Genomic DNA, 144,179 nt, shown 5'->3' on the forward strand with positions numbered 1-144,179 from the left:
ACCTAAAACATGACACTGTCAAGGTTGTTGATTGTATTGGAAGTTTAACATCTTTGTTATGGTTCAGATCTTTCTAGTTGTGATAGAGTTTTTTTTTCCAACTTTCTGCTTCAAAATTAGGAGGACCATGATGTCAAAATGGGATGAGCATTGGCTCCCATACAAAGAACAAAAATCAAATAGCATAATGGCAAGAATTTTAGTAAGTTTCTTGTTCTTCCTTTACTCTCCTACATTCCCACTGTAGTGTCCATATAATTTGAAATTCTCCCTGCAGAAATCACAATAAAGCTATTTACATGCATAAATCAAGCAGAGCACTGTGGCGAAAGCTGAATGCTCCACTTGTGAAGGCAAAATCTGTCGAGCTCTATTTGGCATTAAGACATCAACTCTTATTGCCACATTGCCAGACAGGACACTTACTAAACAAGAATTTTAGTAAGCTTCTTCCTGGAGTCGGCACCAACACTCTAAAGCTTGGCCAATGTGTGTCCCCAAATGATGTTTTGCTTCTTGTTTGGTTCGTTTGAATCTGAGAAATGTAACGCTGAGAAGAAGCCATTTTTCAGCGCAATCATGTGGAGCTGCTACGATCTGGCAACGCATGCGCTTCGACTCGCGTGACTTCAACCTACTGTTCTTATTGGTGCAGAATCCTTGGCATTGCAACCAGGGTAAATATTTATATATTTTGGACCTGTGAAAATGTATAAAATAATTAATTATATGCTGTATATATTATTCAGTAAATAACTGAATAATAGCACTTTTATTCTGCATCAACCTAGATGTTCTGTAAAATTGATTGTTTTGATGAAAAAGTTGTAGCTATAACCTTTAATGGCGCTGGAGTTCAACCAAACGCTTTCCATTTTCAGAGGAAGGATTGACCAGATCTATGTGAGGTTTGAAACCTTCAGATATTCCTGTAAAACCTAAATCTGCTTTGTACTTCTCCACAGCTTGACCTGTCTGCTCTGTTTATTTGTCTTAAAGATGCTGTTTTTTTTTTCTCTAATGCTCCCAAAAGAGTCTCTGAGACCTTCACGGAACAGTTGGATTTATACTGAGATTAAATTACACACAGATGGACTCTAATTACTAATTAGGGGGCTTCCCGAAGACAGATTATTACACAGGATGTTATTTAAAGGTATCAAAGTGCGCTGAACACAAATAAGCGCCACACTTTCCAGATTTCTTTTTTGTAAAACATTTTGAAAAACATGCATCCCTTTTCTTTAGCTTCAGTTTGTCCCGATCCATCCTACAAAATCAGAGTGAATTTCTTTTATTTTTTGTGATGTGAAAATATTTGCAGCACATTGATTAATTTATTGAGCGCCCCACATCAAGACTGCCTTTTTTTTTATTTGAAGGGAAACTTAACAGGCTTCTATAAGTTTGCAGCTCCGACAGCTCAGAGTCTGCCACCAATAATGACAACCAGTTTTCAGAAGAAAACCAAACTGGCAGGGTAATGAAGAAAAACACCAACCATATCTGTCATAAAACCCCTAAGCATCACCTGTTTATGTCTGCGTTTGGTCAACATGCATGTGTGAAAGGAATGCGGCTCGTGATGTAATGCTCCTCCTGGTTTGTCCTCCCCATCCCATCCTGCCTGCAGATGGGAAACAGAGCAGGGAGCGCGGAGCCTCCTCCACTTGTTTCTGCCCCCTCATGGCTGTGTTTACAATGAGCATACCGCGCCTGGAGCTGCTTGCTTCTAGAGTTTCACTAAAAAGCTCCAGGACAGACCCCCGCCTGAATCTGCCAGTAAATGGAGAGCCTAAACCTTTGCTCTTTGTTTATCTCTCCCTGTCCCTTGAGTATTTCAGGCAGCGGCAACGCGTTGCCCCGTTGCTGTATTGCGGGGAAAAGCCGGACGCTGACGACGACTGCTCCCTTATTGGATAATGAGAGGAAGTTAAACACTGACATGACGTGCACTCCTCACTCGTGTTCTCTTTCATCTGGTTTTGTTTCTGGCTTTTAGTCCTCTGAAATAGCTTTTGAAGAGGAAGAGAGGATGAGTAAATGAGTCATTTGGAGGATGGTCCGATTTCAGAACAAGCAAGAGACTCATAAAACCTGGATTCCATGTTTGTTTATTCCTTTTTCTCTTCACCTTTCTAGTTTTCTGCACCACCTAAACCCAAGCAGGCCAAACTTTCCAAACTTCCAGGCCTGCTTTTTCTTCTATATGAGCTGATTGTCTCATCTGCTGAAAGCCAGGTGGGTACACGACGGGGTGAAGCGCGCGCAGCCCGGTTTCCTGTCGCCATCCTTTCCTCCCTCATTCTTTCCCTTGAACCCTAACCTCTTGTCTCCTCCTCCTCCTCCTCTCCTCGGCGATGATGCCTTTAATATGAGCAAACGTGTTTACTCTGAGCAAGTGTATCTATAAGAGAACACGGGAGATGTGTTCCATCTTCAGCTGGGTCAGAGTTCGAACATTGTTTGTCCTCCTTACTTCCTTTGAGAGGAGGCAGGAGGGTGAAATGATGGGGGGGGGGGGGGGGGGGGGGATGTTTGCAGACAGGTTGTCTGAAAAAAGCTCCCAGCTCTTCTGAGTTAATGATGAACTGAGTATTGGGTTGACAGACGGCTAAAATGTTGCTACTTTTCTGTTTTCTGTTTTTGCTTTCTCGTCGCACTAGTTTCATATCATACCACATATATGTTCACCATCTGACAAAGATAACCGGAGTAAATAGAAAAGACTGTTATCGGCTAATGATTTTACTATTATGAGAAATCATACAAGCTTCTTTGTGAATGTATAATTGGCTCCTTTGGTAAATCATGAATTCACTGTGATAGGTTTAATTTCACCAGCCACACCAAGGTCTCATTGGGTCCAGATCTTTATAGTCAAGACATCTCTTTAAAAATAAAACCCATCTGGCAACATGAAGTAGACCAAAAGACATAAAAAATGCATCACATCAAGCGATCTAAGAGAATTTTGAATTCAGGTGAGAAACAAAGTCACTAACATTTTCAAATCTAGAAAGACTCACAATGTCATTTCTGTCTTTTGGACTCCAGTGAACCACAGTGAAACCCATGAACCACAACTGGAGCGAAGATCCAAAAGTGCCCTTTTATCTGTTCTCCCCAGAATAACATTTAAAGTGCTACGCTCCTCACTTTCCTCAGTTACGGTCAGAATTTGTGGTTCAACAAGTAGAAAGAGGCTGGATAAAAATGGCATCCATGAGATCCAAGGTGCTGAGCAAAGAAAACACAAATGCCCTTAAATCGATTTTGCAAAAAACAAACAAAAAAACAAAATCTTATCTCAAGCTTTCGAAAACTCTAGTTTGTATTTTCATGGGTAATTTTTATCTGCCTATCAACATTAGTTTCATGATCTGAAATGTGTGACAAAAAAGAAAAAAAATTGAAGAAATTTGCAGGATGGAAAATACTTTTGTGTGTTTCCGACCGATAAGATGACACTTCCCCTCTTGTTGGCATTTAATGGATTACCTGAGGTGCAGGAGGAGTGTAAGGGGATCACCTCCACCTCAGCATGCAGCAACATCTTATCCCCCAGAGCAAACAAGACGTAGGTCAGAGTACAATGACTCTCAGGAGGTTTCTGTTGTTCTAGAATGACCTGGTTACATGAAAACAGCTACATAGGACAAATACTCCTTTAAATCATAAACACGGCCGTAGGTTTTCATTACACCTTTAGTATGAGGTATTAGTATGAAAAGCAACACCATCAACACGTCATCCTTAATGGACGACGTAATATACAAAGAGACAAAAAGCCAGTCCTCCCATTACAGAGATAAATAAATAACAAATTACAGCAGAAACCAATTTTTTTCCTCATTTACCAGCAGACTTGATTATTTTTTTATATATAAGGGGGTTTAAGATGGAAGTAGCAACCAGTAGCCGCTAATTTAATCACTTGATTAACTGATCATCCAAGAATCAGGAATCTTTATTGTCATAATGTGTCACCATAATGAAATTTTTGATAAGGCAGACACCAGCTCAGAATGCACATAATTACACATAACACACACACACAAACAACAAGACACAATCTTTCCAAGTCTATTTTTTTTAACAGTTGACTGTGCTGGTCAATAACCCTCCCTGAGCGACTTAAGCGTGCAAATAGTCTTAGCAGCTAATTGACTCATGTTCAAGTCAAAAATGTTAGACAGCAGCCAGTATTACTGATAAAACTTTATGTAGTTTTTTTTTCTTCAGTCTGAAGCTCTTGTGCATACAGGAATGTGTTCACATAAAGCTAAGATGGAAGCGAATCAGCGATAACCTTCGAGAAGCAATTGTTGCTACTCATGGAAAGAGTTACGTGAGTAGCAACATCCAAACAAGATGAAGTCCATCTTTCTGCGGTCAGAGCGATTGTTCAACAGGAAATTCACCACAAGATCAGACGGTGCGATTCTCATAGAAATGGCTAAGAAGAAAAAAAAAACACACCTTTGATTTTAGAGACTCCAGCTGGCGTGCCATATGTTAAGGTTTATGACATTGTCATCAGAAAAAACCTAAGTATGACTTGTTGAACAGGGGTAGCTAGCTAAACAGCATATATATTTTAAAAACACAATCTTACAGAAAAGCTCCGGGTTATAATATTGTGTTGTATCATTACATCTGAGTTAACCACAAAACGTCTTGACCAATGTCCACTGAGTGGTTAAGATCAAAGTAGAGATGTTTGGTCATGACACATCAATGGGAAGGAACGCCTCAGTCCAACTCCAAAGCATGGTAGTGGAGGGGTGATTATCTGGGCTTGTTCTGCGTCCATAAAACCTAGGGCACTTGGCAGTAGGGCTGGACAATAGAGAAAAATAAGCATATCAATAAAATAGAAATCATATTAATCGATATAGGAGATAGGCACCAGCACCCCCCGCGACCCCATGAGGGATAAAGCGGTTCGGAAAATGGATGGATGGATGTATGGATTAATCGATATAGACAATTATCAACAAATTTGAAACATATATTTTAACTGCTGCCCTGGCCATTTTATACTGTTTCTTGGTGTAACGGGTGGCATCAATGAATCTCTAGAAGTCATTCAGCCAGGTTTCAATGAGATCTTTTATTCTGGGGGAGAAGAGTAAAAACAAATCAACTTCCTCTTCAACACACTCTCCCTGCACTCCAGCACCACAGCAGTGAGAAACAATTCTTTGAGGGAAAAGGGGGAAGTGGAGGAGCTGCGAGGGCTGGAATGAACTACGGAAGCCCAGGAGACACATATGAGGCAGAGAGCAGAAAGGCGAGCGCCGCAGGCAAAAACAACAAATAAAAATAACTGAATGAGATAAAATTCACAAATTCTCAATATAAAATGAATTAGAAATAATAATTAAAAAAAATAATATTTGTAACTTTTTATTTAACCAACTTTTTACCAGAAATACAAGTATTTTAAAAATGAAAAAGAACATGTGCTCTCTGAACTCTTTGAAGGGGGCGGAGCATTCCTTGGTCTGCGTTTGTGATTGGTTTGGAGGACGTAATATTAACTTACATGACAGGATGCTAGAATGCAAAAGGAAGGAAAACTGTTCTATTGAACTTTTTATTGACCCTTTTTTTCTATCATCGATATACGTCTTTCGATCGATATATATATATATATATATATATATATATATATATATATATATATATATATATATATATATATATATATATATATATATATATATATTGTTATTGAATTATTGTCCAGCCCTACTTGGCAGTCATTAAGTCAGACCATGACCTCCTCCTCCTCCTCCTTCTATTCATGTGTGAACATGTCCAAATGAGTGACGGTCACATTGTGTGAGAACTTTGCACTGACAATTTTTGTCTTTTTTAGGTTATAAACGTGAAATTACTGTAACTCAGCATAATGCCATTCAACTGAGCTCTGCTTGGAGGTGAAGAAAGATGCAAACTGTGAATGTTGGAGCCATGAACCTTGTTAAATACGTTCAGTTAGTGAACTATGAACATGAAGGAATTTCTTTTCAACCAGGCTGAGCTGAATTTAGAACTGGTTCTTGTTAACGTCGATCTGGCACAACGCTGGAACTTGACAAGGATCCCAAACAGAGCAGCAAAGCTCAAAACATTGAAAAAAGAAATGACCAAATCAAAGTCTAGATCTCAACATGTTTGAAATGCTCTCACATGATCTTAAGAAAGGTGTGCTGTGGAAACCTCAATGAACTGAAGCAATGTTGCAATGTTCCTCCACGACGATGTGAGTAACCGATAAATGCAGGTAAAAATACAGAAAGGTGAATTGTAGCTCATAGATGTGAATCATGGGGAGTAGTTATAGGGTTTCTTCCTGACTATAGATCATGGTTGAAATGTGAAGCACCCTGCTGCAAAACAGCCCCAGTGACCACAATGGAGATCTTCTCCAAGTCATTCCATCTGTGCTATAGATTTTCCGCGGTGTGGACACATTTTCAAAATTAAGGGATGTAGCACCACACGTCCATATCCCTGTGCATATTTGGGGACTTGTGAAGATACATGCCCCGAGAGCAGATTTGTTTTCACAGCTGAGTGGCGGGGCAAATCACATGTTCAGTTTGGCCTGTGTTTCACAGTGAAGAATGCTGCAGTCATGAGGTTTAATATTCATGACCACCAGGGATAAAACTTAAGCTCACATGCACCTGTCTGAAAATCACATGGAGAAAAAAAAGCGGGCTTAAAATTGACTACATCTACCAGCACATAAATACTGTGCAAAATGTATGTGAGATTTCCAACTTGTGCTGCGTTGTAATCAGAAACTTTCCTTTGTTTTATTTGGGTCTTACGTCAGAGAACAACACAAATAATTACTTGGTGAGTTTTGGCTTGCAAGTGTGAAACAGAAAAGTGTGGCATGTTTCTACACCAGCTTTGCACATCTGGATGTGCAAAACAACTCAAGCCCATTCAGATTGGACAACCAGTATCTGAGAACAGCAGTTTTCAAGTCTTGCCAAAGATTCTCAATTTGACTAAGGTCTGAATGTTGACGGGATGATTCTAACAACAACAACAACAACAAAATCATCCTTTGGTCTAAATCATTCCACTGTAGTTCTGGTGGTACGTTTAGGCTTGTTGACCTGCTGGACGGTAAACATCTGCTCCAAGTTGTAGTCCTTTGCAGCCTTGAGCAGATGTTTACTCAGATTGTTCTGCATTTGCTATCCTGTGCCTGCTCAAGAAAAGATTGCCCACAGCATAATGCTGCCTCCACTGTGGGGGTGGTGTGTTCAGGGTGAAGTGGGACGTTGGTTTCCGACATGCATAGCATTTTACGAGGCTTTTGTGGAGCGCAAAATTTATAGTCCACCTACCAACAAATTATCCCACCTGAACTAAGGATCTCTGGAGCACCTCCAGAGTTGGCATAGGCTTTTAGGATACGTCTCTGATTAATGTTCTTTGTATCTGGCCTGCCAGTTTTAGGTGGACAGCTGCCCTTGTTTGGTATAATTTCTACCATGCCATTTCCATTTTCGGATGATGTTTAAACTGTTCTCTGTGAGAAGTTTATAGCTTTGGATACGGTTTTATAAATTCAACCAGCATGGAAGTTCTCCACAACCTCATCCCTGATCTGTCTGCTGTGCTCCTTGGTCTTCACGACGCTTTGTTTACTAATGTTCTGTAACAAATGGCTGTACTAAAGAGAGGAAGAAGAGCAGTTGTTGGGCCTTCTTTACCAGGTTGGAAGAAGGTCCAACAACGCCTCTTCTCCGTCAGGAAACTGAAATGGACTGCACTTGCCCTGTAAAAAGCTTTTACAGGGCTACCATAGAAAGCATTTCATGTCTCAGCATAAAAGTGTGAAATGGGAGCTGCATGGTGCTGGAGAGGAAGGATTTGCCAGCACAGGGGATTGTTGAATTCCATCTATAAGATCTGCAGATGGTTTATGCTGCTGACATATCGCCACAGACCCCACCCATCTGTGCATTGCACTATTTTGCTCACTTCCATTTAATGCATCAGAAACATTAAATCAAAACCTAATTGACTCAAAAGCAGCTTTTTCCACAAGCTGAAAGGGCTATTGCCACTGCTGAGAAGTTTGTGGTCTGTTACATGTTACATTCACCCTACTGGTAATGCCTATTTGCACACTCATTTCTCAGGAATGTCTGATTGCACAGTTCTGTAAATGAAGCCTTAGGATTGGTGAACAGAGTTTACTGCATGCATGAGTACACCATTGAGGGAGCGGTGAGTGATTAATTCATATGAATTACACGGTAATCAATATCATTCAAAAAGGGGACTGATATCAAACTAGTTATTCTTGGTACGAGTCTAAAGGCTATTTGCATGCTTTAAGCTGCTCAGGACATGTGTTTGGTCAATGCAATCAGCTGACTTCATATATATACGTGTGTGTGTGTGTATAATATGTTTGTTGTGTCTGCGTTTTATATGTTATCTGTGTACATCCTGAGCTGATCTGAGTCAAAAAGAAAAAGAATTACCATGGTAGCAAATGGTGACAATAAGGATTCTTGATTCTAAGGAGGGAACAGAACAGCTGGATTTATACAGTTGTTGTGTTGATGCCTCACAGATTGACCCTATTAACTAAATAGGTGACTTTGTATGAGTATTAGAGAAAAGAGGGCTGAATACAACTTTATGTCACTCTTTTAGCATTATTATTGGTAAAAAAGTAATTCCATGCAGTGCAGTTATGCACTACTTTGTGTTTGTCTTTTACATAAAGAAAACAATAAATGTCATACGCAAATATGTGTGGTTTCAATGGGACAACGTGAGAAAAAGTGCAGGGGTTGGTAATACTAAAGCAACACATATTTTAAAAAAAATGCAGATTCCATGTAACAAAACACAGTTTATTTCACAATTTATTTTATGTATTTTTCTTTCTTTCTTTTATTTATTTTTTTTGCTGTGGTTACTTTTCTAAACGCTAGACGTCGCTGTTGTATCAACACTGTGTCCTCGGTCTCCGTGCCTCCGCTCCGCATGCTGACAGTTCTACACTAATTAAAGGTCTGGGATCAGGAATATCGTTTCCCATTCTTTGATGAGGATACACGTGTTTTTATAGTTACCGGCGCACGTTTTCCCAAATTCACCTACTTTACTTCCAGACTTGCTTTGTGTTTAGATGCTATTTTCTGAGGCATCGAGCAACCCAACGTGGGTCATGAGTGTCCATGCATGGAGGCCGACCCAGACTCGGGTTTGGTTCTGACGAGCCTGGTTAATGCATGGCGTGTAGATGAAGATACCTGCAGCTGAATCTGCAACCTGCACTCCGCTGCTGCGTGCAGCTCTGCAGGAAAACGGCCGCATCCCCGAAATCTAGACCTCATGTCCTCAACAGCTGGAGCCCCATCAAGGCTACTAAATCGGGGGGTGGCTGGGAGGGATTCCTTTCCGAGACTCTTATCTTGGATAAATGTTTGCTTCCCCTGCCCAGCTAACAATAACAACATTTTATGGCTCGCTGGGAATTTCCACAGCTGATCAGGAAGAAAAAAAAAAAAAGGCAGACGTTGCGTCGGTGCGGTGTGTGCTGGTTGCGTGTGCCAGAACTAAAGTACAGGCTGCGGTGATTGCGTCTGCGCACACACCCAGGTATCAAGAGGCCCGTGATAAAACATGCCCGCACCGCTGCAGCCCCGAGGCTTGCGTGACACCGGCAGGGTGCTACTGCTTACACCGATCATTTCCTGGGAGCATCCGAATAAACACAGGAAGGATACACCTCTGTCTGACGGGGGGAATCCTTCTATTTCTGTATCTAGTTTTTTTTTTTTTTAACATGATGACTATATTTATCAATTATTGTTATTATTTACCCCCCACCCCCATTTGATCCTAAAGTTTGGGATCCAGAAGCGTGAGCACTCGCCTCTTTCCTTGCCCTGCTCCCTTGAAGGAGCGGGCTGATTAGGTGTCCTGGAGCGCGGGGAAGAGGAAGAAACCCCAGAAGAAGAAGAAGTTCGCACCAGTTTTTGCCTCCAGTCCAGAGGAGGCTTCAATAGCAGCGGCGCGGCAGGGGAGGGACGCACTGCCAGCATTCGGGATACCCACTCAGCCGCACACACACACACACACACACACACACACACACGTACACACACACACATACACACACACACACACACACACACACACACACACACACACACACACACACACACACACACACACACACACACACACACACACACACACACTCTCTATCTCTCTCTCTCACACAAACACACGCCACACACCCCTGCCCACTGGAGACCAGTTAAATCCGCAAGAAAACTGCAAACGCGCATCAGAGCGGTCGCCTAATCCGATTGATCGGTCCAGACAAGACGCGTGAAAACTAGAGGAACTACTGGACACCACAGAGGACAACTTGCTCTTTTGAATTTTTTTTTCTTTTCTTTCTGTGAGATCGGGGTATTTTTTTATTCTAGGAGAGTTTTGGCAACAAGACGCACCATCCTTAGAGAGAGGTAAGACTCGCGTGAAGATGTTCTATTTTTTTTATATTATTTTATTTTTGCTTAGTTTGCTTTTGGTATGTTTCCTTGCGTCTTGTCCAGAAGCATTACACTAGAAACAACTTTTTCCACCCTTAACTTATCTACGAAACTTTTCTGCAGTTTCCTTTATGCGGTTCTCTCTATATCAGACCGGAGCCGATCGGGCTTCTTGTCTGGCCATGGGAGACGGGGAGAGGAGGAAAAGAGTGGTTTTTGCGGTTTACATCTCCGGGAATTCAAAAGTTTCAAACGCATTTCAAATCAAGCCCCGGCTCGCATGCTGTTTTAATTTGAGCTTTATCTTTGGGCTTGGCACGGCAACACACGGTGCGGATGAGATGATGAACTTTAGAAAAATCCTCTCGCCTTTGTGCTTTCCCCCCCGACGGACGGGTTCCCATGCTCCCAGGGGTGACCCAGCACCCAATAAAAGGCGATTTATCATTACGCACAGGACGTCTCCAAACTCCATGCGCGCTCCGGGTGATTTTCTCCCCTATCATAACTTTTTAGCAGCCGAACTGTTTCCGAAAACAAGCCAGACTGTGTAAAAGATAACTTCACCTTGGCACCTATGCTTTGGCGCACCTGTGAGAACCCAGTCCCGCATGATCCCGAGCGTTTAAAGAGGTCCAATACTAAAAACACTAACTGTTGCAAGTTAATGGATATATTTGGTGCAACAATTTGCATCCCTTTTATTTAGGTAGGCGTTAACCAGTAGTTCTGAGTAGAAATTTTACAGCCTTAACTGCAACAAAAAACTTGAATAAATTAGTCACAATCCGACCAATTGCTGAAATATATATGCATCAAAATTCAGATCTTTTTACTCAGATTCATCGTTAATAACTACTCGAATGCATTTAGACTGGAAATAACTCTTCTGTTTTATGTAGACTAAACATTTGGATACAATAGGTAATGTTTGCTAAATTATATCTAATTATTCAAAATGAAAGGGCAGAACAATGACAGCTAACAGACAACGGGAGAATCGCATGTCTTCAAAAAATGTTCATTCCAGAAGAATTTTCCCCCAATATACATTTGAAACCTGCGACTTTAGATCGATCAAGTGCACTGGATGAATACGGATACAGCATCATAGCAGCTGTTGGTAGTGTGCACACACCTTATATAGATGCAGAAGATCTCCTGTCTATAACTTTGCTGGTTCCTCATTGGCTGTAAAAAACAAACAAACAACGACAACAAACAAAATAACTAAACAAGCACATTCGCTGTTTTTTTTCCAACAAGGTCTGCTTTGTCCTCTGTTGTTGCAAAGAAAGAAAACCTAAGATTTGGCCGGTGATTATGGCACACAGCATTACTGAAATCTGTATTAATACTATTCCCTCCCCTTAGAAGCGCAGATGTGGGTTCATTGGCAATACATGCCTCAGGGCTTGTTAGCTGTCAGACCTGCTAGCATGTTGAAGAGGTGTCGCTGAACTAGATAAAGGTGGACGCAAATTCAAATTCTTGGTCCGACACGAAACGTCGCTCAACCACAAGGCTTACGACAGTTCTTAGCGTTTTAAGTTGAAACGTCCGCTCAAATTAGAACATGTTAACCTTGTCGTTGTCGTCCGTTACGGATGAAAGTATTGGCTGACAGAACCAACACCTCCAGTTTGTACATAACAAAAAGTAGTGATTACAATTTAACTGAGATCTTACTAGGGTATAAAATTATACTCTTGCTCCGATAAACAACGTTTTTCAACAAGGAGTCTCATGACAGCTCCAAACATTTACTAAGTTGATATATTCATTCACATTACAACCCACACAAACACATGAGCCGTACCGTTCTCTGCTGGACTCTCACTGAACACTACTAACATGCAAGCAGTTTAAAGGGCTAATGTTAGACCACCTTATGTTTTACGGTGTATTTTATTATATACACGTCTTAAACAAAAAGATCTTAACATGATTCACTTCAGATCTATGACACTGTGTGTTGTGTTGGCTGTCTTTCGTCTTATCCGGTCTATTTCAGAGCCTCTCTGTCGGTGTTTATTGAGGGACATATACCCGGGTAGTGCACAGGGGTTTGAATAACTGTATTTCACCGGGTGAAGACACACTGACTACCCTTTAGCTTTCTCCGGAGAATAAATCATGAAGAAGGATAAAAAGTGGTGGTTAGGGAGGGTGGGGGGGGGGGGGGGGGGGACAGTCCTAAGAGTCTGTGTCGCATACCGTGGCTAAACCATGATTTGCATATGAAAACTTGGGGAGTGAAAGAATTCCACCAGTGTTGCTGCTGCAGCCGCTGAGGTGACAGGTTTCTGCTTGTGTATACATACGGCCTCCTTTACTTTTTGTCACATGTCCAGAGTCAGTGCGTGCAAATTTTTTATTTCCTAGTTAAATTATTCATTATATCCCATGCGCTCCTGACCCCCCCACCAGTCCAGGGCATGCTCACTATGCAAAACCCCTTATTATTCTCCCTCAGATGGACTCCTTGCACCCGCCGCTGAACAGGCTTTTTCCAGTGCTCCACCTATTTGCTTTCCAGTGCATAGACATCATGGCCGTGGGACACGCTCCTTCCCTCTGGATGATGGGCAGTGTGTGGATGACTTTCCCATTCTGAGGGCATTTTGTCCTGTAATCTACAATCACCCTTTGCAGTCACAGTGCCAGCACATCAGTCAGATTCCCCCCAGCCCTCAGTTCCATCTTAAAAAGGCTGTTTAAAGCCACCCAACCCCGCTCAGAGGGACATTCCAGGATGCAGTGCGGAGGCCAGGTCCAGGGCTGGACTATGCAGAAGTAAAGAGAGGGGAGGAGAGGGTTAGAAGAAAACCGAGCTACCCTTTCCATGACGCTGTGGTGCCAGTTAGCGGTTCCGATCATGTGCACGCGGCTCAGAAGCTCAAACTGTGAGTTATGTTGTGGATGGCGAGGTGACAGCTCCAGAGTGATGATGTAGACTTTACACAGAGGGTGGAACGGTGCAGTTTGATGGTTTGGATGCACTGCACACTCGCTCAGACACAAGATTAAAGTCTCTGTTCTTGGCTCCAAGTCCACACCAGAGTCTCTACCAAACCATTAACGAGCTGTTCTCGGTGTCCAAGAGATCCAGACCTGATTTGATTTGGCCTGTCTATTGCGCAGGACCAGGTCCTGTGCAGTTTTGGACTATTGATCCACCCTTCCCTTCCCCACCCCCCATTCACCACTACAATCCCCCCGTTAGCCATGAAGTGACAGCGCCGATGGAGCTCTGCTCGGCACCCACCGTAAATCTGCCCCCCAGACTTCCTTTAAGAAAGCACACACACACACACACACACAGCCTTTGGGTCCTGTGTGGGCCCCCGCCAGGCGTCTTGTAGGGTGGAATCCGAAATGTGTCTTTGTTTGTGTAAAAATTAAACTGCCTTTTATTCCCTCCTGTTCTGTTAATGAGCTCCATGTGGCAGCAGGCAGACGGTTTATCCATATTGACAAGGAGCTGGAAGGAAAGGGGAAAAAGGAAAAGAAAGGTTGAAAAAACGTTATGGGAGAAATGGGAGGTTGGGGCAGATTAGTTAGCACATGCATGAGTACATACAGCAGGGAGGATAAGTATTTAAAATGCAAACATTTTCCTTGGTAGATACGTATTTTTAATTGTCCTAATTGACAGAATTCACACTGGATGTTGGCAACAACCCAACTCAACCAATCTACACATACAAAGAAATCAAAGCAAATAAGCTCATAACTTATTTTCCAATAAAGTAAAATGAAACAAAGAGCAAAAAAAAAAGAAAAGAAAGTAACTGAAATGTGTCAGAATATAGAAAGTAATCAGTGCAGATTAATATAATTTGGTTTAGTCCTACTAGACGGCCTATAAAGACTTGCAAAAGAGGCATGATGGGTACAAGCAATGGGTTCTCTCAAAAATCTGCAACCTTATTGTTGGCTATATTGGCCTGTCTAAACCTCTGAAAGCTCCACTGAACCGCTCAGGGGCCATAATCTAGAAGTGATATTTTACCATAAACTGACCATTACACAAGTGGTCTGAGGAGAAATTGGGATAACTGGTTGTCCAAGAGCCATATGCCACTCACAGAAAGCTCCAGAAAAACCTGGAATTAGTAGTTTTTCCACAAAAATAACAAGTAATGCATTCAACTGCACAGGCCTTTATACCTTTACTGCACAAGACTTCACTGCTGAAGAAAAAGCACAATGAAGCTTGTTAAAAGTTTGCTCCAGCACATTTGGTTTTCATGCCATGCACCATGTTTTGGGGGAGAAATAGCACTGTACATCTTACCTTGAACACCAAGCTAACAGTTAGGTTTAGGGGTGACGAAATTAGGATTGGCTGTGTTTTTAGCTCATGGTACTGGCAGAGACCTCACAGGACTGAAGAAAAGAATAAATGGAGTAATGCGACCGGATAGGAATCTGTTGCCATTTACCAAGATGCTGAACATGAACCGAGGATGCAAGTAAATGACCCCAAACAGACAGCCAAGGAAACGCTCAATTAGATTTAGACATGAATAAATACATAAATAAAGGATGACAGAGTAGCTCAGAAAATTAGGGCCTGTATATGATACCCCCAGAACCTTCAAGATATAAACAAGATGCTTAGAAGAGTCAAAACCACATAATTTCCATAAGAAGACATGTTGAAGCCGTCATTATCAAAACCGGCATTCCTATTATGCATTTCATAAATTTCAGTAAGCATTTACAGCTCTTGTTTTCTGTCATTGCACCAGAACACACATAACCTTATCTACATTGTACATGCATGTACACCATACGTGAAAGCTCTAAAGCAAACAGGGATTTGGTGTGGCCCCCCAGCTAACATTTGTATGCTTGTAATCAGTCCATTCATGCTGAAAACACAACCTTCACACACGTGCACAGACTGGTCAGCTAGATAAAATTGTTTCACTGTTGTTGCGTGTAATTGATATTCACTTGCTTAAGTCTTCAATCGATAATGAATAATTTAGCAGGGAGCTGATGTTGCAAAAAACGCTGCATCCATTTGGAGAGTGTAAAATCAAAGTGGGAACGAGTATGTTTTTTTTTTTTTTTTTTTTTGCTTTGCATATGATTTGCTTCGTAATGACCCCCAATCAGAGCGGGTCAAAGCTGTTAAATTCTTTTGAGGGGGTAACATTCCTGAAAGAGAAGATGTGGAGTTCATAGTTTAGCCCTTTTTTTCTGTTACTGTAGATGTTCAAAAGACAGTCATGGGAAAGAAAAATGACGACTGAAGTGCTGCGTTTGTCCTTTAATCCCATTACACGGGCCTTTTAGGCTCCAGAGTTTGCCCATTATACTCAGGCAGGATATTTTTTTTTACATCCTGAATTCCTGTTGATTCCCACAAAAAAAAACAAAAAAAAAACGAAAGCTATAAATATATAAATAAGCAGACTAAAAGCAGCGGGGAAACGAAACGAACGCAATTGCGGGTTAGTTTGTCTTAAAATTGTTTGGTCTTCACGATGGACTCGCTCTTCTGTGTTCTAATTAAACATTGCACTTTATTTCTTCCAGATGCTGCTTGTTTTTAACGCGCCGCGCTGCTAGGTCAGTTGCACGACGCGAGAGGGGTGCAGGCTTGCATGCAAGAGCCGCTGCGGCGGAGTGACTTGTGTTGACACGGCGTCGATCCGTGCGACTGCAGTGACCCGTCGCAGCTGCTCTAACATTCAGATGTCATCCCTCTGCAATATAGGGCATATTGCGATGAAGGAGCGAGTGCCTCGGTGTCTGTGGGAGAGGTGTCACACATGAGGAGCGCTCTGAAGACACCTATCAAATGTGCTAATGACAGGGGTGATAAAATACGTGAAACGTGAGCCTAGTGACATCAGCGTATTGGCCACAGTTGGCTCAGGAGAAGGGGTCCTGGCCGTGTCTGTTTGGTGTTTAGAGATGTTGGAATGATGGGCAGCTCAGAGCGGCTATGTACATACCGCCTCCCTGCTGTCTTGAGTATTAATAGACGCGTCTTTGTTCTAACTGACATGCGTAGTTTTTTAAGCGGAATGAGACAAGCCAAGGCGATAAGGATCTCCGATCTCTGTGTGAGTCAAACCTCAAAGTACCACTTAGGCGGTTTTTTTCCTTTGCTCTGTGATGTCTGGCGGTACAACAGGAGGCTTGGCTTAGACAACAGCCAAGACCGAGACACTGACAGGAGCTGTCGGGGGAATTTTTTTCCCCCCCCTCCTTTTGTAAAAGACGACCCTAATGAAGAAATCAACATGCTTTTTTTCCGCTGGAGTTCCATCCTCATCACTTTAAATCCTCAGGTTCTACTAAGCTGCTCCAGTTTAGCGTGACTGTGAAAGACAAGAAATTGCAAAGACTTAAAAGGGAAAGATGTGTGTGGACAAGTGTTAAAGAGATTACTTGCTTGATGAAAAAATAACTGAGATCAACAGTAAGACACCGACAAGGGCGGGAGTCGCAGGAGAAAGGGAGAGGGAAAGGGGTCATTAAAAGGACACGATCCCACTAGTAGTAAATGGCAGTAAAGTATCTGGGTAATCTGCCATCATTACACTGATTAAATCACCAGGGATTTGGCGTTCCCATCAGCTGCAATCAATGGGGCAAAAATCAATAGACAGGGGATACATGAGAGGCTCTGGGCCACGGTCAGCTGCACCTCGCCCTGAGCACTGCTCCAAGTGCGGACTGCGCCACCAACGTTTTTATATTGGAGTCAATAAAAGTTAAACGACACGCACTGGAGGATTTTATGTTGAGGGTTTTGTGAAATACTGCAGTGAGGTTCCCGGTGGCACTAAGTGATGTCTTTTTCCTCTCACACGTTCCCATTTAAATGATGACCTATTCTCTTTCAGGCACCCGGGGTACTCGTTAACGCTCCTTATGCTGTAATTCTCATTCAGAAATGAAGATTTCTCGTTGTGAGAATTTTGTTCAGGAATCCAATTTAAATGCCATAATGAGGTGATACCAAATAGCTGCAATCAAAGAATAGGAAAATCATAATGGAGAACTTCAGCTAAATAAATAACTATTTTGGACAAACTGTAAGTTATTGAAGCTAACATTGATAATATGATAACTTAGCCATGAACTATTTTGCTAATTGACTTTGTGCAGAAGAACAGAAACTTGAACCATCTCTCATGCTTGTATGCTAAGCGACAAACCACAAACAGTTGTCAAAAGATTCATTTGCCTTACCTTATCTTAACACTGAAAACAGCAACAACTGTATATTTTGGTGGCTTGTTAAAAAAGATTTAATGTAGAGTTGGTTTCAGTTTTAGCAGGAACAGCATACCCGCCGACCCCCCCCCCCCCCCCAAACGTGCTTATTTAAAAAAATTTATATTGGAGCTGGCTAAGTTGGCACAACAGTAGCTTTGCTTTACTAGAATGTGATGTTTGGACTTTAAAGAAAACAACATTTTGGTGAGAATGTTGAAGAAATATGTAGATTTTTTTTATGACATCTTGATTTGCTAAACAAGAACAGAACCATTTAATTGCATGTTTGAAGTTTTCTTAGATTTGCCCTTTTCCTTTATTGAAACTATTTAGCAAACTGACCGGTGACTAGATATTAGGGGTGTAGGCCTAATGCATTTGGTTTGTGTCGCATTCTAGCTCATGAAACAAGACACAAAATGGGGATCAAAACATGGTTTTAGCTAAATTTCTGAAAGAGAAAGTGATGATGCCAAAAGTGTAGCTAAATATGCTATTTTTAATGGTTTTTCCTCCTGAATTCTGAATGTTTCACAGGTTTTACCTAGAATGATCCATTGTGTTAGATTTTTTTAAGAAGAGAAGATTAAATACATCCTGAACTCATGAAAACTGTGAAGAAGCCCTTTGGTTTAATGCTGAAGCTACAAAGCAGATGCTAATTTTCATGACGCTAGCAACTAGCAGCTAACAACGGTATTCTCACAGTGCCTACAAATCATTCTTATCTGGTTTGTCACTATTACTTCTTTCTGCTGAGTACCCAAAATGGTACAAAATGGTTTCGAAGTAGCAGAGGCTACTTTGGCGCTTTTATGATTGTCTTTAACACTGTTAGCATAACAGGGCAACTCAATAACTACGTTCTTCCTTTCTAACTGGAAAGTAAGAGTCTGAAACATGGATACAGGGTGTCAAGCTTGAAGTATAAACGTTCTTATATCACTAGATAAATTAAAATCACATAATACAGTAGACTTGATGTTTCACCCCCTACTGGAAAATCATATTTCATTTCCACACAAGGCGATTATTGTTATATCAGGACATGAAAAAAAAAAACTTATGAGTTATGTCTTTAACCGTATACAATATATGTCTGCATAAACTTCTTTGTGTATTTCAGAATGAGACAGTGTAAAGGGTGGAGCTTGGTGCTGCTGATGATGCTGGGCCTGGGATCTTTGGCCCAGAAGCTGCCTACAAGAGATGAAGGGCTTTTTCAGATGCAGATCAGAGACAAGTCGATGTTTCATGACTCCTCCGTCATACCAGATGGGGCTGAGATCAGTGGCTACCTTTTCAGGGACACGCCCAAAAGGTGAGCGCATTGAAGACACTTACTGAATGAATGAATGACATAAACCTCCTGACTAAACTGTCTATTTTTCATCAAAACTTAATAAAAGCTACCTGGTGCTGGCGACCAATTTATACTAAACATGGAAGAAAATATTACACTTGTGGACGGGTTCTTCCTGTAAATAAGTAGGAAGATAAGATGTTTCTCTGTAACACGACCTATGGGGTTGATGCAAAAATGAATAATAGATGAGAGCGTCAGTATGCTCAGAGGGAGAGTGAACAAGGTCGACAGTATAACATTATCCCCTTGTTCTTCAGTGTTGCTGTCTTAGATGGCTTGGGCACATTGTTTGGATAACATCAGACTATAATGAATTCTAAATGCCAGTGTTCATTTCGGGCCTATTATTTCCACAGGTACTACTTTGTGGTGGAGGAAGACAACACCCCCTTGTCTGTGACAGTGACACCTTGTGATGCTCCTCTGGAGTGGAAACTGACCCTGCAGGAGCTACCAGAGGACTCGAGTGGAGAAGGATCAGGTATAACTGACATCAGGCAGTGTTGGAAGAGGTTAATGACATGTTATTTGGAAAATATCACTATCCCCCACACATAATTAGCCTGCACGGCAATGTTAGGCTTTGTGTTTGGAAGGGTTTTAATTAAGTCACACTCGTAGTGTCTAGTCTGACCACTAATGAGGCCTGGGCCTGAACCAAACTGGCATCTATAATTTCAAAAGAGGGCTGTTCTCTAGTTCTCTGAATCAAAGCCATTACATCCCTTTACTTAAACAGTTTAAACCCCACTCTCTGCTCTGTCTGACTTCCTTTTGCTTTATTTTTTGCCTTTGTTTGACTCAGTAAAACTTTGGCCATATGGAAGCCATCCGTTCAGCACAGGTGGCCCTACCAGATAACTAAACCAGTGGTTTGGACTATAGAAGTGTGATGTGAGCATATATTTGAATGTTAATATACAAGTACCGGTTTGCGCCTGTGCTATTGTCAGATCGAATAATCCAGAATGATAGATTGGTTAGTCAACTGATAAGTTTATGCAAGCCCGACCTCAGGAGAAAAGAATTTATCACAAACTGAAAGAATGCACAAAAAATCAAGATGGACCATTCTTGTGTGAGTCTCAGAGTACAATAACTTTGTAAAATTGCACTTTTTATACAGAAATACAACAATAATGAACACTATGATTTAATTGGTTGTATTTATTACAGAAAAGCAACCATTATTTGCTGTTAAAATGTGTAATTTATTGGTTAGAACAGTTTCTTATGTTGCAAGCATGTTCTAAAATCAATCTAAGTATATATTTTAAAAACCAAATACCCTAGACTGACTAAGTGTAAACATGCGTTCACACATTTTTTAAGTGTAAAAAGGTTAACACTTGACCATAATAGGCACATAAGTATTCATGCCCCTTGCCATGACACTCAGAATTGAGTTGTTGCTTCTGATTTCCTCTGATTGTCCTCGAGATGCTTCTGCAACTTGATTGGAGTCCACCTGTGCTCACTTCACTTGATTCAACGTCATTTGAATTGGAACACCAGGTCTCACAATTGATATCAGAGCACATCAGACCTCTAAGAATGGACTGTGTCAAGGACAAATCTGGGAATAGGATACACACGTACACACACACAAATCAGCAGCATTGAAGAGATCCCTGTGGTCACTACAGTAGAGTCTATGTGTTCCCCTGTGGAGTAGGAAAACATCCAAAAGGTCAACCATCGCTAATGTGCGTCACCAGTAGGGGTCTATGTTAGAGTTGATGGATAAAGTTGAAGGCTAGCTTTAATTTACCAAAAAACAATTTAGATATTGTTAGACAAACGAGGAACACAATTCTCTGGTCTGATCAAACCAAAATAGAAGTTTATAGCTTTAACTCCAAAGGTCACGTCCGAAGCAACCTTCCTCTTCTGGCTATCAAAATCCTTACTGTGAAGTGTGGTGGTGGCAGCATCTTGCTGCATGGATCCATTTCCGTGGCAGGAGCTGGGTGACATAGAGCATACCCTAAAAACAGCTGAACATTTAAAGATTTTTCGTGATTACCTGCTCAAGAGTGCTCTGGACCTGAGAGTAAGGAGCTCATCCAACAGGACAATGACCCAAAGCACACAGCCAAGATAGCTCAGGAGTGGCTTCAGGAGCATCCTATGAATGTGTTTAAGTGACCCGCGAACATAAAATCTTAAACTGGCTGTCATCTGCGGCTACACATCCAAGTTGACTGAACTCCTCCTATACACGCCTTCTATAGTGTACATGAGGATCCACAGAAAGGAACAGGAGAAAATACCTTAGTACAGTTGTGCCAAGCTTTGAGCGACTTACCTAACAACTGAGGTACCTAAACGTGGTCCTTAAGGCCCTGCATGTTTTCCTGCTGCCACATATCTGACTTAAATAGATGGGTGATAAATTTGCATCTGCAGCTGTACGGCATGCTGAGGAGGTAATGAATCAGTTTTATCGGCGCACGGACACATCTAAAACATGCAGGACTGTGGGCCCCGAGGACCAGGGTTGGGGACCACTGCCTGTAAAGATTTCAGGCTTTGACTGTTGCCAAAGGTACTTCAAGAAACATCTCAAGCCATGGGGATATTTCGGCACTCAAAAGACATTTGAACAGCTTCCAAAAACCTAGTTTAGCCTTGTCATTATGGGGTCATGCGTGCAGACATTAAAACAACAACACTCAAGGCTAGTTTAGGATAAGTTTATACTGTAACAAAATGTGGAAAGAAGGTGTAAATACGTTGTGGTGGCACCACAACTTAGGTTTTCACTTACGCAAAAATTTAGTAGTAGTTTTAACACACCTTCATAGTAGTTGCTGTCCGGTATCAAAGCTCAATACGCTAAGAGTCAGCGGTATAAATCTGACTGTAGAAAAAGGAGCTGCAGACTTTTTTGGTCTTTGCATCCCTTTTTGCTTGGTGTCCCCGGGGGGAGTAGATCTCTGAGCATTAATTTTTAGCACTCCACCAAGTTCACTCTCTGGTTGACAAACATAATATTATGGTTTCTGGGTTAAGCCGGAGTAAGAGCTCGGACTGTCTCTTTCACATACGAGTTACAAGGCGCCTCTTTGTGGCATAAAGTCTCTCGGACGGCCAAGTGAATGCTGCCCTGTGATCTTTGGGGATGTTTGGAATGTAAACATAGCCATGACGCGAGGGAGTTGATCCTCTATAAGATCCATCACGATCTAACCGCTCTAAATTTCTTTTACCTTAGGTGGATGTTTTTAAACCGAGTTCTGGATTTCTGGATTTTTAGGGCATGTTCATGGCGAACTAGTGAAGATGCAACGTCAAGCCAGGAGCTAATGCTGTGTGTTTGCTTTTCTTTCCAGGACAGCCAGAACCCCTGGACCAGCAGAAGCAGCAGGTGACTGTGGACGAAGGCACCGATCTCTTTACCTACAAGGGAAACGACGTGGAGTCCTACATGGCAACCAGCACGCCCTCCGGCCTCTACCAGCTGGAGTTGCTTTCCACCGAGAAAGACAGCAACTTCAAGGTGTACACCACCACAACCCCAGAGTCTGACCAGCCCTACCCGGAGCTGCCGTACGACCCCCGCGTGGACGTGACCGCTCTGGGTCGCACCACCGTCACTCTAGCCTGGAAGCCGACGCCCACAGGCTTTCTGATGGGCCAGCCCGTGCAGTACTGTGTGGTGATCAATAAGGAGCACAACTTCAAAAGCATGTGTGCCGCCGAGGCCAAAATCAGTGCCGACGACGCTTTCATGTTGGCTCCAAAGCCCATCAGAGACTTTAGCCCGTTTGACTTTGTGCACTTTGGCTTTGTTCCCTCCGACAACGGCTTTGGCAAGGACCGAGGCCTTTCCAGCAACAGGATCTCACGAGCGTATTTAGCCAAACCCAAGGTGTCGGACATTCAGAAGGTGTGCATCGGCAACAAAAACATCTACACGGTGTCGAACCTTAAACCAGACACGCAGTACTACTTCGATGTGTTCGCTGTGAACTCGGCCACCAACACCAGCACAGCGTATGTAGGAACATTTGCTCGCACTAAAGAGGAGGCCCGTCAGAAGACCATGGAGCTGAAGGACGGCAAAGTGTCGGACGTCTTCATCAAGAGGAAGGGCACGAAGTTTCTGCGCTTTGCTCCCGTGTCCTCCCACCAGAAGGTCACTCTCTCCGTGCACTCGTGCCTAGATTCGGTGCAGGTGCAGGTGAGGCGAGATGGAAAGCTGCTGCTGTCCCAGAACGTGGAAGGGGTGCGGCAGTTCCAGCTGCGGGGCAAGCCCAAAGCCAAGTACCAGATCCGCCTGCGGGGGAGCCGGAAGGGGGCGTCCACTCTGAAGGTGCTCGCCACCACGCGGCCCAGCAGCAAGCAGCCCTTCCCTTCTCTGCCGGAGGACACCCGCATCAAGGCCTTCGACAAGCTGCGCACCTGCTCCTCCGTCACCGTGGCCTGGCTGGGCACGCAGGACCGCAACAAATACTGCATTTACCGCAAAGAGGTCGCTGACAACTACGGCGAGGAGCAGCGGCGCAGGGAGCAGAATCAGTGCGCCGGGCCGGAGACCCGCAGGAAGTCCGAAAAGGTCCTGTGCAAGTACTTTCACAGCCCGAACCTGCAGAAAGCTGTGACCACAGAGACCATCACGGGTCTGGAGCCGGGCAAGACCTACCTGCTGGACGTTTACGTGGTGGGACACATGGGTCACTCAGTAAGATACCAGAGCAAACTGGTGAAAACAAGGAAATACTGCTAAATGACACTGCAAAGAATAAATCTATTATATAAATATATATATTAAATAAGTTTATTTAACACTAAGTGATATTCTACTAAGAAGTGTACACAGACTGACTACTCATGCAGCTGGTGGGCCTGTAGCAGAGACTGAACTGTTTGTAGAGAAAGAGAAGAGATATCAACCTGTATATTTATGTTTACATTTTATCTCGGGGCGCCCGAGAGGCCCGAAGCGTGAGCTGCTTTTCCTACCAGGCTCATCGTCGTTACATCATGTTGCCAGCGGGGAGGCGGAGCTTCAGATAAAAATCCCATTTCTTCCTGTAGGTTTCTTTGTCCGCTGCATGACGTTTGCTTTTGTCCGTCGCATCCTTCCAGCAAGAGTCACCGAGGCTGGAGGAGACCCAGCGGCTTTCGGCTTTGTATAGATCTGTCATCGCATACTCTTTCCATGTTTTAGGAGAAATTTAAATTATTTTATACTTTGTGTCTATATTTTTGATGGTCTCTTTTTATTGATGACAGTGATAACTGTTTTTAAGATAATTTCCAGTTTTATGTGGAAGTTGTAGTTCAAGACATTCCCTTTATGTATCCCAGCCAGTATTTCCTCTAGAGCCCATCTTGTAAAAGTATACTGTTCTGTGCTGGAGATCTGTGTTATTATCACTGTATCGCTGTGTGTGTGTGTGTGTGTGTGTGTGTGTGTGTGTGTGAGTGTGTGTGTGTCACATGTACAGAGATGTCCTGCCAATATTCATGTACATAAAGCCTAAATATAGAACAAGTAATCCCTGTGTCACCCTGGGTGTCAAGTTCTTTTCACCAAGCAGTTAACATCACATTCACAGCTCTGTGATGATCGAGCACGTTGTGCTTTCTTTTTAACCCCAGACAGAGGCCTGAGACAGCGTTGCACACGTTTCTACATGATAACCCTTAAAATGTTAAATGACACGATCAGCATGCGATAAATCCTTGCTGAACATAGCACATGCACTTCCACCAGTAAAAGATTTCATACTTGCGATTCGGTATAAAATTAAATCTTCAGTAGGTCGGAGGTCTATGTACAGTATACATACAGCACAAAATGTGTATCTGAATTAAGATGTGCACAGAAGTCGATTGGTTCCCACTTATTGAAAACTAATGTCGTGTTGTGTAGAATTAAAATCAAATCTACATTCATCTTCTCAATGATTCAGGAGAACACCTGGAAAAAGGTATTCCATAGGTGAAATGTTTCAAAACATCAGTGTCATGATGTGATGACAACAAGTATGCAGCAAAATAACTCACTAGGTCTTGGCGTAAGAAAGCTGTTAGCATCTTCCCTTTGATGAAACAGAGACTAGTTTTACCGTTAAGTTGGCAGCGTGAGGCCAAGAGAAAAGCAGTCTTCTGTGATTTTACACCAGCTCTAAAATGACAGTGGTTCTCTCAAAACACAATTTTCATAAATCTGTTGTCATTTACTGACCTTGTTCTTCAAAAAAAAAAAAAAAATCATCCAGAGATTTACCTATTCAGACCTTTTTATGATTTCTGGTTTTCTTTGACATTCTACCTGCTCACAACGATTTAGACCAATCACGATTTCCTTTAGTCACTGAATCCATCAGGAAATGACGGAATCATTTTCCTCTCCACTGTCGCTTCATGCTTGCTCAGTATGAGGGATTGCTGCAAAGCCATGGACAATGCAGACGACTGTCCCTGTGGCTCTACGCTCTTCAGGAGTGAATGCTGCTTGTCAAGACTTGATGCAATCTACTGGGTTTCCTTAGATAGGAAACTTTTTGACCAATCTGTATGATTTGATTAAATTTGACTTTGTAAAGTGCCTTGAGATGACTTGTGTTGTGAATTGTTGCTATATAAATAAAATTGAATTGCATTGAAAACCAATTTCAATGCAATTCAATTTCAATTACAGAATTGGAATAACAACATCCCCATTTAGGCAACGCTGTATGCATTAATATGATTTATAACCTGATTTCTATTGAACTCAAAATATACATCAAAGTCCATGCTGTCGGTCAATGCCTTTATAGGCCAGAAATAATCAATGAATTGAAAAAGCAATCCAGTTTTCCTGTATTTGACTATCCTATCGAAACCGCCAATCAAGGGAAAACTGGCCGAGTGACTCCCTGTCTGATACCACATAACACTGCTGTCAGCTAGTGTGGTTTGCTTTCTAAAATCAGAAATAACATAAAACATACGATAACAACTTTTTAGCTTAAGGAAAATTAGAATAGAATAGAGATGACCCTTGTTGTCTCTCACTCAGGACATTTATTTAATCATGGGTCGCCTATCATGCACCGAGAAAAGAGACGACAGCAACCACAACTTCAAGCAATTTGAAAAATACAGGTTCATCTTTTAACAGGCCCTTCATCGTCTTTAAGCTCAGATGTATGACTTTTAAAAATGCAAGCTGTGTTGTTCTTTTGGCAAAAATAATGAAAAAAAAACTTCCCTCAGACTTAAAGGGCACATTAACATACGATAGGTCCATACAGTGTTAGGAACCACAGTCAAGCTGGAAGTTAAACATATCTTGCACTTGTTTGATTTCAAAAAATCAGTCAGCTCTTTCGTGCACTGCAGTCATTACTCTGCTTATAGCTATGGCATGGCCCTACACGTCTGTCTCCACTCCTTGTCAAAACCCATCTACACACATATACAAAATCCATGCATCAAAGCCCTGCTCTCATTACCATGGAAAGGATAAACACAGCGGATCCTGCAGATGTAGGCTCTCGTATGGAGGTTTCTCTGTGCATATGTTTTTTTTATTTTTTGCTTGTGAGTGGCTCTCCTGCAGCGTGTAGGAAAAGTGTGTCCTAAACCCTCTTGAGCTGTACTAGAAGAAGCAGGAAATTTTGAAAAGCTTCGCAGCTGACATCCTTCACACATGCAGGAAAGCATTTGAGCGGAGCTGGCCAGCTTTATTAGGGGGATGCCTGTGACTCCCGCAGCTCTCTGGAAGCCCCTCTGCATTATTCCAGGGCAACGACAGGTTAATGGAAGCCAGGTGGGGCCTCCGTGCATTTCCTGCAACCAGGAGCCCCATGACTGACAGCAAACTTTGCCGGTAAATTGGAGAGCTGCTACCCAACATCAGAGTCAAGTTGGAAACCTGACAATTTTCGAGAAGGAGCTTTTCCATCCACTGTAGACTTTACTGTATATCTTGATATGTGCACCAATGTGGATCTGACCTTTCTCTTTGGAGGACTCAGTTTATATGTGTCCAACTCTGAATTAGCGTTGCAGATAACAGACTACTATTAAAATTAAAAGCTTGTATTTTAATGCTCTTTAAGAAAAGCAAGGGAGTTTTTAATACAAGTCAAAATAAAGATCACATAACCTGAATCCTTGAATATCCTTTTAAATGTACATTGCAATAAAAAAAAAGTCGCATTAGTGTATGTATAAACAACTTTTGTGTCCTACTTTCAGGGTTTTTGTAGTGTTTACAATAAACATATGAAATCATTTCCTGGTGTCGCACATCAATATTAAATCTTTAGCATCAGGGTCAATTTGTAGAGTGGTTGGGAAAGATAGTGAACCAGTGTGTTATTGTGGGAAGTCTTGGAGTTTCTTTTAAGTGGAGCATTTGACATTTTAACATAGATTAAGACAACCTAAACTGAAATTGTTCACATCGAAGGAACATAATGCCGTGTTAGTAGCAAAATTCAATTCAATTTAGTTTATTCATACAGCACTAATACATATCTCACGTGATCTCAAGGCACTTTACAAAGTCAATCATACAGAGACTGGTTAACAAAGTTTTCTAAGGAAACCCAGCAGATCCTCCAGTCACTGACACGCAGCATTTACCCGTCCTGGATGAGCATGCAGCCACAGTGAATAGTTGCTTGCATTGTGTCGTTGGTTTTGCAACAATCCCTCATACAGAGCACGCATTAACAGTCTAACGTTAGCACAACACCTGCATTCCTATATGAAGGAACCTTGACTGAACTTGAAAGATGTGTGTCAGTGTGCCAACTCGGATGGGACTCCTCTCTAGTTTCGCCAAGAATGGGGAGCACCTTTGGATTTTGCATCAAACTGTCAGCTGTGGACTGGGCTTTCCAGGTCTCACAGTTGTTTGAAAATTAGCCCTGGCGGACTCACGATCAGCAGATCCGACAGACTGAGACAGCCGGAAAGGTCAACGAGCAAAATTTCACACAGAAACACAGATGTTTGGCTGAACGATACAGAGCATAGAATTATATCCCACTGATTACGAACATTTTAAGTTTGAGCTGTTTTAAATTGTTAAAATGAACACAAACAGAGGGTGTACATCTGACTATCGGTTTACTACTCTGACTTATCTTTTATTTACTTTTCAACAAACTCACTTTGACATGACATCTTGCCACTTCAAATAATTATGGCTGAAAATAAGTTCACGAAACTTCACTTATGTGAAACCTGTATGATTTGATTGATTTAGATTTTGTAAAGTGCCTTGGGATGACATGTGTTGTGAATTGGCACTATATAAATACAATTGAATTGAATTAAAAATAAAATAAAAATATTATTACAACCCCTTTAAGTGTGAAACATCTTCAAATAACTGTCTTTGGGTACATTGTGCGCCTCCCAGTCTAATTACTTAAAGGGGGCATATGCAAAATCTACTTTTTCGCCCTAAAATACATTTTATTGTGCACTTGGAGACTGTAGGAGTGCAGAAAGTTTGAATCTAGTCTCTCCAGGAGCTGCATAGATATCTTTATATTCTGTTTGGGTCATATTTTTCATGTCATTCAGTTTTCTCTGTTTTCTGAGCAATTACGTCACAGCATTTGCTGAGGAGACGCTAAACAAGGTTATAGATTTCCAGCGAATCAATTTCGTGAATTTGCAGTTTTATTAACTTTTTTGCCACAATTTTGTAACCTGACTCTTGCCAGATGGGTTTTGCTCTGCAGAGCGCCACACATCCATCTGGCATTCCTCCGTTGGAGATGCTTTTTAGAAGGAGGGGCTTTATCAAAAAAACATTGCATATGATTGGACAAACCACATGTCTGCCATCTTTGCTGACATGCTACAAGCTCTTGCCAAACCCGGTTGGGAAAAGGACGAAAAATCCTTTCCACTGATAAAAGCATTCAAAGCTGTTCTCTGGTGTTCTTTTAAAGAACAATATTAATATTCGGTAGATTGGACAACGCTGATGAAATAGCAATCAATGTTATCGCATGCTTCCTCGCTGCAAGCCGCCATTGTTGCCTGAATCAAAACAGTCACTTCTCTGATACTTCATATCTATGAAAATCCCGCTTGGCGATCCCAATTGGCTCGTCCATTTTTATGTGGTATTGAAATCCCTCCCAATGGCAGCGATTCCAGATGGATGTGTGGAGCCGTGTGGAGCTCGCTGGAATGAAATCCATGTGCTGAGAGTCAGGTTAGCGATTGTATAGTTCAAGCAGACTGATGCCATGGAAATGTTCAGTTGCTGGATGTATTAAGCCACACAATTTATTTCACCGTCCCCCAGCATACTACAGGGTGGAGTGGAATGCTCTGTGACCTGAAGGGGGTGGAGTGAAAAGTGCCTCAGTTGCATTTAAAGAGACGGCACCAAAACAAGTTGCTCCCAGACACATCTAAGGACAGGAGTGAAAGAGGGACTCCTTTAACCTTACTAAATCATAAGATTTGAAACACTAAGGTTTTGCAATTGTCTTACTACTATGTTATTATTCATCAATATTAATAAAGGCTGCAGTTTTTTAGACAACTGACTTGTTTTCCACAAGTTGAATACACTGCTAAACAAAGTCCAAAGGCTGGGAAAAAAGATTCATATAACCTTATTTGGTCTGATGAAACTTGATTTCAGCAACAAGATTCAGATGGTGGGTCTTACCTTGGCTCAACAGATCAGGCTGGTGGGCGTGCTGTAATAGTGCAGAGATATTATTGTGGCCAGTGGCACACTTTGGTCCCCTCAGTACCAATTACACACTGCAACACTACAGCCTACCTGGATCATAGTTGCTGTCCATTTATTTATGACCAGAACAAACCCGTCTTCAGATGGCAACGTCTTGTAGGATAATGCACCATGTAATAAAGATAAAATACTCTCCAACTGGCTTCCTGAAAATGAGTTCATTGTACTCCATTGACAGCCACAGTACCTAAATACAATTGAGCATCTTTGGGAAGTGGTGAAAGAGATTTGCACCACGGATATGCAGCTAAGAAATCTACAGCATTTGTGTGATCATACAATGTCAGTATGGACAAACATCTATGAGAAATGTGTCCATCACCTTGTCAAAACTATATCTCAAGGAGGGGAGGCTCCAACCCAGTGTCAGCAAGTTTGCCAAATAAAGTAGTCGGTAAATGCATATTTGTTTGTAGACTTCAGCAGGGGAGAATCTTCTCCCTTTCAAGAACAATGAACAGCGGCTCCCTCCAGGGGTGTGTCCTCTTCCCACACATCCTCTCACTACACATATGCAGACCCGGCTGTGAAACTCCTGAGGTTTGCAGATGACACCACTGTCATTGGTCTGATCTACGATGGTAATGAGTCAGCCTCCAGACAGAAGGTGCATCGGCTGGTTCACTGGTGCGTCCAGAACCACCTGGAGCTGAATCCGCAAAAGACAGTGAAGACGATGGTGGATTTCAGGGAAACCCTCCACATCCCTCTCACTATCTTCAGCAAAAACGTGTCTATTGTGGACCACTTCAGGTTCCTGGGAACCACCCTCTCTTGGGACCTGAGATGGTCCACATTGACATCATCTGTAAGAAGGCCCAGCAGAGACTGCACTTCCTATGGCAACTCAAAAAGTACAACCTTTCTCGTTAGCTACTGATCATCTTCTACACTGCTATCATCCAGTCTGTCCTGATCACAGGTTAGTCAGACGTTTCCCTTCAGGTCAGTACTACAGAATGAAGATGGCTAAAACGAGTCGATAAAAGAGCCAGCTTCAATCCCCAGGGAGTGATTCGAATAAACACATTACAACCAGGATAGCCAGCTATTTTGCAGGATACAATAAGCATATTTGCTTAATATAATTCTGGTTCTGATTTATCTTCAAAAAAAAAACTACTCCGATGTTGTTGTGGTTGGAAGTGCAGAAATCAAGAGAGCATGTGCGAGGTGAGCCACTGTGTTATTGTTTCTGGATGTTCAGTCTACATGAGCTTTTTAAATAGGTCTTCAATTTGGAAAGCATTTTCAATAGCAATCCATAAATTACTTCTCACCAAATACATAGTGTGGGTGTGAGTTAAAGGTTCAAACACAGCTGAAAATCTGTGCTTTGAAAATGTATGCGTTAATGTGGACAGAGCCTAAGTTCAACCACTTATGGTATTCAATGAGCTTTTTGCAGTTTGGTATTTGTGAGCATGCTTTGTGTACAGGAACATAAATGCACTCGCTGCTCAACAGAGAGCTGAGTGACATTTTTGGACAGAAGTTGTGAAAAGAGGGCAGAAACAGACAGACGCACTGGAATTACTTGAAGCAAATCCCCTGCGGAAAGAAAAAAAAACAGCCTCAAATTGCTCCAGTGTGGCACAGCAAAACTGTGAAAAACCAATCAGGCGCTTATACATCTGTAACATGCACACAAACAGGAAATATGAAGAGAGCACCACGACTGAAATGATTTCACTTTAGCTTCTCTGGGAAATAGATTAATTAGTAAAGTATCAAGTCCAACCCAGTTTCCTTCTCGACTCAGCTTAGAGGCTTGAGCAAAAAAAAGAAATCTAACGCTTCGTTCCAAACCAATGCTGACCAAGAGCTCGTTCCTAGGAAGGGTGGAGAGGCACCAGTGGCCCTTGGGCATTGCTCATCACTGCTGATTACCATCGAGATAATTCATGCAACTCATGGAAAAAAAAAAAAAAAAAAAAAAGCTTTGCAGTACAACTTTCATTTATTTCTGCTGTGTATTAAACTGCAAGGTCGGTTTTGCTTTTACAGCGTTTTATCGCCATATCCGAATAATCCTGTACACATGATAAAAATTAAGGGATAAGAACATGGTTGGGGTTCAGAGATGTCAGCACATAAATGGCATTTCAATGCATGTCTGTTGATCTTGGTGTGTGTATGCTACAGCCTTGCTTGCTTCCAGGACCGTGTGCGTTTGTGCACTCTCTCCCACCACTCCCTCTTGCCTGGTCTGCCTAGGGGGTGGTCCCCCCTGCTCTCTTGTTCTCATGAAATCACATCTAAGTGCTTGTAATTTCTCATGCTTCATCAGTACTGTAATTTCAAAAGGCTCCTTCTGAAGACCCTCCTTATAGTGGCGACCTTAGGTTGTCAAATGAAAACATCGTTTATCCAGTGGCCTCGAAACTTCAGGAAATGGTTTACTGGCTGTTCAGCAGCAGCAACCTTGAAAAAGGGAGCTGTGGTCAGGGACTGTGAGGGTTTCTGAAACATGAAACAAAAGGTGGTCTGGCCCTTCAATCTACAGTATCAGGTTTGGGAGATTTCAGAAGAATGCGCACATCCATTTGGAAAAAATCTTACATGGAACCACTTGTATGTTTGCCAATGTGAGGTTTTCCCTCAGTGAAAATATTTACTTTGAAAAAAAAAAAGTGAAAGTATTTATTTCAGTGCAGTTCTTTCCTTTGCTGTGTGCTAAATGCGGTTTCTGTAGTTTCTGGTCCTCAGAGACTCTTGCAGCTCAGCCACTGGGAGCCTCGGTTCCTGGGTTCGATGCGTTCAGGTTCAAACTCCCAAATCGGCAAGAGGACATTCCAGACTTCTCTTGATTTGTCTACACAACGACAGCATGTTTAAAAAATTGTGCTCAAAACCTTAATAAACCCTGTGGAATTTTGAGCTGGCAAGAAACATAAAGCTGCTCCTTTGACTAGACCCTTGTTGCCACCACGTTTTACTAGAGTGCAACTGCTTCAGCACCCTTTACACCGGACCAAGACTGTGCTAAAACATTGAAAATCAGGTAGAACAATTATGGCCTCTGCAAAGTCTTAAAGAGGTCTTCTAGGGTGCATCGAGAATGCAGTGCACTGCTCATTACTGGTGGGATAGCCCAAGAGGTTTCTAACTGCTTTGAGCATTCAAAAACCTCAAAGTTTATTATTGTAGTGGTACCATATCTGGGCCCTGCATGCTGCCTGGGGAGCCTGGTTGCAGCAGTCGTTGCTTATGCCTGAGCTGTGGCCCCCAAATGGCTTGGTGATCAAAGACTTTAAAAGTGGAGTGGCCACACTAGCCTCATCTCAAGCTATAACGTAATCACGCCCACACCATGTGGTAATGCTCCAAAAAGCCTAATTTGCTGTAATAATAGATGACTCTAAGCGACGGGTTCCTACCACTCTTCTGGCTCCAAAAAGAATTTCACACAAATATAAAAACAAACAAACAAACAAATAACAAAAAGCCCAAACACGCTCGTTGCACACACCACCAGATTGCGCAGATAGTTACTGAGAGACCAAGAGATTTGAGGGTATTTCTTATACTGTCTTCCAGATAAGTGTTACATCGTATCAAGTAGGTACATCTGGAAAAAGGCGCAATTAGCAGAAGGCATAAGCTAAATGAAGTGAAACACGTGACTAGTTGAATATGTCACAGTGAGTGTATCTTTTTTTCTCCTTTAGTGGTATTTTTTGTTCAAAGCCTCGTTGGATGACGTGTCATGTCACCATGGGCAAATGTTTTGCTTATGGTTGCATCTTTTGTTCAAAGCTTGACTGGATATGGATCACTTTTCCAGATATGTTTATACATGTACAGTACATAATACCAACTGAGACCATTTTAATTATAATTTTGATTATAATTGTAATGCATTCATCAGTCAATTGTTGACTGAAGAATGCATTACCTTCATTCTTTTCCCCCCATCTTACAACTGCTGAAAGTAAGGAAAAAGAGGGAAAACGAAGGTAGAACAGGCGAAAGCAAAGACAAGGCTGCAGGAACATGGTGAATTAACACAGCTTTAATTAAAAGAAAAGACCTGAAACAGCAGCGTGTGGACAAGAGAGAGTCTGACAAAGCAAGTGAACTAAGGAGTATTTATACTGGGGAGTTTGATAACTGAATGCTACAAAGGTGGATAACTCAACAAATTTTATATAAAAAAACTACACTTTTTCACTTGTTGACATGTTAGAGCTATATAATGTATTATTCAGATTTTATTTGATGGACCTACAAAAGCTTACAATTGTAAAAGAAAAGTATGCATGACCTTTATGTTTTTGTAAAAAGCAATTCTGAAAATGTTTCCCTTGTCTGTATTTAGCCCCCTTTATTCTGAATAAAATAAAAAACAAAATAAAATGCAGGACAACCAATGGATTCAATGGTAACCTAAAAGTAAGTTGAGTCCGCTTGTGTGTAATTTAGTTTCTGTATAATTCCAGCTTTTTTTAAACACCATATTAGAATATAAAGTTAATAAAACTCAAGTCAATGTCGATTGGGAATAGTTTTTAACTCCACCGTATGGCCAAGTGTATAAGCAATCTTTGGACCAGAGTCCTTAAAAAATAAACTTCTTAATCAATCATTTAATCTGGATGGCATTAAATTGGCATCTGGTGATAAAGTAAAAAATCTTGGTGTTATTTTTGACCAGGACATGTCATTTAAATCCCATATTAAACAGGAATATCGGCAAAACTAGAAACATTCTGTCCCGGAGTGATGCTGAAAAACTATGTCTATGCATTTGTTACTTCAAGGCTGGATTATTGTAATTCTTTACTATCAGGGAGTCCACAAAATGCAGTTCAAAGTCTTCAGATGATCCAAAATGCTGCAGCAAGAGTTCTGATAAAAATCAACAAGAGGGATCATATTCCTCATGTTTTACCTTCCCTAGAAGCTACCTAGATAGATAGATAGATAGATAGATAGATAGATAGATAGATAGATAGATAGATAGATAGATAGATAGATAGATAGATAGATAGATAAGGTGCCAGCCTTTTTAAAATATGGTTTTATTAGCCAATAATCCCCAAATTACTCTGTGATCTCTGCAGAAGCTTGTGTAATACCTCTGTCAACTGAAAATGATCTACTATGGATTTTCATGCTGTCCTGTAATGGATTCTGGGCTTTTAGTGAGGATCTCCCTGTGAGGTCCTCTCTGTCTTGTTGTGCAGGTGTTGAAATGAGAGGTGGAGAGGATAACCGAGTCATCTTAGTGAAAGCTAAGTGAAAGTTAATGGTTTGGAGGGCACAAGGTAAAAAGGAGGGTCATGACATTTAATCATTCTGCCCTAAAAAGCCAATCCGCTAACACAACAGTTGGGGAGGAACCAAAAATGGACCAGACAGGACATGGTTGGAGTAAATGCATTCAAAGACCTTCTAAAAGTCGTGGCTTGTTAGGCGGGGATTAACTCACCAGACACCAGATATATGTCTTCAGGCAACTAACAGCAGCTCAGATATAATTGTCTGAGAAAACGACATCCTTCACCGGGAATAAACGGCATGTTTACCCCCATTTTAAAATAGAGACTTTTCCCAAACATCAGTTTGGGCACTCAGACACACCAGTTCATTGACTCTGATGTAAACATGTACATCATGACTCCTCTTTTGCTGAAATCGTTGACCGACGCTTGTCATTTGGGCCAATCACAGAGCAGTTAGGCATAGAGCCACAACACAACAGGAAGCAACTGGCATAAACACAAGCTCTGAACACAGTAAACAAAACCAGCAGAACACTAAAACAGCGCAGATTAAAGAGGGGGAGAGGTTTGTTGAAGAGGTGTCTGAAAACCGAATATACACAAACAGTGAGAGATTGGAGATGATACTAATCTCTCCCTGCAGGGTGGAAGTCAACAAATCAAGGTGAGTTTAGATAGGATGACATTAATGGAGATCATGTGAGGTCTGTTTGAGCGTTTTAGCATTTGTTTCACAGCAACATTTTTATAAGCTGCTGCTTGGTTATTCTTTAGGGTTTAAACATTTCAGACGCTCCGACATGAAAACCCACCTGGCTTTTCATGCTTTTAATTTAACAGGCCATGTTTTTGTTCTTTTCTGAAATATAGGATGCTCTTTGTCAAAGGCACCTTTTAGAAAGTTTTGATAAAATTTTAGCATTTAGTGCTCCATGGTTAAACATCAATTACAGGGATTTTGATTAACCTGTAGTAATGTTCACCTTTTCCAAAATGTTTCATGGAAGCCTGTTGCACAAATGCACAATGTACATTTGAGAGAATTTGTGTTGCAAGGCTCCAAGTACAAACATCAGACAAAAGAGAAACAATTATAAATATAAGTATTTGTCACTTGTCAAAAGATTGAATTACACAAAGATATCAGTCAGGTATCTGACACAAAACACAAAACGACACAGGACTGTGTCTACTGGTATGTGTATGTTTGGTGTCTTTTCTCCTTTCATACAAGTTGTAACAGGCTGGTGTGTCCTCACAGCTGGAGCTTCTTTGGGACCAATAGGGATGAGCTTATAGAGGAGCAGATCCCCTGAGGCAGATGCCAGATTGTTGTTGTTCATCAAGTGGTAATGATCAGATCTCATAGTGGCTTGTTGATATGTTTCCAAGCTTACCTCCTTGCTGTCCTCCATCCAGAAAACCAATATTAACTTCCCATTCTGTCCAGGTCTCTAGTCCTCAGCCTCCTCATTTCCAAAGTTCATTGGACAGCTCACCTTAGGATCCCCACCACCAATCTCCCAAACAACTCTTCCAGACAGTGAATCTATGCTGTCTGGGTACTTCCACAATCCACCCTCATCACTCACCTGCCTATCCACCTTCAGAGGCTCCACTGTCTTCCCCTTGTATGAAATACAGAAATCCTTTTCAACCTGAACCACTCGCCAAAACCTGCCAACCTCAGCCGTAGCGGATGCACTCACTTTCTCTCCTGAAACTTCACCTCTGTAACAAGAGTAAGACTTCCATCTCTTTTCCAGATTTATCATCAGCTTTCAGCTAATTGGAGATGTGTGATGTTGTTAGATTCTTAGAAAAGAAAAACATGTATAATTTAAATCAAAGGGTGCTTAAGCAAAGTATTAATTTATTGGTGTGTACTCATATACAACCAGATTATGGAAGCTAATAGATTTGTTGGTTGATCGCTCCTTTAAATCGGCATCAACGCTCAAAAGCTTGACCGATTTTCACCGCTTGAATCTGAGAAATGAAACGCCGTAATGAAACCATTTCTCAGCGCTATCATGGAGCTACTACAATTAGGCAACACCTGAGCTCTGTCTCATGTACCTTCATCCTACTATTGCTACTGGTGCAGAACCCTTTTGTGTTGAAGAAGGCATCGTAACAGTAGTAAATATTTATATACAGTATTTTGGACCCATCTAAATTTATGAAACAGATATATACTGTATATTTATGTTTGAGTAAAAACAATGCTTTTATTCTGCACAACTCTTATCGTTCTGTGGATTTTTGAAAAACGAATCGTTTTGATCAAAATGTTGCAGCTATGACCTTTAAGATTAATTCACTAGTTTATAATCCTCGCCAGCTGACATATGCTTCAACCTCTCCAAACCCTTACTTGATGTAATACAAAGTGGTTACAGGAAAGTCAGGGTGAGGTGATCCGTGTTTAGAATGTACGCTTATTTACTTACTTAAATATTACTTACTATACAAACGACTGACAGCTCTATCAAACTACTGTGTATAGGCAGTATATACACAGTTTAATCACCAGTTCAGCCAGACTGCCACACATTTTTAAGCTTTGTTGCAATGTAATAACATCACTTAATCTCATGCAGGGCTATCCGTATTGCCTACACAGAGAAAACCTTACCGGAATGGTGAATTCTCAGAGTGGCTCCAGTTTATGGTAGCTCAGCCTACTTTCTGATTGAACCAGCAAATATTAATTCAATTACATTTGAGCATGCTTTAAGATGTGAACATTCTTTCAGTTCAGTTGATCGTGAGAAAAGAAATTAACTGAGATGATCACAAACATACTGTGCGCCATCTGTATGCTATAAAACTCATGTTTACAACTCACCTAACGTGTTTTTTTTTTATTCACCAATATACATGGCATTCCTGGAAATTGTATGAAAACAATCTTTAGTTGTTAGACAAGTGTGAGATCTGTTTGTAGGGTTATAGCCTTTGTATAAGTAGTTCAGAAGGGAAAGTTTTTTTTATAATGTAGTTTTCCTTTAAATTTCTGATATTTGACATGTTTTATCTTTAAACTTGACAACAATAACGCTATTTCTGTGCACATTCTCAAGTAAGCTCTTAACTCCTGGTACTCAACAGAAGATGAGATAAGCTGCTTAGCAATTTAGACCCCTGGTCATTGCCATTTTCAACACGTCTTCAAAACAAAGGTGTGTGTGTGTGTGTGTGTGTGTGTGTGTGTGTGTGTGTGTGTGTGTGTGTGTGTGTGTGTGTGTGTGTGTGTGTGTGTGTGTGTGTGTGTGTGTGTGTGTGTGCAGGTAGGTGGGGGTGGGGACTGTAGTCTTCGGTACAAGCGTCCAGTGCCCAGGTTCCTGACCCTGGACCATTTAAGGAATGTCTTCTCCTTCTCATTTTGCCCTACTTCCCATCAAACTGCTGATGAATAAAGGCCACTAGTGCTACAACATTTTTAAAAACAAACAAAGAAACAAAAAAAGTACCTGCTTTACAGTTTTATTCAGTTAGCTCTTGAAGAACATGTTATAGACTTCTAGCTTACCAGCGGTGGATCAAGCAGTAAAAACTGTCATGTCAATTATAGCCCTATAAATACAAACATCGTCCTTAAAAAACAAAATTAATAATGCGACATATATTAAAACAAAATTTCAAATATGTTTCAGCAGTACCCGTCACATAAAGAAATGGGATTTTTATTACTACACTGCACACAATAAGAACATATAATTATATTTTGAATTCATTGACATTTATTAACTTTCTAAAGAAACCAACAGCAGAGAAAATAGCTAAAACTGGACAAAATTAACAGTTTTTGGGAGTTTCAGACACTATTAATTGGAATGTCTCACTTTCAAGATAAACCCAAATTCACTTAATATTCACTGTGCAGCTGCTGGCCGTGACGTCATCTCCTCTGTGGCCCTTCAGCCAAAAACAAATACAATTGGGTAGAAACACCATTTTGTAAAGAATTAACTGTACACTATTGCTGTCCTCCCAGTTCTTTACCTGTAAAGCGGTCTTCTTTTACTGTAGACTTTAGTAAGAAATGACTCTTGAAACAGAAACTATACGTTAACATGTTTAATCTAACAAGCCAGAGGAATGATACAGCTTCAGTACTGGACTATCATACATAAACACGATGCAGGAAGGGTAACACCTGGAAAAGAAAAAGTGACAAACTCACTGTTACGTCAGCTTATATAGATCACCAAGGAAACACCCCTGCAGGAGTGGTCAATCCTTCCCATGTTGTCCTAGGGATATGTATCAGGGTTAGTTTTTGTAAAATAACCTGACTCCAGGTTATCCACGCATCCATTCTGCCCTGAGATAACTGTCTATTTGTTTATGCATGTCACATCGGTGACGTCCTCGCCGTCCGTACGTTATCTGTTGTTGCCCAGCAGCTCCGGCGTCTGTGATCCTCTAATCTTTAACACTTCTAAGAAATTTTTCACAATAACGATAAAAGGATACGAAAAAGGCCCAGCCCTAGTAAAAACTTTTAACAATATTTGACTTGCAACTTACAACTTCAATTTGCAGTTTGGTACCCTATGCCTGTATTTGATAAATGTGCTAACAATGTTCCATTCACAACTTCAGCAATATAATAAACTTTTTTTCCCTCCAAATCCAAACATTTTGGTTCCTAACTAGTATGGAAACGTGTGGAATCGTATTTAAGTACTTCCAAACATGGATAAGTATGGGGATAGAAAATAGATTAAGGTGAACTATTTTTTTATCCATCCCATGGTGTGTTTTTTGCAGCTCCTATATTGAAAGCTTGACTTCTTTTAAAATATAAGTACAAAATCCATAACAAACCTTTTATTAATACATTTGACCAAATGGAATAAAACCCCATAAAATCAAAGTCAGAAAAGTATGGTGTATGGACATGAAAAATGTGTCAATAAGTCCCTATTTAACTTCGGAGGTGCAAAACAATTATTTTTTTATTTTAATTACGGATTATTTACCATCAAAACCTCTGCTATCAAGCACGATAGAAATTTCTTTCCTGGGTAATTCAGTTGTTTAATTCAGTTGGTAAATCAGTTACTGATTTTATTCAACTTGGATTATTTCTGTTTGAAAATGGTTCTTTGGTAATATGTCTTTCTGTGGGAGCATAAGGTTGCTTTTGAGCTGGCTTCAGGCCAGAACCATAAGAACCACAATACCATGGATGAATTTCAGCCAAGACACACAGAACATTAAACCTTTTGATTTGATTTCAAGTTAATGGTAAGTGGGGTAATTGAACATGAGGTTCCTTCTGATCTATATAAAAGGGTACACATTCAAAGCACCTCTGGAAAAAAAAAGTCTTCTTGGAAATGATCAGACTTTCCTTGCACACCTTTGTCCTGGACATTTTTTCAATTCATCTTCATAAAGATGACAAGCTCAACCAAAATGTATAGATTCAAGACTATGTTGAGATCTTTAGCAGCTCTTCATTGAGCTCAGGTTCAGGATGTGGCTGGATCACCCACTATCAGTTTCATGTCCAAATAGCTGCTTCTGTGTTTTCTTTGCTCTTTGGGATTGAATCTCAAACCTTTTATAGCTAGAGCTACCTCATTAAATATTAAGTTTTCCAAGTACCACTGTGATAACAGGCATTCTCAAGCAGCATTTCAGTTTGAGCTCATCCAGCTATTTGTTCATTGTTTACACCTGTGTATCAGTGCAGCATTGCGTATGGCTGGTGTCTATCTCCAGAGGTCATTGAGCAACAGTTGAGGTACAACCCAGAGAAGTCCTTGGGTTATCACATAGACACACAGGACAAACACATATCCAGTTTGAAGGGCAATTTAGAGATCAGTTAACTGAACAGTGATTGTTATTAGAGCCAGAGTACATGGAGACAATCCACATATCCAGAGGGGAGAAAGCAAACTCCATGTAGAAAGAACCCAAATTAAGATTTGAACCCAGGACCTTCCTGCATAAATGGTTCTAAAAAACAGCCTCACCATGCAGTCCCACAACAGGACTTAAAGATTTTATTTTATTTTATTTTATTTGTTTTGCTATGCCATTTAATTTAGAGGAAAGGCAGAACAAAAAATATAAGGCATTGTTTTTTGTCTTCAAGGGCGTGGTTTAATTTTACTTCCCACTTGTTCAAAATTGCTCACCACACCTTTTCAGCTCTGCTCAAAAATGTCTATGAGACTGGGATCAAAACTCTCTGATACTGAATTCAAAATGATGAACTCTTAAACAACTTTTCAACTATTCTGTTAATGTCCTTAGTATTGTTGTTCATTTAGAAGACCTAGTTTTTGGCCAAGCTTTAACTTTCTGCCTAATGAGAGGAGATGTTGCACCAGTCCCTCTTGCAGCAAGACACCCATACGACATCCTGCTGCCACCCCCATACTTGCTGTTGTTCTCAGGCTTGTAAGTTTCTCCCCTGTTTCCTCTAAATTTAACAACAGTCTTTGCTTCTGAGCTTTTATGCTGCTTTTGGAGTAATGGCGTCAATCAATGAATACGGTGTTTACACTATATACGTAGCCAACGGTACAGAAAACTTTAAATGACTGCTTTTTGATGGAAAAAAGTATTGTAGCTTTTCTTCTGTCTACTAATAGTCATTTAATAGGTTAGAAATCATGATTTAGGCAACAATTAGGTGTAACCCATTAATAATACTAATACTAACCAGACCCGGCGGCATGGGCGGGCATTGGGGGGCCGTGCCCGCCCTGTGAGCCAGCTGTGCCCGCCCTGGACTGGAAGCTGTCTTTTGTTTTTTTATATATACCTCGGAGTGGCCATCGTTCTATTAGTACTATCTTTGATGTGTCAATCATACAATTTAACCAATCAAATCAACGACTGAAGGCAACATGCTAGCCAATCACAGATGGAGTGGGGCGGGACACTGAGTTATAGCCTTCAGTCGCCGACGCGGTGTTCGGCTGTGGTCACCGTCGGTGTCGGTAGAGCGGAATGGAAATTTGGTCTGATTACCAAACAATTACAAAAAGTGACAACGAAGCAGAGAGCGAGCTGGAAGCAGCGCGATTAATTACTGTTTGAAATGTCAGCACTGAAGTGTAAAGTGGAGTAAACATTGACGCTAGGAGGGTTAGCTAGACAGCTAGCAGCACCAGGAGCAGATCTACTGCCAAACTGGAGAAACTTGGGTTACTTGCAGACAGAAGGGAACTCTGCTTTGTTCTGCTCCTTGGTTACCCTATCTCACTGATAGTTTCCAGTAACCGAAACCCAACACAAAACCTGCCCAACTTAAAAGAAAAAAAAAGCCCAAATCTCAAACTCTCACGTTAAAAGCTCAGCTATTAAACACATAAGAACTATTAAACATAAGAATATGCCATTAGCACACAACTGCACTGAAGCAAAGAAAAAAACTGCATACGGCCTCCGAACAAAATATGCAATCAGACAACCAAATAACACACAAGATCTCTTTAACAATCATGATATATCAACCGGAATTTTTTTTTATAAATAGCTTCCCAACATGAGTTGTAAATCTACATTAATATAAACTTAATTTCTCTCAGTATAGGCCAATCAAACATTTCTCTTACACGCAGTCATGAAATATTTTTAAGTTGATAAGTAGAACTCAACCCCTCTTGGGCGTTTACATTGACCAAACACTTGATTAACCATTATTCCTTTCTTGTTTTATTATAACAATCAATATTATTCATTATAACTAATTTTCATTGACGATGTCAGATCGACAGATTCGACTTATTTAAAAAATAAATTGACCAGTATGAGTTGAAGGAGATGGCATTTTATTAAAATGTTTTGGTTTCCTGTCCGACGTTGACAACTATTTTGATATATTTTGTTAGTAATTCTTTCTAAAAGCCCAACAAATGTTGTAAAAAGCTTCCCAATTTTTTTACAACCTGCCCATAAACTATTTTTGTTCCAGCTAATTGGAACAAAAATTAGGTTTTTCTGTTCAAAAGCCTAATTGGTTGGAAGCCTGCCTAATTTGACAAAACTGACTACACTATTGCTATTTGTTTGTTCGTTACAGTAGTCACAGAGCCATTGTGCAGCCTGAGTCATTCATATATATATATATATATATGTAATAAATAAGTAATAAAAAACTTTTTAAAGTGTGCCCCCCTAAAAAAATGGAATGCCCCCCCTGTGATTTGTTTCTGCAGCCGGGTCTGATACTAACAGCTATGTTTTAAGGACATTCTGAATATTTTTTACTTAGTTTGATTCTTTTTTTCTCTAATTTTTTGTTTTTAGGTGGTTACTGTTATTTTATCTGTTACTATCACGCCATTAAAAGCTGTGCAAGTTCCAGCTGTGTGTGCAATCCAGCAGCTGTGCAGCCTGAATGAAACGCAGGCTGCAGCGTGTAGCAGCAGCAGCAGCGGCGGCGCACAAAGGTAGCCCCCGGCTGCAAACTTTGGACCAATCAGGACGCCGCTTTGCCTTCCTACGGCAGGAGCCACAGAGGTTCAACCTGGACCGCTTGGAGAAGAAACCTATCTGCTTTCAATTCAAACTGACAAAGCTCCTCCACTTCCGCCGACACATAAAACAGCCAACTAATTATCACTGAAGGAAACGTTTCCAAGTGATGACAATGTTGGGTATGTACGTGCCAGACAGATTTTCTCTGAAATCGTCCAAGGTCCAGGATGGAATCGGTCTTTACACGGCGAGGCGAGTGAAAAAGGTTCGTAGTTTTCTGACTGGGGCGGCTCTTGGGCATGAGTTGGAACACCGGAAGCGTTTAAAGTTGCTTCGAGAAAGTTTTGTAGCTCTGTGAAATAGACTGTTTGCTCGCCTTGTGTCTCAGTCGCTGTCAAAGCCCGGCTATGAAGCTCCAGGCTGCTGTGACGTTAGGTGCCACGTAGCTACAGTATCTGCAGCGGCTGCTCTCTGTTCCCTCCATGAATTCATGTCCGCGAGGAAAGGCTTCTCGTGCCTCCGCGTTCATAATCAGCTATCCCAACTTTCTTAACCTTTAACGCCGCTTTACCTACGACAAACCTATCCCTACACGCCTCATGTGCTCCTTTTATATGAAGAGACCCCTAAAGCTGTTTAAAAAAAAAAGCGTGAGAGGATGACGGCGCTCATGCGTCAGCCGGGATGTAGCCGCTTTCTCAAATAGTTAAATCTGAGATATAGCTGAGGATGAAAACAATGTTACCACTTTTAGCCACGCCCCTTCTAAACCGTATTCTCGCAGCTATGATAACAGTGCAGAAATGATGGGATCAGGCTGCCATGACGTCTTTCTCTTGATTTTTTTTATGCAAATGATCCCCTCTCCTCATGTTCTAGGGAGAAAAGTTTGGTCCGTTCGCCGGTGAGAAAAAGCTGCCTGGTGAGCTGGATGAGAGCTCGGACACCAGGCTGATGTGGGAGGTGAATGACACACTATGTTGTACACACCTTTCATTGTTCAAAAGTGAGAAAACCTGACATTATCAACACCCTCAGGATGAGAAACACTTTACCGCCACATGCCGTAAAAATAGAAAACACTTTACAGGACTGGGGAAGTCAATGGTGTAACAAAAAATAAATAAATATAAAAACAAAAACACAATCAGGCATGCCCAGGAGCCATTCGCGGCCACTGCATTGATTTTGTGCGGTCCCCAAACTGCATTTCAAAAAAGATTTGGCCCACCAACAAAGTTGGCTGGTGCAGATAGAAACTTATTTTTTAACTTGGGCAAAATTATTACAGGCAAGATAAAATCTTACAATTGAAAACGTTAGGTGTTAGGATTCCTGGATCAATGTGTGCTTCTGTGCTTTTTTGTCTCTCTGCTTTGTCTTCTCTAACCCCCAGTCCGTCGAGGCAGATGAGTGTTCACACTGAGCCTGGTTCTGGTTCTGCTGGAAGGTTTTCCTTCCTGTTAATGGGGAGTTTTTCTCTCCACTGTCGCTTCATGCATGCTCAGTATGAGGGATTGCTGCAAAGCCATGGACAATGCAGACAACTCTCCCTGTGGCTCTACGCTCTTTAAGGAGGAGTGAATGCTGCTTGTCAAGACTTGATGCAACCTGCTGGGTTTTCTTAGATAGGAAACTTTTTTTTTATCAATCTATATGTTTTGATTGAATTTGACTTTGGAAAGTGCCTTGAGATGACGCGTCATGAATTGGTGCTATATAAATAAAACTGAATTGAATTAGTATTTGTCTTTTAATAAGCACACTTTTTATATTTTCTTATATTAATAGTAAATAGGAACACATCTATCCAATGACCTTTACTCAAATGTAGACTTTGGTGCATTTAAAGGCATACTGTGCAACATTTTTCAGTTAATTAATGTGTTCCATACCGTTTTGGATGATTAAATGAGTCATTTCAGGTCAAACAAAGGTTTTCTCGGCCGCCCTGGTGGTCTGTGGGGGAAATACCGTACTTGCAATTGCAAGAGCTCACGGCCCGCACACACAGGCTCAGAAGTCTCGTGCAAGACCGCGAGAGTCGGTCTTGCTTTACGGTGAGAACTCCATGTGTTTTTGCCCTGCCATTCACTATATGCACGCGCGAAAGCAACAAAGAACCGCATGTTAACGTCAAATAAACATGCAAGCATATCGATTTTTTATTTTTATTATTATTATTATTATTATTTAATTAAATTTAATTTATTTTTTTGAATGTTGGCGAGGCGGTAGCGTGAGTTTGGCGAGGCGGCCGCCTCGCCAAGATAGCGCTGCGGGAAGCTTGATGTTCATACCTTCACTGTGTTAGTCATTGTTTGTACTGCCGTTTTTTCCACTTTTCGTTGCGTTCGCCTGTCTGCTAAGCTCAAAACAACCGCGCCTGGCTTGACGGAGAAACCAGAACAGCTGAGCATCTTTATGACAGTGCAGTTTTACTTTCGCCCTCTGGGGGGAGCCTCGCTGGAAAATCAACCCCGGTTGCATAATATACCTTTAAAACCTTCTTTGAATTAATTTATTAAAATTGGCTTAATGCACGTGTTTTCAAAGAAATACTGACCCAAATCCTGTTCTTATATTGTTAGAACAAAAAGTGTTCTTTGTCTAAAAATTGTAATGACTCAGAAGCTGGAGACCCGCTAATTCTGTCAGACACCAAGATAGCTTTAATAGATTAAAAAACTAATGTAGATGGATTGGGAACTGACTGGAGCGCACACATGAACCACTGCAAAGGGGATTCAATTCAATTTTATTTATATAGCACCAATTTGACATGTCATCACAAGGCACTTTAAAAGTCAAATTCAATCAAAAAGACTGGGAGAGACAGGTTAGTGGCTGAGACCAACTCAGTGAGATTTAATGAGCACTGAAAAAAAAACGACTAACCTTTTCAATGACCGGGAGGTTGTGCTGGTCTTGATAAGTTGTTCCGTCGTCTCCACACGAACGATCTGAATCAGTGACTGACTGATTCACTTTAGGCAGACTGACTGAGGAACCGAGGCAGTCGAGGAATTTGATGTCCAGGGTTGGGTCATACGCACTAATCAGGGGAACTGACTGAGGCCTCCAGAAGGGCACAGGCAATAGGCAAATCCAGACCAGAGAATCGGTCACAGGTGACACACTTCGGGCAGAGGTTTCTAGACAGGGGCAAAGGCAGAAGATGAATCCGGGGTCCAGGCTTGATTTGGTAACGAGAAGGAGAAGAAACAGGCAGGCGAACAAGGTAGAGAGATGGTTCAGGGTACGGTGTCCAAAGACAGAAACCAACCGGAGAGTCCAACTAGGGCAAGGCAAACAGGCAGAAATCCACAGAATGAAAACTGGTCACAACAGGCAGGCCGACAAGGAATGACGTTTGGTTTACGCTAGGGCTGTCATAAACGATTATTACAGTAATTGATTATTCTATCAATTATTCTGACGGTTAATCGAGTAATTGGATAAAACATTGACAATCTGCAGATTTTTCCCATAAGCTTATTTTATGAGTAATAGAAATAAAGGGAAAAAAAGCAAATAATAGCATTCTTTTTTATATAGCAACTATAAATCTGCCGCTAAAAAGTTCTTGGATCAAAGTTCTAAAAGCCCAGTCCTTACTGGTTGACTTAACATCAATACAGGGCAGCTGGCTCTGTAGTGAAAATGGTCACAAACAAAAGCAAATGCATAAAGTTTAACTTGCATATTACATTCTGGATTTTTTTTTTTTAGATTAAAAGCATAATTATATTCATATAAAACATAACCCTTCTAGTGTACTTCAGGACTAAGTTAAACTCTTAGTTCTTTAGTCCACAAATAGACAATAACATAATTACACATTCATCACAAAGGTAAACAGATAATTTAAATTCAGGCATAATAAATACTGCCTTTTTTCAAACTACTGTTACCTATGTTTAATAGAATAGAAATACCTTTACTGTCCCATAGTGGGGAAATTTGCATGTAACAATGACAAAAACAGGTGGGCCTAGACACAAGACTTAGACACAAGATTAATGAATATGAAAAAAGGAAAATTTAAAGTGAAGCTGTACAGCAGAAGAGAAAGAAAAATACTGCACAATTATTAAATATAGTTTTTATCTTGATATACCTTAAGTGTTCAAGTTAAAACTGGAAGAAAAACATCAGTTTATTTACAAACGATGCAATATTTTAGTTATACTTATTTTTTGCACAAATTGACGAAAAACTGCAAAGACATGAACAGAACCAGAACCAAACTTCCTCCAATTTGACAGCCCTGCAGGTTTTTAGTAGAACCTGCTTTTAGAGTTCTTTTCATTCTGCAGTGAAGGAGCTCCAACATCTTTAAACTAAAAACCAGACACGTTGCTTTCTCCTGTCCCTCATAGTTAGTGTGCGATTTGCAAAAAAACCAGAGGGGGGGATCATTTCCTCGATTAATCACATAATGTCGATAGGTAACTCGAGATTAATTGCAAATTAATTGTATGTTTTATCCTTTTATTTCTGAAAGTGTAATAGCCTGTTTGGGCATTTTAATATACAATTTGAAATAAATGACACTAATAAAATACATGCTTGTACAAAAAATATTTGTATTTTGTTATTTTTCAAGCACTTTTCCGAATTGGAATGAAAACATTCTGGTGCCAAATGTTAAACTCTGGACTATAATGGCTAAATGACTAATCATGACGCCCTGATGTTTATACCATGTGTAAACAAATGTGTAAATAAATACCACGCCGATATATTTTTTTGCCTCTTAAACAAAGATAGACATAGTATTAGGCATTAATAAAAATTTTACATTTCAATAAAGTCATAAGTTTTATTGTTCGTTTTTTCACTCTCTCTCACACACATCTAATTCGGAGCTTTCACACCAACAATAACTTATTTGAATAATTTTGCTTGCAGTTTATATCCATATTCATAGTTTAAGCCTGGAAAAAGGTTTTAAATTTCCAGGTCATTCCAGTCTTACACTTTGCTTGCAACTGGGCCAGGAGCTTAGTACCCTGAATGAGACTGTTTATTAACTCCAGGTCCTTTGTTTGGCAACGTAATTCAGCCTTAGTTTGTCAAATACAGAGAAAACAAATTAATAAGCATTAAAGTACGGTTTATGGGTTGGGTTTCTGCAATGTTAAAACTCATCTTCAGAACCAATGGTGATCTGCACCAAGTACCGTAATCTACTTTAGCAGTTATCACCGGTTATTGCACCGTAAACTGCAGAAAATACGTGCAGAGTTGCTCTGTCTGCCTTTACTACCGTCGGCTCCTATGGCGGAGGGATATTTCAGCTGGATACACTCAAATGTAGTGCAGGCAGGTCTCTTAATAACCGCTGTTTCGTCACTTATTTTAGAGCCCAAATAAGCGATTTCACTTTCAGAAACCTGCCCAAAAAACCCGCAACCCGTGACTCATGAAATTTACAAGCGCCTTTAGAATAAAAGAAGCCCAAAGTCGCATGAAATGAACAGCCTGTGCAACAGTGAGCGCGGGTCTGTTTTTCTAGTCTTGAGTGCTCTTGAAACTACGGAAAGCGCCAAGGATAAAAGAAACCTCAGTCCGGAGACCATGGCGGGGAAAAACATTAGGGAACGGTGTGTGTGTTTTGACGCGCGATTAATGGCGACAAAAAAAAATGTCGCCGTTGTGGTCTAACGCGTTAAAACTGACAGCCCTAATTTATATACATTTTTAAATTCAGATCAGAGGGGGGGAGAGGAATGTATCCCCCCCAGGGGTAAAACATGAATGACCAGAGGGGGGGACGTCACAAGCAGAGGGGGGGTAAATCCCCCCCATCCCCCCCGGTGTAGGTACCAGATTGACTCGGGTCCTGCGTCTTCTGATGACGTCACTATACATTGTTGGTTTAACGTTTGCTCAATTGCGCAAAATATTGTAATTGGTCTGGACAACTTACTAAAGTAATTATAGCGGGGTGTAGGTTTTATTCGAGAGCGGGATTGCGGCTTGTAAACGGACAATTTTACGAAGAAAATCGCCATGGTCCCTGCGCCTCCCGATGACGTCACCTTATGGCAACACCATTCAAACAAACTACATAGAGCCCGCGGTCTGCATTTGTAACGGATCAATTTTATTAAGTTAATTTAGCGGTTTCTTTTTTCTCAAAAGCTTGAACAAATATTCAAGCCATTTTACAAATAAAAAAAAACAACAACAAATATTTGACAATTGGCTCAATGTTTGGAAGAATATTGTTAACAAAAATGGAAGGGCTAGCCAGACTAATTTATCCAGCATATATCTTAAATGTACCAAATACCACAACAAAAAAAATAATCAAATTCATCACAATTTCATCTGGAATAATAAAAAAACATGTGATCAGAAAGAACAACATCAGTACAAAAAGGAGGAATGAACGTTATTGATTTTACAGTGATGAATGCCGTGATAAAATTAAATGTGGCTGCTGACTTTTATTAAAAATGAAATGAGTTTATGGTTTAGTTTCCCTTCACAACTTAAAAAAAATTGGAGGAATTAAATTTCTCTAAGGTTGTAACTTCTTTGATCCTGCAAAATTACTGATTAAATTGTCAGACTACCACACAAGTATTGATGATGTTAAAAGTTTTCATGCCTCGACTAATTTACAGGAAAATAACCGTAAATTAACAAAATAAAATTTATTTGTAACAAATGGAGACCGCGGGCGAATAATCTAGTTTGTTTGAGTTGAGTTGCCATATGTAGACGTCATCGGGTAGCACCCGAGCCAATCTGGCAGCCCGAGTCAATCTGGTACCTACACCGGCAAATCGCACCCAGCTCATAGTTAATTTTACAGGACAACCTAACAAACTCACTTTCTACTCACAGCTGCACTCGTTGCACCCCTCTCTGTTTTCACATAATGGTTTAGCCCTAATGTGATTGGCTGCATGGCTGCCATGTTGAACAATCAAAACGAGTCCTGGCGAGAGAGAAAACATGGAGGCCGAGCAGGGAGTAGAAGCGCCAATCTTAAGCAGTTTGAAACCAGGCAGCTCGCTGCACAATTCTCTTTTCTGGTATATTTAAAGTGTCCCTACAACTGCTGCTTTCTGTCTCCATAGCGGACATCCAGGCTTGGCATCCATGTATTAGCAGGCCGGGCTATTGTTAGCTGTAGCTGCCTGGCTGGAACACAGTGCACTGAATAAAGAAACAACACAGCAAAGCTGTGAGACATATAATTTTTCTTCTATGAGTCTACAACCTGAATCACTCGATGAATCGTGACCGCCCTAGTCTACACACAAAGGCACACTGGCATATATATAGTGATCTCCCCAGGTGCAGCGACTCTGCTTAATTAGAGCCGCTATAGGTGTAACTGCTCAGACCTGATTGCTAGAGCAGAGCTAAGCAGGCAGGAAGTGACATCATAGTCACTGCAAACAGGATCTGACAGACAGGATCATTATAAAAGTAAGTCATTAAACAACACCATGAAATGGCCAGGCTGCACTTAAAATATATGTTTTGATCGATATCGATCAATATGGTTTCTGTTGTATCTTTTTTTTCTTAGGCCAGCCCTAATGCACACGCACGCACGCACGCACGCACGCACATATGATTTGACAGGCATTTAAATCAAAAACAGCATTATTTTTTAAGCATATTTATAATTAGAAATAATGATAATAATAGATCCCGTTTACCATAGTCTCATCTCTTCTGATTTTCCAAATAAAAGCATATCTTAAAAATCCCGGAAATGGTCGATATTTTCAATGAACAATTAACAATTGTTAACAGCTGGATTGTTAGTCATTTATTCTATATGTTGATTTGAATCAACGTATCGTTACACCCCCAGTAGAGTAGAACGGCGTTGCTGAAGCGTCATTCACCAAACGCTACATATCTTCATGTTCCACATACGCAATAGTGTGACGGGGGCTAAAGATTGAGCCCTCAGCTGTCGGAGAGACACGGCTGATTTGATCAAAAAAAAGTTTTGTCCAAGATTTGTTGCTGTCAGTTATGAGGATATTACTACCAGTTTGTTTTGTTCCTCTTCCAAGTTGTTGTTCCATTAATGCTGACCGGGGGCGATAAATGCTCACGACATCTGTAGAGAAATTTCATGCTATCTTAATGCCAATCAAACATTTTCCCTGTGCACTCAAAAGCCAGCTGTCTGCAGATGTTAAAGTGTTTCAGATCAGTGTAATAAGGTAAAAAAAAAAAAGAACTGCAAAGGAAGAAAGCTAGCCATGTCCATAAAGGACTCTTTGTGTAGAGACGAATTAAACAAAACAAAGTTTGGATTTTTAACTGATATTAATACAACAAATGTAACAGATGCAGTTTTTTGTAATCTTGTCTTTGCTGTTTCAAAGAGGAGTAATAATTTCTCACAAGGCTCAATGCAATACATTTATTAAAAAACTTCAACTATAAAAATATAAATGGCAGGTTAAACTTACAGCGTCGACAGGTCATGCATTAATGTTTCCTAATAAATAGTTACCCGAATTAAAGTGTAAGCACAATACACGATCATAGCAGGAGTCATTATTAGAATTTAGTAGAAAATACTTCCTTTATCAGAGTACACAGCTGTCTGGTTTATCCAAAGAGATTTTCTGTTTCTGTGTGATAAAGCAAACATTTAATTATGTTGCAGATCAATGAGCCAAAGCCTGATGTAAAAAAAAAAAAGACTCTCTTCACTTTTGGATGTGAAGTAGCTGATGGGAACCAGTAAGGAAAATGCTGCAGTTATCTGTTCGTGTCACATTGTGAGGTACAGAGCTGCGTTCAGTGACCAGGTGTTCACAGGAAAGGCCAGCGCTCTTTGTTGTACAGAGGTCCAAATCTTCAAGGCTTCCATAGAAGCAAAACTAAAAAAAAGAAGCAGTCGTTTGCTTCTGAAAGCTCTCACAGTTGCTCTGTTTTCTTTCTCTTTTTTTTTCAGGTTCGTGGCAGTAAAGGGGATGTTCTGTATATTCTGGATGCAAGCAATCCTCGCCATGCCAACTGGCTGCGGTTTGTCCATCAGGCGCCTTCACAGGAGCAGAAGAACTTGGCAGCCATTCAGGTACATTTCCACTCAGCAGACAATGAATCCATCAGCCGATCAATAAAACAGGCCGCTGGATGGAGAAGTAGAGAACCGTGTCTTTTGTCTTAAAAGCTTTTATGGAAGAAAAATCCACATTTTAACTTTTTTTCCTTGTAGCTTTGTTCAGCAAAGCAGGAGTCTGTCATTGGATCATTTCTGCAAAAGTATCCATTTACCTGAAACACATTTTATCATGTTACAACCACAGATTTCAATGCATTTCATTGTGATTGAATTTGACAGACCAACACGTCGTAGTACATACTGCTAAAGTGGAAAGAAATGGATACATAATCTAATATTGTGGCATGGTTATTATTTAGCTCCCTTTACTTTGCTACTCCTAAAGAACATCTGTTGTACCTTATTAGTAAAAAAAACAAAAAACGGTGGACTTTGCTTGGAAGCAACAATGTAAAAGATAAAGGATTAGTGGCGTTTAGAGCTTGGGACAAAGATTAAAAAAAGCTATAGAAAACTGTGAAAGACAGTATGGAGGGCAAAGGTGATCAGGGACATGAAGATGAATCACAGAGTTAAGGTGCAAGAGGCAAAGTGCTACAGAGCCGGATATGTGCAGAGCTCCCACACTGAAAGGGAGAGGAGAAGACATCAGAGTTCACAGCTGGGCCACATGGTATGAAAATGATTCATACAGTGACATTTAACTCCACTGCTTCAGTCAAACACTAGTAATTCAAATTATTTATGATAGCATTTTTGATTACTGATAGGAAATGTGTCATTTGGTGGACCATACTGGGACATTTGTTTGTGTGAGAGAACTATAAGACTTGTGCTATTTGTCTACACAGTAATCTTTATTTACATTTTTCTTAATTCCACATTTTGCAAAGTAAGCACATTCTTTGAACCTGATTACATGTGCCATATGTGAAATGTATGGGACATAATGTTCAATACAAAACTCACCTAAAACCCAATGGCAGAACTTGATAAAAGCAACGTTTTATACAGGTCTTAAAAATCTGACTCTCAGTCATCTATTGGCGTTAAATGTGTAGTATTTTTTTTTTGGTAAATTAAAACTGATAATTGTATGAATATTAGAATAATACTAGATCCATACAGTAGAACCTATGAAAAATGTCAAAGATGCGAGTTCATTTTGGGGTTTTCCAATTTAATATTGGTTGATATTTTTGAGGTTGACTGGGATTATTTAGGCAAATATACTTTTGCCCACAGGGTCCCAAGCTACATTCTCCACTGTTCACAGGAGCTGGCCATCCCATCTGAATGAGCTTTCTCACTTTTAGGAATTATTTGTAAAAAAAAAAAACAAGAAAAAAACGTATTATTTTCCTTGCTCTTCACAGTTATGCTCTATTTTGTGTTGGTGTATCATGTAAAATCCTGCAGACATAGCCATGAAAGTGTGAAATAGTTTACATCTCTTGCAAAATCACAACCAAAAGCTCATGTGAATTTAAGGGAGGATTATATAAACTGGAAAAGACAAGCCTGGAACCCACGGGCTGCACTGACAGGAAATCCTACTTGACAGTTATGATTGTTTTTATAATAAAAATAGCTTTTATTCAACACAATTGCTTGCTAAGGGATGGTTACAGTTCGATTATGTTACTAAACATATCACTTTGATGCCAAGTCCCTCCGAGGCCAGATGTTGGATCCATTATAATGTTTTATAAATGAGTGTAATTTTGGTGTCAAATTGGATACGAAGCAAATTCCCTTATAACAATTTTGGATTCCTAAATGATTGGGAAAACATATCTTTTCTATGACTCTTTTGATAAATTATGTGTCAACATCAGTAGCCAGGCCTACAGGTTGCTAAAAAAATCTGAAGAATTAAAAAGACAAACGTAAATACAATTTCTGAAGGGACACAAACACGCATGCACAAACTGGTGAGCACAGACCTCTGGATCTCATAAACGTCACCTCTTGCACTTCAGTGTAAAACGACAAAAAGAAAGAAAAAAGATAGCTCTCCCATGACAGAAGAAAAAAGAACGTGAACACTTAGGTCTTAGGGCCAAGTTCCTGCCATTAATACTGGAACACACAGTGTGATTGGTTGTTTAAAGGTCATGCATGTGAGTTAGATCTCTGCATTTCATCAACAATGACATTTATTGTTTAGGTTTCCTCTTCTTAATCATTATTTATGTACATTTAGAATCCTGTAATTAAAACAAAATGACGGTTTGATTTTATTAACGTAACCTTTAAGGACAGGAAAGTAAATGAACACATTTTTAAGGTTACGTGCCTTTGACCTATGGCCTCAATCAGGCTTTAACCGAGTGCTGTCTGGGTGTAATGGGTTCAGCCCCCAGCCAGCTCCAGCAGATACTAAAGACTGACTGTAAAGGGAAAAAAAATATAGTTGGTTTAGATGTGGGTCTGGGTGTTTTTTTTCTCTCCAAATGCCACCATGTTATACAAGTAGTATAAGGGCCAGTGCCGTGTAAAAATATGCTTACTCCTTGAACATTCTCTCATTTTTTACATTACAACCACAAACTTGAAGTGTGAGCTTTGACTGGGCCATTTTTAGTCATAAAACATTCTAATTACAATCGTTCTATTGTAGCTCAGACTGTACATTCAGTTTTAATGTTGTTTTTCTTGAATGTGACCCCCTGCAGGACAACTTTATTGAAGCCACAATAAGGTTGTCCTGCAGGCTTGACCTGTATGTAGTGCCACCCACCTTTCCATCCACTCCCATTATCAGCTGCTGAAGAACAGTATGATGCTATCACCATCATGTTTAAGTGTCCTGCCGCCCAACCCTCTTTCAAGCTTCTTCACATCTTTTTCCCTGACTTGTCGTCTGTGTTCCTCTGTCTTTGTGATGCATGTTTGTTCACCGATGTTTCTTTACAAGCCTCTGGGTTGCACAGGGGGCTGAATGCAAATGCCAGCCACACTTTTTAGATTTTTATTTGTAATTTTTGTTTTTGTTTTTAAAACCCCACATCATTTCCCTTCCGCCTTATATTGATTTAATACTTTGGGTTGATATATTCCACTAAATTCCAATAAAGTTCAACACAGCCTGTGGTGTAACAAGAAATATTGGAAAATGGTTCAAATTTTAACGATTTTGTAAGGCACTTTATAGTAATAGTAACACTATGATGTTGTCTGGGTTAGGATGGAGAGAACATCTTCTATCTGGCTGTGGATGACATAGAGACAGATACAGAGCTCCTGATTGGCTACCTGGACAGTGATATGGAAGAAGAGGAGGAAGAGGAGGAAGAAGTTGTAAAAGATGAAGATGAGAGCAGTAAAGAGGCCAAGCATGTTGTAGAAATGGGTAAAGCGGAATCTCTTTAATTGCTTTTTCAAACCACATGCAAGGAAACTCATTTGGCCTCTCTGTGCCTCTCTGTGTAGAACTTGTCATAAAGAAGGAGGACCACCCCTGCCTGCTGTGTGAGAGCAGCTTTCCCAGTGAGGAGATCCTGGCCGCCCACCTGCAGAGTCTGCACCAGAGGCCCAGCACTGAGGAGAAGGAGTTCAAATGCAGGAACTGTGGCAAAAAGTTCCCCATCAAGCAAGCTCTACAGCGCCAGTGGGTTTTTTTCATCTGTCGGTTGCACCCTTCACACTTATTTCCACTCCTGGTAGAGATTTGTGAAAACAAAAAAACAAAAAAACAAAATCTCAACAGTTTTTAATTAAAATATATTCAATGGAGAATAAATCTTATGTTAACCAGTAATAGATTTTAATGAAATCAATGGTGGCACCACAGCTGTTAATACAATACAAAACCGGCGTTTGTAACTAGGACAGCACCAATTCTTTTATAACATTTCACAGGGTGGGAGCAAACACAGAAGAATCTCTGACGACTCCTCTTTGTACAATCCCTTCAGATTGTCCAGAGATCTGGGTCATCTCTTATAGATTTATCTCTTCACCCATAAAAGAAGATGGATTTTGTGTCTTTTGAACCATTTCTTTGTTGATTTGGCCGTATGGTTTGGATCACCGTGCTTCTGAAAGACTCAAACATAACCCAGGTTTAGTGTTTTGGCAAGGTCCATTGGATTTTTTTTTTTTTAAAACATCCTGGTATTTTAAAGAGTGGCCCACATCATAGATCTACGCCATACTTAACAGGGGACAGAGCTATTTTCCCACATATTCATCTTTTATGTTGTGCCTTAGATGAAGGTTTGTGGTCAGAACATTCAGTCTTACTCTCATCTGACCAAAGCACATGGTTTCCCTCCAGGGTCAAGCCCCAGTAGAGTGTACCGAGCTCCACATGTTTGTTTGTATGGTAGAACAGAAAATTGTTGTTTCTGGCTTTATTTACAAACTGTCGGCCTGTAAATGCAATCTGATGGCTGTTATGGAGACCTGGTGACCCCATGAAGCCTCTATTTGCTGCAGTTCACTAATATTAAGCTAAACTGCTCATCAAGATGACAGTTTTCTAAAGATTAACACCCAACTTTCTTATTTGATAGGCAAATTCACTTGGTCTTTCCCTGTTTCTAGAGGGGCTAAGGCTTCAACCGAATATGTCTTTTGGGTAAGGACTCTTTAGCCAAGGCGGAAGTGTGTCTTCGGTCGCCATGATAAGTGCCGTCCGAATTGTGCAGTCAGTAAGGAAGGAGGTAGGAGAAGGAGCCTGTATGCTTCCTCTCGCAGCTAATTTAGCCTAGGGACCTCAAGATGTCCCTTACCGGTGCTAAGGAGCCATAAGGAATCACACAATCCTTTGCCTAACATGACATGTAGCACAACCCACCTCATGGAAATTAATGAAAATGTCTGGAGAGAAGAGATTGCATACTTTGTAGTTCATTTTCAGAAGGCTCTAGGCCCGGATTTGACTAGAATCATCCATGTGCGTTTCTGTCGCGTAATGACGTCGGAGTTAAAGGCTGTCTGAAATCGCCACAACAGTTTGAAGCTCATTTCCTCCCCACGGTAGAGTTCTTGCTGTTGATGAAAGGTGAAGGAACAGGAGCTATAATTAGATGTATTCAGATAGAGCCTTAGATAAACAGGCCTTTGTGTCACGTTCTATTAAAACCACCAAGGAAATTAGCAAATGAAAGGTTCTAAATAGTTTGATATTTAGAAAAAGTAAAAGATAGATTTAAAAGACTTCAATTAATTTTATGTGTTTACTAAAAGTAATTGTTTCGTATTATGTTTTTTTTCTCTTGAAGTAAATGGGATTTTTGGGGAAAATGTTTGTGTTAAATTATGCTATTTCAAAATTTGATTTAAAGGCTTTTTACAGGGAGTTATTATGGAGAATTACATTTCTTGGTCTAATTTACATTGGATAGGAAAGAAGAGAAGGGGCTTGTTTTGGTATTTCATAACTTTTAAGGCCAAGCTACGACAAAGTGACAGCTAATTTTATTATTGAAATTAGAAAATATTATTATTAGTTGTACAATTCCAGCTTACACGGTGTACTTAAGAGTGACTTTATAACCATTCATTATGTTATTGTGTCATTTTATCTGATCTGCTAAACTGGGGATTTATTGCAATGTAGTATCTAATTTTATTTTATATTGGGTTTCCTCCTCAGTGTTTTGCATTGTTCTGAAACACTTGATCCGTCAGGCGACTCTAAAGCTCACCAGTGCTCCCTTTGCCACAACACCTTCAGCTCGGAATCCAGGTAACACCCTTTATACTGAACAATGCAAGCACACACGGTAAAAAACAATTATTTTATTGCTCCAGTCCCTTGTTCCTCTGTACTTTCCTTCTGCATTTCATGTGCACAGTTTCGAACAGCACAAGGAAGCTTGTAAAGGAGATGCCAGGTTCATATGTAAAGCAGAAAGTTGTGGGAAAAGATTCAAAAGCAAGGATGCTTTGAAGAAACATAAAGGCAATGTTCACACAGGTGGGAATCTCTGTCTTTATTTAATGCAGCGCCTTTCCGTTTGATGTTCACTGTCTCATGCTCCTCTTGACATGCATATATTCACAGGCCCATAAATTATCATTCTGAAGGTTTCATGTAATGACTGTGTTTGCCCATCACTGAGCTCGGCACTCAAAGAACGGCAGAAAACCGTACATGACCTCGATCAGTTAAAGCCGCTCCAGTGTTAAGAGCCATCTCTAATTACATGAGCTCCATAATTGCTGACCTGTGTTTTCTGGGGCGGCTTACTCTGCCAGATAATTGAGCTTCCATAGCTATTTATGATGGGATGTAGGGCAGCGGGAATCTGCAAAAGCCTCAGATGTGAATCGAGTATCAAAGAGAGATTAAGATATTCATCTGAGAGGCTGATGGAGCTGCGAGCTGGGCCTTCATGCTTTTCCAAAATGTGGTCAGGATGGGGAGAGTGTGTGTGTGGGCGAGGGGGGGAAGTGGATCAGACACAACAGATGTTGATCTTGTAATTTAGAAGGGGATAAAGGCTCTATGTCACTGGTCTCAAAACGGTGGGATCACTGTACATATGATCATAAACTGGTAATTTTTTTCTATTTAGCAATGCTCGTTTATAAATTTGGTGCTGCTTTTGTTTATTCTTGTCATTTTTATCCTGTCTTTTTATTTTTAAGGAAGTGCCCGGCGGAAACTCACGTGCACCATATGCAACCGGAAATGCTCTTCCTCTCTGAATCTTCAAGAGCACAGAAAGGTGAGGGCTTCTAAAATGCAGTGTCTAACTAAAGCACTCATATTGTTGAACTTTTCAAAAAATAGGAAAACTGTACAGAAGTATTCAACCCTCTTTACTCTGATACCCCTAAATAAAATGCAGGGCAACAAATTGGATGTTTAGTGAAAAAGAAAGGACCCCCCTGTGGGGAAGGTGTTCTGGTCAAATGAGGCCGAATCTGATGTTTCTGCTCTACAACCCAAAATGTTATGAATGACAAAAAGATAAAATCGCTGATCATCCTTCCCACTCTGAAACAAGGTGGTGGTGGTATCATGATGCGGGGATGTTTCTGTTCAGCATGGAAAGGGAAGCTGGTAAAGGTTGATTGGAAGATGGATGGAGCTAAAAACACGCCACTCCTGAAACAAAACTTGTTAAGAGCTCCTAAAGACTTGAGGTTCACCTCCAGCTGGACAACGACCCTAAACCTACACCAGAACATATGGAACAAGGCGTGGTCATGTGGTATCATGGCCTTCTCAGAGTCCAGATCTAAATACATTTTCTAATCTTTGACAAGTCATGAACATTGCTGTTCACAAATGATCTCCATCCAACCCAACTGAGGACACGTCTGAGTCTGTGAGGAGTTACTCAGCTCGCTCAGTTTTTACAGCAATGTCCCTTTGACGCTGTTTCTTGCAGCTTGGTTTTTTTTCATTACACTCCACACTGTCTGTAAAACACTCTAACCTCTTTATCTCACATTCTGCTGGGCTTTATGTGCTTCTGTGATCACTTATCCCCCCTTTATGATCAAGTTGTTGCAAATGTGTTCTGGGTTACATAGAGCGGTGGGCTGGTTTCTTTTTCACTGGCTCATCCAAACAGGTCTTGTGAAATTTAAGAGCCTCTATTGGCAGACCATACGATTTTAACCTTGGCGTCAGGATCCTCTCTCTCTCTCTCTTATTGATGGATTACAGGTTTGAACACAGCTGTTTAAATACTTTCCCTTTAGAATTTTATGCAGACCAATGTTTGCTTTTGTTACTGTGGCTATCATCATAGCTTTATCTCACGGTTTTAGTCACCTATGTCTGGGTAAGTTCTCATCAGAGTACATTCTTTTGAGTCACACAGATGTAATTTTAACATAATTGGCTGCTATTGCATTTAGAATTTGGAATAATAATGAATAAAATTGCTGGTTTCCCAGAATTGAACTTGACTTTTGCAATGACAATAGCAATGTTTGGCACTAGAAAGCTGAGATGTACTTCACAATGTTATATTTTGCAAGTATTTGCTTCAATTGTTACTTGCCATTGACCTGTTTAAATGGTAGAGTTAACCTCTTCTCTCATATAATGTAGTAAATTTGCTCCAATGAAAGCTTTGAGATTAGTGATATAAATAAAGGACAAACTTGAATAATGCGGTGGAGAAAAAGGCTGATTCCTCTACACAGGTCCATTACACTTGTGTCATGTTTAGTGAGGCTTTAGCAGGATTTAATTATGATAACGGCAAAACTTAAAAAGAGGCGCAGGTAATGGACATCAGGCATGGAAGTTAAACAAAGAAGACATAAGAACGGTAAATGTAAGAATCCAGCAACTGAATAGTGACAACCAGACGGCTTATTTACAGAGGGAAGAGTGGAGAAAAGCACGACAACACAGGTGGGAGTAATCAGGTGGAAAATGAGGAACAGCTGAGCTCAACAAAGGCAGAGGAACTGAGGGGAGGGGAATGTTGAAGAGGATCTGAGAAGAGGGGCACAGAGGGAAGAAACCAGAGATAATACAAAATATGCAAATAATGAAAAGATGAACTCCGAACCTAAAACAAATAAGCTAGAATGACCACAACTAGAGAACAAAAACAGTACAGGAAAACAGAGACTTAAAAGAAACCAAATTACTCAAACACCCCAGGATCACGACAAATACTGGTTACAAGTGACTCAGACGTGAAAGATAAAGACTGATGATCCTTTTGAATTACATCGTTCATTAATATTGCAAAATGAAAGCCCACAATGGCCCTTTGATTATATGGTACAGTATAGTACAGTATTAATTTGTATTTCTGTTTTCTATATTTAGCTCTGTTTTGTTTGGTTTTACTTCTATTTAGTCAATGTCTCCGTTCTGTTATTAGTCTAGTTTTAGCAGTTCCTTAGCCTTCCTCCCAGTGGCGGACTTAACCATGTTGGGGCCCCAGGCAGGCGTTTGTGATGGGGCCCTCCTCCAAGTCCGCCTAAATGTCCTAGTAGGCCCTGAGTGTGAAAGTTTCTGTAGGACTGCCTCAATTTTCATACTGCAATACTTTGAACCAAACAGTAGCATAACATTTTATTGTAGTGCCTCCCCTGGACTCTGCAGCTAAGGAATCAGAGATGAGAGCCTACTGCGTTTATTAAATTTGAATACTCCTCCGCAGGGAGCTATCAATCAACGAATTGATTTTGTATTGTGCACCAGCGTGCACAATACAAAATTGGTGATGTGCCCAAGTCAGGAACGTAGTTGCACTGTATAGGAGCCTTGGCTTTCAGCTCCTTCAAGAAGGGGAAGGGAGCAGAGACAGTAAAAAAGGGATGGGTGGTTTTACAATTTCCCATTTTATATCCTCGTTTAAGAAAAGATACAGACTATACATTTTAATATTTTGATATAAAAGATATAGTACTACATTTTGTCTCAGCCATATACACTCTGCTGTTAGTGTGCATTGCTTTACCCTGAATTTATCTAGAAAGTAATTCCTAAAACTCTTAAATCTATCCATGTGCAATAAACTGTAGCAACAACCATCAATCATACCTCACCGTGCAAATCGTCTTCCTTGGCTTGCTCTTCCTCGGCACCCACTTCCACTTGTTGTTCCTCATCACTTACGTGTTCTTCTTCCTTAATCCTGTCCAGTGTTGTGCCAAACTAGTTATTCCTACCAAGGAATGCTCCCCTGACGTGGGAACGCGCAGTCAGTCAGTGCGGCTCTTACATAAACGATGTGCAGCTTTTATAAGCGATTTCCCTCCACTTCCAGACAAAATTAACATTATGTTGGTTATTCAGTATACGTGCTTCAAAAATCAGCTTTTTACGACATTTAATGCGTGCACGTCGTCACATGAATTACATGAATACGGTGCAGAAACAGTGTCCGATAACACTAAGAGGTTTACGACCTGATCAATGTCAACATTATCCACAAAGATTTTCCCTCTGTCTCCAGTTCAGTTAGTTTATGCAAGATTAAAATATAAACGCACGTAAACTGTACACTGTTGCAGAAGCGCTGTATTTATCTTTTTTAATAAAATTTAAGCAAAGAAACTTTATATAGGTGATGTTTACAATGGGTTGTTTGTTCTACAATAAATATAGCATGTCACAATTCTCTGCTTAACCCACACAAGAGTGTGCAATACATATTTAACATACGTGCACAAGTCATGTTACACTGGGTGTGAGAGAGAAGAGTGACTGTAAAACAGATTGTTAATAATTTAGTCAAATAATAACAAAATGATCAGAGCGTTCGCGGTCAGGCATCATATTTTACTGAGTAGCAAAATTAGCACAGTCAGCATTCTTAACTGTATACCTTTGTCTTTGCATGTAATCCAAACAGAATGTAGACCCTTTAATCTGACATTTCCGAAACACTGTGTTCAGCCTTCCTGTTATCTGCTAAAAGTCTGCATCTCTTACATGCATAAAACACAAACATTTCTTAAAGCTGAAGTAGGTAACTTTTGTATGTATGCATTTTTTACGTATTTTTTTAAAAACAGTCGTGCTTCCTCTGCATAGCCCTACTGTCAATCAAGCTCAATATTATTGCTGGGCTGCGCAGAGAAGTGGTGGAAAAACGATATGATTTATGGGAAAACTGCCCATTTCTGGAGTGGCACGTGCTCATAAAACAAAGATGGAAACATCGGAGCAGCATGGCAGGCTCCGCTGTGGCGGAGGGCTGTAGTGCAACAGAAAGCAAGGGGGAGGGACCTGTACTACTACTGCTTAAATGTTTTGTAGAAAACATTTTTCTTCTAAATATTTTTTTTTTACATCTCTGGGCTTCTTCAAGATACTGATTCTTAAAAAAGCCAAATCTCCTTCCCTCAGTAACAACTTCCCCATTATAACGTGTTATTCGGAGGGTTCAGGCTGGATGGTGTTTTCATCGTACTAGTAGTGGTGTTTTTGCTTTCACATAAAATCTGTTAAATCACCTAATACATATGTGAGCCCTGATGTCTTCACAGCACCTGCGTACTCAACAGTAATTTATGCTTTTGATAAACAGTTTTTCCTATATTAATATGACGTATACACACTAGGAAGCTGAAAGTCACTGCAGCTCGACAAATGATCCTGCCCATGTCAAGAGGGTACTTGAAGGAGAACCTCACACATCAAAATTAAAAATGTAGCTGGCAGGATTCGCATAGGCGGCTCAGGAGAATCTTTGTTTCACTGCTGTTTGAGCATTAATAAAGTCACATCTGCACAGGAAGGGGAAATAAATTATGATGAGCAGCTCACAGGTTATGCCTTTAAGGGCTCGCAGTTTAGTGCAATAACATAAAAACACTCTTATTTTCCAGGGAATTGACTATGTGATCAGACTTTATTAGCTGTCAACAATTACACTGAAATATTATACAGAACATGATTTGACATTACCTCATCAAGAAGATAAACACACATTTGAGAGTTCAGTGGTTCAAAAACCATCTGCACGGGTCTACAGTAATGTGTTCTGCAAATTATTCTTCATCATGTACTGTAAAAGTGAGTGAATGCTTGTGAAGCGTACACCAGGAGCACTGCAGAGCCCCGAATCCAAGAGCCCTTCAGCTAGGGGATCTGGTGGCTGTGCTATGCTCATGAGAGAGGTTTGGCCAGCATGGTTAGTTACAAATTAGTGCAAAATTGTTGGATAATATGAGTAAAAACCAGGTATAGTTTTCGTTCCACTTCACAATTATGTTCCACTTTTTTTTTGGTCTTTCACAAAGAAAGTATGAATAATAATAATAATGATAATAATGTTACTTTGGACTTGTAATGCACTTTATATTTATACAAATCCCAAAGTGCTACATAGTAAAACAGGTAAGTGCTAAATAAAAACACAAGGAGAGCATGAGAAATAAAAAGTAAAAGAAAAGATAAAATAATCAAAAACAATAAGTAAAAAAGGGGGAAGAGTTCAAGCTTTAAAAGCAATTTAAAAGCATCCACAGTCTGTGGGGTCCTCAGGTGGTCAGGGAGAGCGTTCCACAGTCTGGGAGCAGCTGAATGGAAAGCCCGATCTCCCATTGTACCGAGCTTCGTCCTTGGAAGTTTGTGATTGTAATGTGGCAAAATGTGGAGAGGTTCAAGAGATATGAATGCTTCTGCAATCTACTTTAATACTTTCTGACTTTCTTTACAACCAGTTTAAACCTATTTTTAAACGTGTGTGTTGCATTTACTGGACTTAAATTGTAAAGCAAAATAAAAAGTGCTCAAAGGGGTTTGCTCTTAGCGAGATGGAGGTTTATTAATCTTAGCTGCTCTCCAGGCAGGTCAAAAGCAGTGCTTTGAATGATGTTGAGCGTTATAGATGAGAATCCAAGCTGTCTCCAGTAATTCATGTCATTGCTTCGCTTTCATTAAAAATCCGGTAATTAGAAATGTAATATTCTTGGGTCAAAATCCATCATGCAGATTAAACGTCGGAGATTTATAAAACCCCGTTGGCTTGTTCATCTTCCGATGTCACGCTTTGTAACATTTAAAGTCACCTGGATCTTGGGATGTACAGTGTTGCTCTTCAGGGGACCCTTTAATCTAGTTCAGCTTTCTTCAAGTCAGTTTTCAGTTAAAGTAAGATGTTCCTATATGGCAAATGAAATGGTTCTTTGTGTTAGAGTCATTATTTCACTATGATTTTGTTGAATTGATTGAGATAAATTGACTTTTCCTATCACATATTTGGGTTTAATGCAAAAACCTAAAGGGGAACTATTATAGTTTCACTGTGGGGATGACGTTTCATGGTGATGGGGCAGCATCGTATTTCTGTCACACGGAGTTTTGCATGTTGGCCAAAAGGATCCAGTTTTGGTCTCAAAACAGAAAGCAAGGGGGTGGGACCTGTACTACTGCCAGAGCACCTTCTTCCACACATTCCTGTGTTCCCTCACACGTCTTGGCATCCCTACATGGCAAACAGCAAATAGTGATGAACTTCTTTCAAGTATAGTATTTTTTGTAATTCTTCCTTAAAGGCAGGATGAGCACATGATTAACAATTGTCCTGCATGTCGACCAATTCTCTACCTGAGCTATGCATCTGTGCATATTTGCTTTAAGTTTATGTGAAAGGCCATATGTTGGTAGATTTGCAGTTGTGTACCCCTCCCACTTTTGGTTGATGGAATTGGGCCGTCCTTTATTAGATGTTTAGAGCTTTGAAATTCTCACTAATCTTGTCCCTGACCTGTCTGCTGTTGCTTGGTCTTCGTGATGCTGTTTGTTCACTAATGTTCTCCAAGAAACCATAGAGATCTTCACCAACAGCTGGATTTAAACTGAGATTCATTTACACTGGTGGACTCTATCTACTAATTCTCAAAGCAGATGGTAACACTGGATTTCATTAAGAAGCATCAGAGTGAAGGGGGTTCAATAAAAAATGGTGGATAAGCGTTTTTTTTTTCTAAATTTTGAAATGAAGTATCCTTTTTGTTCCACTTCATAATTATATGCTACTTTATGTTAATCTATCCCATAAATCCCAATTAAATACTTTAGAGTTTGTGGTTGTTATGAAAGTATGTGAAAGTTTTAGGAAACATGAATTCTTTTGCAAAGCATGTCATTTATTTTACTAAATTCTTTTAAATTCCTTAAATATGTACATCCAGATGCAAATCTAGATTGATTTGAAAGGCAATTGCATCTCGACCAGTTTGGCAGACCAAGGCATTAAACAACAAGGCAGTAATTCAAATTAAATCGCACACAATGAGCAATGATGTTATGCCTGTCATAACACAAAAATCTAAGAGGCAGAATTTGTGTCACCGTCAAATCAGATTTTGACAAATTACTTTTCCCCTGGAAGGTGGAAATGTTCCGAAGACTCTCTCCCCTACCAAAACATAAAGTGTTATTATAAAGATGGCACATTTATGACTGTATAACGTGGCATGTTCTTACAACTTCAATCAAATCCACTGGAGCATGCAGTATTTTTCATACCGAGGAGCAATCAAACTTTCCATAATGACACTTTAGCTGAAAAGCAGCTTAAGACTTCCATTATCATCATTTAGCTGAACAAGCTGCTGCAGAAGCACCACTGACAAGAGGAGCTGTGTTGCATTAGCATATGCTATTGTAGCTGTGGGAACTATTAAATGCGCTATTATTGGAAGCACGCACTGAAGCAGAGAAGGGATTGAGACTTTTCATCACTTTAATTGCTTTTCTGTGTGTGGACATCAGTCTAATGAAAACAGTCAAGATTTTGCAACTGTTGACCATCACACAATTAACTTGAGCTCCTGCAGGCCTTGGCTTTTGGAAAAATATTTGCATGCCTTTTAACGTGAACTCTCTGTCGTTTTTTCTTCCCCCTTTGTGCTGTAGATACATGAAATATTTGAATGCCACGCATGTGACAAAAAATTCATCTCGACCAACCAGCTCAAACGTCATATGATCACACACTCTGGTAAGAAAACACCGCATCAACAAAAATACGGTTGAAAGCAGATATTTACACTGAGTGAAAAAAAGTTATAACCATTCTTGTGTCTAAAAGTAGTTAAGATTCAATGTATCCTGTTTTTGGTCAGTTAGGGTTATTGAAATATTTTGTTTGCGAAATGCCAGAATAATTGTATTTTTTTCTACATTTTTTTTATTACTTTACATTATTAAAAAGAAATTTGATGACATAAGCCTGCCTATTAGTTTTCTGTTGGACTGAGGACAGGGCTTTATGATGTCAACTCAAGAACATTGCTTTTGTAGCCCATAAGCAACTTTGTAACTAGTTTGGCTGCTTGCTGAAGATCATTGTACTTTTGGAAGGCCCATTACCTGCCAAGTAGGGTTGGGAATCTTTCAATATCTCACGATTCGATTTGATTTTAATTTTTGGGGCCACGATTTGATTTAGAATCGATTTTGTTGGCGCTGCCAACCTTTTTCAGTCTCTTAGCAAAGCTGGAGCACAGCTGTCTTAGTAAAACCCCTACAGGATGGTAGCTTGGCCTCACTGTCTGTTCTTTTTTTTTTGTATAAAAAAAAAAAAATCTTATATATATCAAAATTTTATATCAGTTCTTAATCATAGTAAATGTGAATCACGATTCTTGTGTAAATCAATTTCAGGGCATACCCCTACTGCCAAGCTTTAACTTTTTGGCTCATGTCCTTAGATGTTGATTCAATGCTGCAACCCCTTTTACTTCAGTTAGGTTGGTGTTCTTTGAGGTGTTGCCTAAACAAAGGTCTGCCTCCTTGTAACGTAAATGTTGTGAAGTACCGTATTAAAAACTAGCAAACCCGTGACATCATCATCTCGACTTTCAAGAATTGTTTAAAGGCGAAGTGATCTTAAGTGTTCTGGCATTTACGAAATAGAAATTATTTCGAAACTCCAACTGACCTAAACCAGAAAACATTTAGTCTGATTTAATGTCAAACAGTGAGAAAAATTTGATCCTGTGTCCTTTTATACAACACATACATATCTAGTTTGAATTGTATGTATTTTTTAGGCTTCTTGTCTGGTAATTAAACAGAATCTTTCTCAATCTGTCCCTCAGAGAAGCGACCCTACACCTGTGAGATCTGCAGTCGATCTTTCAAGCGTTTGGATCAGGTGACGGCTCATAAGATCATCCACAGCGAGGATAAACCGTATAAATGTAAGCTGTGCGGAAAAGAGTTCGCTCATCGCAACGTCTACAAGAATCACAAGAAGGTGAGTAAATATAGAATCCGGTCTATTGTTTGTCTTTTGACAAATGAAGTAAAAGTAGGAGTTCTCTTCTTTATTTGACTGCCCCTTCATTGTTTTCTTTGGGGAGAGATACCGCCTCTTCAAAGTTAGTCCTTAGCTAGGATGTAATCAATCAGGGTCTCGTTGGTGGTTATCTGCGGGGGTCTCTGGCCCTTTGCAGCCCCCCAGGTTCCTCGTGTTTACATTGGGGATTAAGGTGTCATTCAGATTGATAGAAGGGTGGGTGGATGGATAGAATGGTGTGGGCATTGTCCAGTAAAACAGAAGCATTGGGATCCCCCCATGCCACTCGTCTTCATCAACTCAACAACACTAATTGGTTATTGCTGCTGTGTATGATCCATTAAAATCAGTTTATGAAGCGTTCTTAAAGGCCGAGCTGGGGCAGTCGAGGCTCGCCTCGCACATTTAAAAAATGCTGATTGTGCCCGACTCTTCCCTGCAGACCCACTCCGAGGAAAGGCCGTTTCAGTGTGAGGAGTGTAAAGCGCTGTTCCGCACCCCCTTCTCTCTACAGCGCCACCTTCTTATCCACAACAGTAAGTGTGACTTTGACTATGTTCATAAAAGCCTGGTCACTCTTGCAAAGTCCCTTGCAAAAGTTTTCCCACCCTTGGAACGTTTCCACTTTTTACAATAGCATACCTCAACAAACTTTAACCATCTAGGGTTGAATGTTTTTTGCTTTTTCACCTTTGTCAAAAGCTCAAGTTAAGTGAGATTTGAAATGCTGGTGAAATCTTCAAATTTCACCAGCATTTCAAATTTTCAATTGTGTTTAGGTCTGAACTTTGACTGGGCAGTTCTATATGCTTTGAGTAGCTCTGGCTGTATGCTTAGGGTCATGGTCCTCCAAATGTCGCTGTGAGGATTGTTCACGGTATTGTGAAGTGTTCATTTTTGAATGTAGTCCAGAAATATAGGTTTTGATCTTGTCTGACCAGAGTAACTTCATCCTCTTGGCGCATAGGAAACTGCAAACTTCTTAGTTCTTTCTTTCAGGCCTATATTTTGTTTTGTCCCTCCACCATAAGGCCAACTAATGCGTGTCCTGTTAAGGGATTCTCCCACCAGAGCCGTTGATCTCTGATGATGAATTGAAGGATGCTCTCTGAGATGTTCAGAGCTCTTGTTAACTCTGCTTTAAACCAGCACAGCTGGATCCTTACTAAAATTAAATTACACACACATTTTTCTAGTCAATTATCTACACTGGATGTTATTTTGGCGTCTCAAACAGTCTTAAAGGATTCTCACAGAATGTGCGACTCTATGTTGCCTAAAATCCCAATAAATAAAACAGATGCTGGGGTTTGTGGTTATAACATAATAAAATGTGAGAAATTATAAGGGAAATTAATGCTTTTTCCAACGATTAAAATGTCTTTTTGTTTAAAGGATTACTCAGTGCTTCTGTAGGGTTTTGCAATGCTGATCAGCATTACCAATGCCTTGGTAATTTTAACTGGTTCTGTAAACAGGTTTTTGTCTGCATTCACGTCACAACTTGCAGGAAGATTAGGGACTGTTGCTCATGACTGTTGCAAAATCAACTTGTTTTTAAATTATTTTTTTCTTTAGTAAAGAACCTTGGGAGATTTATATATGGAACATTTAACATTTTGATTGGTTGTTCCTGGTTTCTGCCTTCTTCAGCTTGTCTCCTGCATCTGACAGAAGTACTAAAAAGACCTAAAAGAGCCTAACTAGCACTGATCCAGCTTAAGCATTGGAACCGATTTAATGGGGGGAATAAAACTCAGAGATGCCCGATATCAAATTAGAAAACGTCTGTACCTTCTTATTATTTAAAGCATCCTCTACTCTTTCCTTTTGAACACCATATCTTCTAGAGTACTGTTGTAAAAGCATCAATCATGAATCCTAGTCAGCAGATGAAAATCAACTTTGCAGTAGCAAGTGTCGAAATTCTGTTGTCTTTTTAGCCCAGATACTTGAGGAGAAGTAACAGCAGGGGTGTGCCATTGCTGCTGGTCATTATCTAGGTTTGGCTCTTAAAGAGAAAGGATCTGTGCCTTGTTTGAGACCATCAAATGAGAATCTGTCTTAGAACAAAGTATATTATAAATAAGTTTGGTTAAACAATTATAGACATTATGCTGATTTTAGGTTAACCAATCTAACGAACAGTAGCCACCACATGGTACTATCGGTTTCAGACCCATAAAGGCTGCAGCTGCAGAATTCTTGCCTGTATTTTCACAGAGTAATGAGGCATGTAATTGCGTCTGAATGCAACTGTTTTGAGAGAAAGAATTTGTTGCATCCTCTCTTAAAAGTAACATAAACTCACTGCATGCTCTTGTTTAGGTTGGACCTGGGTTTAAACGTATGTATTTGCTGCAGAACTTTCAATAAGAAAACCACAGGTCAGAATATCCATGCGGTTTATGCTTGTTCTTTGGTTTATTATCCTTTTTGAAGTAATCCTTTGTGACTTAAAAATGAGAATGAGCTCAAGAGTGATACTAGGGTGAGAGCTGTCTGGGTTTCCATCCAGACTGTTTTGTCCCGTGCCCTGTGACTTGATCTAAAGGAAGGGAATGGATGGATGAAGGGATGGATGGACGGATGGTTGGTCCATTCAGGACTCTTATAGGTGTAGGATTAGGAAAAGGGCAGCTAACGACTCCGCAGACCCCTCACATCCCGGTCATGACCTGTTTACACTTTTACCTTCTGGATGCTGTGTTTGTGTAAAACCAAAAGTCAAATTCCTTGTTTGTGCAGACAATCAAGCTGATTCTGGGTGGATGATTGGTTGTATGGGAGTGTTGGTGGATGGAGGGATGAAAGGATTGATAGATGGTAATTTCTTAAAAAGAAAAAAAAGGGACCTGAGAAGTGCTACGTTATGGAGTATTTGACAAATGTTACCTTCCACTTTAAACCAGCCTTGTGAGTTTTATAGCGATATGTCCCATATTTTTATTAGTTGTCGTCTCATCCTTGTGGTTGAATAACAACACGTGTCTTTTCTCTCCAAGGTCACGAGGCTGACAGAAACCATGGTTTAGGCTTGGCAGGATGCTGCTCTATTTCTCACACAGAAAGATAACAAAGGAGATTGTAAAACTTGAGCCATTTCCTGCTGCTGTCCCAGGTGGCAGGCAGTATAATACCAGATTTCACTGCACTGTGGGAGGGAGAATTACATTATTAGTCTGTTTTCTATAGGTGCATTTCCATTATTCTGTCCTAAACTTTCACCCACCCCCAAGCTTATTCACCTGGAACTATTAATCTGTTCTGGTGGTTTGATTTGTGTGTTTCTGCTGCTGTACACAACCCTGCTGTTCATGTAAATTATATGTGCCAACTCTGAGGACTCACTCCTTCCACTGTCTGCATCAGCACTTCCATTAGAAAAGTAGTTTAGCTATATTTACTTCCAGCAATACAATGGGAATTATTTTTATTACTTTCAAATGCAACATTTAAAAATGTTATTTTAACAGCAACAACAGGGAAATCCAACCAATAACAAATTCACCTCATATTGTATCACACATTGACGAGCTGTGTATTTCACACCTAATTCATCAGTAGTGCTCTGTCTAAATCATACCTCCCCTCAATAACTATTTTATGGCAATACATTGTATCTTATAATGTGAAAATGCACCACAAAGTACCTTTTGCATTGCAGATAGATAACTTTTGTAGCCAGAATAAATGCCTTTAACAAAGAAACAAACTCAGGGTGCCAAGTCTCTTTCCACTTCAGCTATAATATTTAGGAAAATAACAGCATTTTACTCACCATAAATCCTCATTATTTTGTACATAAAATCCTTCCTCCTTTCATTCCTCAGGAAGACTTTTATTACTCTGTTGTACAGCATTTCTGTTCCATCAAAAAGTAATTTTCTATCTCCATCAAAGCTGCTGCTGAGAGTCTATCCTACCTGTCGTATTGACATCAAATTTATACTCCTTGACACCTGTGCCCGTTACGTAATGCTGGACCAGTGTAAGCTGTGTAGCGTTGGCTCATCTGTTGTCTCATCCACCTTAACAGTGATAAATTGGGCTTCATCAATAGCAGTGATCAGGTGGTCATGTATTTTGACCATCGTCCCACTAAATGCTGCATTAGTGGACAGGTGATAATGTAAATTCTGCTGCTCTCAGCAATGAGAGAAAGAAGCTCCACATATGCCTGTGTCAATTCTCAGTTATCTGGGTCATCACAACAACAAACAGGTTTAAATCGGAGGCAACTGGACTTTCGCTCAGTCTTTCTTTAAATGTTTCGACACCTGCCCAGGAGTCCGTGCCAATTCCGGCGGCCCGCACCCGAGCACGGGAATTGGCACGGACTCCTGGGTAAGTGTCTAAAGCTCCACATAGTTTCCCCTGCTTTTGGATCCAGCAGTTTCATCATGTCCTCGAAATGAAAGTTCCCGCTTGCCTAAAGCAACGACAATCTGTCAGTCATTTTAAGATTTTTGCTTACCTTTTTGTTGTGCAGCTGTGTTTCCCTGTGCACCTACTTGCTCAGTTGTAGATCCGATCTGATTTCCCTAAACGTTTTGGAAAGCACCATCGTTTGTTAGTGTATGACAGTGTTTTGGTGTCTTGTTGCCACCTTGGTTAGACAAGTTTGATTCACAAGCCCAGTGTGGCTCCAAACCCCATAAGCACTTTTCCATTACATGTGGAAAGCCCTACTACAAACTTACACAGGTAATTTCAGATTCCTGGGGCTTTACTTTCATGTATTAAGAGGTCCTGGTCTGAGGTAGGACTTTTCAACTTTCCCTGGAATTGATGAAGGGGCGGGGTTGTGTGCAGCAAGTCAAGACTCTACACCACCAGGAGCAATGAGGAGCAGTAAGGAGGTGAGTCGATTTATTGATTTTTTTTTCTCACCTTAATTTGTGACTAGAAGACGTTTTAAGATGCTTTTAAGGGAGAAAGTACACCTCAACATTTCATCTGTGCAGTCAGTTCATCAAGATAATGAGCCTATTTGAATCTGCTTTCAGAGCTTTCTGAATATATAATATTAAATGTTATATTTTTCTCACGGATGTTTTGCCATTTCAAGTTAATGCAGGCATGACTTTTAAACGGTTTTGCCACAGTTCTGTAGGACAAATCTTTTAATGGATCCAAGGGATCGTTTTCACTTTCCTTGTTCATAAAAAGATACACCGTTTCCTAAGACTAGCTATTCATGTAAACCTAACTGGATAGAGTATAAACTCTTTATTTTCCATTTCTCCTGTTTTTTTGTTTTTTTTTGCAGACAAGATGACAGACGTTTGGATGCAGTTTGCCAAAGGCTTTCAGGGACCTTCTTCATATCCTGCAGACTGATTATCTGTTTTTGTACTATAATAAATAATTTGTTTTCTAAAGCCATTTTCTATGCAGTAAATGTATAATTATCTGGTTATTACCTTAATAAAAGAAACATGTGTTCATCAGTGTTTAGTAGTTTGTAAATTAATCATAGATGTACAGCAATGAGTCTGGCCAGATGCTGGTTGGTAAAAAATTAAATGTAAAATTAAATGTGAAACAAAACCTTTAGAAACAGACTTGGCAACAGTGCCAAAAACTATTCCACACGATGACAGGGTTAGCTATTAGCTATTAGTGTTGCTTGGTACCAAATACTTGGAGGACATACTTGTTGACATTGTCACATTTATGACTCTCCACGGCTTCCGTAGTAGTTATTGCGTGCTCATCGGCGAGGTTGTTTGTAATTCATTTAGCGCACGACTAAATGATGCACCAGTATGTAAATCTTACACAATGGGGCTTTAATGTGAAAATAGATGTCTGTAAGGAGCCACCAGCATTTTAAATTATTTAGTATTTAATAAAGTACCAATGGAAAAATATAATTAACATCAGTGTGTGGTTGATATATTTATTTCGGGTGGGCGGTCAGGGACTGCCACCTGCCCACCATTATCACAGGAGTTACAATTTGAAACGTAAGTAAGAAGATTAAATCTTTGTGAAAAGCTGTTACTGTGATGCACTTTAAATTAAATGCACTTATCTTTACACCCTAAACAGCTTTAGCGAGAGGGAGGAAAACAGTCTCCCCTCACGGACATAAGCTGTAATTTTCAATAATAAAACTACAACCTATAGCTACGTTTACATGGTCAATCGGAGTAAAAGCAAGTCCAGGCTGGGTGCTCGGAAGACAAACAAACTTGTACATTACTGCTTTGTTCACTGTTTTTTGTTGTTCAGCAAAGACGGAAATTCTTCTGTGTTGTTTTTTTAGGGAAATACTTATGCTTCATAATCAAAGATAAGCGTGCATGTCAGAGTGGTTCTATTCTGAATAAAGCCAGTTGCATAGAAAGGCAAATTATGATCGGATTAATTAATTGTGTGCCCATATAAACGGTACAATCTGAATACATTTCAATCTGACTGTGAAATGATGTGCATGTAAACATACCTTGCAACATTAGAGTGAAGAAGCTGTGACAGCATTAGTAAAGGGTACCTATAACAATTTAGACCTTGACTGAAGCAATCTTGGCATTTGTGAAGCTGAGTTTTTCCTTCCCGTTAATGGGGAGTTTTTCTTTCCACTGTTGCTTCATGCTTGCTCGGTATGAGGGATTGCTGCAAAGCCATGGACAATGCAGACGACTCTCCCTGTGGCTCTACGCTTCTCCAGGAGTGAATGCTGCTTGTCGGGACTTTGATGTTATCAACTGGGTTCCCTTATATAGGAAATTTTTGACCAATCTGTATAATCTGATTGAATTTGACTTTATTGCTTATATTGCTTTTTGTCATATTTACATGTTAAAGGTCACCAACCAATGTTAGTATTAGACAAAGTTAACCTGAGTAAATGTTTCTATATATCTGTTAAGGGAAAATAGATTTTCCAAGCCAACCTGGACTTATAGGAAAATGTAATTTACAGCTAAACATGAGAACTATGAATTTTGACCCTCATTTCTTTGATGAATAATTTTTGTGTGTGAATGGGATGTTAAAGTCATGCGCCAGCATCTCATAGCATTGCATTTACATCTAGGTTTTGTCTAGGACACTCCAAGACCTTTTTTGGCCATTGAGAGGAAGACTTTTTGGAGTGCTTTAGATGATTGTTCTGCTGTGTAACCCAAATACAATATGGTTGGACATTTTTCAGGATGTTCTGCCTGAGAGCAGAGTTCCTGGTTGCATCAGTTATGACGTGTTGTACAGGTCTTGAAGCAGCAAATCAGCCACGGACCATCAAACTGTCACCACCATGTTTGACTATAGGTAGAATTTTGGTTTTCTGAAAGGTTGTTTTAATTTTAAGTCAGATGTAAAAAATCGCAAGCCTTCTAAGAAGATCTGCTTTTACCTCATTTGTCCACAGAAAGTATTGGGGTTCTTCAAGATGTATTTTTTGCAAATGTGGGACGAGGCTTTTTGTTTGTTTTTTTTTTACTCTGTTTTCTTCCTTCATTGTCGTGCCATCTGTTTCTGTTCCTGTTCCTGTACCTGAGATCGCTGTGTTTCTGTACGTTTTCATTAAACATATCCATCAACATGCGCCTGCCGATGTCCTGCTGCCAAGTTGGTCCTTCGCCAACTCAAACCCTGACAGCTACAGAAGAAATCTGTAGCACTTGAAAAACAGGCACTGCACATTATTTTCATGTTAATCATTTCAATTTCAAATGTGGGTTAAATTCTGGATGCACATTTCGTCATGTGCTTCTTCAAGGCGGGGCTTCACTTTTTTATACTATCTATGTTTTTACTATTTTATGGCCTTTCTGTTTGGATTGCTGCGCACTCATTTTGTGGAAACATGCATAGCGTAAAATTCAGCAAAAGCCTTGCTCTGCGTATTAATAGAATCTGTTTGCGATTCGTTGCTGACATTTATCACCACCAGGTGAACGTCTCCGGCTGGAGAACCTCAGCTTCCAACTGGTGTTCTGCCTTTTTGAACTGACCGTGTCCAGAAGCCGAGAGTGAACACAGGCTTGAAATCACTCGCTGCCTCCTTCTGAAGAACTCTGTGGAAATTGACTGATCTCCATATAATGGAAACATCGACTGTCCAACAATAGAGGCTGTTGTGTGGAGGCAGAGAGCCGAGGCGAATGGCACTGAGAGCAGCTCAAGTTGTCTGCATACTGTCTGACTGGCGTTTCAGCTCTTTTGAGCAGAGCAATTATTAAAACAGGGTATGTTTTCAGTAGAAAGTAAAGCAGGGCCAGACTATTCTGAAAACTATTGTGTGTAGCTGTCTGCTGCAATGAAAAACCTCTCTGTTTATAGTTTTCTGTCCACACAATCGCGCCGGTGAAATTGGGTCCCCGCTTGCTGTTTGGATGACTTGTGTGTTCAGAGGCGACAACAATAGCCGACACAAAGTAGCTCCCTCTAAAACGATCCCCTGTCCCCGCTGCAGGTGAAAGGACGTTCAAATGTGACCAGTGTGACGCCACCTTTAAGAGAAAGGACACGCTGAACGTCCACATCCAGGTGGTGCATGACGGCCACAAGAAGTACAAGTGTGACCTGTGTGAGAAGGCCTTTGTCACTCCTTCTGTCCTGAAGAGCCATAAGAAGGTGAGTGGAAAGGGCTTAAGTCAGGTGGCTTCAATCACACACAGTGATTGCATGTCTACAGCCTCTTTAAACTGGGTTCAGATGAAATAATGGTTGTATGTATTTGAAACGGGCAAAGTTCAAACTAAATAAGAACAAACAGAAGAAGCTGGGAAAAAAACAACATACTTATGAACCTTTCTTCTTTGCTCTTTTGAGAAATCACTGTGCTTTGCAAAGGTTTCTATGCCCATTGAACCTTTGTGATGTTGCAGCCTCAGACTTCCATGTTTTTTACTATAATTGTATGCGATAGACATTCATTAGGGCATAACTAAAAAGTGGAAGAGTTTTGGCAAGAGTCAAAAGCTTGTCGAACCAGCTCTTGGTGCAATGACAGCTTCAAGACTTAATGGAGCTAGATCTGGACTTTGACAAGGCCATTCTAACAGAAGCTCTAAAGCATTACCCTTTACGTTTAGGGTTGTTGTCATGTTTGAAAGTGTACTTCTAGTCCTTTGTGGCTTCCAACAAGTTTTATCAACGTGTGTTTAGCTCCATCTATTTTCCCAAAAATGACTGAACAAAAGCCTCCCTACAACTATGTTTTGTCACAGCGATAATATACTGAAGTTCTCATTTTCCGACAAACTTAGTGTTTTCATTTAAGCCTGAAAGTTCAATTTCAAAAGGTTTAACCAGAGTACCTTCTTCCACACGCTTGCTGAGTCTCCTACAGCCTACAGCCATTTCTCAGTAGGTGTTCAGTTCTCCCATACTCTCTCTGTTTTCACATGATCAATTCAACAGTGCTCCATCAGAAGTTCAAACCTTGGGGTCCTTTTTTATAACCTAAACCTGGCTGACCATATGCTCCTCTAAAATGCTCCCACTGTTTAAAATCCCAATGGATTTCTTGTCATCATGAAGCGATGCGGCCAACTTCAGTAATATCACAGATTATCGAACTTGGTGTAGTCATCCATCTTGATTTCTGCTGCCTATGAAATGAATTCCTTTATAGATTTGAAATGGCAGTCAGGCCATTAGCTCTGCAGGGTTTCAAAGCTCCAAACAGATCTTTCTGCAGATTATGAGCCCTAAATCTGACGGCGTCCGGCGCGGTTGTGGATCAAGATTGAAACCAAGCAGCTTCTTGGCACACAGCAAAAGAGAAAGTCCCAGAACAGTAGGACTGAAGACAGCCACTCTGAAGTGTCTCGCTGCTGACCATGTCAGGAGCCTGCCTGGGGCCTGGTCCTGATCAAAGTCAGGTTGCCGAGGAGACGACAACTTGCTGGCTGTGTTTACATGTGGCCCTTTTGACCACAACACTTCAATGTGTGCTTTAATACACTCCAACTGTTTATATAAACTTTGCTACCCAAATTATCATCACAGATGTGGAGCATGAATGGGTCTTTTGCCCCAAACTTGGATGGCAAACATCTTGTGAATGCATTAGGTGAATAATGAAGCATAAGTATTGTTGTAAATGGAACATTGTAATTATAGCTTTGACATATAAACTTTACTCTTAAGAATTGTACAATCCTATACATTTTTAAATGTTTTTTTCCCCTCACAAGACAAAAAAAATATATATTGAGATTGACATGCAGGGTGGTATAGTTCAAATTTCTTTCTTTGTTTTTGCCTGGAAAAATATTACAAAATACTTGCATGGTGACTTACCCTCTCAGGTAAATCTTCTCTGCAGAGAAACACATATATTTGACAATAAAAATAAAATAAAAAAAATCAAACAAGCAAAGAAATCCAATTAATTTTAAATGCATTCACAACCTTTGAAGTTTTTGACCTATAGTTGCTTTACAACTGTAAACTTCAGTGTATTTCAGCGAGATTTCAAGCGATAGACCAACTCAAAGCAGTGCATAATTATCAAGGTGAAGGAAAACAACACACAGGTTTCAGAATTTTTTCAAATAAAGATCTGAATAGTGTGGTGTGCAACTGTATTTAGCCCCCTTTAGCCCTAAAGGTAATCCAGTTAAATCCATTTCTTTTAGATATCGCCTCAATAGTAAACATAGTAAATCAATCAAACTGTGTGTAACTTAAGCCCTGTATGAAGATTGCAGTCTATTAGAGAACAGTTTAATCAAAGCCTATTTATCTGCACCCAGTCCAAGTTTGGACATAAATCTAATTGTGAATCAGTGACAAAACTGCTAAAATTGTTGTTCCCAGGCAACATCCGTCTAATCTGAGCTTGAACTGTATTGCAAAAAATAATCGGCAAAGGTGCCAAAATGTGGAACTGTTTTAAGGGCATGATTACATTTGCTGTCCACTGTATATCCAATTGTTTGATGTCGGGTTTATTTTCTATTTTTACCTTTGTAACACAGTTTAACTCGCTGTGGGAGCTGCACCATTTCTATTTCATGCCATAGCTTTGTCAAAAGGGCTCTCTGTTTAGAACACTTGACCAAATAAAACCATTAAGTAGTATCTATAACTCCTCCACAGTTGTGGGAAAAGCCTTCTGCCAGCAAGCACAAGTATTAGTTAAGTGCTTGATGGCCTCTGGAGGTTTACCCAAGTGTCGGTTTACCGAGTAGCGCTCCAAGAGGAGAAAGAAGAAAACGAGATTTCATGGTTAAGGATGACTGTGAATGACGTGCATTATTTAAGCTAATTTGCAGTCTTTTGTGCCACATCAGAATAAAGTCATGAGTCATGCTGTAAGCTGATGTATAACAGCATTGCTCCACTTAACTGGCCTTAGAGAGCCAGGATTCCTGTTATATGACAGAGTGTGTGCGTGTCAACATGAACATGCATGCCATGTACAATCTGCAGGTTGTACAACATCGTCTGACGTCTAAAAGAATGCACAAATGAATGAAAATTGTTGGGTTACTCTTTGGTTTTTGCATGTGAAAAAAAAACAAAAAACGTAGTAATTGCAAATAAATTCCTCACTGGCGATGCCCCCATTTGCAAACGCTCCCTCGGGCTGTCGGTGTGTGAAGGTAAAATGCCGGGGATGTTTCGTCTGTTGCACACGGCCGCATCGATCCATCTGGAACACGTGTTCAAATCAGTGGATTTGTTTGTACGCTGTTGTTTGTGAGCCCGTGCGCTTGTGTCAGCTCCTCTCTGAGCATGTGTGCGAGTGTGTGGAGGAGGGTTTTGTAACAAAACACCCAAGGTGTCAAGAGGGACGCGGTGGGGAGATGGAGAGAAGGATGGGGCCCTGGAGAGGAGGTGTTCCTGTACCGCTGTACTGCTGTTGAAACTGTCGCTCTGAGTTTGGGAACCTTTCAGAGTCGTGGTTATTTCAGAAAATTTACAGCAGTCCGGGAGCAGGATTCCAGAGCTGAGAGTTGCTTGTGTAGCCTGGTTTCTTCATAGATTCTTGCCTCTTTGGTTTTTGAGAGTAAAAGGAGAAGAAATAGAAGAAGACAGAGAATGAGTTGGTTAAAAACTCACTTTTATACCCTAGCTGTAAGGATCCATAAATTGTGTGTTGAATCTGATTATAAAAGCTGTTGTCCAAATGTGCCTTTCCTCTAACTACTTCTAATTTATACGTAAACATAATTGGTGCCTCAAAACTTAAAGACTATAAGAAATGTGTATGCTTAGGTAGCTTTTCTGCAGAAATGAAGCAGTAAATTTGGCTTGGCTGAATGGATGATGAGTATCTGAGTATCTGTACGTTTTATGATATTAAAGTACATCAGTCACAGTAGATCACATTTTCAGAATACTGAAAGAATGGAAGAGTGGATGTTTTCAAATGTTTTTCTTAACGTCTACCACATTTCTCTCGTCATCCTTTCTCTGTTAGACTCACACAGGGGAGAAGGAGAAGATTTGCCCTTACTGTGGACAGAAGTTTGCCAGCAACGGCACGCTAAGGGTTCACATCCGCAGCCATACAGGTTGGTCTTCAATGGTGTAAAGCACACTCTGTCTCAAATGAATCTCTTCATCAAACGATTAAATAGTTTTTAGGAGGACTGTAATTTCAGCACAATGTTTGATGACTAGGAGAACTGACTGGTTGCTCTTAGCACAGTTTGAGAAAGATTAAAAAATCTAAGTTAGCTACATGTCTGCAGCGCATAACGTCAAACTATCAGGACTGTTTGGAGCACATTTGACTGGTAGAAAGATGCAACATGTTGTTGCACTGCTTTCATCAGCCTTCGCACCCCCACAAATCTGAACCTTGGATGTTCATCAAACTGCCTTAAACTAAAGCTACACATTCCTGTGTGTTTCCTTACCAACAGACTGGTGCAGAGGCCTGGCTCAGCCACACAGACTCTTCTTGGCTTCGGTCCCCTCCTTTTTCTTCTCTCTGTCTCTCAGCCTGCTGCTGGCTGTCTTCTCCTTTTTCTGATTCCCACTTATAGAGCCTCGCAAAAGTATTCATACCCCTTGAACCCTTTTCTCATTTTGTCACATTAATCACGCACTTCAACATATTCTATTAAGGTTTTATGTGATAAGCCTACATATAGTACTATATTATGGTCAAATGAAAGAGTAAAGATACTGTTATTTTCATTTCTTCATTTAAAAACCAAAACAGGGGGAAGGGCTGCATAGTGCTGCAGTTAGTAGCACTCTTGCGTTACAGCAAAAAGGTCCTGGGTTCAAATCTTGTATGTGTTCATTCTGTACCCGCAGGGGTTCTCTCTGGGTACTTTGGCTTTCTCTCAGTCCAAAAACATGACTGTCAGGTTAATTGGTCTCTCTAATGTGTCCTTCGTTTTAAGTTTGTGCATGAATAGTTTGTCCTGTGTGTCTTTGTGTCGCCCTGTGATGGACAGGCGATCACACCAAGGCGAATGAAGCGAGTGATTTAAATGTTATCCCTGCATACAGGTGTGTTCAGGAGTGAATTAACGGTCCGCGATGTAAACGACACATTCCATACAAGGCACAGGGGGGCGTGCGTCTTGAATGAAGCAAAATTTCACTCAGGTTCAACAATCTGAACTTTTCTGTCAATTCGTGTTGCGTTAAGGGTCAACCTTGCCCATTTATTTAAGTGCAAAGTGTTTTTTATATGTTCCAAATTTAGACAGCACAATTAGTCTACGTTTCTATTGAGCAGTGATTGATTTACTGACCGAAGACAGATGGACATGCATTCTGCATCAGGGGTAGAGCACCTATAGTTTGTGTCCTGTGGGATGATCCGTCCCCTGAGGCGGGGCAGCAGGTCTTCATACTGGGTCCTGGACAGACGGAAGTATCCCTCGAAAAGCGACCATAATCCAGACTATGGCTGGGCAATTAATCGCATTTGCAATATAATCGCAATTTTTAAAAAAGACACAATTTCCAAGTCGCAGAGGTTTGCAATTTTATATAGTTTAATGGATAAGACACGTCCTTTACCTCTCGGTAATGTGTTTAATGTGGGTTTGCCTCCACATGGAAGGGAAGAGAGTTACAGCAGTGAGATAATCTAATTTTATTATTTGTTTTAGAGTTTATACAATCATACTTTTTACCAGAAACTTTCAGGGATCTCACCATAGCATTAAGTACCGGTCAAACTGTTTAGTACATAGACTTGTTTGTTGGTTGCACTTTATGTTTAACAAGGATTGATGTCCAACTCGACAAGCTGTTCACTTGAATCATAATATTCTGATTAATAATCAGAATCAGTTAAATTTCTTGTTTTAAAAACTCCTTGTTTACAAACATCTTAATCTACAGGTGATTTTTCATGCTTGTGGTTAATGCAGAGAAAAGCCTAAATAAAATCACAATTATGGTTGAAATATATCACAATTTTCGATTTTTGGCAAAATTGTACAGCCCTAATCCATACACTGCTCCTGGAGGATTTGGTGGACCCAGGAACGCCAACGCTGTCTTTTGGCTTTCCACATTATATAAAGCACCGTGACTCGCTTAGTAAAATTGAGGTCTGCCATGGTGAGTTAAGAAGACAAGAGGAAAGGGCAAGTGGACAGACGCTCCCCCTATTTGATGACCTGGTGAAGTGAGCTGAGTGAAATTTTGCTGCGTTGTCAACCCAAATTGTTTGCGAGATGTGAAAGCGACTAACGGCAGGTGATCAAGGTGTAAAATTCACCTTGATCGTGTCAATATGCTTGAATATCCTTATATTTAAACCAGTGGTCCCAAGCTCCATCTCTCAGATATGTTCCTGGACATCCTGGTCCAACATACCTGAAGGCCTAAATTACCTCCTTAGCTGATAATCAACTTCAACAGAGCCCCTAAATAACCTTCTGAATCTTTTTGATTCAGGTTCACTGAAGCAGGGGCACATATCAAAGCTGTAGGATATCTAACACTGAGTTTGAAAAATGTTTGAAAACCATGATCTAAACCTTTCTATTGTAGCTTTTGCTGTATATTTAAGGGTGTTATCCTGCTAGAAGCAGATTCTGCTCCAGTCTTTCGTAGTCTCTAACAATTTATGCTCCAGGATTACCCTGTATTTCACTCCATCCATCTTCCCTAACCAGTTTATGAGACACTGAAGAAGCATACAAACAGCATGATACTGCCATCACCTAGTTTTACAGTGGGCATGGTGTGTTCAGAGTTACACTCGGTGCTAATTTTCCATCACATATGGCATTTTGCATGTAGGTCAAAACATTCACTTATGGTCTCATCTAACCAGAGCACCTTTGTTCACATGTTTGCTGCATCCTCTGTATGACTTGGACCAAACTACAAACATGACTTCGTCTGGCTTTAATTCAAACATGGCTTTCGTATTTCCACCCTTTCATGCAGGTCGGATTTGTGGAGTGCATCGCTAAAAGTTGACCTGTCAACAGATTTCTCCACCTGAGCTGTGGATGTCTCCTGAGTTTATAAAAAAAAAAAATCAGCATGAATAAGATTTCTACTGTCTTATAAAAGCCCATCAAGCCCTCGTTTCGATTGCATGTAAGATTACTGTGTCAAAGTGTTTGTGTGTGTGGAGCGGTGGTCCCTTAACAAGCCAGCTACACTTTGTCAACAGCCCTTTTGTATAAGTTTGTGTGCCAACCACGTATTTGTGTGTTTGCGTACATGTGTATGTGTGAAGGACAAACCAACAGAAAGAGAGAATGTATACCAGTGTGGTCCACAGGCCGCTCTGATTGTATTTATATGGCATAAACAAAGGAGAGGAATGCTGGGGGAGGGGTGGGAGCCGAAGAGACACCTAAAAGAAAGAAAGGAGCAAACAGAGAAAAGACCACTCCAAGAAAGCATCCACCCGGATGGCCCGTGACCCCGACTGGCTGTAAATCTGTCCTCTTGTTCTCTGCTCGAGTTCTTTCTTCTTGTTTGTTTGTTGTTTTTTATGTGAGAGAAAAAAAAACAATCAGTTCCTTCCCCGGGCGACGGATCCTATGTCTTATTATCAATGGGATGTATTGGCACCCAGATCATGTAAGTCAGCTGCACAAATATACTGCAGATACTTCTCCTTATTTGACCTAAATCATAAAAGGGGTCTAATAAAATTTGAAAATGCTTAAAGACACCTTTATTTACAGCCCACCTTCAGAAGTAGAGGCCCTCAAATCTCCCGCTCCTCTGCACGGCAGACAGGAAAGCTTGATCTTGTTTATCTTCCTGCTTCACAGGAACAAGTCAGCATTGATTATTTACCTGCTGAACACTGAGGACTTTGTTGGTATTCCCTGGAGATTTACTCCCCACCCCTATCACTTTACGGGAAACACTAGGGACCTTCACGAGCAAAGTCGGCAAGCAATCAGAGTGAAGTGTGAAACAGATTAAAGAGAACTTTGAAAGAACATCAACAAGGCGGTATTAAGCAGCACAAAAGGCACGCACTGTGTGTTTGAGTTGGATTTGGTTTCAGTTTCATTTGGTTAGAACATCATGTTGGGCTCGAACAAATTAGCTGAAGTGCCACAGAGGCTGGCGTCTTCTGAGAAAGCGGCCGTTTTTATGAGATCACTGACAACCCATAAAATGTGAGCTGTCAAAAAGCTGGACCGAGACGTCGTGGAGCTTAGCAGTCATGATGGATGTTTCTATCATTTTCGAAATAATTTCTTCTGGCCCAGTGGTGATGCAGATATCTCCTACTCCACATCACAGCTCAGTGAGAGCAGATTTTCCCACCATGTGTGCCACGTTGTGGTGAATAACCATCACGGGGTCATTAAAAATGATTTTTGCCAAGGGAAATGTTGACAGAACCCAGTGACACGCTGTCTTATTGACATCATAGGACATGTCATGTTGGCAGCTAGGATCAGTGTTAGCCCATGAGCTGTGTTGCAACAAACTGGTGTGTATTTCAGTCCATGGAAAAATGAATCTGTGGACAGTTTTTTCACATGCATTTGAAGCCAGCTTATGTCCAATGCTTTTGCACACGTTCCGTGTCAAAAAAAGTGTATTTATAAACTTTTAGGGATTTAGGCCAGATGTTTATGATGGGCATACGTCAGTGATTCCTGTGAATTGAGAAAGCAGAAACAGAATAAGGTCATTTAACAGCTGTCAGAGCTACCATGCGCCAATGTGTGTCAGATGACATTTATTTGCTGATGCCCGACACAATACATGGAGGAGTGGTGGACTGGTGGTTAGAGCAGGGCCCGCGCGTCCCTGGAAGGCCGCAAGTTCTACGGTTCCAATCCCACAGACTGCCACTCTAGGACCCTGAGCCAGGCAGTTAGCCCTAGAAGTCTCCCCAGGCGCCACACAGTGGCAGCCCACTGCTCCCTAAGGGATAGGTTAAATGCAGAGGACACATTTCATTGGAATGTACAAAGTTGCAATGAGAAATAAAGATGATTATTGTTATTATAGCATAAAGAAAGTAGATATAGTGCCACGTAAAAAGTATTCATACACTTTGAACTTTTTCACATTTTATGAAATTACAACGACAAAGATTTTTTAACAGGGATTTTATGAACCGAACATAATGGCATAATTGTGGAAAGGAAAAAAAAAAATTTTCTTCAATTTCTTACAAAAACAAACCTAAAAAGTGTGGTGTACATTTTTTATTCATCTCCTTACTCTGATGTCTTGAAATCCAGTGCTTTCACTTGCATTCAGATGCTGTTTATTGTCAAATAGAGGCCATCTTTCTGTAAAAAGTACACGATAATTTCAGAGCTACTAGAATATAAATACCGTTATTATCTCACAATGGGGAAATTCTGGCATTTTTTTTACTACAACACGGGTTTCAATCTAATCTAGAAACCACCAGGAGCTGCACAGCTCAGGAAAATACTACTGTATTAAGCCCCCCACATACTTGCACGGACATAAGTCTGCAGAAGTTCGCACATACTTTAGATGGACTCTGCGCAGACAGGTATACGCAGACCTCAATTTTTAAGACAACATACGCGGTTTCATACTATAAAGGTCTTATATGTGACACCGAGCTTGATGCACTGAGCTGCTCCAAGCAGGCGGTCGCAAGGACGGCAGAGTCACAGTCCCTCTCTGTTCAGATGTACGATGGGTGCCCACTGGGGAACAAACGGCTCTAGGTATTCAACTAGCTAATCAAGAATTTTACCAGCCATTCCACCGCTTTGTCCCGCTGACAGAACGTGTGGGAATTGTAGGAATTTGGCACAAAGAATTTAGGCAATAGGTATACTCGACTATGAAGGGTAAAACGTGTGTGGACAGCTAACGCGGAGAGCCAGCGTAGAGTCTGCGCGGCTCAGAGTATGCGCGCAGTATGCCCGAGTACGTGGGAGCCTTTAGTTGTGGACCCTACAATTCTGGCCTTTTAGTGAGAAGTGGATAAAAGAAACTCATCAATAACACAAAAGCCAGAGTGTCCAGTTGCAGTTTGCTAAAAGCCATTCCACAACAACAATGTGGAATAAAGTGTTCTGGTCAGATGAAATCAAAACTTTAGTTTTTGGCCTAAGCACCATGATCCTGTCCACACGGAGACTAAAAGTATTTTGTTGTTCAGTCGGTGCGTCTACATGGATCCGTTGTTTTGGGAAACCCTAAACGGTTACTTTCTATCCTGCATGCTCCTCACTCTCACAAATAACAATGAACATGGTGCTGTCCTGTGTTCAGTTCATGGTTAGGCAAGTTTGCAATGAGCTTGCTCTATATGGCATGACCCTTGCCAATCCACATAAGGATCACGGTTAACATGCATGTTTGTGTCTGATCCCTCGCCATGCGAACAGCATGATACTGCCATCACCTAGTTTTACAGTGGGCATGGTGTGTTCAGAGTGACACTCGGTGCTAGTTTTCCATCACATATATATATATATATATATATATATATATATATATATATATATATATATATATATATTAGGGCTGTCAGATTTAAATGGTTGTTAACGCTTTTACGTTATCAGACCATAACGGCGACAATTTTTTTGTTGCCCGTTAATCGTGCGTCAAAACATACACAAGTTCCCTAACTGTGTTTCTTTTACCCTCTGCACTTTCTGTAGTTCCAAAAATGCTAGAGACTGCAGCAAAACAGACCCGTGCTCACTGTTGCCAAGTGCGCTTATTCCATGCAACTTTAAGCTTCTTTTTCTAAAGTCGCTTGTAAATTTCATGAGTTGTTGCCGTTTTTTGGGCTTGTTTCTGCCCGTATTTTTTGCAGTTATGATTGCAATAACCGGTGATAACTGCTAAAAGTAGATTACACGCTGCAGAGATTGCTTCTGAAGATGAGTTTTTACACGCTGGTACCATTGCAGATACCCAACCCATAGCATACTTTAATGCTTATTAAATTGTTGTCTTTGTATTTGACAAAATAAGGCTGAATCATATTGCTAAATGAAGTACTCTGGAGTTACAGTGTCAGCACATGCAAGCTGTGCTAAACAGTTCTCTTTCAAGAGTATTTAGCATGTTTTTATTAGTGTCATTTATTGCAAAATTGCATATTAAAATGCCCAAATAGGCTTTTACACTTTCAGAAATAAAAGGATAAAATATGCGATTAATTTGCAATTAATCATGAGTTAACTATTAACATTATGCGAATAATCACTATTAAAATGTTTTATCGTTTGACAGTGTATATATATATATATATATATATATATATATATATATATATATATATATATATATATATATATATATATATATATATATATATATATATATATATTAGGGCTGGGCAACGATTAAAATATTTAATCGCGATTAATCGCATTGTATTTACAAACTCCAAGAATGAATTCAAAAGTAGTGTAAAGAGCACTTTTATTTTAATGTTCTGCTGCCATATGAACAAAAGTGTTGTAACATTTGTAGCACTTATATTATACTGGATATTTTCAACCCATCTATTGAATTTAGTGCACTAGTTGATCTTTTCCTCATAAGAGAACAGCAAGCACTGCAGCCAAAATATGGCCTTTTTTGACCTGCTGTATATTAGCCAGTCCCTAAGCTTGATGTATCATGAAACTGTTGACCTTTTGGGTTTTGTGGTTTTTATTTTATTATTACAATTAAATAATAATAATAATAATAATAATAATAATTATAATAATAATAATAATAATAATGTTATGTTCAGTGTTTTTTCGCTAATCCACCTCTTATATATTTCAATCCTTATGTAATTTTGTCTGTGTTGTGTGCACCTGCCTGTTGCTTTAATCCTATAAATTTCCCCGTCGTGGGATAAAAAAAGGATTTGCTAATGTTATCTTATCTTAAATAACACTTTTTAATATATGTACTGGGTTCTTTCAAGGTCTTAATTACATGTTATGTGTGGGCTCCAGTAACATCCATCCATCCATCCACTGATCTACCTGGATGTTCCCTGGAGGACTGAAACGCCTCAGTCAGAGACGTCTGTGGGTCTGTCGGCAGTGAGAGAAGTTTCGTCTCCTCTCTCCGTTTCTGGGGCTCGACGTTTTCATGTTTTTTCACGTGCTTAGATAAATTTGTTGTGTTTCCACTGAAATGAACCGGCTTTTTACAAAACATACAGCTTGATTTCATTTACGGTATTAAAATAAAGCCAAACGGTGCTACTTCCCCTGTTCGTGTTTTTCCGCTGCTGCGGTCTCTCTCAGCTGTTTGTTTGTTAAGTTTGTGTGAGAGCTGAGTGGGCGGGCCAGGCTGAGCCTGCGTGCTGATTGGCTGGCGCCGCTGAGCCATGTACGAGAGGGGAGGGGGAGCGGGAGAGTGCTGCCGTGAGTGCTGACTGACACTGACTGAAAGCATGTGAGCAACATGCGTTAATGCGCGATAAAATAAATATCGCCGTTAATAGTCTAATGAATTAACACGAAATTAACGCGTTAACTTGCCCAGCCCTAATATATATATATATATATATATATATATATATATATATATATATATATATATATATACACACACCTTTGCAATGGAGCTTTTTCTTTTTAGCAGAGAAGAATAGACCAAGATATCAGTCTCTAAATATAACTGGGGATGAATACAGATTTACTTCACTTTTTTCAGATTTTTCTTTTCAATTACATTTAGAAAAAACTAATTTTTCCATTTCATTCCACTTCATAACACTGAGATAAAGTCCCAGGTAAATACTCCAATGTTTTGTAATGTGAGAAAATGTGGAAAGTTCAAGGGGTAAGAACACTTTGCAAGGGGGTGTAACTGAGACAGTTAACGGTGTAAATTTAGGCCTGTTATGGAAATTCTTTCAAAATTGAATCGACCAATAAAAACATTTAGCCCCTGCAGAGACATGAAGCAGAGATGGCTTATTGGGTTAAAAAAAAGCATCAGGCAACCTCAACAATGATCACACCAGCTGCCTCCCCTTCAGTGTTTTCAACATTAGTCAAAGCCAGATGCATGAATGAATGAAGGAATAACGTTGGAAATCACTCTCAGCGCATGTACGTGGTTCAAAGGGTCAATTCTGACTTCAAACTGAGAAACAGTGAAGCTGATTACAGAGGTTAAAAGGATACATGAGACCAAAAATATGCCCCAGAGTCTCTGTGGTCTCCGCGACAGTATGTTAGAGATTCTGTTGTAAATTTATGTTCAGAATCCATAAGTGATCATTAAAAGTCTTCATCTTCTTACGGTTTTTCCGCAGCAGCACTGCTTCTACATGTTGATCTTTCCAGCAAGGTCCTGACATGTCTGAATAAAGCCATATGCTACTTAGTGTAAACATTCTTTTATGCTGCATTGTTTCACACCCAAACAGAAAGTCAAAAGGCCTGAATTCCCACTGGTACCAACCACCGGGTAATAATTATAGACAAAACTTATATACTCTTATTAACAGGTTGTTTACAGTGGAGCTTTATTTTTTTTTACGTACAGGGGAAATCCCAGTGTCTGGTTTTCCTCAGACCGGGTTTGAATGAGGGGTGGTTCACTGACGTTTGCTCTGATGTGTGTGCCTCAGCGAAGCAAAGGCTAGTGTTGCAGCTTGCTAACACGACTAAATCGTTGCCATGTGAATTTTGAAATGTTTGCATAATTATAGAAACGACCCTGGCAGAAAAAAAAAATTGTATTCTGTGTGCGATTTCTGCCGTAGTGCCGTAGCATTGATTGTTCTGCGGCACGAGATAAGGAGGTCTCTGTGCTTTGTCCAAATCTAGGTTTTCTCATGGAGACCACAAAGGATGAAAAACTGCAATGAACACAGTTTTTAGCCTGCTTTAGCCGTACTGCCGGGGTTGTGCGAAGCATCAATTGTTTGGACTGCCGTTACATTTGCGGGGGCTATTTATACAACATTATTTTTAATGTTTTGATACAGCAAGTGGGCCTGCAACAGAACAGCTGCCCCGAAACAACCAACATCTGGCAGGACTCAAGAGTTATTTACTCACAGATGACTTTGTTTGTCTTGGCTGTGGTCATGGTTACAATCTTCTGAAGCAAAGGCAACTTATACCGAATTGTTTCTGTGCTGCTTTGATGAATATGGCCTGCGTTGTTTACTGAGATGCTTGATTTAAATTGAGAAGCGTTTTTTTTCAGGTCAGCTGCGGTTAGAGCGTATCGTAAAAGTATTTCTACACCTTGAACTTTTCTTAACATGTTCTCATGTTTTTTTTTATGTTTTTGTGTTGAAGTCACAAACTTCAATATATCTAGTCAGGTTTTTGTTATGTAACACCACAATGTGCTGCATAATTGGGAGGTAGAAGGAAAATTGTGATGGTTTTTCAATATTTCCTTTACACACAACAACGTTCTGAGAAGCGTGGCGTACATTTGTATTCGGCCATTGTTCTACAGGAATATGTTTTCATCTAAGCTGTAGCTCTGGCTGTCATTTTCTTGCTGGAAGTGGACCTTTCACCCCAGTCTCATTGCTTTTGCAGCCTCTAACATGTTCTCTTCCTAGATTGTCTTGTATTTAACTTCATTTATTTATTTTAGATTTGTGTGAGCAGGGACAACACACAGCAATGTTACATTTAAAAGAAACACTTGCCAAAGGCCAATTCGTTGGTTAAGCTTTTAGATAAATAATAAAAACAATGAATGTAAAATAATACTGACAAATCAAGAATCTTTACAGTCATCAAGTGTTACCATGATGGCATTTTTGATGATGCAGACAGGCTCAGAATGCATACAGGTCACACACAACACGCAAACACAGCAAGTCATATATACAACAAGGCATCTTTCCAAACCTTTTTTAAATCTTTTTTATGCATCTTTATATCAATTAAAATTATCTTCCTTTCCCCTACTTAGGAAAACATTTCCACATTATGATGCAGTTCTTACTATGTTTCACAAAATATATTTCGTATTCTTTTTTTTTTTTTGCATAAAGGCCAGAAAGTTCATGCCTTTAGTCTAGTTTAGTCTTCTCTTCCTGCCTGGTCTAAATACCTAAAACATCATTCAACACAGAGAAAGAAAGGCACAAAGACAATTAGTTTGGCTTGGCTCGCGAGGAGAGTAGGAAGAGACCGTACAGTTACAATCTCCAACCCACTCTGCCGGTCTCAGCGTTCTCCTCGGTTTTATTAAGTTTGGGGCGTTTCCCTAGTTACAGTACTGAGGCTGTACTGAAGGGTGGGGGAACAGATAGTTACAGCCTCAGTTGAAAACAAAGATGCACAGCTGAGCAATCACGTCCAGTCAGCACATAATCTTGTAGCTGAGCCTTCTTGTTTCAGGATGGGAAGAAACTGTTATGATATTTTTCTAGGATGAACCCGGACACAGCACGCACACACAGAGCTAGTTCTCAGGAGTGAGTTTATTGGAAACAGTGGAAGATGGATGATGATGGAACCAGAGTCTTTCAACAGACGGAGGTGTAGGGTGCAGAAGCTGGCCGGCAGGAGGCGTTTGGAGAGACTGACCAGGAGGAACTCTGAAGCCGAAGACTAGTGACCAGGACGGAACATCTGAGCCGAGGACTTGAGAGCAGAACATCTGAGCCGTGGACTTGAGAGCAGAACATCTGAGCCGTGGACTTGAGAGCAGAACATCTGAGCCGTGGACTTGAGAGCAGAACATCTGAGCCGTGGACTTCTTCTTTCAAATAGAATCTAAAGACCATAACTTATACTCCTCCTGCCCGCAGATTCTCTGATTTGAGCTGAGGATCTCTGCATCTCCCTGAGAGGTCCAATAGCTTCTTGGCCTGTCATGTGAAGGTGGCCAGCTACCACTTATCTCACTGCAAAAACGGATCTAAAAACAAGTAAAACGTTCTTAAAGTTAGTCTATTTGTCCTCGATTTGAGCCAGTAAATAAGATTATCTGCCAATGGAATGAGTATCTTTACCCCTAAAATAAGATAATTAGACATCCTGCACTTGAAATAAGATGATGGAGATGAATTGTTCCTATTTTAGGAGGAAAAATCTTATTCCATTGGCAAATAGTGTTATTTACCTGCTTAAATCAAGGACAAATACACTTATTTTAAGAAAATTTTACTTATTTTTAGTTCTGTTTTTGCAGTGCTGTCCCTCACCTGTCTGCTGTGCTTCTTGGTCTCCGTGATGCATTTAGTTCTCTAATTTTTCCTAATAATCTCCGAGGCCTTCACAGAACAGCTGGATATACATTTACTCAGATTAAAGATTAGAGTGTGTACTTTTACTGTATGCTGTGGACAGTGACGGACTGGAATTAAGAAACGACCCTGGCATTTTCACCAACCAGTGTCTCACATGTGGAGCGGGGGGGGGGGACAAGTTTTGCGCTGAGCGGTGGGGGCGAGGTGTATGGGACACGACAAGTTTGGGGGGGGGGGGGGGTATGGGACACGACAAGTTTTGGGGGGGGGGGGGGGACAAGTTTTGCGCGGAAGCGGCCGCCTCGGGAAACCCTGCATTTGGCTTATTAGTGGGCCGTGAGGTAGTGTAGGCCTACAATTAACAGGGTGAAAGGGACCGCGCACACTCGACGAACATGCCGCCTCGTGATTGGCCGGCCCAAACGGCCCACGAGGGGCCAAAAGGCCCATGAGGGTGCGCGGCCCTTCTGGCATCTGCCCAAATGCCAGACCGTCCAGTCCGTCACTGGCTGTGGATCTTTGTTAGACTTTTTCCTGATTGACGCATCTTCACGAATGACTTTAAGCAAACTGTTTTTGAAAACGGAGAAATCTGATCCCCCGACCTTAGTAGAAAAGTCAGCTGTGACGCTTTTGGATGCATCTTTGACAATCAACGTCAATCTCTTATTATCTTTACCATGCTTATGTTACATTACCTGCGTGGCCCCTGCCATGTGACACAGGGTAGAGAGACCGGGACCGTGGAGGGCCACTGTCTGTGTCAACTGGAGGAAGCCGAGAATTAATTTCTGACCGACAGCACTAATGTCTTTCAGACCGCAGCCCCGAAGCTACAAAGAGCTCTCCGTAACACGAACACAGCGCGGCAGGCAAAATGACAAAGTCGACCATCTGCTAACCAGACACAAAGTCGCACATGCGCACACACACACATACGACACACAAATCGTGCCAAACGGATCGATTAGCAGACTAGGGGTGTGAGGGCCACAGCGGGGGGGCGGGGTAGACACCCAGGGTCAAAAAGACGGTGTACAGTTTCAGCACATGCTAAATCAGTTACCATCTCTGCACACATAAAGCCCCGGCTCAGCGCTGCAGTCACCCCTCGTAATCCCCGAACAATCTGGCTCAATCTGGAGAATAAGTGGGGGGTTTCTGGTTACAGTAACACTCAGCAGAGCAGACACTCATCGTCTGACGCGCTTAACACACACCGATGCTGGAGGAATGCTTCAGTTTCCAAGTAGCATTTGTTTGTTTCCTGTCTCACTAAGAGATGGAGTTTTATTCCAAGCCTTGCTGATTCAGAGGTAAACGCAAGTAGTCTTGAGTGGCTTCTTTAAAGGGTCCAAATGGGAATGGCCTCCTCATATAATATTGCATTCCGTCATTTTCTCTTCTTGCATTTTCCAGATGAGACCCACATGTTCAGAACCAAAGAGTGTATAGGTTAAGTAGGTGAATTGGTGTGTAGTCCTGTGTTTGCCGGCTGGAGTGTGTGCGCTGTATTAACTGACAATAGCCAGCCCCTGCGAGGGATGTTCTCCAAGCCGCAGAGTACGCTATCAAGCTGAGCCACCGGGCCATTAGCGCAGTAATGCCTTCAACAGGACTCCCTGAAGCTAACACCGCGCCTGAACCTGATACCGCACATGCTACATATAACACAAGAGTTGCTCTGCTCTCTCTCAAAACACATCTGGGATTCAGATTTCGCTGTTTGTCAACAAAAAGCCTCCTGCAGGCTAGAGTTGTGCTGAGCTGTGGGGGGTAGAGGGATTTGGGACACATTTCCAAGCTGTCCTCTTGCACATGTTCCACTACATGTGATCAGACCGCATATGTCCCGTTAACCCTTTCCACACCAACCTGAGGTTGCGCATTTTATTACCCGGTGTCACTGTGCCGCTCCTCTGAAGCCCTCTTGTGGGGGATTTATGGCGGGTGGGTTTAGAAGTCCACTTGTATATCTGCTACATGACAGCTGTTGTAACTTTTCTGTTGACAGACAGGCTTTGTGGGATGTAAATAAAAAGTGTCAGGGTAAAGCCCTTGAACATGATTTTTTTTTTTCTGAGCTGACCTTTGATAAAAAACAGTTTAAAAAAAAAAAACACCCACTAAGTGTTTTCTGTGCAGTTGGATCAACCTTTTGGGTTTTAGCTTGGACCAAATGAGAGGAACTGAAGAGAAAAACATTCCTCCAGAACAAGCGTGTTTATAGCAGTGGAATAATATTACTCTTCTCATATATTCCCAGGGTGGTTTTTCTGATTTAATAAGCATCTTGGTATGTTGAATCCCAAAGAAACACAGCTAATTAACCTTATTATTTAAAAGGGCAGCACATCTCCCCCATCAATAAAATTACTTGCTTGCCTGCTCAACATTTAGCCACTGATGACAGATTATGGTTGTGTAAAGCAGATATGGGATTAACTTGTTGTAGGGAAAGCTCAAACAACAATAGGTTGCTATATTTCTGTTGAAGGACATGTTTATGTTGATGTGTTCATTTTCATTGATATGAATATGATTATGGTCAGAAGATTGCACACACATTCATTATGGACCTGAATATCATGTTAACAATCCTTCTCAGTGGGTGGAGGGGTCATATTAAAAACCAATTCAAGGTTTATAAAAAAGAAAAAAAAAACACAATTAGGTGCACAGGTTTTGAATTTCTTCTGTATTTTCTTTAATCAACACACAGTCAAATTTATACATACACAAAAGCTCAAAATACATCCCTGCTAAAATGTGGATACAGGTCCATTAAAAGTTGAAGAGAAACCACATTATTCAACCCAACTTTTTGTTCATTAAATTGGTTGGTCTCCTGGGGCGGACCCAGCTCTAAGCCTAGTCCATAAAATTACAACAGTGTTGAGGTCAAGGCCATTCCAGGGGCTTATTGCTAGCCTGTTTTATCCATTTATGAACCAATTTTGATTGAGTCTTTGGATCATTGCCCTGTTGGAACAACCAGCCGTGTCCATGTTCCAACCATGAAGGTCTTGTTTCGACGTGAAATTGAAGAATTTTGATGATTGTCATCATTATTAATTATTCCACTTCTGGTGTTCAATGCACCAGTACCACTGGAAGTGAAGCAGACCCTCGACATGATGGTGCCCTTACCATGCTTGATAGTTTAGACATTATTTATGACCTTTGAGAGCCTCATTTGCCAAGGTTGGTTGAAGGAGGATCCAAATGCAGAGTTGGTGACAAAAATTTGATGTTTAATGAAGGAATAAAATTTTACAAAAAATGGAGCACAGGGAAGGTAGGACATGTAGTACAGGCAGGAGAACAAACCAGAGGAGTCTGCATATAGAATTTTGACTGTTTTGATTAGAAACATGTTTACAATAAATTCAAACATATCCAATTCAAACATAAGAATTGTTTTTACAGATCATTTGCTCTATAATGATTCAATTTGTAGTTTTGACAATCACACCAATTTAGAAAAGGTAAATTTAAACTGTGGCCTTACAAATCTTAAATTAATGTGCTATTCTTTTCCATGTTTAAACTTCTAACCAGAACTTTAGTTTAGTTTAGTTCACTCAGCAGATGGCAGCTTTCCAGTTTTTTCATGCATTCGACTCAGGAATTGATTTGATCATCGGTTTGGAAAGATTCAAACAAGATTTTTTAATCATTACGTTTTCTTTTTCTTTAGGGGTCAGCTTTGTGCTGCTTTATTTTCTGCACAGTTCTGTAGGTTATTACCTCTGCTCTCTTCCATAGCTTAGCAATCAGCTCTTGGGACACTTATCGGGCCAGTGGATCAGCACATAGTAAACAGATCCATGTGTCAGTGGAGCATTTGACTGACAGCCTGTCACTTTCTCTTTGTCATCAGCAGTGTGTGCTCAGATAGGATCTATAAGACTTTTCCCGGAGTGCTTTTGATCCAACCAGGAGAAGCTAGATCGCTGAATGTGCTCTGAAACTGCCGGCCAGTTGGAGCTCCGATAGCAAGCCACTGAGAGTAACCACCACAAGCTTCTGCTCCACAGTGGAAAGTTGATGTGCATCAGACATGAACGGCTCTAAGGGAATGATCCATTCCACGCAAGCAGTGTGGTCACATTAGTTTTTTTAGTGACACTATTTAAAGGAAGAAACACAGCTATACATGGACTATACTTCACTGTGTGGTTTAAATTGTTGTTCATGATTCTTCATATTTCCTTCTGTTTGGCCTTAAGGATGCTTTTATATCTGAAATGTTCACTAACTGATTTTCATGTCTTAGGTGAGCGTCCATACCAGTGCCCCTACTGCGACAAAGCATTCAGCAAGAATGATGGCCTGAAGATGCACATCCGCACTCATACTCGGGTACGTTTGTTCTCCACACGGGCATCAACCCTCACTGTATAGCTACTAAACTGTTGATCACTACACACTAGTGACAGCAGTGAGATTTGATCACATCTAGCATAAATGTTCACTCTTAACTCAAGGTTGATTTACATTTACTTGTCTTAGGTCAAGGGTATTGTGTCAAACAGCTATTTATGAAACAAAGGCTCTGAGAGAATTTTGATAGCAACATCATGATGATGTGTAACACCAGGAGCAGATACAGAGTTGGCATCGTTATTTTAAATCATAGGTTATCAGTCGAAAGCATTAGTTAAAATTCAATCGTTTGCTAAAAAACTGTTCCGGTTAGATAGAAGTGACGAAAACATGTTAAACAAATTAAAAGTGATTCAAGTGATTTTCATATTTTTGGCACGAAGGGCATTTATTTGACAGTAGAATGACAGAAATAGGGTTGAAAGAAGGGAAAGACATGTGGCAATGTCCACAGGCCAGGACTTGAATATTGGACGGCTGCGTCGAGGACCGAGGCATCTGTACATGGGTTTGCACGGACGCCACCGTTGCACCCTAAAATGTTTTAATTTTCTTATTATCTTTGGTGGTGCTTCATTTCAGAATGGGCATCATTCTTGATATGTTGGAATTGTGTTTAGCATCTTATACATATAAGCACATCTATACAGTTTCTTTTGTCGGTGACAGCTTCCTTGCTGAAAAGTTGTGTGGATTCATTGCTCAAAAAAATATTGGGCTTTTGAGTTTCCCTCAAGCCCGTCACCAGTCAGGGCTGTTTAAGATGAGAATCATCTGATTCCCATCACCAACTGATATTTCACATTTTTAAAGTTTTAATCATTAGAGGTCCTCTCCTGTCTGTTGTCTAGGCTCCAGCTTTGTGCCCTAACATAATCAGCTTTACTGGCCAGTAGTATTCACAAAGTGTTAACTAATTGTCATAATTCAAAGGGTAAAGCATCATCATATTTTCTGCCAATATCCTCTCTTTGCTGAAATTACTTATATTTATGACACAGACATAAATTAGTTTTACAGTCATGGGCTGGTGTCTACTCATCCCCGGCCAAAAGAGTAACGCCCTCCACACAGTCAAATAAAAAGAAGAAGGGAAATGCAGACGGGGGCTTTCTTTGCAAATATATAAATGACCACATATTTATGCTGAGTTGAACAAATAATTAAAAAGGATATCAGCAGACAATTAAATAAAAAAAATTATATTGCAAATCAAAAACATGCATATTATTTAACATGATCTAAATCAGAGGTGTCAAACTAATTTCTATATGGGGCCACTTTGGCATCATGAAGTCATTAAAAGGGCCGCTTGCATGTGTAGAGACAATACTTTTCATTTCATAATTTCAATCCAGTTCACACAGTAGTATAAAAAATGCACAGTAACATAAAAGTAGCACTCTTAGGCCCAGTTTATACAGTTTATCTGCAAAAAAAGTTGATATTGGGGTGAGTTACACTTACAGGAGGCACAGTTTTATACACTATAAAAAGATATATGCCTTTTTTTTAGCTCTCGAGGGCCGGATAATTTACCTTGAAGGGCCAGATTTGGCCCGCGGGCCTTGAGTTTGACACCTGTGATCTAAATGATAAGGTGTAACCTTTACCTGTTCAAAACCAATGCCATACATATACTTGAAAACTGTAATGTGCATCCACATAACACACCACATTTAATCAGTATAATTCCCAACTCACTGGTCAAAGATGTTCAGGAAGCTGGAGCCTCTCCTATTTGTTTTTCTTGACAGTGAACAAGCTGCTCCAACCTGGGTTAGCTTGATTTGGAAAGCTGCTATACAGTTTTGACAATACACAATTAAAAAAAAGAGCATAGCATTATAATTGTTTTAAGATTTCTTTGACTTGACACACAACTACAGGCTTCAATAAACCATGCTAATAAATGCTTACACAGCGTATTTATATTTATGTTTTGTTTTGGTAAAACTCATTAATATTTCAGCTCATAATATGGATACAAATAACCAACTTACTTCCTGCTTCAAAAGCTTAAAGTGTTAAAAGCAAAGCAACTTAAGTGCTATCTGTGGATATCTGAGCACAGCGGGCAGAGCAGGTCATGGGAAACAGACAGACCAGAAGCTGCAGTAGTCTCTTTTACTGGGAAGATTGGAGCAATAAGTGAAATTTAACTATTTTAAAATGGAAAGAAAGAAAAAATAGTGATGTGAGGAACTAAAGGTAATATTTTAGATAGACTATGGTATGACGTCACACACCACATATCTCTGTGTTGTTCTCCAGCCCAGCTATGTAAACAAGCCGGGCTGGCCGCACATGCATGTACGTGCGCATATGTTATTGCACGTGCATGTGAACAGTTGCCACTCAGGACTCAGGCCTTCCCTGCCCTAAAACGCCACCGTCAGAGCAGCACAGCATTGGAGCAACATGGCGGAGAGCACCCCCAGCAGATCAAAATGTTCTCTTGCTAACAGCATTATAAAGGTATGAGTTACTTACTTCTTCTCTAGAAATGTTCCTCCGAAAGGTGAGGCTGTTTTGCTGTGTTTCTATCCTTTACAAATATGCATATAGGAGGCAATGGTTGAGAATGAAAAAGAGGGGCCGGAGGCGCGGCTTGTCACAGATATTGTTTTGGTCTATAGACAGTGCTCAACCACCACCTAGTGGTGAAACATCGCTTATTGCTTCTTTAAAGCTGCAGTAGGGAGTTCAGAGAAAACCATGGACATAATCTGAATATTTGAAGAAGCACACCTTACATGTCCCTCCTCCTTGCTCCTTGCTGCACTACAGCCCTCTCCCACCATGGAGCCTGCCGTGCTGCTCTGATTTTTACGCTTATTTTATTTTGGGTTCGGTCTAAATCTTTCTTTTTAGCTTGTTTTTTGTCACTGGTCTTCTTCTGTTTATCTGTCTTTGTTTTCTGAACAAGTGGCACTTGATAGATTGGCAGTTTTCCTGTAAAGCAGATTGTTTCGGTTCTCGCTGTGAGGGGGAGGGGTGTGAGCAGTGCATACACAAGAGTGATACTGACACTGCTAAGATCCGCCTCCTGGCTCTGATTGGCTGTTTCATACCTGGAGCGGAGCATTTCTGCAAATAGTGGTAGGGCCACTGGGAGGAACCAGAGGAACTTGATTTTTTTCACTGGTTATCTGTCTTGTGTTTAACCGTCAGGACATAGTTAGAGGTTTAACAAATGTGTGAATAATACATTTTTACAAAAATTACCTTTTGCAATTTTAAAAGCAAAAAAGCACTTTTGTAATAGACATGAGACAAACCTAGGCAGGATTTAAAAAATAATAATTTGCAAAGCATTGTATGGATCGCTTGATTTGACTGACAAAGTGTATACCAGCAACAGGAGGTCAGTTTTACCTGGGACTCCTGATGCAGATCATTATAAAAATGCTGTGATCGGGGCCTCAATCCGATACCTGGGATCAGATCAGCTAATTCTGTTTCTTCCTCATGCTTTTACTTTAATACACTTTACAAGAATGAAGCAGAAAACGGATTGCAAAACTACATGAATGGTAAAGATTTAAAGTTAGCGTAATGTTAGGAAGTGTTTAGGGTGGGGTAAACTAAAACCTTAAAGGCAGTCTTTTCACTTTTCATAAGTTTATTCCCTGAGCTGGGACTCACTGCTCCTTCCTTGGCATCGGTTTTCAACTTATTTAAGCTTTTAGTCAAAACAAGACGTTCTAACCATCGAAGCATCTGGACATATGTGTTACTTATGACAAAATAGACTTAAAATATGTTTTATATAAGATTTCCATTATCAGCTTGACTGTGACATTTGCAGCCTGTCAGGATAGTTCATCGAAGCGTTTTTTTCTCCTTTTAATACTTCCCAGAGCACAGTACATGGCTCTGCCTGTGGCAGTGTCTCAACAGTGGAGATATCCTGCTCAAGTCGGTCTGACTCTGTAGAAACAGGCAGTTGTAATTTTGTAGTGTGCTGCTGATTAAACTGACTGATGTTTTTACTTTGAATTTCCCCCGATCTGCCTTTGCTCACCGTGCTCTGAAATATGGGCTGAACAGTTACAAACAGCAGAGCTGGATGAAGTCACTGTTGAGAAAAACTAATGTCATTTGGCTGAAGGAGCTGCAGCTCACCGTTAATGAACACATGATTTCAGATGGATGGAGTTGGGGTTTCGTGTGTTTCATTCAGCAAACCACATCCCTGGCAAACTAAAGTGGAACAAGTCTGATGCAGATATCAGGCTTCTGTTATTTTCACATTTTTTAAGTTCAAGTTTAAATGAATGTGGTTTAATGAGATGTTCTGACTGAAGAAATATTTGCAATGGTTTATAAAATGACCCTTTTAAGTGTTTGTGGCATGTTTAAATTAGTAATAGAGATGCCCTGATCAGTGATTTTATCTGGTTAAATTTTTTTTTAACTCTGACTCGCAATATTGATTTCTCTTTTACAATAAATAACTACAAAATATTTTACGTTTTCTAAATAAATCGAAAGTTAAACTGCATTAATACAATTTATATAGTGAAATAAGCCCATAGTTGCTGAGTTAAATCTTTACAAAAACATTATAGCTTACAGACCTCTTCAACACAAAATGTAATGTTCATCATACTATACCAGCTCTCTCAAACTAAATATTTGACATAAAAAAGCTCTGATTTGATGTCATGTGTTTGATTATGAAATAATGAATTTACTATAAGTATATAATAACCTGTATACCTGTTGGGTGGTGTAGCAGGCTATGTCCACATCTTTGAACAATCAACACTGGCGCCCCCAGGGTTGTGTCCTCTCCCCTCTCCTCCCTCTCTCTGTACATTAATGACTGCAACATTAGCAGACCCGTCTGTGAAACTCCTAAGGTTTGCAGATTACACTATTGTTATTGAGCTGATCCAGGACATTGATGACTCTGCATACAGGATGACGATTGGCTGGTCCTCCATTGCACCCATTACTTTCTGGAGCTAAACCTACAAGAGACTGTGGAGATGACGGTGGACTTCAGGAGAACCCCCTTCACTCTGCCTCCCTCACTATCCTCAACAATAGTGCTTACCATGGATCATTTCCAGTTCCTAGGAACCAGCCTCTCATTGACACCATTTGAAAAAAAGCCCAGCAGAGACTGTATATCCTGTTGCAACTTAAGAAGTACAACCTTCCTCTGGAGCTGCTCTTCTACACTGCCATCATTCAGTCTGTCTTGTATTCATCCCTCTCTGTGTGGTTCAGCTCCTCCACAAAACTTGACATGTCCAAACTGTAACTAACAATTAGATCTGCAGAGAGGATTATCAAGACGGACCTTCCATCCATCCATTCATGACATGTACAAGTCCCGGGCCAGTGATAGGGCAGCTAATATAACTCTCGACCAAACTCATCCTGATCATAGATTATTCAGACTTTTGCCTTCAGGTCGACGAGACAGAGCGCTGATGGCTAAAACTCCAACACTGTGCCGTGCACCCAGTTTGACCTAGTTGTGTGCATGTTGGTAAAAGAGTCTGCATCACATGGTTTTCTGCTACCGTGAGCAAAGCTGTTTTGAACTTGTTTGTTGACAATGTGGTGTCAGCATGCCTAATTAGCTGTAAAAAAAAAAAGGCACACTTTTTCCATCTGCATCCTTTACTTTGAAACAAGCTCCATCACATTTGTCACTTTAAGGAAACATTTCTGCCAGCAGGGAATCTCCTGCTTCAAAGTACATCCAGACTGGATTCTCTGTGTCTTTATGCGTGAATATGGAATGAGCTAAATTTGCTTCCGAAAGAATTAAGTTATAACCTATTGAATAGGTTATAATTTTATCTTTGTTATGGGTGATATTTTTCTTTTTACTCCTGTAGGATTTTACCTTAAACCCACTGTGCTACCAGGAGGAAAAAAAAAACACAAGATTGTTCTGACCTGACAGCTTTTCTCCTACAATAACATGGCAATCAATCCTGCAGGGTCCCTGAAAGGCTGACACTGCCTTAAGCCATGCTGCCAGCTTGTCTAAAAAAAATCCCTTACTGTGAGCTTGGCTGTTGCTTTCTTACTGACTTGAAGGCTATTGGTGCTGAGCAACTTCCTGCCTGCGTGCTGCTTTACAAATACCTGCATATTTAATGTGTCATATGAGAAGATCCGCTGCTTTGGACTGAATAAACAAGACTCCATCCCCAGATCTCTGGATGTGCTCTTTGTGGAGACTGGTCGGATTCAGAGGAAAGGTCGGGTCAAAGGTCATGGGCTGAACAGCTGCTGAGGGCTGAAGGTCACCAGGTACAGATGTTTGATGTTACCAGGGTCATAGTGATGCATTGTGGGTGTTACTTAAAAGGTCCATCCATGTGCTCTTTGAAATGTAAAGTTGTTTTATGGATAAATGATGTTTCTGGTCAAAGCCGTGGATTTTTGTGGGAATCTGATCAAAACAGAATCTGTTTCCGTGGGGCGGGCTTCTCTCTCACACACAGGGGGCTTTATTTCCATTGTTCCCCTTCACTCTGTCACATGCGCACTAACAGTCGCATCCTTAAAGCTGCTCACAGGCACACATGCAGTGAACCTGATCTTTACCTCCTTTTGTCTCCTGTGTCACTGGGCACTCCTTGCCCGGCCCACATGATAGCGCCTTTCCCAGGACCCTTGCTTCCTGCATTCACCCCGTTCCCAAGACAACTAAGCCTAAAATGGGTAGAGCCTCTGCTATCAGCCAGACTTGTCAAAGGCAGTTTCCCAAAAAGAGCGACAGTGGGAACTAGCTCCTTGCTATCTCCTCCTCATTTCTTCTTAAAGTCTTTAAAGTGTCAGCACTGTTTCCTCTCAGACCGAGCAGCACACGCCTATCATCCGCCCTCTTCATGGTGCATACGGCATACTGTACACACACACACGCAGACGCACCCATACATGCATACTTGTAACAACACACCCACAGCAAGATAGCCGCTTTGGCTGACTAAGAAGGGCCTCCAAAAGCGGCAGAGGAAATGTTCTTTGGTAAACTGATGAGGTGTGGAGACAGAGGATTGATATTCTACAGCCCTACGGTGCCAGCGCACTGATACATGTTCAAAGGGATTTTCTGTTCCTTGCTTTCTTTACTCTTTTTAGGAATCCATGTGTTTTTGATGGCCCCCGTGTTGGCCATTTCCTCCCTGCTGTAGGAGCTCCTCAGCCTTTCATTTCATATCTTCACCAGTATACAGGGAGAGTGTTGGGGTGTGAAAGTGAACCTGGGACACTGCCACATCTTTCCTGCACGCCTGTTTGTTTTTCTCTCTGTGTATGCGCCAACATGTGTGTGTCATTATGTTTTTTTTTCTTCTTCCAGGTTTTGTCCACATGTGATGAAAAATGGCCGCACTTTGTCATACCAAGTGCCCTCTTTAAATTCACCGTGTGCATGTGTGTCTCTGCAGGAGAAGCCGTACAAATGCAGCGAGTGCAACAAGGCCTTCAGCCAGAAAAGAGGACTGGACGAGCACATGAGGACGCACACAGGAGAGAAACCCTTCCAGTGTGATGTGAGTGCCCGGCGGTCACGGCTCTGCCTCCAAAGCAGACTGACTTTTCGTGATTCCTGCCTGGTTTTGTCTGTGTGTAAATGTGATGGGGCTCTGGCACAAGGCCAGATGTGGAGCTCGGTTAGAGCCAGATAGAGATCTTGCCTCTCCTGAGGGGCAGAGTGGGCCGAGCTCACGTAAACACTTTGAGAGGATCAGAGGGATAAATTACCCTCTGCTTATAATACTGCAGAAGTAATAATTATTCACAGAGAAAGGGGTGTGGGGACAGGCAACAGAACTTCCTGTCAGTGTTTTTACCTTTTTTAATGCAAAACTTTAAATACCTTTTGTTGAAATGTATCTGCCGGATGAAAACGGTCAACAGAATTTCTGGGACTCAGTTGTTGCAAACTACTTTATAATGCCGTTGGACAAAATTTCAGATTAGGTTACAGTTATACTTCTGATACAGTTCTTGAGCATGTAGACATGTGATGTAATGTCACTTGAGTCTCCACTGCTGATTTGCTCCTCAGCTACTTTTACTTGGAGTCATAATGAAGTTAAATCTGACCACATATGCTTTATTATATTCAGCATAACTAACAGTTTCCAAGACACTGTTATCTCAGATATACAGTACACTACCAGTCAAAGGTTTGGACTCACATTCTCATTTAATGGTTTGTCATTATTTTTATTTCTACCTCTGGGAACTCCTTCAAGACAGTTGGAAAACCATTTTGGTGAGTAACCTCATGAAGCCCATTGAGGGAAGGCCAGCAGTGACCAAAGCAGTATTGAAAACAATGGGGTGGTATTTAGAAAAAGCTAAAATATACAACATGTTTTGAGTGTATATATATATATATATATATATATATATATATATATATATATATATATATATATATATATATATATATATATATATATATATATATATACACAATTCTATATATTTTTGAGTCATAGTTTTGATGTCTTCACCATGTATCTTCAGTGTTGAGAGTCATAAAAATAAGGTACAGCCATTGAATGACAAACCTTTGACTGGTAGTGTATGTCTGGAGTGAATTTGGGGTTTTGCTTTGAAATCTTAGAAAAGTTGTTCTCTAATACCCTAGAAGATTATTTTACTTAGTTGCGCAGATTTTCACTGCTAACAAGCTGAACCTCTAAAACGTAGGTGGCCAATAGCAAGATTTACATTCCTATAGTGGTTTTTGTTCTGTTTTTTTTTTTTTTTCAAGGGACAGTGTGTAACTAATCTGGCAAAGTCTAATAATGACGTTGCCATTTCTGATTTCAGTAGCCGAAAGGGGACATTTTTAGCCATATGCGTTTTCCCCTATCTGTCTTCTGTATGATGACTTGTTGTCGGCGAAGGACGAGAATAAAACAAGCAAAGAAGAATCGTAGATCATTCTCGTTGCCATTTTCTGTTAAAATGGAGGACCATCTATACTCTTTGACCAGCGAGAGGGAAGAGAAAGTAACCAAGAAAAGTAACAACCGGAAGAAAACAAGTCAATATAGGCAATCGTTTTTGGTGAAAATGGAAAAGTTTTGTTAGGTTTCTACTGTTCATGTATACCACATCAGCATATGTTTTCTCTTAAAATGGGTTCTAGATTGCAGCGTTTTGAAAACATCCCAGACTCCATTGTCGCGTAGACAGGAAAAACAAATATTCCTGTTTGGGGAAGCACTTGCACATGCTCATTATGACTTGTGGCACGTTGTTAAGCAGGGAGTGTTTGCTCACATTTTGTTGAGTTTCAAAGACGATATTGCCTAGTGCCTACTACTGGTGTGGCAAGGAAATTACACATATTTTAGATTTTCTACCAGTTTCATTTGCACACAGATCAGAAAAGATCAGAAAAACAATCCCATTTCTAATTAATTGTTGTCATGTCCACAGGGCCTTACAGTGCCTTTGCAAAACCTTTAATGTCTCCAGAACCTTTTTTACAGTATGTCACATTACAAAAACAGACTTCAATTTATATGGATTTTATGTGAACAACCAACACAATGTAGTGCATAATTGGGGATATGAAGTAAAGTTATGCATGGTTTTCAAAAGTGTTTATAAATAAAAAGCTGTAAAATGCAACCTGTGTTTGGATTTAGTCATCAAAGTCAACACAGAACCCCCTTTTTGCTGCAGTTACAGCTAAAAGTCTACCAGCTTTTCCCTTGTATTTTTTTATTTATTTATTTTTTGCAAAATAGCCCAGTGCAGACAGACTGAAAGGAGTGTCCCTGAACATGACTTTAATTGCACCATTCCTACATGTGAATTTGATCTAAACCATTACATATGTGTGTATACTTAGTTGTCTCACTGAAAGGTAAACCTCCAGACTGTCTGTTGCCACCTCTAGCAGTTATCAGTGTTGGTTTTCTGCCACACATATCGCTTTGGATGTAAGTTAGAAATGTCTGTTTTTGGTATCATTGGACCTGGACACTTAGTTCTTCAAGTTTGCTGTGTCAGATTTGTGGAGTGGATGACTAACTTTTGTCCTGATTCTTCCACCTGAGCTGTTGATCTCTGCTAGTCCTCCAGATTTAACCTTGGGCCTGTTGGTTATTTCTTTGACAAATGCTCTCCTTGCTTAGTTTAATTGGAAGACCATGTCCTGGTAGGTTATTAGTCTGGTAGTGAGATGTTCAAAGCTTCACAACTTCATCCCTGACCTCTCTGCCGAGTTCCTTGGTCTTCATGATGTGGTTTGTTCACTAATGTTCTCTAGGAAACCTCAGAGGCCTTCATAGAACAGCTGAATTTATACTGAGATTGAATTACACATAGGTGGACTCTGTTTACTAAGTAGGTCAGTTTTTAAGACAATTGGTTGAACTATAATTTATTTAAAAGGTGTCAGAGTGAAGGGCACTGAATGCAAATGCACATCACATGTTTAAGGTTTTATTTGTTAAAAAATGGGAAATCAATATACCCTTTTCCTTCCATCTCAGACTTTTCCAAGGAACTGGTATGGTGTTGACGTTTCCTTCAGACATGTATCATTTTACTTTCCTCTTCACAGCTCTACTTTTTGTTGGTCTTAAACATAAAATCCCAGTAAAATACATTACAGGTCATGGTTTTAATGCCACAAAATGTGGAAAAGTTCAATAAGTATGAATACTTTTGAAAGGCGCTTTATACCAGTGGTGCTTAGACTGATCTATTCTGAGAGAGCAGTTGTGCTTCAGGTTAGATGACAAACGAAGATGTTAAGAGAGATAGTTACTGTTTATGAGATCTGGAGAGTTTTTTCGTTGAAAAGGCATCAAAGGAGAACTTTGAAGGCTTATTCTTGGTCTTCTTTCAGTTGGCTCCATTGAAAATTAAATTTTATAAACAGGCTTGCCAAGTTCTTTTTTTAAAAACACTTATCCTATCCAAACACATTTTCAAAATTTCCTAATGGGTCCCGGTTACAAAACAGCGAAACTGAAGCAGTAAAACCTTAAAAAGTTAACATTCTTCCAAAACTGAAGTTTTTAACAGTCACTCTAAAGATTATTAAAAAGTCCTTACTTATATTATATACTATATAATCAAACAGATAAATCATATCTGCAGTCTTATGCAAAAGATTAGAATGAAGCTCATTTGTCAAATTAATATTACCTTTTGAAAATAATGACCTTTAAGCAGGAATTAAAGATCATTTTCATTAAGCACATGTTTCTCTATTAAAAATGCTTTTTATTGGTCTGATCTAATATTCAAAATATTATAAATTATTATAATTCATATTATCACTACCTGTATACAGAAACTAATAATAATTAACATAAATAAAGGCTTGAAAACATAAATCTGGGCGTAAAAAATCTATGTTTACCAGGGAATTGAGTTACTGAAAAAAAATATGTTTTCAATAATATTCTACTCTGTTGGGTATGACTATATCTGTCCTGTTCTGTAAAATGGTGCAACTACAGGGAATAGTTTGTCGAGTTTGTTACCTTATATCAGCTATCATTAGGAATCATCATCATTAGGAATTTCCCAGATTCCCCCATTTTCCCAGTTTAGATACGTGTAGGCGGAAATAGAATACGAAATATAACTTGGATATCTATCTATCTATCTATCTATCTATCTATCTATCTATCTATCTATCTATATATATATATATATATATTTATATATATATATATATATATATATATATATAGCATTACTGAATGACCATCAGCAGACGGTGGACACTAAATTCTTAAATTATCAATTCAAAGCCCAGTAAGCTTTAAAACAGAAAACTTATCTGCCCAGAGACTCATCTGCAGGAATATTTAGAGGCCACAAAATCAGCATCCCACTCACTGACTATTAAGCATCACCACAAAGGGTCCCCCAATGATATCAAACACTCATCCGGCTTCTTTTTTCCAGCCTCAGAAGAGACATTTCCAAGTAATTAATTTGATCCCCAAACCAGAGGAAATAACAGAAAGAACATATGGATTTTATTAGGGTGGTTTATTTTGAGTCAGACAAAGGGATCGCACGCTTCCAAAAATATTTTCTGGACATAGAAAGAGCTGCGGATTCAGCATCTGCCACTAAAGTACTGAAATGTTGTTGAGGCATTACCAGTAACATCTGGGTCAGAGTGAAAAGCTGAGGCTCTTTGCTCATCAGCTCCCCGTCACTGTTTCACTCTAAACAAATTAAAATAGCTGACTGCCTCTGGGTCTGCCTTGCGGATTGTTGAGCCGTGTTTAGTAGCAACCAGGTAAGACATCAATGTAGATATCCGATGTGATCCACTTTTCTATCAGAGCTTCTCTTTAATGCTGCACAGCCACAGATGTATGCTGTCTGACTTTCTAAATGTAATTCGCAGATGGAGCCGAGGACACATGCTGAGATTCTCCCAGCTTTATGTCAAAACGGAATTCCGGCCAATGCTGGATTATCCTGATTGATACGGGGGGTGGCACGAGTCATCAGTGTAAAATGACTTATTTAGGATAAATGTTAAAGTAGTGTACAATCCCTCCCTCAACTGGGGTGGGGGTAGAGGGTTCTCATGCTTTATGTCTTCTTTATAAATGAGTCTGTATCACCGTGTGCTTGTGCAATAAGCCTAAACCCCCCGTCAGCCAAAGAAGTCGACAAATACAAGCTGTAGTTAAAAGTGTCTCAGAAAAGTCTTCCGACCACAAACTTTAAAGTATTTTATTGGGACTTTACTCAATAGACCAGCACAAAGAAAGAAAAGGATACACAATACCAATCTTTCAAGTAATTTACAGATAAAATTTGCAAAATGTTGTTTGCATTTCTACTCAAGGCCCTTTAGCTTTATGCCTTTAAATATAATCTAGTGCAACAGATTGTCTTTGTAAATCACAGACACAGATAAAATCTGCTTCAGGTAATCTCAGGAGAAATGCAGCTGCTCTGTGGAGGCCTGAGAGTTTTGTTGAAGAACATTAGTGAGCCAAAAGTGTCCTGAAGACTAAGGGACATTTAGACAGGTCAGAGAGAACGCTTGAAGTAAATCAAAGATCAGCTGGATTCTAAAGCAGTCTAAGTACTACTGATCACTGAGCCGATGTGACATGTGACTTTCTCCAATGTGAGATCAATAAAGCCTATCTTAAAATCTTAAATCTTAGCTGAGGTGAGAGAACTACAGTTTAGAGTAGTCCCCTAATTTGTCTGCAAAGAGAAGTTCATTGTTGAGCCATAGGAATTGTTGTTTAATGTCTAACCCGAGCCATGTAAGGTTCATGAAAGTGCTAACACTGCTTATCACCCTGAGCATAATTATTACCACTGTGGCATTTGGTGGCAGCATCATGCTGTGGGTGTGCTTTTCTTAGGCAGAGACAGTGAAGCTGGTCAGAGTTGACAGAAAGAGGGCTGGATATATATCCAGGTTAATCCTGGAAGACAACCTGTTACAGGCTGCAGAAGAGCAGAGACTGAGTTAGAGGTTTTCCTTCCAGCTGGACAATGACCAAAGTTTGGATCTAAATCCAACTGACAAGACATCTGTGACAAGACTTGAAAAAGTATCTTCTACAGATGCTCTGAGCCTAATCTGACTGAGTATGAAACATTCTGCAAAGAAAAAAAAACCATTTAGGTCTCTGGACGTGCAAAGTTGGTAGAGACATACCCCAGAAGGGATTTAACCAGCAGTAATTACACTAAAAGCGGGTTCTACAATTTTGGAACTCCAGAGGAATGAACACGAATGCATGGCATACTTTTTAGATTTATATCTGTAGAAATGTTTTAGAACCCTGCATCATTTTCTTTTCCACTTCAGAATACTATACAACTGTTGGGTTGATCTATCATGCAAAGTCCTTAGAAGATACAATGAAAGTTGTTGTTGCAAAATGACAATATTCAAAAATTTATGGGGTAGGAATACTTTTGCAAGGCAGTGTAGTTATTTTGCATAGAATTCTTCAAATAGCTGTGATCATTACGATTCTGAGCCTGTGTTTGTCTTGTTTTGTAGGTGTGTGATCTGTCGTTTAGCTTGAAGAAGATGCTCAGCAGACACAAGCTGACTCACAACCCCAACCGGCCCATGGCGGAGTGCCAGCTCTGCCATAAGAAGTTCACTCGGAACGACTACCTCAAAGTCCACATGGAGAATGTCCATGGGGAGACAGAGGGTTAAAGCCAATTACAGGAGCACAAATGAGATCCCCAAGATAAAGTTCTGTCTCGTGTTTTATGTACCAGTAAAGCATGAACATGCTGCGAGTAGAGATGGACTGATAGCTCAAATGTTGGTATTACCAATAGATGCATGTAGAATACGGGACACATTAAGGCAGGCATGTTCAAATTGAAACACAGACTCTTCATCTAATTTCTGCTCCCCCATCATCCTGTTTCCGCATTATTTTTAATATTTGAACAAACCGATTGCCATATGCTATGTATGCCTCCGGAGCCGCTGTGTCTGCTCCCAGGAATGTCTTGTGTTTCACGTCAAGTCCTTCAGACCGCTTTCCAGTGTTACTCTGTGCCGTTTTAACCAGAGCTTGTTGTACCTCGACGCACGTTTGTGGCCAGCTGCCAAGTGCTGAAGAAAGCCAGTGATCAGATTCCCTGTAGGGTCCTTTTCATGGCTTCACTTGTATCCATTCACATGGTTGTGTTAGAACCGACACCTGCTCTTAGGGAAGCCCAAACAAACTCTGATCTGTTACATTATTTTTGGAGCATATGGTATAAGTGATGGAACTGCATTGTTGAATGGAGCTCTGAAAACAGGAAGTAGCTGAATGGTCTGCACTAGCTCATGAGTTTCAGCTTTTGTTTACATGAAACCCGGGGAATAGAAACAAGCTTTCATCAGTCCAATCTCCGGTCTTTCTGGTTCTGCTTTTTACTGTTAAGGTAGTTAACTTTGGATCCATGTTTGACACACAGTGTTTCACAAAAGTATTAACATCCCTGGAACCTTTTTAAAAATGTTTTTTCATGTTACAACTGCAAGCGTCAATGCATTTTAGTGGATTTTTTGGGTTTAGACAAACACAAAGTTACACATAACTGTGAGGGATTTTTTTTTTCTTTACAAAAATCTGAATAGTGTGGTGTTCATTTGCGTTCGGTTCCCTTAAGGTTGTGTTCTGTAGAGTTGCTAAGCAGTTGCTTCAAAACAGGAACCCCATAGCATGATGCTGCCCCCACCATGTAGCAAAGTGGTGATGGTGTTTTCAGTGTGATGATTTTTCTTCAACAAAGGCCTTCTTGTTGTCTACTTTCCACCGAGGCCGGACTGGTGGAGTGATTTTGTTCACTCACTGATATCCTGTAACATACTTCTGAGACCCACCAGAACAGCTTGATTTGTACTGAGTTTAAATTGCCCCTGGGTGGAATATTTATCAGCAGTTGGCCCAGATTATAGGAGGCTGAACACCAATGCACCCACTTTTCAGATTTTTATTGTAAAAGCTGTTTGGAAACCATATACTCTTACTATTTAGGACAACAGGAGGTCCAAGAAGACTAAACACGCTCCTCTCTACATACAGGGGGAGATGGTGGAGCATGTGGACAGCTTTAGTTTCCTGGGCATTCACATCTCCAACTTTTCCTGGTCCATAAACACCTCCTACCTGGTGAAGGTGGGAGGTGGACTACTTTGTTTTGGTCTAATAGGTCAAATCCCAATAAAATTGAATTGAAGTTTGTTGTCATGATGTGACAAAATGTAAAAAGTTCATGGGATATGAATAATTTACGAAGGTACTCTGTGTTGTCTGACTGCTTTCAGCAGATCTTGTTGTTTGGACTCCATCATTAAGCATAATATGAATTCAAAAGATGTTTGTTGGCCACTAGTGGACAAATTTCTCTTACAGAGGAACTAAAGAAGAACCAAAGTACTGTTTTTGTTTACTTTAATAGGAAACTCTTTTATCTTTATTCATAGAATTTACCCAGGATGTTGTGCCTTATAAAATACGTTTACACGGCTTTATATTAATCTTTCTTCAATACAGTGTTTTATATATTTCATGGGAGTCGTTCTTTTTTTCCCCCCATTGATTTTCAACTTCCTTCCTCATTCAGCGCTCTCAAGATTAATCCCCAGTTGTCCAGCTGTTTATTCTGCATCTGGAAAATGTGAATTGTCACTTCACACTTTTGGGTTTTCAGATGTATGAAACCTCATCACCTACCAAACATCCATTTCCCCCACTTACTCTAATTACGTGTTTGTGAACTGTTGACATCGAGGGGGGAAAATGGGGAAAAAATGGCTTTGTGAGTTGATTAAAAGCGTTCGTTTCTCGTTAATCTAACCCCTATTCTTAGGTTGGCAGTCTGAAGGGAGTGGAGGCTAATTAAGGCTTTTTTCTCTCTTTCTGAGGCCACAGTCACCACTCGCCTGATCTGTAAAGCCACACACTAAAGAGCGCCTCTGATGGTTTCTCTCTGTGGATGCGGAGACTCTTTCTCACGTCCATCCCCCCACAGCAGCTCTTTTGGTATCTCTGAACTGAGATCTGTGAGAATCTCATGAGCAGTGGATTTAAGGGGGGAGTTGTTCTCATCATGCAGCCTGTTGTTCAAGCTTAATAAATCTTGCCATGTGCACTTTTGGCTCCCTACAAAACATGTAACTATTGCAGCATGTTTCTGTGCATGCTTTTGAGTGTGACTGTTTCCTCAGCAATTAAATCGTTTTGCTCCTCATGTTCAATTACATCTGAGCTTATAGTTCTGTAGCTTTTCTCCAGGAACATGCTTAGCGACGTCTGTCAGATCACATCCAGCAGATCTGACCTGCCCTCCTCTTCCCCCTGGAGTTGGTCCACCACACGGCAGTGAGGGCCACAGCCTGGGGACCATGCTTCTGCTTATTTATGCTACCAGCATACTGTTCCTCCCTGAGAGGCCTCCAGTTCATACAGGTGCACTCTCAAACTCAAAAGTGCCGTTTATGCTGAATTTTGTAAACAATGGTAGAAACAGGAATATTTGCAAGAGTCCATTCTTTTTCACCGGATATCAATAGGAGATTAGTGAAAGGTCCCTGCTTCTGACGCTTATGCAGTGGTCTCAAGCTCCAGTCCTTGTTGGTCGTGTCCACCAACTTTTAAGTGTCTGAGCTTCAGCACACCTGACTCATTATATTAATACATTAGCAGAGCTCTGTAGAGCTTGACTGCTGGCTAGTGAGACAGTTTAGCCATTTGCTTCAGGTTTGTAGGGCAAGGAGCACATCTGAAACTTGCAGGACCCTGGCCCATAAGAATTTGAGTTTGAGACCACTGCTCTCATGTCTGTCTTATCTATAAATGTGTGTTATGTGGGATTAATGTGAGGGAAGTTTGCCACGTCCCACCACAAAGTTTGTGTGGTGCTTGTGATGCATTCTCGCTATGTATCATATAGTGTAGGTGATATTGGTACAAAGGAACACAACTGTTTTCTAAGAACTTGACTAATCATTCTTATGCGTCTCTGGAAAAGAAGGTGATTCAGTTCTGGGTAAAATCCAAAAATTTACCTTGTTTTAGTCAGCAGGTCTAAAAAAGATACACAAAACATTTTTTCTTTCTTCCCCTGCAATAAATCAGCACACTCTAATATCTACCACCTAGTGTTAGACCCTGGTGTTAAAGTGAAATCACCTAGGTGAGAATCTTATTGCAGCCATCTATCAGTCTCTCAACATGTCTGAGAAAAGTTTGTTCCACTCCAAACATTGAGCTGTAGGATGTTTAAGGGGTTTCTTGCTTGTACAGCCTGTTTAAAGTCATGCTGCAGCATTTAAGTGAGATCAGTACCCTGGCTTTATCTGAGCTCAGGACTTTCTCTTTCTTAATTCTCAACCTGTACTTGGTGGATGTTCAGGTTTGTTCTGGATCGCTGTCATGTTGCGGGATCCGGCTCCAAAACCCTCTGATACACGGTAGAAGTCATGGTGGATTCTATGATGTTGAGCTGGTCAGGTCCTACTGCAGCATAGCATCCCAAACCATGACACTTCCACCTCCATGCTTCACATGTGAGGTTCTTTCCCTCACTGCTGTATTTGGGTTATGCAAATCATGCCTTCCGTTCTGGTAACAGAGAACGTAATAACTGGAAAATGTGAGTAAATAACTCAGTTTTATGTATGTGTATATGTATGTTTTTACAGACCTACTTGCAACCCTACCAAGAAAATGAATCTTGTACAGCCGCTTTCTAATATTCCAGGCACACACTTTATGTCAAAAGGATGAAGAGTCTGCAATAGGCCTTGTGATTGCATTTTCAGTGTTTTTAGAATTTCCAGCATTTCTAGCTTGGACGAACAGACCAGGTGTCTCATTTATAAAACATTGCATATAATCCATACTAAATGTGTGCGGACAGCAAAAAAAAAAGAAAATACTGGGCGGCAAAAAACAGATTTATAAAACCAGCACGCAATTTTCCTTTATATATCACAGTTGTATCTGAACGTCTGCATGCCAGGTTCCTCTAATTTCTGCCGGGTACACGTACAGTTTTCACCAGAAATGGTCAACGCAAAGCACCTCATGAATGTTAATGTGCCTTGAAATGAGTCAGCTGATCATCACGGCTAACAATGGCAACCATGGAGAAAAGTGCAAAGAAGCTGAAAAAAAAAATCAGAGAAAGGCTATAGTTGGTAACGCTGTTCAGAAACACTTTTGTTATACTGGGTGAAATGGTCCTTCCTTCCTGATAGTAGTAAATACATTATGTATTCAGAAAAGGGAACAAAAAAAATGCAGCACTGGGAGAGCTGTAGTCCTGTAAAAACTGACCAATCCGTGTGTTTTTCGACATGTCTGTCGCGTGATGACCTCGGAGTTAAAGGCTGTCCAAAATCGACACAGCAGTCCGAAGGTCCTTTCCAATAGAGTTCTTACTGTTTACCCCATTAAAGGTCAAAGAACAGGAGCTAGCAGCTATAACTAGAATGTTTCAGCTGCAGCCAACGTGTGGTGTAGCTGTCCTCTGACTGGTGCTCCATTGTCCTGAAGCAGCAAGTGAACGATTAACTCCATAGTGCACCTCGTTGGTGCACACTGCTTTGATCAGACTAGTTAACCTGGCTTTGTGTCATGCAGAACAAGGACAGAGGATTGACCATGGAGAGGGTGCACAGTTTTTGTGTTTTGGAAGTAAATCCTATTTAGCTAAACCACTTTTTTTACCTTGAGGAAAACCCACATCTTAAATAAAACTGAACTGGAAACCACTGACTGGGCTAGTCACCAGGGTTTAGCTGCCCAGTGAAGCACTGGACGGAGCTGTTGGGGCAACCATGAAAAGCTGCTTTTAGGAAGGCTAAGTCAACGGAGGACCAGGTGAGCTATCCATTTCCCTTTTTTTTTATCTTGCCTGCTTAAAGCAGTCCCTATAGCCATAATTTCAATTCTATTAATTTACACACAGGAAGTTAAATGTAATGTTTGAGTCTATTGCTGTTATTCTGCTTCCACTAACCTGTACCACATATACCACAACCATAACATAACATGTTACAAAAGCTAGACCATAGTTTGCAATTTATGGAGTGCCGTAATCTCCGACCTCTAGTGCTACAGGTCGAAGATTACGGCAGTCCAATAAACTCTACTTAGAAATAATGTCCGCAGTCACTTGCCGGCTGCTTGATTTTTTAAGTTGTGTCGTTCTGGTCTGAATTCCTTAATCATTTTTTTTGTCCAAAAACCTTGTGAAATTGGATTTTCTTAGGCTGCCGCCATTCTCCAGTTGATGTTATTGTCTGACCCTTCAGTTTGCGTTGGTATGTTTGAGTGACATTCACGCCCACAGGGTTTAGCTGCCAGGGGGGTTGACTTTGATTCACATGAATTAATCTAACTGGATGAAGAATAACACAAAAAGTGCTGATTGGTCACAGGCGCAGGCAGTGGCGTAGTTTACCCATGTTTATACCTACATCATATGTTTTCAACATGGCAACATTCATGTCTAACTAGGAAACCTCGTGATGGTAGTTTAAGGCAGAAAATACAGTATTTCTCATCTTTTGAAAACCATGTTAGATATGCAAATGTGTGATGAGATCTGATTCTTGGCTTTTGGGAGCCTGTGGGACAGGAAACTGTTGAATGTCAAGATTCTGCCACTAGGCTCTTTCATTTTAGTCCAGCAGCATTTGATTCGACCAGGGGACTTTCCCAGTGACCTATTGTTCATTTTAATCTCTCCTTTCTTAAACCCTGAGTCCATCCCAGCCTGCATGTGTGTCTTCCATTTTGATGGGTGTATATGCCAAAGCTCCCAGTCAATGTGTTTCTAATTACATGTTTTTACTGGAAGCCTCAGTTTCCTGTCTTGCCTCCCCGTTTGTGAGTGTGGGCCAGACTGGGCTCCGACCAGCGTCCACAGAGCCGAACGCCAGCCCCGCCCACCGCACAGGAGTATCATTACCACGCCAGCCCTGGTTTATGGTGAGCCACTGTCACGTTAGGAATGACCCAGACACGCTTGTCTGACCCCTGTGTTTGGCCGGCGTTGCTGGGCAACAGGTAGGTTTCCCCCTGGATGGGCCAGAGTAATGTGGAATGTGGGTGCCCAGCGTGGAGTGCCATGTCGAAGGATGTCGATAATGTGGGACAGGGTGTGTTTGGGTATTCTGGGCTTTCACTTTTATTTTTTTTATACTGACAGACATTCTGTCAAAGCCATATTTTCTTGGAGACAGTGGCTGCGGAATACCTAAAAAGCTCTGGCCCTGATTAATAGCCGATGAGAAATGTCTGAGACGAAATCACTAAACTGGGGGAAACCCCTCGTCTGAAGATAAACATTCTCTGTGCAAAACTCCCCTCCTTCTCTTTGAGTGACTTTGCAGAGATTGTTCTTATCTGATCTTCAGACTGCACTTCAGGCAAAAAACAGCAAGGAATTAGGTTAGGTAGACAGGGATTATTTCATTAGGAGGAAATTGGGAAAGGAACTATCATTAGACAGCACCCAGGTGCTGCCCACCCCCACCTCATTAGTGGCATGTCACAGAGACGGCACCTTACTTAGCTTTAAAACTGTCTGGACTTTACTATTTTGTTTAAAAGACTACACAGCAATACACTTAGAGTCACATTTTTTAAATATTTCACAGATATCTTTGTACAGTATGAAAATGTGTACGAGAAAACGGTTGCTTATAGCTTAAAACTAAACACGATTGTCATCAAATAACATGGAATATTTAATTATAGTCTACACACTTAGTTTTTTGGGTGTCATATCCCTGAACGTTACTTTTTTGCCTACCTTTTGCTGGTGTCATGCAGGTAGAAGTCAAAGGATGGTGTGAAGACTCAAACACTCAAAGTTGCTACTTTTCTCAATAGGTATCAGCTGCAGCAAATCACTGCAGCACATGTTAACCGTATATTTCTTTGCAGTTTGTTTCTACTGTCATACATAACTTATACTAAATTATCCATGAATACTACATATTTACAGCTGGATTTATACTGTGTGTGTGTGTATATATATATATATATATATATATATATATATATATATATATATATATATATATATATATATATATATATATATATATATATATATATATATATATATATATATATATATATATATATATTATAATGAATATCTCCAATCAATTTTAAAATTAGATTAACGCTGAGAGAGAGTGTTATGTGGTGCAGTGCTCTAAACCGCATGCTAGAAATGGTGCCACCATCAAAACACCTCAACTTGTACACCTTCTTGTGAGGATGCAAATCTAAAACTTTTTCCCCAGTGCAAATCCCTGATCAGGGGACACTTAGAAAAAACAAAAAAGTTCTGTTCATGTTTTTAAAATCTTCTGACATTAAGCAAAAAACAAAAATTGCCACATTTCTAACTGTTGATTAACTGAACTCCATCTTTGTGTAAATCCAGCTGCTCTGTGACGGACTGAGAGGTTTGTTAGAGGGCATTAATTACCAAACATGATCATGAAGAAACACAGCAGGCTGGAAGGAGGTGAAGCTGTAGGGAGGTTTAAACCAGGTGAGGCGTTAAAACAACGCTCCAAGCTTTAAACATGCTCCAGTCTGAACATCTTTACAGAGCGTTCAATCCATTATAGGAAAATTAAAAGGTGGTGACACAGCTACAAACCACATATGTGTAGCTTACAAATCTATTATTATAGACGCACGCCTATATTGAGTCTCTTTTCTCGCCGTATAAATCCAGCTGTAAATAAGTGGCAAGATTTGAAAAGTGGTGTTTACAGATGCTCTTAATCAGAGCGAGCTTGAGCTGTTTTGTAGAAAAATGGGCAAAAAGTTTAGTCACTAGATGTGGCAGAGACATGCCAGAAAGGGTTGTATTCAACAAAAAGATCCAAAAAAAAATTTACTTGGCAGAAAACCATACAAACAAGAAAATGCTAATTCCAATAAGATTTAGACTTTTGCCAACTCTGCTTTTGTTGAACTGCCAGAAACTGAACCCTGCCCATTTCTTTTGGAGTTTGTATTGAAGTAATACTGGCAAACCTGCAGGTAGAGCCGTCTCTCTTGTTCCTTCCTTCCATCCGAGGCTTTTCTCTCAGGTGAGCAGTGACGACAGACGCGACTCAGCAGGTCTAGCCAAAACATTAGTGCGAATGTGGTGAGAGATCAGACCTAATTCCTCTCTCTTCCCATTTGTCAGACAGTTGCTCATCCTCCCCCGCCCACGTGCTGTTATTGTCTTTGCCCCCATAATCTTTGGGAGACCTGCTTTAAACGGGGCGGCACAAATGACACCAAACTCCCGCTGGGTTGGTACAATCAGAGGCAAGGACTGGGGGAACACACACAGCGTGAACTTACAGGACCATTCTCCCCGAACAGACTCAAGAGTAGTAGAATCAATTCATTAGGTTCCGTTAAGAAAAACAGATGAAACCAATCAAACACATGAATATGTGAAAACCATTCCAGTAACTGTTTCTAATCAGGAAACATCGATGTATTCGGAACAGCAGCGTGTTCTGGATCCGAGCAGAACCAGTGACATAACATTGGCCTTATTGTCCCCCACTCATGCTGTGTTTCTGTTTCGAATTTCTGCAGCACGCCTGAAATCGCGTCCCGGAGAAATCATACACCGCCGCCGGCGCCTGTTTCCTGTCAGAAGCGGCGGGAGAGGCAGCAACACTGGGATGCGCACCTTTCATGTGCTGATTTTGGGTTTCGCTCCAGTGAACAAACACACATATGCAGCCAAACTCGCACAAGGATGCAAACTGCACTGAGGAAAAAAAAAAGGCCTCCAGTGTCTGTGGCCCTCCTGAAAATTGTGTGGCGGGGTCGGGGGTTTCTGTCTGGGCCCTGTGAATTGGCCACCCAGGCCACACACACATGCACATATATAAAGCAGACATGCTCAGAATGATAATCTCCTCTGGATGCAGGGCCATGATGCGAGGGGAGCGCCTGTTTGTCAGAGAGAACAGCTGCTGGGGCCAAAACGCATTTATCTTCCACAGGAAGTTATTGGTCAAACAAATGTCATGAATCTATTGTTCTTGGCCTGTTGACTGTGACCATATCTGTCTCCTGCTCTTTCTCTCTCACACACACACACACACGTCACTCTCATCTCACGCGGCAAACGTACAGTAAACATCAAGCGCCCGCTCCCTCTTCCTCTCGTTAACAGGAAGTGCAGCGCGGAAAGATGAACAAGGTCTCTGGAATAAAAGACGGGCCGTTCCCTCCCACAGCCCATTTCGTTTCAGCGTTGGATAAACAACGGCTGTCCCAGTAGCGTGGGCAAACACATGCATAGTGTGGACAGATGCATAAATGCACGCAGGGTTGCTTTGGAAGCCGCACATCTTATGGCTACAGCTTATAGAATTAAATTGATTTTGATTACACCTTTAAACAGCCGCTGAAGCTAACTGTATAGTCCTGGTTTCAGTCTTGGAGTCACCAGGTCTGTAATCTGACAAGAAGAATAGACTACGCTGAGGCAAGAGGTGTGTCCCTTCCTTTTCAGCCACAAAAATGTGAGCATAAGTTAAAGGCAGCCACAAAGCGTGAATTTAAACAGTGGCTATGAAACATCAACTGAATCAGGTGGAGACATTCAGGCACTGCAGTTTAGTCCCTCTATGTAACAATCATTTTTATTTGAGCGCACATTTTTCGCTGCTCTCACAATCTGAGTTCATCAAATCCCTATTTGTCTGGGAATCCATGAGATGTTAACAGAACAGGAAAACTGTAGACGTGAAACTTTACAAGGCTGCACCACCTAAAAATAGGGTTGTAGTCAAACTAGAGAAGTGTTTGCGTCAAAAAAAAAACATTTTTGAGCTCAGCAGTTTTGGGAAGGTTGTTAAAGACCTATTGAATTCTTGTCGTTACAAGTTTTATTTAACATTCAATTTCAATGAGGAAGTAACTGAATTTTCTTTGCAATGAAAACAGATTTTTTTTCTTGCAAATTGTTACTTTTACTTTCGCAACTGCCTGTATGTTGAGAACATATATTTTGTTTAACTTGATTAGGTTATTATTCATTTTGTTTATTCACGCTGCAACCCGCTAATATTTGTTACTATAACTAACGTTCTAAAAGCTAAATCCAAGACTGATAACTACTGTTCAGGTCATTAGACAACAATTAAAAGTGGACGATTTAAATCTAATCTAATGAGGTATTTTATATCTTATTGAACCAGTGAACAACACACATCCCATGCCACCAACATGTCTGTAGTAAAAACCAGACAGCTCACATGATCTGAAGGCTCTAACAGTTTTTCCTGTCACTGACGTCGCCGCACCAAACCTGACAAAAAACCAAGAACATATGTTCATGTATGTACACGTATGCATAGATGTAATGAAGTCCACAACCTGTTAGCATTTTGACTGTTTTAGCCTCTCTGATTTTCTATGAGTTTCACAGCAACCTTTAATACAGCAGCGAGGCTGAACCGGAGAGAGGCCGTGGGTGGAGCGGGCTCTCATGACGGCATGCTGCAGTGGATCCATAAAGCAGCTTTGCAGGCCGTGCACAGCTCGGCGGGGACGTGTCTGCCATAAAACCACAGACAGAGCGCCAACAACAGCTATCGATGAATTGAGTTTTGCCGGAGGCTCTGATCAATTTAAAGATGAAGGGGCTCCTGGGATCTGGATCAGATCAGGGATTCCCTGCCTGACACAAGCGAAAATGACCTTTCGAAGCTGCTAGTTTAGATAAATACCAATCTGTACAGATAGAAAGTTTTATCATTTAATGAGCCTTAGAAAACTTAATAGGACAGTTGTAATGTACTGTTTAGGAGGTTTGAATGTTACCTGTATGTCAGGAGTCTGCAGCAGTGCTCAGTCTGTACAGGATTGTGACGGGAGCCCGGCCTGTCGTGCCATATTTTATTAAGAGAAAAAACAAGATGGCACACATGTACTACATCAGTGGGCTCTGACTCCTGGCTTCTCGCCTGTCAACAGACACAAGTGATTTATGGGAGGCTGGTCACTTGGTGGGAAGCAGATAAAATAAGGAAGTGCAGATACCTGTCCCCACCCAAGTGGTGCTCCGTCAGGCGTCAGCCTTGATCCCATAACTCCAGGAGCCGAGCCCTGTCACTCTGAGGAATTACTGAGTCCGACCCGGGATATGGTATAGTCAGGGGCCTTCAGATTCTCATAAATTACACTCTTGTTATAACAAAGCACTGTCTGCAGAGCAAAACAGGAAGACACGGGTGGAAATCTAGCTGCTGGTTAACACAATGAAAAAATCAAGGCAGAACATAGCAGGTAATGATGCCTTTGTCTAACATTACAGCCCAGTTTCATTGTCTGTTCAGGACAATATCCAAACAAAAAAAGACTCCTCTGTTGCTTCAATGAAAAGAACCAGATAGCGAATCAAGAAAGGCTTCATTTCAATTCTCAAGTTTCATCTCGCAGTGGCTTCAGTCTTTGATGCTGCAGCCCTCAGCCTCTGTGCTTCATTAGCACACAAGGATGTTTGTGGAGGGCTTTCCGCTCGCTTCTCCAGGCAAATGTGGGCAGCCCGTATATTTAACCTCTTCCCCAAACCTCACATCTCCCTCTTTGCCTACCACGCGGTCTACGCTGATGTTATCGTCAGGTTATTCATGCCCAGCAGAAGTAGAGAGCTGATGCCGCTTTGTAGCACTATTTAAGAGCCATTGTGCTCGGAGTCATTTTAAACACTTTTGTGGTAAATGAGCGGGGGGCACTCTTAAGCTCCATTAGGCTGAGGAGAGAGTTATTTACTCAATTTGTTTTCTTTTCCTCAATTTGGGACACAACCGGCTGCAGGTGGAGACTGACAAGGAGACCTCAGAGGGGGACCACCATAATACACAGAGGTCTCGGTGGGGTAGCTGACCTGCCTCGGCCCTCGTGCCCTGGGCAGGACGTGAGAGCCCACCAGTAAGATGTGGACCCCTCAATGAGTAATCTCTCTTAATGTCTGGGTAAATATCACGTAAAACACATACGACTAACACTGTCATTTTTAAAGTGCCTAGCAGACTTTTTCATATTTTCAGCCACAGACCTCAATGTATTTCAGCTGTTTTTTCTAGCACATAGAGAAGTGGAAGAAAAATTATCCATGCTTTTCAAAATAGTAATAAACAATCTGCAAAGGCTTATTATTTTAAATTAAAAGTCCCTGAGTTAACACTCTGTATCACGCCCGCCGACAGGGGGGGACAAACGAGTCAGTTGTCCCGGGCCCAGGACAGAGGGGGGGCCCAAAACTGATACTCTGACTGACCATTAAAATGTTTAGAGTGTCGCAGCAGTCTGTGTCACGGCATTTTGATGCTCCCCCTCTCCTCTTGTACATGGCTCAGCGGTGCCAGCCAATCAGCACGCAGGCTCAGCCTGGCCCGCCCACTCAGCTCTCTCTCACAAACAACCGCGCTGCTGCTGATCAGACTCGGAGAGAGAGAGAGACCACAGCAAAAAACATGAAGAGGGACAGAAGCACCGTTTGGCTCTATTTTATGAAATCAAGCTGTATGTTTTTTTAAAAAGTTAAATTCAGTGGAAACACAAAAAATTGATATAAGCACGTGAAAAACCATGAGCAAGCGACAGAAACAGAGAGAGGAGACAAAACTTCTCTTGTTGCCCCGACAGACCCACAGACTGACGTCACTGACTGAGGCGTTTCAGTCCTCCAGAGAACATCCAGGTAGATAAGCGTGGTCATCTTAAGCAGCACTTCATGTTAACTTTCAAAGTAGATATTATCTATCATATGTTACTGGAGCCCACACAGAACATGTAATTAAGACCTTTAAAGAACCCAGTACATATATCCTATTAAAAAGTGTTATTTAAGATAAGATAACATTAGCTAATGATTTATTTATCCCACGACGGGGAATTAGGATTAAAGCAACAGGCAGGTGCACACAACACAGAGAAAATAACATAAGGATTGAAAGATATAAGAGGTGGATTAGGAAAAAAACACTATGAACATTATTATTATTGTTATTATTATTCTTAGTATTATTTAATTGTAATAATAAAATAAAAATCACAAAACCTGAAAGGTCAACAGTTAGGCAGTGGCTAATATACAGCAAGTCAAAAAGGCCATATTTTGGCTGAAGTGCTGCTGTTCTCTTGTGAAGAAAAGATCAACCAGTGCACTAAATTCAATAAATGGGTTGAAAATATCCAATATAAAATACAGAGATTTCCAGGGAATGACGTATACAGTTAAGTTGACTTTTCTTTTGGTGTGTGTGCGTGTGTGTGTGTGCGTGCGTGTGTGTGTGTTGGCGGCAGGTGTAGAGGGGGGGCCCAAAAAGACTGTGTTGTCCCGGGCCCTAGCAAAGCTGTCAGCTGGCCTGCTCTGTATAGAAACTGTCTTTTGCTGCAGTTTTGCTGCAGTTACAGCTGCAAATCTTTTGGACTATGTTTCAATCAACTTTGCAGATCAGGAGATTGATCCCCCCCCCACTTTGCAAAAGTATTTATAAAAAAAAAAATAAATAAATAAAAAAAAGCATCTGTGACCAAAACGTTTTCAGTTGTGCCACAGATTCTTAATTGGAGTTAGGTGTGGAGTTTGACTGCGCCAACCCAGCACATTAATATTCTTTGATGTTCTTGTTGCTCTGGCTGTATGTTTGGGGTCATTGTTCTGCGGGAACGTGAACCCCCACCCCAGGCTTAAGTCTTTTAGCCTAACAGGTTATCTTGTAGGTTAGCTTGCCATTGGTCTAAACTCTGACCAGCTTTCCTGTTCCTGCTAAACAAACTGCTGAAATGGTGTGTTCAGGGTGATTGCAGGGGTAGCTTTTCCTCCACACACAGCATTTTCCATCCAGGCTAAGAAGCTCATTTTTGATTTCATTGGAGCAGAGCACCTTCCTCCTCGTGTTAGCAGTGTCTCCTAAATGCCTTGCAACAAACGGCATTTGGGATTAAATGGGTTTCTTTTAATGGTGGCTTCTTCTGTTTGCTCCTCCATTAAATGGCAGATATGTGGAGTCCACAAATAAAAGTGGTCCTGAAGTGACATTCCCCCAGCTTGAGCAGTGGATCTCTGCAGCTGCTCCTGTCAGTGAGGTTGAACGGCCATTGTAACTAAAGGTTTGCAGATGTACCGAAGCCATTCCATCTTCAGATTATGGATTGGCGACCTGTCCAGGATGCACCCTGGCTCTCGCCCAATGGATGCTGTTGATAGGCACTGAAAGATGCGACCCTGAAAGATAAGCGGGTATAGACGATGGATGGACAGACAGATGAATGGACTGAACAGTGCTCCGAGATGTTAAAAGCTAACATCTCGGAGTAATAACCTAACCCTGCTTTAAACTTCTCTACTGCTTTTTCCCTAGCCTATCTGATGCGTTCCTTAGTGCTCAAGATGCCATTTGTTCACCAGTGTTCTCTAACAAACCTCTAAGGCCTTCACAACCATTTTCTATACCTGCTTGTACTTCCCGGACCTCCAGCGGTCATTGGGCGAGAGGCGGGGTACACCCTGGACAGTCGGCCAATCCATCGCAGGGCAGCACAGAGACACATGACACACAGCCCTGCACACACACTCACACCTAAGGGTCATTTCAAGAGACCAGTTAAACTAAGATGTTTTTGGGGTGTGAGAGGAAGCTGGAGCACCCAGAGAGAACTTAAAAACTGTGCAGAAACGCACCAAGGTGAAGTTTAATCGAGGACCTTCCTACCGGAAGGCAACATTTCCGTCAGCTGCACAGCCATGCATCCTCTTCACAGTAGAGTTGCATTTAAACAACAAACAGATGGACTCCATTTACTGATCATGTGACATCTGAAAGGACAATAGTTGTGCTGGATTTTATTTAGAGAAATCAGGTTTAAAAAGAAAGAAGGTCAGACATTTCAGAATGTGGATAAAATCCCATTCACTCTTTTCTTTCCACTTTACAGTTGCAGTACTATAGGTCCTGCTTTGTGTTTGTACATCTCATCAAATCTCAGCCAGTTTGTGGCAAAAGGTGAATTAGTTTAAGGGGTTTGAATACTTTTGCAGGCTACTGCATCTTCTAAAATCAGACTAAGAACAAACAAACAAACAAATAACCAAACAGTTTTTTGTGTCTTTACACATATAATGAAAGTTGGACATTTCCTACAGATGTCCCAGAGGGATTGGAAGTCTTATATGAATCTGGATCTGAGATGCGCGTCACCAAGAGGGAATTATGGCCTGAACTCTGGTTTAAACCACAGATTTTTAAAGGATAAGGTATATTACAACTGAGCACACTACCAGTGTTTATTTTCTATGTACCCTCCCAGTAAACACAGTATTACACCAAATAGTAAGAAGAGAAAATAGTGGTTTTATGTGACTCAGGTAAGCATTCCTACCAGCCAAGAACAGCTTGTTTCACGATGTGTACCTTTCATGAAAGAGTTGTGGGTCATCCAGCTAATATTCATAATGCTGCTTGTCTTCAAAGCTTCTCAAGGTTTCAGTAGTTTCAGCTTTTAGTCCTTACATCCCCGAAAGTCGTAAGCAAACCAAATTGTAGTTTATTCATATGTCACAGACTTTTCAAAACAAATTATAAGTCCATATAGCAGAGGAATGAAGGCCGGCCATATCTGTCAGGTTGTTTTGCGATCTTTCAGGAACAGGGCGCTTAAACGGGGCCCTGTTTGAAGTATGCCCTTTGTGAAGAGCTGGTGTTTGGAGTTGGGAGCACGCTTTCGCCCAGGTTACCTCTCCAACAGCTTTTGATTCTGGGCCTTTGTTCTCCAATCAGAAACGTGTTTCTGTTTGAGTTTCATTAAAAGCATGTCCTGAAATTGGATCCGCTCCTTTGTACGTTTGCCGAACAGGAACCGAGCGAGGCCTAACTGGAAGCAGATCGTCCCGGCTCTCAGTGAACTGGCCTGCAGATGTACGTGTGTCTGAGTGGGAGCATTGTTTGCGAGCAGCGTTGAACACATCCATCCTTGTGTAACACTATAGCCCAAAGTGTCAGTCTCTCTTTGCAAGTGTCCCACATGGCTTCACGAGCAACACGTATTCACGGGGAATGACATCATTCGCCCCTCAGACGTATTAATGATTGTTTCATTCTCTCCTCTTGCCAAGGAGACACCCTCGCTGTAACACGGCAGCGCACTTAGCCTGGATTTTCCACAGGAAACAGGCCTGAAGTGGCTCTGTCTGCCTGCTGAGCTAACAAGCTTCAAAAACCCATTTCAGACATTTCTGGATTTGCGTAAAATTGATGCTAGCCTGCTGTGCCAGAAAGCAGCGCGTCCTCGTCAGAAGGTTCCACTTTTCTGACTTTTCACACCAAACGAGGCGTTAAAGACCCTGGGACACAGAGCAGTTGGCTGCCATCTTCATCTCCCCTTAAACTTCCCATCATTAAAGGAAAGGTGATCCCCGCACGGCAGGTGGAGGAATGTGCCCTGCGCCGATTGGTTTGCCCAGAGCTGTTACAGGGACGTCTCAGAGCTCTTGTGTTCACATCATTGTTAGAGCTTCTCAATCAGGCCTCCTGGGAAAGTGAGCAGAGAAATGTCCATGTAGCAGATGCAGGAAAGAGCTTCCAGATGTGACGTGTCAGCATCAACGACATCCAATGACAAGGTGAGGATATGGAGGGTGGGGGGGTTAACTGGCTGATTGGCCACAGAGTCAGCGAGAGTATCACTTGGGTTTGCATCCTCAGAAGTGGACTTGTGATTGTGTTCATGTTTCAGGACTTGATGGTGTATCATGGTGAGAACAAGGCGGTTCCCATTCAGACTCATCTAATGCTGCATATGGACCATTTATATCACTCAATAGTTGTTGATTTATAAGCTTGTCTTTTGAAAAACAACTAAACTATTTACTTAATGAGACCAAGTTCAAGATACCAGTGGTTTTCACATCCACTGATGAATACTATGGGTTTTAATTTGTAACAAATACATTTTTAATTTGTAATTTGTAGGTTCAAAGTTTGAAAAAAAAAAAAACAGGAAATCTCCCGATGTTAACATTTTAACATGGAAAGTCTGTGTTTCGGTACTCGCCCTGAGATCAAACCCAGAGTGGCTAATCTGCAGATGTAAAGTTGTGATAACTGTAATGATACTTGCATATGTGCTCATTTTCATCTCAATAATTATGCAAATAAAACAATGAAACATTAATTTGAGTGCATTTAAATGGCTGCACTGCTGAATAACACTTGTATTGCTTGTTTTCAGCTGTAATACAGTCACTCCAAGGTCCACGTTCTAACTTTAAACATAAATGTCCAAATATTGCAGAACCCCAGAACTGATCATGGAGAAGATAAACAACAGCTCTATTCATGACTTCCAAATTGTGCTTTAATTTATTAATATAGAGGTAATAATTTACAAATATTTGTGTATTGTCCCTTTTTGACCGTATCCAAATGAAGTAACCCTAAAGTGATTAAACTGCTTATTGGGGGAGCTAATAGACTAAACAGTGTATTGACCAAAACGATCTTTCATTTTAACAGAATTCTAAAAACTATTGTGAAAATAGCTTGTGATAGGTTAACTCTACCAGTCCGGTGAAGGGGATTTATTCTAAATATGTTTGCCAAATGCATGAAGATAAAGATAACAATAAATAAATGTTATAATATTATAAAAGCTGTTATAATTACTATATTATATTATTGGTACGTTAATGGGAATGATTGTAGATTTTCTGTTTTAAATAAAATCAATTAGATCATGTTGGACATTTTCATTTTAACTGTTGTAATGACACCATGACACAGTTTACTGTCATGTAAAAGCAGTAATAGTAGTAGTTTTACTCAAGTTTATGATGATGTAAAAATCCCATCATGACCCATTTTTAACACATGCCAAACATTTACTATTGCTGCAAAGCTACGCTGTATCCGAACAAGCAAAACACTAAACTCCTTTTCCTTTTACTCTAACAAGAATATATTTTCTGTCACTGTAATCAGGGTTAAATGGGATTCACCAAAAGAGACAGTGGTGTATTTTTGCAATCAGGTGAATTCTTTCAGTATCTGCTCAAAAGCTTTGAGCCAAGGAAAGCCTCAAAGGATTTAATACAACAGCCTCCACTTCCTTCTTCCTACTTGGTGTAACGAATTTGACTTTACTAAATGAGGCCGAAAGGAAACTGCATTCTCTAGGAAGCACTTCATCTTTGTCTCACGCTGAACTGACAACATGCTAAACACCGATCGACACACTAATCCATCTTGTAGGAGTGAGCGGCCCTTAATTAGCTCGGTAGCAAGCTAACATCAGAACTCTAGCCTGTACAAAACAGACGTTTTTGGTTTATTTTACCTTATTCAAAAGTATGTGGTGTTCATGTGGGATTTTTTTTTTCCTTTTCTATGTTCTGAACTGTTGTGGTATTCTTTTTTTGTATTACTGTGCAGTGATGATAACTTCGCCTAACAATAGACCCATATAGTTTCCACGTCTCAGTAATAATAAATTGGGGTTTCCCAAAACTACATTTTTTGTACACTCAATAGCTAACAAAATAGCAATGAAAGGAATGTTGCAAATGTATAAATAAAAAGGTTTAAAGAAATGCAGGGAATAAGGAGCAAAAAGCAATGAAAAATGTTGTTCTCTGATCTCTGCGATCCTCAGAGTTAGACCACATGTTTTCATCAACATCACATCTGATGTCCACTGAGGGAATTAAACCACCTGGAAGGTTGGAGCCATATCTGCTCTTCAGCTGTGATCTCCCTACAGACAGTATTCGCAGCATCGAGGTGGGACATGTGACTGATGATCATAGACTTTGCGCCTACGAACATTCTTACACATCTACTTTGTCCTTTTCCTGACCCCCTCCCCTACTCTTCCCACTTTACCTTCTCCCGTCCCCAGGCCCCTTTTTCTGCCTCTCTTATTCTTCCCCACATGTTGTGTCTTCTTTCTATCCCACCAGTTTCAAAAGTCCGACTTTTATGGGTCTCAATGTAATTAAAAGAACTTCAACATCAGCCTTTGTGTTGAATTCAGACCGGACTGGGATCAACTGTGTTTTGCCCGATTTACCCAGCATAAATCAACCGTGACGATTGCTGAGTGATTGGTTTATAATGTAACCAGCCGTTCCCAATCCCCCCCCCCCCCCCCCCCCCACCTTAAACATGGAAAAGGCTCCTGGACCTGGTGTGTTTTTTGTGTGCCTGTTTTTTACTTCTAAACCCCAAGTTGGCTGTTCGAGTGGAGCCTGGTTCTCCTGGAGGTTTGATCCTGTTAAAGGAGAGTGGATTCTTTCATTGCCACATGCTTGCTCAGGAGGAGGGATTGCTGCAAAGTCAGAAATGATTCAATGGCCGTCCAGACAACACACTTTTTACAGATGTGCAGCATAAAATAAATTTCACTGTGTTGTAACTTGAATGAAACATGAACGTTTGTCATGGAATGTGAAAGATTGGTTATTGATTTGATTATATGTTTCTAGATATTATTTTGACCTTTGTTGTCAGATGGTGAGATAAAAAAAACATTGTTAATGAACTGATATCAGTGCACAAGTAGTGTTTTTAGTTTGCTTTAGGCTTTTTATTCTTGTGTTTTCTATTATGATATGTGTAACATATGATCTATAGGTCAAGCACTGGGAACAACTAAATGCATTTTGTCTGAAAACAACATGAAACATGTCAGTGGTTTGACTACAGAATCTATTTATTGGAAAACAGATTGGATGAAAGCTTGTTAACAACTGAAAACAATAGGTTACAAATAACTCTCATCACTCCATTCAAAATAACCCTTGCCCTGGGTCTTTCTGCATGGAGTTAGCATGTTCTCCCTGAGCATGCGTGGGTTCTGTCCGGGTACTCGGGCTTCCTCCCACAGTCCAAAAACATGACTCTTAGGTGTGAGTGTGTGCGTGAATGGTTGTTTGTCCTGCTTGTCTCTCTGTGTTGCCCTGCGATAGACTGGCGACCTGTCCAGGATGTACCCCGCCTCTCGCCCGTTGACAGCTGAAGATAGGCACCAGCACCCCTCGTGACCCCATCAGGGATAGACATGTTAGAAAATGGATGGATGGATGGATGGACTCCATTCAAAATAAGTCTCACTGGTGCATTTTTTAAAACTAAATGTGTCTTTTCTGAGTTATTAACAATTTCCAGGAAGCTCTAATTGGTAATCTGTGACTTTCTGTTTCTGTAGGGTATAAATGATGTAACACACATAATCTATTCTTTAAACCACTGGTCACTCACCTAGACAAATACTCAGTTTACCTTGCCACCATACATTGTAATGTAGACTCAATTAAATTTTATTTCATGTAGCACCAATTCACAACACATGTCATCTCAAGGCACTTTACCAAGTCAAATTCAATCAAATCATCCAGACAAATTAGTCAAAAAGTTTTCTATCTAATAAAACCCAGCAGGTTGCATCAAGTCTCTCCAAGCAGCATTCACTCCTCCTGAAGGAGTGTAGCGTCACAGAGACAGTCGTCTGCATTGTTGATGGCTTTGCAGCAATCCCTCATACTGAGCAAGCATTATACTAAAGGAGGAATGGTATGAGAGGATGAAAAAGTCATCTAAATTCTCTGTTGCAGAGAATGGCATCAAATGCAGGTATCGTAGGGTCACAACTCTCCCCAACAATCATTAAATCAGTTGGTGTCACACTCTTTTACTCACAGGTTGGTGTCTTGTAACTTTTAGATGTGGGTTTGCTTTAACATTACTTATTGAAATAGTTAAGTCATAAAGAGTACATCAGCGGCAGTAAAGCTTGGTTTTACTGAAAAAGTACCTGAAAAAATATCTCAGCCATTTGAGTTGGAATTTTTGGACCAGATGTGCATCTTAAGAAGTGAGGGACCTGCCTCATACCCCACTTTATTTGTGCTGCAGGCTTTCTGCCCAGGTCCACCTTGCAAATGAGACCTGGATCTCAATGGGGTTGAAATGCATGGAATGCATGAAATGCATGGTTCAGACTAAGCGTTACCTCAACAAACAGTCCAGGTTTGATTAGAGGGAAACAAAGGGTGAAAAGCTGTGATGGAATAGCAACCTGTCCAGGGTGTACTCCGTCTCTCATCCATTCACTGCTGGAGATAGGCACCGTGACCTTGCATGGATAAGTAAGTATTTACAATGGATTGATGGACAAACGGACAATGGATGAAAAGCATCTCTTGTCCAGTGTAAAGAGGATGGTGGAGGATCTGAGGATCTGCTACCGGCCTGTTTCTCTTCCAAAGGCCCTGGGAATCTTGGCAGAGAGCAGGGCATCAACAGATCTTTGAAATACAAGAAGATTCTAAAAGATTCAAAAACCTGGTGACCTCCACCTGTAAACTGAAAATGGGTAATCAGTTTCACCAGGGGAATGATTAAAAACTCATGGTCAAATCCACATAAAACAGTTTTACAGAGATGGAGGGAAGAAGTAAGAGTGAAGACGTTGCTATTGCTAAATGTCTAAAGTGAAAAACAATCGCGCAGCGTGTCAACGGGCTCACGTGTTTGCCTTCCCCTCCTCAGCAGCACGGTTGGGCCACAACATGCTGGCTAAAGGGGCTGCATAGATCAGATCAGGCCCAGTTTCCTGCTGGGCACAAAGCTCTCTCATAAGCGTCAAGCCAGATGTCAGCCAGATGCTGTTGGCCTCAGTCCCCTTCAAAGAAACAATTAGGAACAATTATCGCAGCATATAAATGAATTTCATCCATGATTAAAATGTTCGGGGTAGGGGGCGAGCGGGACGCCCTGGCCAGGTGGTTGTAATCTCCATGGCAGTCGCAGTGGGGCTTCGCTCAGAGCGGGGCAAAAAGCAAGAAAAAACCTGTTTGTTCAGGCACATGTGAGTCTGGACAAGTGTTCCCGCTCCCCCCCAACCCGGTCCACATTTACCCCGCTAAAAGGCATCTGTCCCTTAATACTGATTTAATGAAGCCCATTCATTTTAATGGAGTCTCATTTTAAGCGCCAGCAATTAAAGCGTGCGGTGCACTTGACTGGGAGGTTGTTGAGACAGTTGTGAGTAGCAGTTCTTCAAATAAACAGTCCCCCTGCAAGCCGCTGGGTGCGCAGCCGCCGCCATCTCTGGAATAAAGGCGGGCCGAGAGATCAAAACCACGTTTCAAGAGATGAAAAGCACATTTAGTTAAGTATCAGGGAGGATGACAGGTGGCTCCGGTATGTTCTGACTATAACAGAACAATCACGCGTAATCAGGTTTGAAAGGCCGAACACGAGGAGGAACTGTGGAGTGATACAATGAGATCCTGATGTCAAGTGTTTGTCAGGCCACAACTGGAAACCGCTCGGATCGGTGAAGGATCAAGCTCGGGGTAAGTGTCCGTGAGTGCGCGCCGCTGGATGTGCGTTGCTGGTATCGGGCAGAGAGGAATAGTTGTGCAAAGGGGAAGAAAGCAATAATGGTGTGTGTGTGTGTGCTGTGGTGGACGATGAAGACCTCTGCAGTCAGCCCGCTGCGTCTGCACTGCAAGGTCTCCAGAAAAAGCCAACTGTGAAGCTGATCCTATAAAGAGACGAGCACATGCAGCGCCAGGGGAAGGTGACAGTGATGCGTTCTGATGCCCGGATGAAGGGCGCGATGAGGGGATCTGCTATATGTGTGCTTGTCAAGCTTTCCAGGCCCAAAGGTTTGGAGAGGTGATGACATGTTGTTGTTGCACATGAAACGCACCAACCCCGCGATAAATCCCACCAAGGGTAAAGCAGTCAAGATGAGTAGTTCTTTGGCTTTTAGTTGATTTCTGGCTGCTTATGACATCCCAAGTAGACATGATGTGAAGGTATGCATATATCTAAAAGTGATCTTTTCTTATTTAGTTCTTTATTTTTGTCACATGACAGCAAACGTCAACGCATCACGTTGAGATTTTATGTGATATACGAACACAAAGCTGCTCAGATAAAGATCTCAAAAGATCTTTGCATTTGTATTTAGTCCTCCCAAGTTAATTATTGGTAGAACCAATAATTCAGAGATGGACATCTTTGCCTGTCGTTCTTCACAAATAGTTTGAGCTCAGTCAGATTGTTATGGAGAGCGACTGTGAACACCAATTTCAGGTCTTAACCCAGACTTTCTATTAGATTTAGGTCTGGATACCGGTTGGGCCATTAAAGCACATCAATATGCTTTGATCTAAAGCCTTCCCTTGTATCCCTGGCCGTCTTTTTAAAGTTTAAGGGGTGTGAATACTTTCTGTACGCAGCATTAAAACGGTGGTGGTACGCCTTAGCTAAGGTAAAACCAACTTCCTGTGGTTGTCCTTAAATGTATTCTTGGAAAATGGATGCTTCCACTAATCAGATTAGAGAAATCCATCTTTCCAGGTATGTCATTTACCCAGCATGCCTTGCAGTTTTCAGGCGTCAGATGGTATAATGTTGATATATGATCTGTGAAGAGGAGGCTTGTTTTATCTCCTGCTCGGTGACACGGGACGGTTGTTTTATCTCTCGGTGCAGAGTCAGGTGATGCTCGTTCTTCTCCCCCTGAACGCCTGCCTGCCTGCCTGCTGAGGACCTGATGAAAGCGCCGGGCCACCTTCCCCAGAAGGGGAACATCAATCAGAAGAACAACATGTCAAGCGATGAGGGCAGCGCAGAGTCATGCTCTGGGTGAAGGAAAGCTGCTGGCTCGGTCTGACATGCACGCCTGGCAGGTATTTCATCAGCGCTGCTGTTGGTGAATATGTGTGGTGGACAGCGTTTCATTTTTGTGTATTTGCAGAGTTAACATTTTTTTTTTTTAGGGTAAGCAAAGGAGTATGGCGCATGCTTATGACAAGGCACTGGGTTCATTTAGGACAAATATGGAGTTGAACCAAAACTGTACAATGCATTTTACTTTCTCTCTGCTTGCTATTAGCCAGTCTGATAATCTTTAATTAAACCACCAAGGTTTCACGCTATGGTGATGTTACCTTAAGGATTTCAGACAAAAATGAACATGATCTAATATGATCTGCTATAATTGGTTGATTGCTCAGATGGCCACCATGCAGTCCACTGCTTATCAGATCTGCTGCTCCTAGCGTGTCAACTGTTATTTTAAAAGCTGTCTTATCTTGGTGTCTGTGTTTAGAAGTATCTGAAATATTTCCAAAGTTCTAGATTTGCCTTTATTCCGAGCAGAGAAAAGCATGGCAATGTTCTTTCATCCAGCTGGCAAGCAGTGTGCAGAAACAGGTGGGGTACGGGCAATGCTGCAATGTTCTGTGCTCCATACAGCCCAAAGTTTCAGCTTAAGTTTAATCATCAACAAGCAAAAGAAGCCAAATTGGAAAGAGAACAACACAAACAGGCAATGATGTTGATGATGACTAGCTTTGCTTTCCTCTCATAAGTTTCAGTTTCTGCTACTGACATATAAAGTCATGATATTATGAGAATAACGGAGTATTTTTATAAAAACTCTTACAAAAAAGTGCTGCCTTCCCTCTGTGTTAAAATGAGGAACGGTGAGCATCTTGCAAAGTTATACTTTGGTATCAGTTTCACAAATAAGGAAATACCAAATCTTTTTAGCACATCAGCATCAAATCATCTTGCGAGCCCCTGATCCAGGGTGTACCCAATGACTGCTGGGGATAGGAATGCTGGCAGCAGCGTTGCTGACGAACAGGTACTAAGTTCACTGCTACGGTGGCTTGTTAAGTCTAAAGGGAGGTATGTTTTCTGTAGTTGGGTCGGATCAAGGCTGTTTTGCATTCGCACCAGAATCAACCACGCCAAAGTCGATTTGGAAGCAGACCGAGACCACCTCAAAAAGTTACTGTGAACTGTGTCCGCCCGCACATCTCTAACAAAATCTGTATTTTTTTTCCCACAAATCAGGACATTTAATACAATATTTTCATGGTCTTGATTTTTGTATGGGAAACAGCACAATTAAGCAGTACATGGTAAATGGCCTGTGCTTGTACAATGTGCTTTATCAAGCACCCCAAAGCGCTTCATGTTCCATTCAATTCTTCACACGCTGATAGTAGTGAGCTACATTGTAGCCACCGCTGCCCTGGACCAGACTGACAGAAGCAAGGCTGCCATACAATTGGCACCACCGGTGCCCTCTGATCACCACCAGCAGCCAAGGCAGACGAGAGGTCTTGCCCAAGGACATAACGACTAAGACGGATAGAGCAAGGGTTCGAACTGGCAACCCAGCGGTTACAGGATGAGCTCCTTGCTCCTGCGACATTCCCATTCTAATGTTTATACATCAAAATGTATGAACACGAACAGCACCGCCGGATGATGGCGAGCACATGGTTGCGAGCCGATACTCTGTGGGCCTGATGAATGAAAACAAGCGGACACACAGACGTGAAAATACTCCGGGGCTTATTCTTGAGTTTCTCCAGTAAGAGATCAACACACTTGTGCACTTTGAAGTGGCTTTTCGGGGCTAATGTTCGGCACGCTGCCTAGCCTCACAAATGGTTCTATTTTGGTGAAATGACGCTGCCTTTCTCTCCTTTCTGGGCAAACAAAAACAAAACGCAACATCCATTTGGAGGCAATTGCTCGAGTACACTGAACATTTCAATTTGGCTTTTGTACATTTCTGCACTTTATCCTCGGGGCTTAGTGACACTCAAATCTGTGAACACAGTTTCTCTCTTTGCTCTCTCTTTCCTGATTACTTCCACACACTCGAAACAAGCCCAGCTGGAGACTGTAAAAATAAACTCCTTGTTTAAAACGCGTAGATTAGCCCTTTTAAATTGGTCTCTTTTCATGTCGTTGCTTCCCTGCACGGCTGGCCACGCAGGAATCAGCAGACTGAGTGCGTGTGTGTGTGTGTGTGTGTGTGCTGGAAAGAAACATACAAAGAGGACTGTGAGGAAATCCTAATTGGCCAGAGAAGACCTGTCGCCAGCCAGATGTTTCTGTGAAAGCAGTTAGTGCACCACAGGTCCTTACAGAGGTGTCGGAGGCCTGCACCAGAACGGAGGCAGGGTCCTGGACCGGTCTCTGCCAGGACACCTGGCTGCATTATTTCATGCATGTCTGCGCGCAGCTGCACACTGCATCGTATCCCCGTTGGTTCAATGCAAGACAAATATACAGCAAAAAAAGTGAGACCCTTCATCCTAACGTTTTATTGCATAAAGCCTCTGTATTTGGAGATTCCCTCTGCACATTTACATGTGATTAAACATTAGGCGAAGGTATTTCCAACCACATTCAAATTGTCTTTGGAATTCCAGCCAGAGCTTTTATACCACCTTGTAATCATTTGGTGTTCCCTTGCTGCGCTGTCTTGCATCTTTTTTTCGAACAGTGCCATTGGTGGGATGAGATCCGGATAATGATGATGACGACCATGATTGCCCGTTTTGCTTCGCTCAGACTCTCTGAGCGCACGTTCTCAAGGCCGGCTCTCATTTTTCTGTGGCACAGCATGAAACCTATTACTCCTCACTCATCACTTCTCGGGAGGCAGACAGCGAGAGAGGCCTGGAGCGAACCTCAAGCAAAACCCATCTGAGAGGCTTAATCACAAGTAAGTTTTGTTTAATAAGCAGTGGATCATATATCTCTCACTGGTCTGAGAAGCTGTTTAGGGCTGGCAGTCTGATCCCCTCTGGCAGAAGAAATCTGGCTGTGGACACCCATGACTAACTCCCTCCCCTCGTCAGTGCCTGCTGATGAGGTGTTCTTCAACAAGACGCCCTCAGCGGGCCAACACGGCACCAAGAAACTGTACAATGCGTTAGTTAAGATAAATAAATAGAGTGTTGCCTCACAGCTCCACCCCTTTACCAATCCGTAGTCCCATTCGCACCCATGGGTGCCCATTGTATGTTCCTTCTTTCGTTTCATATCCGTTCTTAAATCATTGCAGATGAGTGTTTTTTTTCTTTTGTTGTCAAATATTTTCAGGAATAAAGGAGATAAATTGTCATAAAGACACTTTGATCACATTTATTATTCAATTTATTTTTATATGTTCTGTAAATGTGTTACACCCTACTTCTGTTTTGTTCGGTTCTACAGCCCACTTAGTCTAGGAAACCTGCTACATAGGGCAGACTGGGAACCCTGATCAACCTCATGCAGGTATTATTTATTGGAAAAAACACAACACATTTCCTAAGTATTAAGGAAACTTAGAATGCAGAAAATTGAAAGTTGTCAATGTATGCTGTGTAAAAATGATGGATGGTTGGTAGGGAATGTCTCACAGCAGATTGCTGTGCAGGTGCTGCCTATACCTGGAAAACTCAGGCACAAAATGTTGAAAACCACAAAAGTATGAAATGAGGATGTTTAAATGAACAACTTTTTGATTCTGCTGTCCTGTAAGAGGTGTAATGGTGTAGTTTGACCTTTTCAAGTTCAAACTACAAGTAGACGTGGATTAAGTGGGAAAACACATTCTTGACAGATAAGATGAGCTAAAAATCACCACGAAAAGTAGCTTTTTAGCCACTACAACCTTTAAAAATAAAATACTTTTTTCTTTTGGTGAGACACTTGCTCTTCTTAATTACTTCTCAATTCCACAGTTAAAAATAAATTCAAACTATAGTAGTTTGAATTTAATTTAAGAAAGTCCAAATAACTCCCCAGGAATTGGCAAAAATAAAAGCTATATAAAAAGATATTAAAATTGATATGTTAATAGATTTATCACCAGAATGTTTATTACGCTCATTGGTTTAGCTTTTTCTTCAATTTCCTGATGACCAACCCCATTATGGGAGCAATAGATAAAAAATTATACCAGAATTAATAGTAGAATTATTGCTGATACACCTGAATTTTAATATTGGGAGAAAAAAGGAATTCCTTGAACATACCATCTCTGCTGTAAAACATGGTGGTGGCCGCATAATACTTTGGAGATGCGTTTCTTCAACAGAGATGAAGATGCTGCTCACAATCAGTGGAAAGAAGGATGGAGCAGAAATGGCAATCCTGGAAAGCAACGTGTCAGAGGCAGCAAAATAAGTGAGGCTGGGACGGAGCTTCTAGCAGGCCAACGATAATAAGTATATAGTGAGAGCGAAGATAAAATGGTTAAAAGGATGTGTTAGTACAGTACAGTCAAAATCATGGCCTCGAATCCAATCCAATCCAGGGTTGAAAACTGAAGTTCTCTCCATTCAATCTGATGGAGCTTTACAAAGAATGGGCAAAAAAGTTTGGATCACCAAAGCTAGTATAGACATGTCCTAAAACACACGCAGCTGTAATTGTAGCAAAGGTGGTTCTACAAAGTACTGGTTGAATACAAACACACCTAGCACTTCTTAGATTCTTCTTGTGTTATTTTCCTTCTACTTTGCAATCATACATTATTTTGTCTTGGTCTGTCACGCACAAAACCACCCAAGACGTATAGAAGCTTGTGGTTGTAATGAGGCAAATGGAAAAAGGGCTGAAAGGTATAAATACGTTTGCAAGTTGCCACGGTACCTCACAATCAGAGCTATAAGAAAATGACAGATTTCTCCTGCAGTTCAAATCAAAGTTTTTCCTAAAGAGGTGAACCGAACCATCAAGATAATCAAGAATATTTAACTCTGTTTTTTTAAACCAATGGTGAATAGTTTTTAAAGCCATTCCGTCGCCAGGTTTCTAGAACTATATAAAATCTCTGGTCCTTTCCTGTCCAGGCTGTACGGTTCAGTCACCTGCACTCAGCATTACTTTCTCATATTAGGCTGTTAAAAAAAAAAGATCTCAACCCAGAGTTGGGTTCTCCAGCCAATCATCAGGTTATGCAGTAAAAAAGCTCCACACACACACAGGTTGCTTTTACTGGTGTCACAGGAGTTTGACCTATAAATACATAAAATGGGTGATTTCATTCTGCAGAAAGACTCCCAAGGACCAGCTGTAGGTTCGCAAGCAATAAAGGGTCTGTGAAACGGAACGGTTTGGCACAATGGAAGTCACATGTGCACTTGGAGCCCCGACACAGACCTGTATTGTTTTTGTGGGCGCGTCTGTCCTGTTGATGTGTTTCGTACATTCATGTTGGTAGCTTGGGTTCCCAGATTATCTTTGTTTTCTCTGAAAGCTGATATGGTTCCGCTGGTGGTTGTTGTTGTTGCAATGACATCATCCAGCAGTGACTTTGTGATGCACTCAAATAAACGTGAGCGGTTTGCTCTCGCTTACAAACCCGGCCCGAGGTTACGCATGTCCCGTCGCTCCAACACAAATAAGACCCGGCTCTTCTGCAACCACCGGCATGGATTTATGGCCCTGCATTCATTCCATTTAATCTAGCAGCAAGTTTAAACAGCTAAAACAAAACTAAGATTTTAACGCAGCATGACAGAGCGGGGCATTACACAGGAAAATGTACCATGCAGGTTTTATAAACTACAGTTGATGCGAAGTGTGACCTCTCTCCGCTCTGGATTTCATGTCTCTTGCATGGTATCAAAATCTTATTTGTACAACTATATTGTTCTTTTTCATATCTTCTTTAAGCATAAAAAAGGGGGATGATGTAGAGATAAGTCATCCCACCAACTAAAGACCGTGTCGTGTTAAAAAAAATAATAGTTCAGTTCAAGGTTCTTTGATAAAATAATCTTCACCTATGTAACCACAATGTGGTCAGTAGCATTAATGGATACTGTACTTGCAACTTTCTCTATGCTTTAAATGGGAGGCTGTCATCCAAGTGAAATACTGAGCTAGTGGGTGTTTAGCAATATCAGATTTTCCAAGGCAGAATTCCAGCTTAAGGGGGCATTCTTGTTATTCCTACCAAGAATTGAGAAAATCCAACTAAAGTGTAAATAGAGTGCACCAAATGTAATATGGGCAATATTAAGACCACATCATAAGAAGATGAAGAAAGGTAAGAAAGCACAGTTATCAACATTGGTCTTTTGTGGAGCCGTGACTGCTACTGCTGTAGAGACGCCTGTGTGGACGTGTAGTGGGAGCCAGGACAGTGACGTTAAAGCACTGAGCTACACTGGAGTGCTGATTTTGCCGAAAAACTGAAGTCACTGGCCGCCATCTTGCTACTCCCTACTCTCACAGAATCCCATAGGATTTGGTTGCAACAACAAGCAGTTTTCTGGCTGTGTGAAAACGTTTCATTGTTAATTCTACAGTCAGTGGATGTACTAACACTATCAACTACTAGGAAATTAGGTGCTGAAATATTTTACATTATATTTTACATTTATATTTCAAATAGACGGTGATTAGCACTCCAGTGTATTGTATAGCTCAGTGCGTTAAAGTCAGAAGAAATGTGACATGGCTGTTCAGACTGTGGATGCATTGAAAACTATCAGATTGGACCGTTCACACTGTCTTGAAAAAGACGTCTATGGGTCGCAAATGGGCAAAAAGATCGTATTTGGGTCACATTTGCCTGCAGTGTGAACGTAGCTTAGGACAGTACTCTGAGATGTGGCTGTGGTTGTGGAGTTGTGTTAGGGAACACATTCATATTGACATTGTTTTATAAACTTTTTGATTAGAACACGACTACTCTACTTACTGAGCCACAAACAGTTGCCCCAAATATGAACAAACAACAAAGGGGCCCTTATACAAACAACTCTCGAAATATACTTCTAACCCTGCTTTGATGGCTCTCGTTACTAACAATGCATTAGACAGTTTTACTCACTGATCAATATTAATCAGTATTATGATTTTAGCTTTTAGTTTGACTGGCCCCTTCACCATAAAGTTAAAATGTTTTACCTTCCTATTTCCATTTTGTACCTGTGAACAAACTATTTCAAACCCATATTCTGAACCATGCATATCCGAGTATTTTTATTGATAGTTAAGTATTGTGATGAGTTATGATAAATACTCATCTAAATGCTGGAATCTCAGGTAATGTAAATATTTTTTTTATAACATAACATGATCTCATTTGGGTCTGCTGATGTTGAACCCCAACCAGACCAGCAAACCCACAGGAGACCTCTTGCTGTAAACATGTATTCTAGTCTCCTGTCCATATTTTCTTACTGTAAACTATGAGAAGATTATACAAAGTGACTTTATATTACCGGCTGCTAAGGTAGGTAAAACATCGGAAAAGTAAGTACAAATGGACATTTGAATGAAACAATCCCATCGCTGGGAGTTTATTTTTTTTTTTTCAACAAGAAAGAAATTAAAACTGCTAAAGTATAAAACGGCAAAGGTTGGAAATGACCAACACTCAGAGTTTTTGTCCTGTTCCCATCGTGTACTCTGCAAACTGCCATGATGAAATAAAATTCACAGTACCCTAATATGGTGCACAGTACTAAACTAAACCAGCAAATCCATACATTTTTCTCATGTTTGGCACTTTGGTTAAATTCCATTTCACTACCTGCCCCTATAACTGACATCCACGTTATGCAAGACTACTGAGGAGTAGAAGTGTTTCAACTCTTACTTTTTATGCTACGTTTCAAACAAAGCAATGAGCTGTGCAACCAAAGCAACTTAGTGCACGGTTCACTCACTCGTGTTTCACTGGGAAGGCATTTGTCATAACTTTAGCAGTGATGCGTTTAGGGTTACTGTTTGTCTTTTAAAAAAAATGCATCATATTTCTCAGAATATTTGATAATAATCAAAATTTGTGTTTCCACTGCATTAAGTTTTAGGAATATGATTTATTCTCCCTTAACAAAATACTGCATGCCCACCACACATGTCTGTCAAAATAAGTGTTTATACAACTTATTCTAACTTGATGTAAAACACAGATCTGCAGCAAAAGCAGAATGCCTTCTTTCAGAATGGATTGAGTTGTTTGTAAAGGGTTATCCTTTAAAAAAAACCCCACTACTTTCCCTTACATTCAAACAAAACACCATGTGTCGTGAAAACTAAGAACTGAGACAACTCTGGAGCAATGAGACACCATGGGGGGGGGGGGGGGGGGGGGGGGGGGGTGGGGGGGGGGGGGGGGGGGGGGGGGGGGGGGGGGGGGGGGGGGGGGGGGGCATCAGAGAATCCAGTAAGGAAAACGAAATGTGATCAAAAAAAATATATAAAAAATATATGTTGTGTACCTTTCATTAATGATAGCACCTTGATGTGATGTTGTGTTTTGTTAAAGAAAATTAGCAAAAACTAATAATAAAGACATTTGATATTTTTCATAACTATTTCTTTATTGTATTTTTTTCAACTTCGTCAACCACTGCTGTGAGATAAAAAAAAAATCTACATCGCACACAGGAAACATAAGTGGTTGTGTATGACGACACAGGAGCTAGGTTTGATCACCTTGTTTACTCGACCCCAACTGACTTGAGTATAACGGTGTGATAATATGCA

The 144,179-nt window shown here is 40.7% G+C and overlaps 2 protein-coding genes and 1 long non-coding RNA gene across 4 annotated transcripts; all 3 read left to right on the forward strand.

The window, feature by feature from the left end:
• The first annotated feature begins 10,236 nt into the window (after nucleotides 1-10,236).
• ndnf (neuron-derived neurotrophic factor) lies at nucleotides 10,237-24,694 on the forward strand. Its single transcript, XM_012861257.3, has 4 exons — nucleotides 10,237-10,535; nucleotides 18,937-19,131; nucleotides 19,533-19,657; nucleotides 22,512-24,694. The coding sequence occupies exons 2-4, from the start codon at nucleotides 18,938-18,940 to the stop codon at nucleotides 23,906-23,908; spliced, it is 1,716 nt and encodes a 571-aa protein (XP_012716711.1). The 5' UTR covers nucleotides 10,237-10,535; nucleotide 18,937; the 3' UTR covers nucleotides 23,909-24,694.
• An 18,865-nt stretch (nucleotides 24,695-43,559) lies between these two features.
• Nucleotides 43,560-113,362, forward strand: prdm5 (PR domain containing 5). The gene is made up of 16 exons (XM_012861276.3): nucleotides 43,560-43,861; nucleotides 44,476-44,559; nucleotides 52,547-52,669; nucleotides 55,847-56,012; nucleotides 56,093-56,270; nucleotides 58,263-58,355; nucleotides 58,465-58,586; nucleotides 59,261-59,340; nucleotides 66,966-67,050; nucleotides 68,153-68,310; nucleotides 68,795-68,888; nucleotides 76,781-76,941; nucleotides 80,744-80,837; nucleotides 97,206-97,291; nucleotides 104,740-104,844; nucleotides 111,339-113,362. Exons 1-16 carry the CDS (start codon nucleotides 43,763-43,765, stop codon nucleotides 111,501-111,503), a joined length of 1,893 nt encoding a protein of 630 aa, XP_012716730.1. The 5' UTR covers nucleotides 43,560-43,762; the 3' UTR covers nucleotides 111,504-113,362.
• Nucleotides 113,363-133,888: 20,526 nt separating this feature from the next.
• Nucleotides 133,889-138,963, forward strand: LOC110368447. Of its 2 annotated transcripts, XR_002428071.2 has the most exons (4): nucleotides 133,889-134,212; nucleotides 135,363-135,559; nucleotides 138,184-138,405; nucleotides 138,900-138,963. It is a non-coding gene; the product is annotated as an uncharacterized LOC110368447 (long non-coding RNA). The 2 variants fall into 2 exon arrangements; XR_004931611.1 differs by lacking the exon at nucleotides 138,900-138,963 and having other exon boundaries at nucleotides 138,184-138,790.
• The last annotated feature ends 5,216 nt before the right edge of the window (nucleotides 138,964-144,179 follow it).

Source organism: Fundulus heteroclitus, chromosome 9 (assembly GCF_011125445.2).
Source record: "Fundulus heteroclitus isolate FHET01 chromosome 9, MU-UCD_Fhet_4.1, whole genome shotgun sequence".
Classification (NCBI taxonomy): domain Eukaryota; kingdom Metazoa; phylum Chordata; class Actinopteri; order Cyprinodontiformes; family Fundulidae; genus Fundulus; species Fundulus heteroclitus.

Excerpts from the sequence above, each read along its gene's own strand:
- ndnf (XM_012861257.3), top strand. The coding sequence starts at position 18,938 with ATGAGACAGTGTAAAGGGTGGAGCTTGGTGCTGCTGATGATGCTGGGC. Across the intron at positions 19,132-19,532 it reads TTCAGGGACACGCCCAAAAG|GTACTACTTTGTGGTGGAGG; the intron begins GTGAGCGCATTG and ends TTATTTCCACAG. Across the intron at positions 19,658-22,511 it reads CTCGAGTGGAGAAGGATCAG|GACAGCCAGAACCCCTGGAC; the intron begins GTATAACTGACA and ends TTTTCTTTCCAG.
- prdm5 (XM_012861276.3), top strand. The coding sequence starts at position 43,763 with ATGACAATGTTGGGTATGTACGTGCCAGACAGATTTTCTCTGAAATCG. Across the intron at positions 56,013-56,092 it reads CAAGCATGTTGTAGAAATGG|AACTTGTCATAAAGAAGGAG; the intron begins GTAAAGCGGAAT and ends CTCTCTGTGTAG. Across the intron at positions 68,311-68,794 it reads TCTACAAGAATCACAAGAAG|ACCCACTCCGAGGAAAGGCC; the intron begins GTGAGTAAATAT and ends TCTTCCCTGCAG.